Source organism: Saccopteryx bilineata, chromosome 3, assembly GCF_036850765.1.
Source record: "Saccopteryx bilineata isolate mSacBil1 chromosome 3, mSacBil1_pri_phased_curated, whole genome shotgun sequence".
Lineage (NCBI taxonomy): Eukaryota > Metazoa > Chordata > Mammalia > Chiroptera > Emballonuridae > Saccopteryx > Saccopteryx bilineata.
The window spans coordinates 269,325,866-269,443,878 of NC_089492.1; the positions used below are offsets into that span (position 1 = coordinate 269,325,866).

General features: G+C 43.6%; 1 protein-coding gene and 2 long non-coding RNA genes across 5 annotated transcripts; 1 reads left to right on the top strand and 2 right to left on the bottom strand.

The window, feature by feature from the left end:
• Positions 1-337: 337 nt before the first annotated feature.
• On the bottom strand, positions 338-43,255 carry KHDRBS1 (KH RNA binding domain containing, signal transduction associated 1). 3 transcript variants are annotated; one of them, XR_010730477.1, is made up of 12 exons: positions 42,600-43,255; positions 28,804-28,928; positions 27,671-27,787; positions 23,904-24,050; positions 21,135-21,268; positions 20,359-20,560; positions 19,778-19,845; positions 18,756-18,814; positions 14,635-14,827; positions 12,004-12,061; positions 8,803-8,900; positions 338-1,019 (listed from the first exon to the last, which is right to left on the bottom strand). XR_010730477.1 is itself a non-coding variant. In XM_066269802.1 (9 exons), the coding sequence occupies exons 1-9, from the start codon at positions 42,979-42,981 to the stop codon at positions 14,730-14,732; spliced, it is 1,332 nt and encodes a 443-aa protein (XP_066125899.1). In that variant the 5' UTR covers positions 42,982-43,255; the 3' UTR covers positions 13,508-14,729. The 3 variants fall into 3 exon arrangements, 1 of the variants encoding a protein (XP_066125899.1); XR_010730476.1 differs by lacking the exon at positions 8,803-8,900; XM_066269802.1 differs by lacking the exons at positions 338-1,019; positions 8,803-8,900; positions 12,004-12,061 and having other exon boundaries at positions 13,508-14,827.
• An 11,501-nt stretch (positions 43,256-54,756) lies between these two features.
• On the bottom strand, positions 54,757-65,056 carry LOC136331403 (uncharacterized). The gene is made up of 4 exons (XR_010730478.1): positions 64,958-65,056; positions 64,107-64,239; positions 55,437-55,562; positions 54,757-54,934 (listed from the first exon to the last, which is right to left on the bottom strand). It is a non-coding gene; the product is annotated as an uncharacterized lncRNA (long non-coding RNA).
• A 12,738-nt stretch (positions 65,057-77,794) lies between these two features.
• On the top strand, positions 77,795-108,464 carry LOC136331404 (uncharacterized). Its single transcript, XR_010730479.1, has 3 exons — positions 77,795-77,838; positions 106,025-106,096; positions 108,262-108,464. It is a non-coding gene; the product is annotated as an uncharacterized lncRNA (long non-coding RNA).
• Positions 108,465-118,013: the final 9,549 nt, after the last annotated feature.

Consider the following 118,013-nt stretch of genomic DNA (forward strand, 5'->3'; position numbering starts at 1 on the left):
ACTGATGGTTGATGCTTCTCATCTCTCTCTGTTCCTGTCTATCCCTATCTATCCCTCTCTCTTTCTCTCTCTCTCTGACTCTGTTAAAAAAAAAAAATTTAAAAATAAAAAGGCATCAAAGGAAGAGCTCAATAGGAGAGGCTCAGTGTAAAACCACCTGGGACATCAGTTCATAGGAAACCAGAAGTCCATAAGAAGGGCTGATTTTCCAATCCTTTAAGAGAAAATGTTAGGACAAGTAGCTAGCCTAATATACCTGGAAAGAAGGTGGCAGCTATACAGGAGGGCTTTGGCTCTCTCCCCAAGTTGATAGAAGCTCTCAGAGTGGGACTACTCATCACTTGACCAAACCTTTATTGAGCCCCTCTGTGCCAGACATTTGCTGGGGAAGGGATACAGTACAGAGGTAAAACCCTTCCCCTAAAACAGCTTTGTGAACAAGGTTAGGTATCAACAATAAAGAGAACAGGTGCAGAGGTTAAATGACTTGCCCAAAATAAATGAACCTCCTCACTTGGCTCTCCTCAGCCTGTTGCAGAGGTGGTGACCAGCTTCTCTCCAGGAGCCCTCTGGAAGTGTCCAAGGGCTCCCAGGCTGGCACCCACAAAACAGGTGTGGCAGGGAAGCAGGAGATGGTAGGGTGTTGGTAGGGTATTCCAGCCAGTTCTGCTGGGGGCTAAGTGGAAGCAGGCAAACTGGGAATGACACAGCAGGAGTTGCCAGTTTATTCAGATTTAGGAGGCCATGCTGAGGATACTGTTAGTCCCCTTCAACTCTTTAAAGTTCTGAGCATGCGTAACTGTTAGTATCGCAGTGCCCTGTAGCCCTGAGGACTCCATTCTGGGCCTACAGACTCTTAGGGGATCCTGGCTGGCTTTCTGTGGGTAAATCAGACAGATCAAAGAGGTGGGTAAGAACAGACTGTTGATCTCTCTTGGGTTTCTCTGTGCTCAGCAAATGCCCTCAGGCCAGCCTTGACACAGCAGGCAGCTCTCCCAGTTTCCGGAGTCCTCTGATAGCTGCAAAGACACAGGCAGAAAATTAAGGAACATGAAGATGCCACACCATGGGGCTTCCCAGCCTCCCATATGGCCAAGCTGCCTCCCTTACAATCTCCCCACCCACAGCACAACTGCAGTTGTTTCATTCAGTACAAGGTTTCTATGTGGACAGATGAGTAGCACACAGATATCCACAGCCCATGAGCTGTCTTTTCATGTCAGTCAGGCACATGGACTCTTACACCTCATACGTTCCAGCCTTAGCCATGAGTGATTGGGAGCTGAATCAACTAAACCTTTGGGGCTTTTAGTTTTACAAGCTTTGAGACCTCCAGCTATATAAAGGAGAAATGCTGCCTGTTCCCCCACAGATGTGTAAGTAATACAGATGAACAAAGAGCTTTAGAAGTCTTTGGAAGAAAGGGAAAGGGGAAATAGGCATCTTCTAGCACCTCAATCCTATGTTCAGGCGTGACTTGTGGTGATGCAGTGAATCAAACGTCAACCTGGAATCCTGAGGTCGCCAGTTCGAAAGCGTATGCTTGCCCGGTCAAGGCACATATGGCAAGCAATCAATGAATAATTAAAGTGAAGCAACAATGAGTTGATACTTCTCACTACTGCCCCTTCTGTAAAACCAACAAAATAAAATCTGAAAAAAAAAATCCTATGTTCAGAGGTCTATCCCTTCTGGCCTTATGAGGGATTCAGCCCAGCCCCAAATAATCAGGGTTATCCACGGGAGAGATACAGCCTAAGTCTGTGGCACAGGGCAAGGTCTTGCTCTGATGCCAAAGCCTGTGGCAGTGCTCCCATATTTAAAAAAATGGCACCGTACAGGCCAGTAACCTGGGAGCCCCCCTTTTTTTCTCCTATATCTAATCAACCGCCCATTATATTCAAAGTTCCTGAATCCATTTACTTTACTACATTTTCACTACTATCATTCTATAAATATTATAGGTCTTCTTCATTTCTTGCCTGGACTATAATCCATTCTCTATTCAGAAGCAAATGAAGTTGAAAAACCAGAAATCTAATCATGTCACTTCCTACCCCACACTTCCTCCTGGATTCAATGGTCTTCAGTGATGACCACAGAATAAGGTTCAGATTTTCACCTCACCTTGAACCTGCCTCAGTCCTACCCTCTACCTAGAATGTGCTCCATGCTCTTCTCCCAATCCATCTCTTCAGTCTTTTACCTAGATAATGCTTTCCTTTAGATGTCAGCTTAAACATTATTTCCTCAAGGAAAACCCCAAAGTTAAGTTAGCCCCCTACTATGTGCCCTCATAGCACCGACAGCTGATATAATATGTCTCCCCAAATACACAGTTAACTTCCATGAGGCCAGGGACCAATTTTATCTTGCTCACTTGCCACTGACTTTCCAGTATCTACTAGTACATAGTGGACAGTCCAATTTATAACCGTGAATGCATTACGAAAAATGAATAAAAGTGGCTATGTGTACTGCTATCTGAAGAGCAGCTATGAAATATTGTATCCGAGTGCAGGTAGTTCTCTTTTTCAAAGGCAGATGCAATTTGTTTCCTCCATTCCAACCCCAGAGAGCCTGAGATATGTGTAGCACTCACTTTATAACTAAAGCTCGGTCATGAATAGGAAGCATGAAGCCTGTAGGAGTCAAAAAACCCCAGAGAAGAATTAGCCCTGGGCCTGACCAGGCGGTGGTGCAGTGGATAGAGCATTGAACTGGGATGCAGAAGACCCAGGTTCGAGACCCCGAGGTCGCCAGCTTGAGTGCAGGCTCATCTGGTTTGAGCAAAAGCTCACCAGCTTGGACCCAAGGTTGTTGGCTGGAGCAAGGGGTTACTCCGTCTGCTGAAGGCCTGTGGTCAAGGCACATATAAGAAAGCAGTCAATGAACAACTAAGGTCTCGCAACAAAAGGCTGATGATTGATGCTTCTTATCTCTCTCTGTCCCTGTCTATCCCTCTCTCTGACTCTCTGTGTCCCTGTAAAAAAAAAAAAGAAGAAAAAAAAAAGAATTAGCCCTGTATCTAAACCCAAATGCTTTTTGATTGATTGAAAGAGAGAGACATAGACAGACAGACATGGACAGACAGGAGGGAGAGAGATGAGAAGCATCAACTCATAGTTGCGGCACTTTCGTTGTTCATTGATTATTTTCTCATATATGCCTTGACTGGGAGGTTCTAGCTGAACCAGTGACCCCTTGCTCAAGCCAGTGACCTTGGGCTTCAAGCTTGCAACCTTGAGGTTTCAAATCTAGGTCCTCAGTGTCCCAGGTCAACAGTATCCACTGTACCACCACCTGGTCAGGCCCAAACGCTTTTAAGTTCTCTCTCCTGGTGCCTGGGGGGAAGAGACTGTCTGGCTATCCTGAGGTAGGCCGAGGTGGGCTCCAGAGGTTGACAAGGAACAGCTAATTCAGGCATCTTAATAAAGTATGAACTGGCAATGTGCTCTACGTGGCTGATTAATCTGGGGCAATAGTCTAGCCATGGCTCACACTCTGCCTAGAAACTTCTCACAGGCTGTCTTTTTTCAGAAGTCCCTATGACCTCCCAAAATTTGCCTTGAAAATGACAAGGCCTCCTTGCAAAGAACTCCCTAGGTCTAGGTGAAGGAAACACAAGGATAGCTTATGTACTTGCCTGAGATGCAGCCAAAGGCAATCACCACAGCTTAGTCTAGGAATGAGTATGGCACCTACTGCTGAGAGGCTACCCCATTTGTAGTTAAGGAATGTCAAGGGGCTAAACCCCAGAAGCATGGTTATGAAATTCAAGTTCCTTCTAGATACAAATCTCCCTCCTTTAACAAAAGAGAACTGCAGTTGGCAGAACACTGGATGAGAACACATTCTCCACCTCAGAGCCAGAACAGGCCACAGAATAGAAGACCTCCATCCCAGGGGCTAGAAAGTTATTCTAGATGTCAGAGTACATAATCTGCTCCCCATTACCCAAAAGAGGCTTTGGTCTGCTGTTTGAATGTAACCTCCTTGGGAGCAATCAGGCCACAATAGGACTAGGGTGCAGTGCCCACCACAGGCCTTTGCTCCTAAAGGGCTAGGCCAGGGAACAAAAGAAGTTAGGCAGTGCAGTGCACTTCCTCCCCTCCCCCTAACAGCTGCTGTCTCAAGACAGCTGTATCCAGCCAGTCTGCTCAAGACTATTAAATATTCATCAGATGCTTGCTAGCTTTAAACATGCAACGACTATTAATTTGGAGAGCAAGACGTACATAAGGGTCTGGAAAGAAAGAGAGAAAAAGAGAGAGTGCTTATAAGTAACCAATTCTTTTAAGTCTAAGAATCTGAAAACCAAGCCAGTGACACCCATCCTATACACCAAAACTGGAAACTCCTTTCAGTGTAAACTGACCTTGTTGCCACTCTAGACACTGAGGCGGCAGCTCATGGGGGCAGAGACTTGGGTCTAAGCTGTGGTTATCCTAACCTGTACACATCAGCTTTCAGTTTCCCAGGATAATCCTCATTTCACAGGCTTGGGAGAATTAAATGGGATGCTGCATATGATACTCCCAGTACAGAATTAATAGCAGAATTAAGAGCTTAAAATGGAGGCAGAGACTTCATTCATTTGGGACAGAGTGGTGAGAACAAAGTTTCTATCTGTGAAGATTCAGAGTTTGGTCTCCAATTCACAGGGTGGGTAAAGGGGATCAGATTATGGGAAGAGGATATATCAACATATGGTGAGGGTTTAACATCCCACCTCCATATTGCCCAAATACTATACTCTCTGAGAGGAGAGATGATTTCCTTTCTGAAAAAGGTAAGAACCAAAACACCTTCAGACAAGACAGAGAGGAAGAACTGCAAGGTGGTGGGAGACTATCCCCCTTCACTCTCCCACAAAGGAGTGGTTCACTCACAGATGGCTTTTCTCTTCTGGCTCCTTACTCCCCTACCTCATCAGTACAATGGCAAACAGGTGTGTTCTGGTGCTTAAGGCCTGCCTCTAAGAGCTCCCTAAATTTTAGAATAAAATCTAAATTCCTTGTCTAACATTTATCTTTTCAAGATTGGCACTAACTTACTCTTCCAGCTTCTATTCATAGCTAATTTATTGGAAGCTTACATATCATGTTGAATGTGTTATAAATATTAGTTCACTCAATCTTTACAGTAGTGTTGTGTTGTCAAATGAATTATTACCCCATTTTACAGATGATGAAACTGAGACCTGGAGAAGATAACTCATCTAAGTTTCCAAAGCTAGCAACTTTGGAGGCCGAATTTGAAATTAGTCTTTTTGAAGCCATTGTAAAATGCTATGCTAACCTATCTTAGTTATACTTTGAGACTTTGCTTCAATGTCACTCCTCTTCTCTAGCACTCCCTATACCTTTCCCAGCAGCTCCTGCAAGCTCCCTGAAATGCAGTTCAGCAACAGAAACAATCACACACTACCCCAACTATGTAAGACTCTCTCACACTGGACTGAGTTTCTTGAAGGCAGAGAGAGACTACAAAATGATGTAGACCGTGACCCAGCACAGCCAGTACAAGAGCCTCAGCAAATGTTCTCTGCATTAGTAATAATATTCCTGCAGAAAAGCCTCCTTCCAGATACCGAATGATTGTACAAGCTCCCTGTGATGGTTCTGGTTAACAGATTAAACTCAATTCCAGTAGTTGAGACTAATCACAGCCTCTAAAATCAGACTGCCTGAGCTTGAATCCCAGCTCTGCTACTTAACAGCTGCTTGACCTTGGATAAGTGATTTAATTTTTCTGGGTCTCAGTTTCATCACTGTGTAAATATGGGATAATTACAGCTACTCCACATGTGGAGAAGAGAGTGCATGGCACACAGTGAAGAATGTTAGAATTGACAAAATGCCACAGTACCCAAGATGTACCTTATTTCCAATTTTAACAACTCTGAAATCAGGATGCATCTTACATTCAATATAAAAATAAACCATTGTAGGCCCTGGCCGGTTGGCTCAGCGGTAGGGCGTCGGCCTGGCGTGCGGGGGACCCGGGTTCGATTCCCGGCCAGGGCACACAGGAGAAGCGCCCATTTGCTTCTCCACCCCCCCCTCCTTCCTCTCTGTCTCTCTCTTCCCCTCCCGCAGTCAAGGCTCCATTGGAGCAAAGATGGCCCAGGCGCTGGGGATGGCTCCTTGGCCTCTGCCCCAGGCGCTAGAGTGGCTCTGGTCGCGGCAGAGCGACGCCCGGGAGGGGCAGAGCGTTGCCCCTGGTGGGCCTGCCGGGTGGATCCCGGTCGGGCGCATGCGATAGTCTGTCTGACTGTCTCTCCCCGTTTCCAACTTCAGAAAAAAAATAAAAAATAAAAATAAACAACAAAAAAATAAAAAATAAAAAATAAATAATTGGTAATCATTTTTCTTTCTTTGCAGTACTTAATAATACATCTTATAATAAACGGCCTCAAGTGTCAATAAAATATAGAAGCAGCATGCTTTCAGCATAGAAAATGGACTTTGGTGTACAAAAATGTTGATATACACCACCTCCCACAACTTGATATGTAACCATTGTAAATTACTTCATCTTTCCTATTATCTACTGCTTCATTTACAACCTAGTAGGTATTCGAATTGACTTCTCTTCTTCCTTAGCCAGGCAAAGTACCTTATTTTTCCCATGTCATTTTCTTCTTTTATTTATTTACTTATTTATATCCAATTTTGTTTATTAATTGAGAGGAGACAAGAGACTCCTTCATGCACCCCAACTGGGGTCTACTGGCAAGCTCCCTGGGAATGGGCTATGCTCTGCCCATATGCAGCTGGCAGTTGCTGAGCAACTGAACTATTTTTAGCACCTGAGGTGAGGCTCCACTGGAGCCACTCTCAATGCCAGGTGCCAACTCACTAGATTGAGCCGGGAGAGCAAGAGGAGGGGAGAGAGAGAGAGAGAGAGAGAAAAGGGCCAGGGGAGAGGCAAAGAAGCAGATGGCCACTTCCCCTGTGTGCCCTGACTAGAATCCAACCCGGAACATCCACACCTGGCCAACCAGCCAGGACTTACAGTGTGTCCCTGAAGTCATGGTGCACTTTTGACCGGTCACAGGAAAGCAACAAAAGACGATAGAAATGTGAAATCTGCACCAAATAAGAGGAAAACTCTCCCAGTTTCATACCTATTCAGTGCAGTCCGATGTGGGCTCACGCACAGACTTTTTAGCGCTCCTTAGGTAGCTATCCCATATAGCCTCTACAGACTCGTCACTGACTGGTGGCCTACCAGAACGGGGTTTCTCCACCAAACTGCCGGTTTCCTTCAACTGCTTATCCCACCGAGTAATGTTCTTCCTATGTGGTGGTGCTTCGTTATAAACGCGCCGATATTCACGTTGCACTTTGGTCATGGATTCTAATTTAGCGAGCCACAGAACACAGTGAACTTTCCTTTGTACCATCCACATCTCTACTGGCATGGCTGTGGGCTGCTCTGCTGTATACACGGTATTACGTCATCATCTGCGCATGCGCACATGCTGCCACATCATTCTACAGAAACTGGGAGGGTTTTCCTTTTATTTGGTGCAGATTTCATATTTCTATTGACTTTTGTTGCTTTCCTGTGACCGGTCAAAAGTGCACCATGACTTCATGGACACACTATACTTTTTCCTTTTAAAAATAATGTGGTCGTCTGACCAGGGATTGGTGCAGTGGACAGAGCATCAGACTGGGAAACAGAGGACCCAGGTTTGAAATCCTGAGGTCGCTGGCTTGAGCGCAGGGTTGCTGGCTTGACTGTGGGTGTTGGGGACCGCAAGCTGACAGGGTCCTTGTGGTTTAAATTTTTTGGGGGGGACACAGGTGTGGGGGACTAGCAGTAAGCTGACAGTCAGCCCAACCTTCCACCTCACTTGCCTGCTTAAGTTGCTAAAGGCTAAGTTTTTTCCCAATACCTTTATATTAGCTGTGATGCTGGATTGTTTCTACTCTTCCTATCCCCCAAGTCCCTCTGAGAGATTGGAGGCAGTTTTCTTTTTATCCTTTGTTTTGTGAAGTTAAGATGTTATGTATGGAGGGGGTTTTCTGCACTTGGGAGAATTCTTGGGTTGCCTTGGAAATGTGACTGTTTCAATGAACTCTTTGATTTGCTAATGACTTTACTCTGCCCTATAAATAAAGCAGGTATGGGGGTGGAGATGCTTTTTGCAAGCTATCTTTTGCGATGCAAAGAGATCTCCTGATCCCATCTTTTTTCTCTAAGTTTATTTCTTCATTCCATGCCATTCCCACTCAGGACCTGGAATTACTAGCCACACGGTCCTTGGCACGTGGGATCATAGACATGACCCCATGGTTGCTGGCTTGAGCCCAAAGGTCATTGGCTTGAAGCCCAAAGTTGCTGGCTTGAGCAAGGGGTCACTCGTTCTGCTGTAGCCCCCCACCCCCCCAGGGCAAAGCACATATGGAAAAGCAACCGATGAACTAAGGTGCCACAACAAAGAATTGAAGCTTCTCATCTCTCTCCCTTCCTCCCTGTCTGTCCCTGTCTGTCTCTGTCACAAAAATAAAATAAATAAATAAATTACAGTCAAGATCACTTCACAGACTGAGAAGCGATAAGATGAGAAAATAGAACTACTTAATAGTAACACTACCAGCAAACAACAGCTGTACAGGCTCACACAAAGCAGGAGCCTATACATCAAGAAAGAGGGAATCCATATGGTGCCTATGCATTCTAACCCAGAAATGATCTATGGGCAAAGCCTTGGGGGACACAGAACCACAGGGTTTGAGGCCAGGAAGAGAATATTTAAATTTCAAAAACTTGAACAAAACATCTTACCAATACTACCTCTATCTCCCTTGTTTACTTGGTTCAAGAGCTCTCTGTATATCTGTAGACAAGCAGCCATTTGGTTTCCAACTTTCAGGCTGCTGTTCCTAAAACAAAAAACAGTCTCAGTCTGTTTTACCCTTTGTGGTCAGAAAGCCCTAGTAGTTGCTGATGTCTCCTTACATTCATTTTTAGCTTGGCATTTCTTTTTGGGGCGATAAAGATGTTCTACAATGGTTGTGGTGATGCTTGTACAACTCTGTATATACAGTCATGAGCCACTTAACAATGGGGATACACTTTTTTTAAGATTTTTTATTTTTATTTTATTTATTCATTTTTAGAGAGGAGAGAGAGAGGGAGAGAGAGAGAAGGGGGGAGGAGCTGGAAGCTTCAACTCCCATATGTGCCTTGACCAGGCAAGCCCAGGGTTTCGAACCAGCGACCTCAGCATGTCCAGGTTGACGCTTTATCCACTGCGCCATCACAGGTCAGGCTTTTTTTTTTTTTTTTTTTTAAGATTTTTATTTATTGATTTTACCGAGAGGGGAGTGAGGGGTGAAGGGAGGAAAGGGGGGAGGAAGGGAGAGAGAGAGATAAAGGAAATGGGGGAGGAGCAGGAAGCATCAACTGTTGCTTCTCATATGTGCCTTGACCAAACAAGACCAGAACTTCAATCCAGTGACCTCAGCACTCTAGGTTGACCCTTTTAACTCTGTGCTACCACGTCAGGCACAATGGGGATAAATTTTGAGAAATATGTACGAATAGGCAATTTTGTTGTTTTGTGACCATCACAGAGTATATAGACATAAACCTAGACGGTCTAGCCTACTAGACACCTAGGCCAGTGGTCGGCAAACTCAGTCAACAGAGCCAAATATCAACAGTACAACGATTGAAATTTCTTTTGAGAGCTAAATTTTTTAAACTTAAACTATATAGGTAGGTACATTCCTTATCGAGGTAGCACCCACACGCGGTATTTTGTGGAAGAGCCACACTCAAGGGGCCAGTTGCATGTGGCTCGTGAGCCAGATGTGGCTCTTTTGATGGCTGCATCTGGCTCGCAGACAAATCTTTAATAAAAAAATAATAACGTTAAAAATATAAAACATTCTCATGTATTACAATCCAATCATTTCCTATCACTCATGTTTATGGTTGTGGGTGGCTGGAGCCAATCACAGCTGTCCTCCGGGACACCACCAAATTTTTATTGGATAATGCGTAACACACACAGGTCGTTGTATGGCTCTCATGGAATTACATTTTAAAATATGTGGCGTTCATGGCTCTCTCAGCCAAAAAGGTTCCCAACCCCTGGAATAGGCTATACAGAATACTGCCATTGTACATGTGGTCTGTTGTTGACCGAATCATTATGCAGCATATAACTATACTAAAACCATTGGATTATACACTTTAAATGGGTGAACAGATGCCTTTTCAAGCACAAATTACAGGCCAAATAAAAAAAAGATTTTTCCCACATGATCTGGCGGTGACGCAGTGGATAGAGCACTGGACTGGGATGTGGAAGACCCAGGTTCGAGACCCCAGGGTCACCAGCTTGAGTGCAGACTCATCTGGTTTGAGCAAGGCTCACCAGCTTGAGCCCAAGGTTGCTGGCTCAAGCAAGGGGTCACTCGGTCTGCTGTGGCCCCCCCACCCCTGTGAAGGCACATATGAGAAATCAATCAATGAACTAAGGAGCTGCCACAAAGAATTGATGTTTCTCATCTCTCTCCCCTTCCTGTCTGTCCCTATCTGTCCTTCTCTCTGAACTGTCTCTACCACACAAAAAAAAAAGTTTCCCCAAAATTCTGTTCTTTAGACTACCCTAGGCAGAGTTGAGAGTAACTTCTCTACATTCAGAGACTTTCCCTTAAAATTTCCTACCCATTTATGTAACCAATATCATGCAGGATTTTGTGGGTGCTTCAAACCATGCTCAAGACATATGGCCCTCTCTGCCTGACCTGTGGTGGTACAGTAGATAAAGCATAGACCTGGAACATTGAAGTTTGAAACCCTGGGCTTGCCTGATAAAATAATTTCCCTACTAGGGGTTGCCTAAGTATGAGAAATACCCTTTTCCTTAGATTATAAGCAGTATAGGATAAGTCAGATGGTAGGTTCTGGCAAGTTATCAACTTGGGTTTGATTACTAATAATATTAATTATGGACCCTGGGAGATCACTTTACCTAATTCTCAGTTACTTCTGTAAAATACAGATATTACTGGACAACTGTTTTCTTGGCTACACAGAATCCATTTCTCTTTCCTAATTACACCCTGACTTCCTTTTGTGGACTATTATTTTTAAATTATTCTTTTTGTGTGTGTGTGACAGAGACAGAGAGAGAGTCAGAGAAAGGGACAGATAGGGACAAACAGGAAGGGAGAGAGATGAGAAGCATCAATTTTTCGTTGTGGCTCCTTAGTTGTTCATTGATTGCTTTCTCATATGTGCCTTGATTGGGGGGGAGGGCACAGCAGAGCGAGTGACCCCTTGCTCAAGCCAGTGACCTCAGGGTTTCAAACCTGGTTCCTCTGCATCCAAGTCTGATGCTCTATCCACTGTGCCAGCGCCTGGTCAAGCAACTATTCTTTATATTTTTAAACTATTCTTACTGTATACTGCTAAAGTATAGGGGACATGACTCAAGCTAATCCAGTCTGACATTCCCTCCCTATAACTTGAAATCTTGAGGGAGAAAGAAACCAAACATGGTTTGAGTTCACTTATTCCACAAGAGTGCCTAAGTAGCTATCACCACTTCAGGATCGCTTCTGAGATCTACCACTGCTGCTTCAGTTCTCTGCAGTCACTCTGGTTCCTAAACCAGATTTTCTAGCTTCATACTAAATCTGTGAAACCGTAACATCCTTCTAATAAATTCCCTTTGTTTACATTAGTTACTTTGTAGCTTACAACCAATGAACTCCAAATGAAACATTGCCTTATTAGGTTACTGACAGGATAGAGTGGGATTCAACAGCCATAAATTGATACTGTCTAGTTCTTACAAATACAGTAAATTCAAGAACTAGAAACAAACATATAAACATGGTCATGTTATAAATGATACAAACAACATACTAGAAAGATGTGCCCACTGATCATCTCCCAGGCCACCTCTTAGCAGAACTTTTTAGTTAGCATAAAGTCTCACATCCTTAATAGAAAGCCACCTTAACATACCTGACATGGGTCTTTACTACCCATTCTACTTCACAAAATGTCTTGAGTTTTCAATGACCTGAAAATGGAGAAGTAAGAGATCAGTCTCTCGAAAAGGAAGTTTTAAAGACATACAAAATAAAAGATAGAGATCCTGCATGCAGTTTATACATTACAGGAGAGAAACATGCAACTTTAAGGAAATTTTAAGTAACATTTCATTGTGAATATCAATATGGGGACCTATAGGGGCTCATCCTCGTACATTTTAAAATAGCTGAGCAGAAAGCTTTACTTTGGGGAGCAGATCTAATCTACAGTCACTGAAATTTTACACTGTGTCATTTAAGATGTCAGACTTTGTGCCCAGGTTACATTACAGTTTACTTGTGATGGGCAGGATTATTAAGAGTTATGGCTAATTTATGCGGCAGCATATGGTTTTTCTTTTTACAGCTATTTTTTATTAAACAAGTTTTTGCAAAGTTTTAACATTAAAATTAACAGCTAAAGAATTGTTTATGCAAGTTGCTGTCACAGTTTATGTAAAAGAGAAATATGTGCTATTAAAATCAGACATTTAGGTTACCTTTGGTTTTTTGCGATGCATGTTAGCTTTACACATCCTGATTCTCTTGCGATAATTTTCCTTTAAAAAGGGGGGTATAGAGTGATCTCTTTTCATCAAAACAAGACATAATGCCCTGAAAGCTGACTTCAAACCATGGTTGAAAATTCAGTTATTTACACTTTATCACAATCTACAAATACATTTTTTTGTTGGTGTGTTTTAAAAAGAAAAAAAATGTCCATCATGCACTGCTGCAGGCAGCTTGGCACTTCATACAAGAGGATTTTTCACCCCCGAGCAGTTTTAGGTGGCCCATTTAGAAAAGGCATGCGAACCCTGAAAATGAACAGGAGTGGAAACAGGGCCAAACAATTCCGTCATTTCCTCTTGACCTCTCAGAAGGGAGTACAGAGCCAGCCTATCATGCCAGATCCTGCCCCAGCCCAGCTGATTTATTAATAGCATTTCTGGGATTAGAAGGGAAACCCTTAAGGGCATCCAGGGTTTGCTGAATTGTCATCTCTAAAAGCAGGTAACGGGCGCTACCCCTTTTCAAGTTCACAGATTTGGTGTCACTCTTAGGACCACCTAGGGGCTCTACAGAAGATGCAACAAGGGTAGCTGGCACTTTACATATTGATGCCTCCATGTGGAAATCAGTCCAAGTTTTGGTTTTATTGGGTTTTTCTCTTCAGATACTGGATCTTGTGATAGGATTAGATAAAACTGTTTTCAACAACTTCCAGGGGGTGAAAAAGCTTTGGTTATTTTTAAACTAAAACTTAACAACTCGATAAACTTTTTTTTGGTAAACTTAAAATAAAATCCCCACCACCATTTTAAGAATGTCTCCAACTTTTAACAAGCCCATTCATTAACTTTAGAATTAATTTAAGTTTATTTGAAAGAGAAAACTATTTTATTGTCCACCCACAAAAATGACAATTCATCACATTTACTTTGATTAAAAAAGGACTAAACTTTATTGACAAACTGCTGCAGACATTTTGACATAAAGTTAAGCTACCTATTTAGGCAGACTTACACATGTAGCATTTAATCTTCCAAAAACAAAATGGGAGGATGGTACAAATCCAATTAGGACTTTAACTTATGTACAGAGTGGATTTTGATTCCTTTTTCATTCAGCTGCAGTGTCCCTTTTTATATCATGCTAGTGTTGAGACATACTTGACTATATTTTGGGAAAGTTCAATATTGACAACCGTCAACTTAAGGAAATCACCTTTTGGCCCCAGTGTCCAAGTGAGCTTTTCATGGAGTGCAGAATCTCAGATGGACAAAATACTTTGTCTTTTTAAATACTGAAATTTTAATTGAAAGATTGTGGCTAAAAAGCTCTGCATCAAATTCAATTCAGGTGGCCAGCCCCTCTCCCCCAATCAACCTCTTCAAAACCTAGTCTCTACTAAGTATCTCTCAACACTGTATGTCTGGGGCTAGATTTCAAAACCCACATAATGAAAAAGTCATTTTTACAAACCTAATCTTGTTTTTTAAATCAATTAATGTTAAAAATTGCATCAACTATTTAATTCATAAGGATGTTTCATATTAAAATTTAACCTTAAGATTCAACCGCCATGTGCTTTTAAAGGAAATGTTTTTAGAGACGTCTGAGCTCACTTTTACATGGTGGCACCTATTGCCATTAACGTTTGTGATTTTAAATCTTAAAACAGCCCTGAATTTTGAAATGTAGCCTAGTTTGGGATTCTGCAACTACAACTATACGGGATGCCTCAAATCAAAACTAAGATAAAGTTAACAAGCCTTAACTTCAGAACCTTTAAGCAAGCAATGTCATTTTTGAAACTAACAGGTTTGTGGTTTTTTTTTTTACTCAACTTCTTTTTTTTTATTATAAAAGGTACATTTCTGTTTATATTTAAACAACAAAGAAAAAAAGCATCTACACACTTAAAAAATTAATTCAATATTCCTAAATCTATTTTTAACTCATTTTAAAATACTACATACAGAAGCCAGAATGCAGAGTTAAGAATGGAGTAAGGTGGGGAGAAGAAGGGGACCACGAAGAAAAACACTTAGACAATTACTTGTCTGTTGTGGGTAAAGCAACAGGAATCCTGGGAGATACAAGAAATCAGTAACAACTTTGCTCATAACTGATATTTCCCCCTCATGTTTGTTTTTAATAACGTCCATATGGGTGCTCTCTGTATGCTCCCTTCACCGGCCTAGCTGGAGGGGCCTTCAGCGATGGCCTGGTCCCATTCCAGTCGTCTTGGCCTATGAAGAAAGCAAGAACAGTTTAGAAACCATGTACCTAGGCATTTGGGGAGGAGCAGGGGTAAGTCACCTGGTAAAAAAAAAACACTGCTTTGCTTCCACTGTCTTGCTACCTCTCCAGTGGTCCTTCTTTTCTCTCTACTTGGCTTTCCTGAGTAGCTTAGGCAACTTCCCAATTGGAGGGGAGTTGTGAGTGGATGAACAGAAGGAACACTCAGAAAGCGCCTGGAGACTCTCCATAGGCAACATGATCTATACTCCAGCTCCCAAACCTCACAAAACCCAACATTTGCTGAGACAGTGCGGAAATCAACTTCAGGGGGTCTGCAATGCCCTTTTCTGTTCCCAAAGCAACCAGACAGCCTCAGGTAAGGTGAATTTCTGGGAGTCTTTCCAACTGGAAGCAGAAAGCTGCCTTTCCATCCAACAGCGAAGTCAGGTTTCCCCATGGAGAAGTGTCCTCTGGCTCTCTGGAAGAAGGAAGCAAGGACCACTTTTCATGAGGCTCCCCACCAGCAGAGCCAAGGCCTACTGCTCTGGCAAAAGGATATACAATCAAATGTGTTTAGAGCACTGATTAGGAGAATTTGTTATTTCTTTCCTTGTGCCGACAGTCCAGAGAAGCCAGACAACATGGGTGACATACTCAGATGGCTTTCTTTCATGACAGGGAAAAGCCTGAGGGAGAGGATCAATTACTTCTAGAGCTGACTTCTCAGAAAAATGAGTTGTGTTCATAACCTTTTTGGTCTCACTCACTGCTATACTTTACCCATGCCAGTTCACTTCTTCAGTGGCCTGCATTCAGGAACATCTTTTATCACTATAGGTTTAAAATCCCTTATATGGCTCTCAAGTCACAAAGAACCCTACCCTAAACCTGTTTCTATGCCTAGTATAATAGACATGACCATCATTTTCCAAGTTGCTTCTGGGTACCAACAAGATAGTTTATTTTTCCAATTCTGTTTATAAAGACAGAAATCAGTCCTGGCTGGATCCTTGGTTGGTTAGAGAGCATCATCCCGAAGCACAGAGGTTGCCAGTTTGAGCCAGTTAGGGCACATACAGGAACAGATGTTCCTGTCTCTCTTACCTACTCTCTCTCTAAAAAATCAGTGAAATAAAACATTAAAAAATGATTAAAAAATTTTAAAAGGGGGGGGCATTAATCAGAACAGATTAATTATGGCAAGATCATACCAGGAACACAACGAGCAGTCTACCTTTTAGTCCAATCTTTTCTTTTTTTTAAATTAATTTTTAGAAAGACAGAGGAAGGGGTTGGAGGAGAGAAACATTTGTTATTCCATTTCATTATGCATTCACTGGCTGATTCTTTTTTTTTCCTAAGAGAGGCAGGAAGAGAGACAAACAGAGAAACCAGAACATCAAGCTGTTCCTGTATGTGTTCTAAAGGGGGATTGAACCAGCAACTTCTGAGCTTTAGGACAATGCTCTAACCAACTGAGCTACAAGGCCAGGGCTTCAGTTCAGTCTTTTATACAGCAAAAGAGAAATACAATTTAGCCAACACATACAGAGGCCCCATTATGCTGTAGCACTGATGTGGAGAGAAATACCCCAGGGCAATCACACCGCCCTTTTAAATAGTGGCATATGAGTAGGGCAGTGTGGTGTTACTAATGGCAAATTACCAGTGCCATTTAGTTAGAACTAGTGAAAACTGCTTCCCTTGGCAAGTAGCTGATTGGCTACTACATACTGTGCTGAGGAGTTGAGCTCAGCCTGTCCACTTGTGGGAAATCCTAAAAAGCTCCCTTTTTAGCTAGACTGTCAACTAGTATCTTAAGAACTGTCAACTGCTGAACCCCTTGCCAAGAATTCTGGAATCCCTACAGGTATGTTTAAAACACCTCACATTTAATGGGCTGCTCTCTCTGCATCCATGGCCACATGGCACTTCCTCTGTGGCCCATTAATACAGGCCACAACTGGCTCTCAAGGACACTTTTTTTTTTAAAGTCTATGTTATTTATTTATTTATTTATTTCAGAGACAGAGAGAGGGACAGATAGGAACAGACAGGAACGGAGAGAGATGAGACGCATCAATCATTAGTTTTTCGCTGCGATACCTTAGTTGTTCATTGATTGCTTTCTCATATGTGCCTTGACCGTGGGCCTTCAGCAGACCAAGTAACCCCTTGCTCAAGCCAGCAACCTTGGGTCCAAGCTAGTGAGCTTTGCTCAAACCAGATGAGCCCGCGCTCAAGCTGGCAACCTTAGGGTCTCGAACCTGGGTCCTCTGCATCCCAGTCCAACACTCTATCCACTGCGCCACCGCCTGGTCAGGCTCAATGACGGTCTTGAGCAATGTGTTTTCAACCAAACCTCAGGGAAGGCAGTTTGGTCGTACAGCCATTCCAGTCCCTATAGCTCTCTTGGGACCGAGGACTGAGTTGAGATGTTTCCAACACAGTAAGGATCTTGGTGCCAGTGCTGCCCTGAATTGGCTCTAGTCCCTGTAGCTTCTAATCTAACAGGTGCTATTCCTGTCCCAATCTGCTCTGACTAGCTACTTGCGATCTAGGTCCTTTTCGCTGTTATTTCCTCTACAGTGAGATTCTTTTCCATGAGATCCAAAATTGTTTTTAAAAGCAAGGTAGCATCCTAGAGGTAGCTTAGTTGCTTAGAATGTCTTCCCAATATGCTAAGTTTGTGGGTCTGATCTCTGGTCAGGGCACATACAAGAATCAACCAACGAGCCTGACCAGGCGGTGGCGCAGTGGATAGAGCGTCGGACTGGGATGCGGAAGGACCCAGGTTCGAGACCCCGAGCTCACCAGCTTGAGCGCGGGCTCATCTGGCTTGAGCAAAGAGCTCACCAGCTTGGACCCAAGGTCGCTGGCTCCAGCAGGGGGTTACTTGGTCTGCTGAAGGCCCACGGTCAAGGCACGTGTAAGAAAGCAATCAATGAACAACTAAGAAGTCACAAGGCGCAACGAGAAACTGATGATTGATGCTTCTCATCTCTCTCCGTTCCTGTCTGTCTGTCCCTGTCTATCTCTGCCTCTGTTAAAAAAAAAAAAAAAAAAAAAAAAAAGAATCAACCAACGAGTGTGTGGCAAGTGGAGCAACAAATTGATGTTTCTCTCTCTAAACAAACAAACAAAACCAAAAACTCATTTAAAAAAAGGTGAGAAAGGTGAGGCCTGAACAGGCGGTGGCGCAGTGGATAGAGCGTCGGACTGGGATGTGGAGGACCCAGGTTCGAGACCCCGAGGTTGTCAGCTTGAGCGCAGGTTCATCTGGTTTGAGCAAAGTTCACCAGTTTGGACCCAAGGTCGCTGGCTTGAGCAAGAGGTTACTTGGTCTGCTGTAGCCCCACGATCAAGGCACATATGAGAAAGCAATCAATGAAAAACTAAGGTGTCACAACGAAAAACTAATGATTGATGCTTCTCATCTGTCTCCGTTACTGTCTGTCTGTCCCTATCTATCCCTCTCTATGACTCTCTCTGTCTCTGTAAATTAAAATAATAAAATAAAATTTTAAAAATTAAAAAAAATAAATAAAAAAAGGTGAGGTGGGCAGAAGAGTAGAGTTGGATGTGGCCTAGGTATCAGCAGCAAAGGCCCAGAAAACACAACCTAGGTCTAGACATCTCCTGGCCTAAAGTATGAAAAAGAAAATCAACTTCAGCTTAAGGCTGCGGCTCCAACCACACCAAGGTGAACCTGAGTCCTAGTTTAGGACATCTGCTTAGCCTTCCAGGAGTAATAGTACCCTTATCTCTACCACACACCACAAAACAAAAACAAGCAGGATTCCTACTGTCACATCTACCAACATCTGGCCTTTAAAGGGTTCTCCTCAGATGTGTGACTATCTGATCCCTAAGACTCCAGCATTCTCTCAGGCACTTACTTGCACTTTCTGCCCCACCACAGAAATAAAGACATACCATATGCTTCATAAGAATCTTGAACCTCCCCATGTCCGTAGTCATAATATTCTGAGTCCCTAAAAGCCAAAGACAGAGTGTTAGAGAACCTTACAGCAACTATGTTTCAGTTTCACCTTTCTTCTAAATATATTTCTGTCATTTTACTTATGTATATAATACAGGAAATGTTTATTTCCCCATGTTCAAACTATAAAACATTCCAAACACATATATAACTATGTACTCAAAAAAATGAACATATAACAACTATAGCAAATAAAAATGGATAGCTCACAATTTAAAGTGAAAAAACACAACCCAAAATTGACTGCAGGGGTCCCCAAACTTTTTACACAGGGGGCCAGTTCACTGTCCCTCAGACCGCTGGAGGGCCGCCACATACAGTACTCCTCTCACTGTCCACCAATGAAAGAGGTGCCCCTTCCGGAAGTGCAGCGGGGGCCCGGATAAATGGCCTTAGAGGGCTGCATGCGGCCCGTGGGCCGTAGTTCGGGGACACCTGGTGTATATTATTTATAGGGCTCACTGGAAGAGAATAAACAAACAGGAAAAGAACTGTTCTGCCCCCCACTGCAGAATTATGAGACACTTTTTCAATCAATCACAGATAAGATACATATATATAAAAAAAGTTCTTTAAGAAAAGTGCAGAAAAGAACCTACGTTATTGCAGTGGGATTCTAGTTTCCTTTAAAATTTTTATATAACTTAAATGTGACTGTGATATTTTTAAATAATAAATCCAATTAATTTAAAGATATTTTCCCTTTGTTTCCATGTAGTCACAGCTCAGGAATTTTTCATTTGCTATTTTCAGATTCTACAATATAATTTAAGATTCACAATTATCCAGACTTGCAAACCTAAGTACATGCCTTACAAATGTCCAAAGCTTAGGGGATACCCTCAAAAGGTAAGACACATTGCTTCTTAGATTTGTGCTACCTAAATCTCTGTCCTTCCCACTCCCTCTATCCATCCATAGGACAAAAAAATAGCAACTGTATTGCCTGACTCACCCTTGGCTCTGGCTGTAATAGCCTTCGTAGCCTTCATAACTCTGTTCTGCATATGTATCATCATATCCCTAGAACAAATAAAATGAAATACAAAGTCAGAATCACAGAGGACAGGGAAGGTAATTGTATCCCATGGGAGGATGGCAGGTTTCTACATTAATAGAACATGAAATTTCAACCATTGTAGAAAAGTCAAGAAAGATTTTTTTTTTTTAATGAAACAAAACCAACCAACCAAACTAAAAAACAAAAACAAAAACCCTTTGAGTGTGGACAGGAAAATAAGGTACAAAAGTTGAACTTTGGTGACAGTAGTAGTTGGTGAGAGCCCCCTTAGTAAAACACTGTACATTAAGGTATAGCTTATTTCCTGTTTAATCTACATACACATAGTAGTAAACCATGCTTAAACTGCAAAACTCTCTTCATAGGTTAACATTCACTGCTAGAGAAAAGAGCAGATTCTGAATCTTCTAGGCAGTCCCTGCCACCTAAATCAAAGGCCAAGGCCCTGTTATTCAGCTCCCTCTGGTTGGCAACTGCTAGGTAGTGGGAAATGGCACATTGTTTAAACTTCTTACATATTCTTCATATGTCTCTGGTGCAGGGGGTGGAGGCAAAGGTATTCTCTGGATGCCTGCTGTCCGTGCTCTTGGTGCTGGAGCACCCCTCACAGTAGGTGGGGGTGGCACTCCTCGAGTCACAGTGGCACCTCTGGTGATGGCTCCTCTCACTGGTGTACCACGCACCAAAGCCCCCCGAGGAGGCACAACACCACGGCCCCTAAAAAAAAAAGTACATCCCCTTTTTATTAAACTTACTGGGGTGTCACTGGTTAACAAAATTACACAGGTTCCAGATACACAATTCCACAATACAGTATCTAAGAAAGTTGATTTAAAATGGAGCTTTTTAATAAATAGGCTACTTTCATGGTTAGATCTGTTTTCAAATTCTGGAGCTAGCTGGATTGTATGATCCTTAAAAAGACTATTATTAAAAAAAATAGAGAAATGCATCAGTAGGAATTAAGAGTCAAAATGGAAGATTCCTCAGGTTCCACAGTGGACTGACTTGGAGAGTCTGAACACTCCACAAAGATCAGTGACAAAAGGTAAAATTCCAAAGTCATAGACCATTTAAAAATGCTAGAACTGTTCAAAATTAAAAGACCAAAAGTCTCAGTAGGACTGCTGCACTTGACTATGGCCAAAGTGACCAAGAGCTAGAAATCCACTAGATGCAGGATACAAATTCTGAGAGCCCTTCTAAGTTGGAGATAAGCATACCACTAAGAGAGAGATGGTACTAGCAGTCAAATTTACATCCTATTTCTGGTTGTCTACATTATTTTTACCTGGGAACAGGTGGAGGAGGAGGAGCAACACCCCGGCCTCTCACAGGCACCCCACGTCCTCGAGAGGGCTCCGGTACTCCATTCAAGTAGGAGAGTTCTAGAAACTGCTCCTGGCAGATATCATCCATCATATCCTGCAAATAAAAAATGAGGAGTGTTTTGTTTTTTTAAAAGAATTTATTCATTTTAGAGAGAGAAGAGAAGGGGGAGAGGAGCAGGAAGCATCAATTCCCTTATGTGCCTTGACCAGGCAAGCCCAGGGTTTTGAACCGGTGACCTCAGCTTTCCAGGTTGGTGCTTTACCCACTTCGCCACCACAGGTCAGGCAAGGAGTGTAACATCTCCACCTATTGCTGGAAATCATCTAGCCCACATAAGCCTTGAGTGTTAAGAACAGATCTGAAAGCCCAGATGAAGTCTCAGAGGTCATTCTCTGAAGTCAAAGAGCACCCTACTTGTCACCTCTTTGAGTCAAGTGTTTCATCTTCATTAAAATGTGGTAGCTCTTCAGAATGTGATCCCTGTCTGGCTCTCTAGATCATCACTTCCATCCTCCCTTCAGGTATAACCTCCTTTCAGGCCACGCTGAACGACTTTTAGTTCAGAACCTGGCATATCTTACACACCCATTTTTGCAAATGGTTTCCTCTTCCTAACGCCACTACCATCAATTAAGCTGTATGTACTAGGTATTATATAAGCAGCTTTATATAGATTTTTCAGTTTAATCTCCAACATAACCCTTAAGCAAGTAGGCAGATCTCCCCCCCCCCTTTTTTTATAGTGGGGAAAACAGATTCAGAGAGTATAAAGAAACCAGCCTAAGGACATATAGCTAGTAAGTGGGACACTCTAGATGTGAATTCAGATTCTAGGCTTTGAATCATTAGACTCTCCCCCACTCTTATGAGACTTGATCTAAAATATTACCTCTTTTGAAAAAGTTTCACTTGATGACACCCCCAGTACCTCCTCTTTTCCCACAGCATTCTCTTAATTTTTTTCTACCCAAGCACTTACTAGATCATTTTTAAATTGTCTTTCTTACTAGATTGTAAGCTCCCAAGGAGCCATTTTTGTAACTTCAGACCCAAGCCACCTATGAGATACTTAAAATATGTTTGAGATGAACAAAGCTCAGAAAAGTGAAATAATTTGTCCAAGATGACGCAGAGATAAAGCTCCCAGTCCAGTGCTCTTCCTACTGTACATGGAAGTCTCTCTAATATAGTTATGGTTCTAAGGGGAAAATGAACAACTCTGGTCATGGATGCGAAAACAGGCTCACTCTTTTTCTTCATGATAGGGAAGAACTGAGTCGTGTCATCTGCAAGTATATTCACATATTTCCTGATGAGAGAGCCATTTAGTCTTAATACAATACTTCATGTATACAGCTTCTAGAATAGAAAATTCTAGTCACCAGAGAGATGTCCCTCCATAGTTCTTCACTTCCTCCTCCTACTTTACACATACATTACTGCTGCTTGAAATTCACCAGAGAATCAAGTGACCAATGACAGCCAATTTGCTCAGAGCCTCCCAACTACCACATTAACACTGAGGAAACCCAAGTCTCCCTGGCAGGCATCTTTTTTGAAGATCCACTTACATGGAAGCCTTGTAAACCTATTCCTGTTGAAAAATATGCTGAGACTAATGATAAAGAGGATATGGGCATTCCCCTGTCATCTTTCAGAAGCTAGATGGCTCAAAATGCTTCAATATAACAAAAGAGTCAAAAGTTAATTCCTTGGGTTCTTCTCCAGAATATTTAAAATTGGCTGTTTCACATTGATCATTCTAATGCAGACAAGGTAGTTTGGAAGCAAAGCAGCTTCTGAGACATTTGAGACAGTGCTGGAATCCTTGGAGCTCAGCATTGTAAGTACACACTGTTTACAAATTTTTGCTCTACCAATTCTCACATCCTCTGACACTACATTTTACATATTCAAGAAAACCAAGAACTGTAGCTCACCTCTTCCTAGTTTTAGTGACGAAAATGTGATGCTTGCTCAGTTCTAGTTCCAAATGCTTTCTGAGGTTCCAGATTCAACCTTGGTTATTAAATATTCAACAGTAATATGTTAATTCTAACAACTACCAAGCCTTGCTAAAAGGCAAAAATTGCACCGTTTTCTAATTATTCAAAGAACTGATGACCCTCTGACCAGGTGGTAATTAGCAAGACAGGTAACCCTGTCTGCCCTAACTCTCCTTGGGCCTCAGTTACACTCTCAAAGGAGCTGCACGCCAATCTGTTTAGTATCAACAGTCAAACCTATAATAATCATACCTCTTTCAAATCAAACTCTACTTGAGTAAAATTCTTCTAGGAGAAAAAGAAAGCCCTGAATACATCCAGGTCAAATTTAATCCATTAAGATTGGATACTAGAAGTTTTTGATATTATCCACTAGACACTTTAGAGTCTCTCCCTTTCCTATCATAACCTCCTGGTTCCATACCAGTACCAAAATATATACTCAGCTCAGTGAAGATCCTGTTAACTTTTTGTTAACAAGTAAGGATGCCAGACACAATGTGGACCTAAGATACTAATAAACAACTAAAACCACATTAGACAAGGATAGGTAGAGTGGTCTTGGGTACAGTGCTTCAAAAACTCAGTACAAGTAATGGACCACCTCAGAAAAATATAAGTACAGGTTATGCAGAGACCTGGGTTTAAAAACCCCTGCCTTAGCAACAGCACAAAGCCTAGTTCTCTCATGCTTAAAAGATATAGGATATGGATTTCCTTACTGGTACTAGAAACTTCTTGACTTCCTCCATAGCATGGGCCATAAGAGCATAAGCCTCACATGGGGGTCCAAAGACTTCAATGAAGACATGCAGATCCATATTCAAATGAGCATATTTGGGGTCTCCACCTTTGCGCAGCTCTTCCTCCTGTGGAAAAATGAAAACTAAATATCACATCACATAGACTAGGGAGTTAATGATGCCTTTAACTTCAAGGCCAAAGGGACAACAAGAAATAACTGTAACATCCAAGGAAAACAGTAAAGTGTAAGAAAAAAGTAAAACAAGTCCTAGAGAATAATAATTTACACATACCTCCTAAACCTGCAATTGGTCTGCTGCTAAAAGTTAACTATTGTCTTGAATCCCTGGTGTACAGAAGAGATAACCTTAACTTCAATCTCTATTCAGATAATAGCTATTTGCCAGTCATTGATTCATTGCTAAGCATTTACTTTTATTTATTTTTAATTTTTTCCTAAAATTGTTTTCTGCCCTTGACTCCTCTCCTGTAACTACAATTGCACATATGCTAGATTGCATGGTAATGCTCTGTAGGCAACTAAAACTCTTAATTTTCTTTCAGTTTATTTTATCTCCATACTTTGGCCTGAACAGTCCTGCCTTTAATTTATCTGATTTCCACTCCTCTCCTTTTTTTTCTTTTTAGTGTCTTATCTTATGTTCATTCAGTGAAATTTGCATCTCGGCTATTACATTTTCATTTTCTATACATTCCATCTCCTTCCTAATTATTTTTCCTCCACATACTTATACAAATTATATTTATAATAACTATTTTAAAGTCTTGTCAGTAAATCCCAAAATCTATTATTTCTGCATCTTTTTCTATCAACTGATTTTCTTCCTTGGTTATGGGTCATATTTGATAATTTCCATATGTTTAGTAATTTTTTGACAAACAAATAAAAGTGAAAAGATTCCCTTTGGCAACCATCAGCTTTTTCTCCATATAGTGTTTGTTTTGTTTATTCATTTATTTTGTTTTCAGAGTCCACATATAAATAAAATCATACAGTATTTATCTTTTTCTGTCTGACAACTTTCACTTAGGATAATACCCTCTAGGTCCATCTATGTTGTTGCAAATGGCAAGATTTCACTCTTTTAAAATTTCTGAATATTTCAGTGCAAGTGTGTACCACCCACCCCTCCACACACACATCTTTAGCCATGCACCTATTGATGGACATCTAGGTTGCTTACATATCTTGGCTATTACTAGTAATGCTGCAATGAACATAGGGGTGCACATATCTTCTCAAATTATTTTTTTCTTTTAAGGTATTTATTCCTACTAATGATTGAGAGAGAGGAAAGGAGAGCGACAGTATGAGATAGGAACATCTGATATGTTCCTGTATGTGCCCTGATCAGGGATCGAACCAGCAGCCTTTGTGCTTCCAGACAACACACTAACCAACTGAGCCATCTGGCTAAGGCTCGAAAGTTTTTTTGGGGGGCCCTGGCCGGTTGGCTCAGTGGTAGAGCGTCAGCCTGGCATGCAGAAGTCCCGGGTTCGATTCCCGGCCAGGGCACACAGGAGAAGCGCCCATCTGCTTCTCCACCCCTCCCCCTCTCCTTCCTCTCTGTCTCTCTCTTCCCCTCCTGCAGCGAGGCTCCATTGGAGCAAAGATGGCCCGGGCACTGGGGATGGCTCCTTGGCCTCTGCCCCAGGTGCTGGAGTGGCTCTGGTCACAACAGAGCGACACCCTGGAGAGGCATAGCATCGCCCCCTGGTGGGCAGAGCATCGCCCCCTGATGGGTGTGCCGGGTGGATCCCGGTCAGGCGCATGCGGGAGTCTGTCTGACTGTCTCTCCCCGTTTCCAGCTTCAGAAAAATACCAAAAAAAAAAAAAAAAAAAAAGTTAAAAAAAAAAAAGGTTTTTTTTGTTTTCTAGGATAAATATGCAGAAGAAGTAAAACTCCTGTTTTGGATGGCAGCTCTGCTTTTTTTCCCTTTTTTAAAATGTTTCCACTAATTTGAGAGAGAGGAAGGGAGGATGGGGAGGAAAGGAAAGGGAGGGGGAGAGTAGAGAGGGGGGAGAAGGGAGGAGGGGAGGGGAAGAGGAGAAAAGGAGGGTGAGGAGGAGAATAAGGGGGAGAAAGGGAGGGGGAGAAGTAGGGGAGGAGAAGGGGAGGAAAAATGGGAGAGAAGAGAGTCAAGGGAAGGAGGGAGAGAGAAGGGAAGAGGGGAAGAAAGGGAAAGGGGGGAGAAAAGAAGAGAGGGTGAGGACAGAGAGGAGAGAGAGGAAGAGAGGGAGAGCGGAAGAGAGGGAGAGAGGGCGAGCGGGAGAGAGGAAGAGAGAGGGAGAAGAGGGAGAGCGGGGGAGAGAGGAAAAGAGAGAGAGCGGGAGAGAGGGAGAGCGGAAGAGAGGAAGAGAGAGGGAGAGAGGAGAGAGGGAGAGAGGAATAGAAGGGGAACAGAGGGGGAATAGAGGAAGAGTAGAGGTAGAGAGAAGGGAGTAGAGGAGAGAGCGGGGAAAGGGGAATAGAGGCAGAGGGGAAAAGAGAGAGAGAGAGAGAGGTGTCAGTTGGTTGTTCTATTTAGGTGTACACTCATTGGATGCTTCTCATTTGTACCCTGACCAGGGGTGAAACCTGCAACCTTGGCAAGCTGGGATGATGCTCTATCCACTGAGTTGCCTGGCCAGGACCTGTCAATCATTGACTGATTCATTGCCAAGCATTTGCTTTTATTGAACTTTTTTTTTATTTGAGAGAAAGAGAAAGCGAGCGAGAGAGAAACACTGATCCATTGTTCCACTTATTTATGCATTCATTGGTTGACGCTTGTATGTGCCCTGACCAGAGATTGAACCCTCAACCTTGGTGTATTGAGACAACACTCTATCTAAGCTACTGAGCTACTGGGCCAGGGCTGCCAAGCATTTGCTTTTAAATCCCAGGTAGAGCTATTAATCAGCAGCTTCTTATCTGCTTACATGGGCTGGTGAGTTCTAAGAGAGGAAAAGAAGTCAGGATAGAGAGAAAATCTCATTAGCTAGAATAACACACTTCAGCTCTAACTGTAGTCTAGTGAGAAACAGGAGTGGACAAAACAGGGTCTGAGAAAACAATGTTCATCAATTAGACTGCAGAAAAGGAGGCCTGAAAGAGTACGTTTTTAGGCTATAGCAGGTATATCTCATCTAAAACCTGACCCTAGGAGGCTAAGACTCTTCTGTTTTGGTGGGAAGTTTCTTGGCACTTACAAAGAGTACAGCACATATGGGGCTATGGCATGAAAATAAACAAGCATTAGGTTCTGTTGTCAGGATTACTCAAGACTCCTTTTGGAATACCTTCTTTAAATAGGCTTTGCATTCCAGCTGGCTATAAAATAAACCAGACAACTAATCCTCAGACCTACCTGGAGTGACAACACTACTGCTCTCACTTTTCCATGTACTAGAAACGTGCTATTCAAATTTTAGTGTTTTTAGTCTAGGTAAGTTTTAGTACAGTTCCCCTTTCAAGTTTTCATAGATAAGGCTCCTAATGCTGTAGTTGCCATTGCTGTTTCCATTACTACTCAGTAAAAAGTCAGAAAAAATAACCAGGGTGCATTTAGGCTCTTTCAGGGTTACCAAGCAAGTAAATTATGTTGGTCTATAACTTCTTACATTCAATACCAATTTAAAGGCGTCTCATTCTGTAAATATACAAATACTAGGTTCCATACCAGGCCCTGGGCTATACAAAAAGGTACTGAGGTGTCTTCTCCCTTCACTGTATGAGCTTACCTTGGCTTTGTCTCTCATTGAGCCCTTTCCCAACACAGAGATCTTTGCACCAGTCTCTTCTTGCAGTCTTTTGATAGTATTCCCTTGTGGTCCAAGGATCTTTCCCACAAAATTGAACTGACAAAAAATAAAGACAGATTTCTAAATATACATACTCCTATAAAACATTTCCACATGTATTACGTAATTCGATCTTCAACAACCCTGTAATACAGAAACATTCCATTCTCATTTTACTTAAGGATATACTACTGAAGCTGCACTGCTAAAGTGATTAGCCTAAAGTTATGAGAGTAGTTCTTTGATTTGGTTTTAGGATCCCTGATGTAGTCTGGTGCTCTTTCCATAATATCATACAGCAACCCTCAGTACTTTAACATACATATTTTTTTAAAAAAATTGATTTTAGAGAGAGGAGGGAGGGAGAGAAAGAAAGAGAAGTGGTGGGGAACAGTGGGAAGCATTAACTCATAGTAGTTGTTTCTCCTATGTGCCTTGACTGGGCAAGCCCAGGGTTTCAAAGTGGCAACCTCAGCATTCTGGGTCAATGATTTATCCACTGTGCCACCACAGGTCAGGCGTTTTGAAAAATATTTTATTATTATTTTTTAAATGAGAGGAGGGGAGATAGAGAGACAGACCCAGAAACCTCTGTTTGCAGCCGATGCTCAAAATCAACCAAGCTATTCTTAGTGCCTGAGGCTGACGCTTGAATCAACCAAGCCACTGGCTATGAGAGAAGAGAGAAGGGAGTGAGGGAAGGGAAGAGAAGCAGATAGTTGCTTCTCATGTTGCCCTGATCAGGGATCAAACCCAGGAAGTCTGCATGCTAGGCTAACGCTCTATGCACTGAGCAAGCCAGCCAGCCAGCCAGGACAGGTCAGGCTTTAATTTATTGATTAGAGAGAGAGGAAAAAGAAAATCTTTTGATAAGGAAAAGATTACAATTCTTTCTTGGCCACAGCTATGCAATTAGTTATGGACTTATTTGCCAGAAATAAGTACATAAGTACAGGAAAAAAGTTTCACAGGCTCAAGTTTCTGATGCATCACCGTCTCTGGAAGTCGTTATTATAGCGCATGACTCACACCTACAAAGACAACTCAGAGAAGTTGGGCACTTTCTGCCTTACCTTCGGATATTGCTTGACAGGTATCAGTACCCGCTCCTTCAGCTTCATGTTCTTATGAGAAAATAAATCCAAATAATTCTCCTCATCATCCTTTTTTGAAAGCCCCTTCTGAATCTTCTCAATTTCTGAATAAAAGAAACAGAACTTAACTGAGTTTTGTTCTGATGAATAAGGCAAATTTCCAAGTCTGCATGGAGCAATAACATGGAGTACTATGTAATGACACCAATTAGTTCAGATAATGTGCTAATTTCAGAAAGCGACTAAAAATACCAAAGGACATGAAGTTGACTAGGAAACCCAAAGCCCACTTCTAGTAAGAGCAGTCTGCACTTTCACCCCCACCTGAATGTCTCTACATTAGAGACATTCAAATGTTTCTTAGAATAAACAAATTTAACAAAACTAATAAAGAGAGAAGGGGAAAAAGGACTACATGAATTAAAATTAAAACTAAAAGTCTGCCATCAAGAAAAAGTACAAAGTCATATTTTTTTTCTAAGATTTTATTTATTCATTCATTTTAGATAAAGGAGAGAAAAGTAGAGTGTGGGAAGGTTGGGGAAGAGTGGGAAGCATCAACTAGTAGTTGCTTCCCAGATGTGCCTTGACTGGGTAAGCCCAAGGTTTCGAACTGGCGACCTCCATGTTCCAGGTTGACACTTAATCCACTGTGTCACCACAGGTCAGGTTGTGGCAGTAGTACTTTGAATAGTAATAGTCCTTAAGAGTTTGAAAGACCTGGTTCTTAATCTGCCACTCATTAACTGTATGAACTCTGAAAAGTTATTTAATTGCTCTGACTTTTAGTTTCCTCATTTATACAAACTAATACTTTTTTTTTTTTCCCCCCTGAAGCTGGAAACAGGGAGAGACAGTCAGACAGACTCCCGCATGCGCCCGACCGGGATTCACCCGGCACGCCCACCAGGGGGCGATGCTCGGCGGAGGGGTGGAGAAGCAAATGGGCGCTTCTCCTGCGTGCCCTGGCCGGGAATCGAACCCGGGTCCTCCGCACACTAGGCCGACACTCTACCGCAGAGCCAACCGGCCAGGGCCCAGTTTCCTCATTTATAAAATGAAGGTAATACCTACTTCATGAAGTTGGTATAAAATCAATAAAATAACATATGTACAAATGCTAATTAGAGCCCATTTCTTGGGAAGTGTCAACATTAGCTAGCCCAAATTCAGCTAATGTCCTAAAGGAAAAGAAAATGCACCAAGGTACTTTCAATTCACAGGTTAAGGTACTTTCATCAGATAGAACCTTAGCATCCAAAAATATTTCCTAACATTAGGAAACTCCATCCATCCATCCATCTGTTGCCAAGTGTCTCAGTGCTTCCTAAAGAGGCAGATAAAAGGAGAGATACACATATAATCATTAACCATTAGGTGAGACTTACAAAGGGCCAGGTACCTATCCTATAAAGTGTAGGAGACACAACAGAACAAGTCAGATATAGTCCCCATCTTCACTATGTTTATACACTGGAGTTCCCAGGTAATGAAGTTAGCAAAAAAGTATGTATAATTAAGTGCTACGATAGAAATACTAACAGAGATGTGGGCAGAGTGTGCAAGTAACAAACAGCAACTAAAAGGTTCCATGGACCTGATCAGGGTGGCGTAGTGGATAGTGTCAACTTGGGACACTGAGGTCCCAAGTTCAAAACCTCAAGGTCACCTTCTTGAAGGTGAGCTCATCTGGCTTGAGTGCAGGATCACTGATATGATCTCAAGATTGCTGTCTTGAGCAAGGGGTCATGGGCTCAGCCTGAGCCTCCCAGTCAAGGCACATATAAGAAACAATCAATGAACAACTAAAGTGATACAACTATGATACTAAAGTGATACAACTATGATACTTCTCATCTCTCCTTTCCTGTTTCTAAATAAATAAACAAAATAAAATGGTTCTATCCCACTGAGAACAGTCAAGAAATTTATATTCCCAGCCCTTGGCCAGGTGGTTCAGTGGATAGAGTGCTGTCCTGGCATGCTGAGGTCGCAGGTTCCGTCCCTGGTCAGAGAACATACATATGAGAAGCAACCAATGAATGCACAACCAAATGGAAAAACTGAGTAATGCCTCTCTCCCCTACAATGACCACTCCTTTAGTCAATGGAAAAATTTTTAAAAAGTTATATTCCCTAAAATCAGTGGAACATTCTTTTATTTTATTTTTTGGGGGTATTTTTCTGAAAGAAGTGAAGAGGCAGAGAGACAGACTCCCGCATGCGCCCGGGATCCACTCAGCAAGCCCTTTAGGGGGTGATGTTCTGCCCATCTGGGGCGTTGCCCTGTTGAAACCAGAGCCATTCTAGAGCCTGAGGCGGAGGTCATGGAACCATCTCAGCGCCCAGGCCAACTTTGCTCCAAAGGAGCCTTGGCTACGGGAGAAGAGAGAGATAGGAGAGGGGAAAAGGTGGAGAAGCAGATGGGCACTTCTCCTGTGTACCCGGGCCAGAAATTGAACCCAGGACATCCATACGCCAGGCCGATGCTCCACCACTGAGCCAACTGGCCAGGGCCAGTGGAACATTCTAAATACAGACCTTTCTCCTTATATGATATTCCCACAGTGTTTCTACCATAAGTTTTAAAGCAAGGGGTCTTAAAAAATTCAGCGGGCATCAGAATCACCAGTAGGGCTTATTAAATTACACTGCTTGGCCTGAACCCCAGTCTGGGATTTACTATGTTAGGAGTTCCCATTTCTTTCCTTTTTTTTAAAAAAAAGATTTTATTTATTCATTTTGGGGGGGGGATAAAGAGAGAAGGGGGGAAGGAGCAGGAAGCATCAACTCCCATATGTGCCTTGACCAGGCAAACCCAGGGTTTTGAACCAGTGACCTCAGCGTTCCAGGTCAATGCTTTATCCACTGTACCACCACAGGCCAGGCCAAAGTTTGCATTTCTAACAAGTTACCAGGTGATGTTGTATTGCTGGTTTAGGGATCAAGCTTTAAAACTAATGATTTGGTTTAAGAGTACACTACTTTAAAGATATTCTTCAAATCTGTAATTTTATGTTTTAAAAAATGTTGAGATGAAAGAAAGTTACTTTGACCCTGACAGATTCAAACAGAAGGCTTCCTGTTTATTAAAAAGCCTAGGCCCTGGCTCGTTTGCTCAGTGGACAGAGCACTGACCTGGCGTGAAGTCCCGGGTTTGATTCCCGGTCACAGCACACAATAGATCATCTGCTTCTTGTCCCCTCTTCCTCCCTCTTCCCCTTGCACAGCCAATGGCTCAACTGGTTTGAAAGTGTTGGCCCCAGGTGCTGAGGATAGCTATTTGGTCTGAGTAAGTCAGTCTCAAGCACTAAAAAGAGCTCAGCTGATCTGAGTATTGGCCCCAGATGGGGTTGCTGGGTGGATCCTGGTCAGGGCACATGCGGGAACCTGTCTATCTCCCCTCCTCTCACTTAAAAAAAAAAAAAAAAAAAAAAGCCTAATTTCAGATGTTATAGAATACAGGGAGTTAAATGACCTACTTATGCCTGAGAGCACATACTCCCTTGCTTTCTGACAATTAAAACATTGTCCCAGTAGAGCCCAAGCTCTAAGTCAATGTCAATCAGGCATCTTTGATTCGACTTCCCTGTGCAGTGGGACACTTCTGCTGCTTATCAGCATGCCTGGCAGCCTCTTTAAGACTTCTCTTGAGGCGGCTATGAGGATTCTACTTATCAGTGCCGACACTAACTGCCACCGGAGGAAAAACAGGAGACTGACACACAAGTTAGTTGCAAGAATCACACAGGCAATTTATTACTCACAAATCCTTTTGGCGTGCCTGGGTACAGCTTAAGGGGGCCCCCAGTGTGCTCCTCTCGGCTGTCTTTGGTCAGAGCTCAGAGCAGTGTGGAGACAGTACAGGTTCATGTTGGAGTCTTGGGTGACTACCGCAGCAGGGGGCCCCTTAGCTTTAGTACCTTTTCTGGCCAACGCCTTCTAACAGGTGTCAATTTACAGGATAATCACCTCAAACCATCTTTTTGGGAGTTCCTCCTGGGGAGTCCTTTTTATGCTAATCTACTGAGATGTTACATCAAGCCACTTTTAAGATGTTCCTAAAGAAGCTTCTTGTTTATGCACACACTATATTAATTCCTCTCCAGACAGCATAACTTTAATTTTCTTAACTGATTTTAATATATCTTAATTACTTTATATATCTTCCATATTTTTTATATTTTTATATATTTAATTACTATAACTTTATATTACTACAACAAACTTCTAATCATATTCTAAGTATTCTTAAGTAAACATTTACTCCTATGAAAACAACTGTGAATGGCAGTGCTGTTCACATGCCTATGTTTTGCTGCTTGAAACAGCAAACAAATATGACATTATAATTAACAGATTAAATGCTTCATTCAACATCTTATTTGTTTTGAGGTTTTACTGGTGGTATATCCTAACCTTCACCCCTTCCCACCTACTGCTAATATTAACATTTTGTAGTCACTAGTTTTGAGCCTACCATCTCTGAATAATCTTTTCTTGAGTTTTCAGGCTGGAAAACTGGGTACTCAATCAATCTTCAAATGTTCTAAAGGAACAAATGCCATATTTTTTATATGAAAATATCACTGTGGAGCTTCTAAAAACGTGGAACAAATTACATACTTCATTTTATCTATGTCCTTCAGTGTTTAATTGCTATCATCTAATTAAAGGCCTTCAGTCGTATTTTATATCACTTTCGAGAAATTTTACTTAGTTAAGTGCAAGAAGATAAGAATCAAAGTCTATTAATCTGTTGTGTTCCTATACGAAGCAGGGCTGCAAAAACTGAACCCAGTAGAAATGTTTGTTTGTATGGAATGTAATATGGCCTGTGAATTTAAGGCTTTTCTACACAGATCTTTCTGCTCTATTTTGAAGTAGTCAAATCTTTTTTTTTTTTTTTTTACAGAGACAGAGACAGAGTCAGAGAGAGGGGTAGATAGGGATGGACAGACAGACAGGAATGGAGAGATGAGAAGCATCAATCATCAGTTTTTTGTTGCGACACCTTACTTGTTCATTGATTGCTTTCTTAAATGTGCCTTGACCGTGGGCCTTCAGCAGACCGAGTAACCCCTTGCTCAAGCCAGCAACCTTGGGTCCAAGCTGGTGAGCTTTGCTCAAACCAGATGAGCCCGTGCTCAAGCTGGTGACCTTGGGGTCTCGAACCTGGGTCCACGCGTGCATCCCAGTCCAATGCTCTATCCACTGAGCCACCGCCTGGTCAGGCTGAAGTAGTCAAGTCTTAATTAGAATCCCTTTGTTGAATTTATCTTACAATTTTTTAAAGAATATTAAAACATTTTTTGAGAATACTGAGAATTGAAAAGATAACAGAATCTGAGGTTAGCCTAGAAAGTAAAAGACTAAAGGGCAACTTGAGTCAAGAATGGGCATCTTCCATATTTAGAAAAGACTGAACACTTATTCCATGCCTATTGCCAATCAAATACTATATAAATATTACTTCATTTATCCTAAAAAATAACTCAGTAAAGTAGCTGGTACAATCTCCATTTTACAACTGAGGAAACTGAAACTCAAGAAGTTAGACTGATAAATCACAAAAGCTATTAAAGTACAAGAATAAGAATTAAAACCCAGGCTTTCTCCAACTTCAGAACTCATGCTTCTATTATTGCCTTTCAGCGGCAGGGGTGTGGGGGGGGGGGCAGTGGGGGGGAGCTTTCTTTATACAAGAAAAAGCTTATATTGTAAAATTTGGGGAAGTACAGTTTATAACCTCAGACACTGTCATGAAGCAAAAGGCAATAAAAGGGCTCTGCTGGTGTCTGAGATATTCAGTTTTATTGACTGGTTTTTAGAGAGAAAGGGAGAGAGAAAGAGGGAGGGGGTAGGGAGAGACAGGGGGGGTAGTGATAGAGAGATAGACATCAATTTGTTGTTCCACCCATCCATTCATTCAGTGGTTGATTCCTGTATATGTCTCAACCAGGGATCAAACCCATAACCCTGGTGCATTAGTATAATGCTCCAATCAACTGAGCTACATGGCCAAGGCTTTTTTTTTTTTCAATTATGTATTCTCTCCTTAGCTTCACTTCACTTGGAGAGCTAGGAGCAGGATATAATAGGGGAAAAAATCAAGAAGATGCTTCCTAAAAATGGCTTACCCTCCGGCAAAAGTACTTTCCAGATAACCTTTCTGAAACCAACTCTTAAATGATTTTTGCCTGGGCCTCTGGAGACTTTGGATGTCCCAAGAGCCAAAGAAAGAAAAGCTAAGGTGTAAACAACACAGAGAGGTGACCTATTTGTTTCTTTGCCAGACATACTCACCGATCATATCTTATCCAAGGCTTTCTACGAGTCAGGAATTTTGCATTGTTTCATTTTGTCTTTATAACCAGGATTATCCTTAATCAACAACCAGAGAAACCTGGGCTCAGAAAAGTTATGTAACTTGTTCAAGATCACAAAACTAATTAGTAACAGAGCAGGTACTTAAACCCATGTCATTCCTTACATGAGTCAGAGCAAATTCAAGTAATCTGTGGCATTTCCTTTACTCTTTTACTATAAGGACACTTTTTAAAATGTGTGTCTCAAGGGAAAGAGCATGAGTTTTGAAGCTATACAGCACTGGGTTTGATTCCCAGCCCTGCTACAAGCTTGATATATAACCTTCAGCAAATCATTAAACCTCTTTGTCTTTCCTTCCTACTTTTAAAGAGAATTATAGAATATTGTCCATAGTCTCCCAAATCTCTCTTAAGGCACAATTTAGAATTTGGGCTTTCTTCTTTAAAAAAAAAAAATCTTCAAAATCTTCAGATAACTGTAGATTTATACAGTTTTCTCTATAAATATTTTATACCTACAATACAATAACATAACTAGAAAATTAACATGAATACTATCTATCGACTTCATTCAGATTTCACCAGTTTTACATGCACGTATCTGGGTGTCTTTAGTTCTATGCAATTTAGTCAGATTCATGTAACCACAACAGTAAAGGTACAGAACAGTTCCATTACAAGGACTGCCCATGTTACACTTTTACAACCACAGCCCCCTTTCTCCATCAAGGATGTTAAGTTAGTGGGATTATACAGTGTATATATACACATAACCTTTTGAAATTTTCACTCAGCATAATAAACGAGATCGGGCGTGTTCAGGGTGGTATGGCCGTAGACTCACTCAGCATAATAAATTCTCTTGATATATACACAAATTGTTGCATTCATCAGGTAGTTCATTTCTTTTTATTATTGCTGAGCAGTATGTGGTATATATATGGTATATATGGATATACCATGGTTTAACTATTTACCTAATGGAGACATATGGTTTTTTTTCAGTTTTTGTGTATTGTGAATAAAGCTGCTATGTACACTTATGTACAGGTTTTGTTGTTTTTTTTATAGAGATACACCCACACAGAGACAGAGACAACATATAGGTTATGTGAACCTAAATTTTAATTTTTCTGGGATAAATGCCCAAGAGTGCAATTGCTGAATCATAAACAAGTTTACTGTTGTTTAAAAAAAAAACACAAAACTGCTTTATCGCCTGACCTGTGGTGGTGCAGTGGATAGAGAGTCGACCTGGAAGTGCTGAGGTTGCCGGTTCAAAACCCTGGGCTTGCCTGGTCAAGGCACATATGGGAGTTGATGCTTTCTGCTCCTCCCCCCTTCTCTCTCTCTCTCTCTCTCTCTCTCCCCTCTCTATAATGAATAAATAAAATCTTTAAAAGGCGAAAAAAACCAAAAAACAAAAAACCTGCTTTATCAGATATATATACTAACAATATTTTGCTTAATCTTACTATGTTATTTAAAAGTGGTATTGTACTGTATGTATGTAGCTTTACGGGATTTACTTTTTCACCTAATATGAGATTTCCAAGATTTCTCCATGCTGTTGCAGGTACCTGTAGTTTTCATTTTCACTGCTGTATACATACTTCATTTTGAAAATCTCATATTCAATCAATGGTAACACAGGTTAAACCATTTTGTGAACAAGGTGCACCATTTTATGAACGAAGCATCTACATGCAAGTTTCTTTGGGCACATTCCTAGGAACAATGTTGCTGAATTTTAAGGAATTAAAATGTTAAATTTTCAAATGAAATGCCAAACTGTTACCCAAAGTGGTTGTACCAATTCACACTTCCACCAGCAATGTTTGAGTTCCTACTAATCCATGTCCCATCAATCCCTTAGTCTAGTTTGATTTTAGCTTTTTTTTTTAAGTGAGAGAGTGAAAGAAAGACAAGAAGGGAGAGAGATGAGAAGCATCAACTGGTAGTTATGGCTCTTTAGTTGTTCATTGATTGCTTTCTCATATGTGCCTTGACCGGGGCGGGGGTGGGAAGCCTCCAGCTGAGCCAGCGACCCCTCACTCAAGCCCTTGCTCAAACCTGCAACCTAGGGGCATCGAAATCTCTGGTCCTGAGCATCCCAGGTCAATGCTCTAGCCACTGCGCCACTACCTGGTCAGACTAGTTTGACTTGATCTTTACAACACTAGTTCCTCCTCCCTTCCTCCACACTTACTCCTTCAGGACATTTCTTTTTATTGAGATCGTCCTTTGTTACCTTCACTAAAAACGTTTTAGATTTTTTTTTATTCATTTTTAGAGAGAGAGAACAAAAGAACGGGGGTGGGGGAGAGCAGGAAGCATCAACTCTCATTTATGCCTTGACCAGGTAAGCCCAGGGTTTTGAACTGGCGCCCTCAGTGTTCTAGGTCGATGCTTTATCCACTACACCACCAGGTCAGGCCAATAAAAACTTTATGATGTTTATTTTATTGATTTTAGAGAGAGAAAAGGAGGAAGGGAAGGCGGGAGGGAGGGAGGAACATTGATCTGTTCCTGTATATGTCCTGACCAGGGATCAAACCCCTAACCTCTGAGGTTTGGGATGATGCTCTAACCAACTGAATTATCCAGCTAGGGCCATTTTCTTTTTTTTTTTTTTATTTTTTTTTATTTTTTTATTTTTTTACAGAGGCAGAGATAGACAGGGACAGACAGACAGGAACAGAGAGAGATGAGAAGCATCAATCATCAGTTTCTCGTTGCGCGTTGCGACTTCTTAGTTGTTCATTGATTGCTTTCTCACACGTGCCTTGACCGCGGGCCTTCAGCAGACCGAGTAACCCCCTGCTGGAGCCAGCGACCTTGGGTCCAAGCTGGCGAGCTCTTTGCTCAAGCCAGATGAGCCCGCGCGCGACCTCTGGGGTCTCGAACCTGGGTCCTTCCGCATCCCAGTCCGACGCTCTATCCACTGCGCCACCGCCTGGTCAGGCAAGGGCCATTTTCAAAAAAATTTTAGCCTGACCTGTGGTGGCGCAGTGGATAAAGCGTCAACCTAGAAATGCTGAGGTCGCCGGTTCAAAACCCTGGGCTTGCCTGGTCAAGGCACATATGGGAGTTGATGCTTCCAGCGCCTCCCCCCTTCTCTCTCTCTGTCTCTCCTCTCTCTCTCTGTCTCTCCTCTCTCTCTCTCTCTCTCTGTCTCCCCCTCTCCTCGCTAAAATGAATAAATAAAAAAAAAAAATTAAGTTGACAATGTGATCGTAATATTCTTCATCTGTAACATTAAGATAAAAATTCTTTCTGCCTTAACAGAATGGCCAGGAAGAGGGAATTATAAGTAGTATATCTCATGGCACATTACATGCTCTGCAAAGGTTAAATATTTTTTATGATTATTCATATACATTTTGAACTGACTTTTTATATAATGCTTACCCCAAGACATTTGATACTATTCTAAAAATGAGACCATTTTGTCAGTTCTTTCCTGATTGGCTAATGCTTGATCAGTAACCTACACATTTGTACATTTTTATCTTGTAATCAGCCACATCACAGACCACTTTTCCAGGTTAACAATCATGTTACAAGTAGTGATAACTTCTGCCTTTCTTTACTAACATTTTTACTTATACCTGTATTTGGTCTATAATTTCTTTGCAATTCCACTTTCTGGTTTAAATACATCTTCTAGCCCAGTAGAATGAAACAGGAACTCTAGATATACAGTGTGTCTGTAAAGTTATGGTGCACTTTTGACCAGTCACAGGAAAGCAAAAAAGACGATAGAAGTGTGAAATCTGCACCAAATAAAGAAAAACCCTCTCAGTTTCTGTAGGATGATGTGGCAGCATGTGCGCATGCGCAGATGATGACATAACACCATGTATACAGAAGAGCAGCCCACAGTTTTGCCAGTCGAGATGTGGACAGTACAGAGGAAAGTTCAGTGTGTTCTGTGGCTCACTAAATTCAAATCCGTGACCAAAGTGCAAAGTGAGTATCGGCACGTTTATAACGAAGCGCCACCACATAGAAATAACATTACTTGGTGGGATAAGCAGTTGAAGGAAACCGGCAGATGGTGGAGAAACCCTGTTCTGGTAGGCCATCAGTCAGTGATGAGTCTGTAGAGGCTATACGGGATAGCTACCTAAGGAGCCCTAAAAAATCTGTGCGTGAGCCCACACCGAACTGCACTGAATAGGTATGAAACTGGGAGAGTTTTCCTCTTATTTGGTGCAGATTTCACATTTCTATTGTCTTTTGTTGCTTTCCTGTGACCGGTCAAAAGTGCACCATGACTTTACGGACACACTGTATTTTGAAGTTCCAACAGACCCTGTAAATGTTCTCCACTGAGTGCTTTAGAAGACGGATTTCAGAGTATCCTTTCAAGATATTCTAGGGATCGTTAATCTATTGGAATGTTTACTCATTCCTGAGTTATTTATAGTAATTTACATTTTCCTAAATGTAGAAAAGTAGAAAAAGAACAGTGATACACATAAAAGCATTTTATTTTTATTATGTAAACATTTATCACACATTATAAATTATTTTTGTTTCAGAAAACTAGCATAGGTGAACTGAGTCCATGTCTGCAAATATATTTGTCATCACAGTTAACTATCAATTTGGCTAATACAGAAAGAAGTCTATGGTCAAAACCTAAATCCCTTAGACTTGTGTTGATATTTTTCCATTTTGCAATGAAGATGAATATCCATTCATCAAATATTTAGTAAGAGGCCACTCTGTGTGGCACTCTTCAAAGAACAGGAGATATAGTGGTAAAGCAGACAAAAGATCTCTGCCCCCTGGTGCAGGTGACATTCTAGCTGTGAAGAAGGGGTAGTCAACAAAAATGTAACTACGATATATGATGCATCAGATGCTGATAAGTGCAAAGTAAAGTAAAGCTGGGAAAAGGACAGAGAGCTATGTAAATAGTGAAGGAAGAGTGGTCTAGGTCTTGTGGCATCTCTTTGGAAATAGGCAGAGGTGCCGCAGTCACAGACCCAAATGCTAGGCTCTGTGTGCATTGTGGGCTTCCTTTTTCTGTATCTTCGAGTTATCATATTGACTCCCATTAGCTAGCACTCTGATATGTTCAAGTGGTTTTTACAATATTCTGTCCAAGTAGTACAAAATATTTTAAGTGCAATTTGTTGCAGAGACTACAGTGGAGGGGTGGAGAGGGTTAGGTGTGTGGATCCTGACTCAAACTGACTTCAAATCCTAGTTATGTTATTTACTAATTTTGTTACCTTGGGCAATTTAATTTCTGTATGCATGGTTCCCTCATCTGTAAAAGTGAGAATAATAAGAGTAACTCCCTTATATTTATAGTATTGTTGTAAAGACTAAATATTGATGTTAAGTGCTCAGACCAGTGCCAGGCACAGTTAAGTGTTAGCTATATTTTTCTTATATGTAACCTAATCAGAGTTTAAATACTACTACTCTGCCTTATCAGTCTCATACTTCTTTGCAGTTGGTTACCTTCACTACAGTCTCTTTTCTGGATCATTCAAAAATACCTTAAAAGCTGAACTCAACATATATCAAGATTTATCCATGCTATGAAGTATATATAGATAGTCTGTTCTCTCAAACAAGCATTACCTTAATCCCATTTCTCCAATTAAAATGTTTGATTAAAAAAAAGACAAAAAAACCTATGTTAAAAAAATTGAAGAGCACTCTTTTCAAACCTTGATATTATTCCGTACCATGTATTCACAACTAGAGGAAAACTGTGGTGACAAGTTATTATTTAATGTTTACAGGTCAAAGGGAACTGTGCTAGGGCTTTTATACACATGAATCCTCAAAACTCACCATCCCACTTTACAGTTGAGGTTACTGAGGTTCAGAATGTTTCCCAAGAGTAGATAACTAATTAAGGGTCAGAATTTTGAGCTCAAAGCAACAGCTTTAAGTCCTAAAGTTTATTTTAAGCCTCACAAAGTTTACTTGGACTAATTAGATTTCAGGAAATAAAGAGTACCAAGTCAACCTTTACCACTTAAGTCTGACATTTCTAAATCTGCATGTACTTGCTTTCAAATTCAAACAGCTGGTGTTTGCTATATGAAAGACAATATGAAAAATATAAAAAGCATTCCTTGCTCTCAAAAAGCTTGCCAGAAGAACACAATGAACAGTAATGCTTCAAACAATCCAACTGTGTTACAGAACAGCAAAACACTGAGTTGGAAATGTAAGCACTTCAAATATTCCTATTCTTGACCATTGTGTGCTTTATGTTTTTAAAAGACCCCTTACCAATAATGGGAGATAGAGGAACAAAGAGTGAGAAAAATTTTCGTAACAATCTGTCTATTACAGCAACCTTGCCAGAGTCCAACTAGTCATCCAGTGTTGAAGGTGTTGAAGACTGAATTTTTACTTAATAAAACTTACAAAGCGTAAGAAATACATATTAAAACAACGTTTCAACCAGAAGTGAGGCCAAAACAGACTTGGCTTTAGGGAGAAATCAGAGGTAATTGCCCGGTGCAGAGGAGAAGCGCTCCTCTACCGACGTCAGAGAACAAAGACTACTATTCCTAATCTATTTCACTATTGAAGCAAAAAGCAAAAAAACAAAAATAAAAAGACCAAGACTTTTGTGCAGGTACAAGCATTGTACAACTTCCTCAATTTTTGTCCGTTTCGTTGGGGAATGTCATGCAACCGCCCTTTACCTCGCTCTACCTCATTTTACTGTCTCTAGGGTTATCTTCCCGCTTCCTGAATGATAGTGAACACATGTTGTAAAAGAAAGGGGTCCAACCTGCCAACTCTGCAAACAATTACTATCTCACGTGCAGAACTCACAAATCTAATTCGGAAAACCTTAAGCGTCGATTCCCACAGGTTGCTCCTGCCTCGGAGGAACTTAAGCTCCAGTTACCGCTGAGTCCGACCCGGCCCCAGCGACCGACCGCAGCGCGCTGGACGAGGCGCTCCAGCCTCACCCCATCTCACCTCCGCCCTCCCTCTCACGGTCCCTCCCCGTTCAGGCTGTCTTCACTTCCCACACTCTCAGTGGAGGCGCCTACCGCCACCCGCAGTCAAAAAAGCTTTCCATTTGGGGGAAGGAGAAGATAAAGGTTCATTTCTGGAAGAATCTGAGTACTCGGAGCGTGGGGCAGTTACAAGAGGTGGGAGGGGGAAGAGTCGGCAGGGGGCGGGGGCTTAGCATACTATCCATCAACATCTGCGCGCTAAGAGATCGCCAAGGCCCCTTCGGGCCTCTACTGCACCCTAGACAGTCTCCTTCGCACCATGAGCTGGGATGAGAATATGATTTCCAGGTTCCTGAAGATGAGTGTGAGTTGAGAAAGGGATTTCACGACTGCCTCGGTCCCCGGGGGGGCGGGAAGCGAAAGGAACAAAGCCGCTGCCACCCATGCTCCTGGGTGGCGGGGCGACCCAGAAGGACCCGGAAAGCCCGCTTACCTGCTGTCAGCAACTGCATAGCGTGAGTGAAGGACGGATCGAGCGAGTCTTTCTCGGCCATGAGTTCGGGCAGGTACTTGTTCTCCGGCTCCATCTTTACGGAGGCAGTGGCTGAGGGGGGCAGCAGAGGGGTCGGCGCCGGACCGCCCACTGTCGCGTCCGGACCCGTGGCCGAGGGCGGCAGCAGCGGTGGCGGCTGCGTGGCGGGAGAGGCCCGGGCTGCTCCCCGGGACCCCCCTCCGCCTCCCCGGGACCGGTGAGGGAGCGGTGGCTGCCGAGACGGCGTCTGACGCACGGAGGGGTGGGCACCTGAGGGGTCCATGGAGCCGCTGCGGCCCGAAGACCGGCTCATGCGTGCGGCGGGGTCGTCCCGGCGCTGCATTGGGCAGGATGTACAATCGAGGAATCGAGAAAACGACGCGGCAGCGGCAGAGGCCCCAGCGGCGGTTGGCGGGGGTGGAAGAGACGGAGCGACCGAAGCCGACCCGACCGACCCAGCGAAAGAGAGCACCGGAAATGAGGCGGCGCGCGTGCGCAGCCACTTGCCGGCACCGCCCTTGGGTCTCTCCGTGGAGAACAAAGTCCCTAGTCGGGCCACTGCGCGTGCGCACCGCCGCGCATCCCGGAGAAGTCGCCTCCCCGCTCCCCTTTTCCCTCCGAGGCCGCCAGGCTGGAGCGTTGTGCGCGCGCGCGGGTGGCCGCGGGCTTCCTTCGTTTTCTTTCCCACGTGACTCAGCGCTAGCGGGACACGTGTCTCCTCCCCCAATGCGCGGAGGGGGCGGGGGCTGTGGAATGTCTTTGTCTGCGCGCTGGCCCGTAGTGTACACCCGGCGGGAGACATGTTACTTGCGGGGCCACGCCCCCTCCAACGGCTGAGCCTCCGAGAAGGGGAAGCGAAGTCACTGAATTATGGAAGTAAAAGGAGACAGGCTTTGAGGATGCGGGGAGGAGGAGGGTGCGGGTGGGGGCGGGAAAGAAGAGAGAATTGCGGTTATCTGGGCAGGAAGACAGTAGGGAGAGAGACTGCCTGACGGAAAAGTGAAGAGACAGAGCACAGGGGAATCTAGGGGTGAAGAAGGAACACAGCTAAGGGAGAGTCTAAGGGAAGGGTGAGTGGTGCAGATGGGCAAGGGAAGCTTGGAGGAAGAAATTGGGGAAGGCGGGGCAGTGGGAAGACAAGGCTATTGGAAGATTGAAATAAGAAATTTCCCCACAAAATAGTGAGGTAGAGGCTAGGTCCTTTATCATGGTTGCATCATTTGGGGTGACTCCTATTGATGTGAGTGCTAATCCTCCTACCTCTATTGTGCCCTTCTGAATGGATTATTCCACGCTTGTTCAGAGAGACCCTCACCACTGCTCTCAAGACCAAGGTATATAATGGACAGTTTTGCACATAATACTCATTCTAGGTGCTGTATGTACAAATTCACAAAAGTGGTGCCTTCTCTAACCTTCCACAGATTTTTGCTTCCCCTATTCAAAGCACTTCCATCCCTTTTCCTTCTGGATCGGTTTCCCAAATATGTACATATTTTTCAAAAGTAGTTATAGAAATTGCCTTCTGGGTGTCTGGAAACTTGATTTTTGGATCTGAAACTTAGACAGTTTCAAGTAGGAAACATTAAGGCAGGCCTGGCTACATACTTGTGGGTGGGGGGAGAGAACTCACCCACAAAAATTAGAACAAAATACAACTCCATAAATTATCTCATATATACTGCTCACAAAAATTAGGGAATATTTCAAAATGAATATGAATCGATAAGCATTCGATTTTTTTTTAACATTTTGTTTTTTATTTATTGATTTTTTTAGAGAGAGAGGAGTGAGAGAGAGAGACAGAGAGAGAGAGAGAAGGGGGAGGAGCAGGAAGCATCAACTCCCATATGTGCCTTGACCAGGCAAGCCCAAGGTTTTGAACCGGCGACCTCAGTGTTCCAGGTCGACGCTTTATCCCACTGCGCCACCATAGGTCAGGCCACATTCGATTTTTTTTATTAAACAAGAACATCAGAAAAGCAAATGACAAGTCAAAGAAAGTTGTTCAATTATGCAAATGAGGTGCAAAGCTAACTTATTTCATTGGTGAAAATGCACTATACAAAAGGCTGAAAGTACTGGAGTATCTGCATGTTCCCTGATCCCCTAATTTTTATGAACAGTGTATTATACAGATACGGTTCCAGTGCCTGGTGCAGTACTTTACTTTGAGGTCACAAAGGTAGCTTATAGCAAAGTAAGAGAATAAAAATGTTTTAAATAATTGTAATGAAAAACTGTAATGTGACAAGTGCAAAAAGATAAGCGAATATTAAGAGATTGTAGTTCAAAGCACAAGGTAGATTTCAGACAGTGGCGAATGAGTTTCAGGCAAAGGGAAGTGTGAATAAATGAGCAGAGATGAGCCTGTCAGAGATGCGTTTGAGGACTGTGAAGAAATAGGTGGGTTGAAACAGGAAATGCATGCAGGAGGGGAAAGTGGGCAAAAAAGATTTATAGCTCCCCTGCAATTCATTTCTGGGGCTGTCCTTGAAAATTCTGCTTGGGTGGTGGTGTTACAAATGGTTGAAATGTCCTTGCTCTGTAATGAGATGCCCAGATGGAGGTACCCTGAGCTGAGCCTAATAAAACTTTGATAAAGAAGTGTCTGAGAAGGAGCTGGGAGTGATATCTGTGGGTTTCTAGACTAGAATCAACATTCGTACAGGATGGCTGCCAAACCTTAACTTAATTGCTCTGAGAGTTGAGTTGAGGGAAGGTTTGAACCCTTCTTTCTGGCGAGATACACAAAACAATCTCTGAAGTAATGGTTGTGTGGGAGCAGTGTCCTTATCTGGTACACACGCACCAGCTTTCCACTTTGGAAGGAGGGTGGAAGTGGTTAGGGGTGGGGAACCTTTCCCAGGGGCAGGAAAGAGTAATTCCAGCCCCAAAAGCCTAGAAGTCTGTAGGTATTTCATTTTGTGTTGACACGGTATGCTGTCTCAACCCACTGACTTTGGAATGAAACAAATTCAAATCCAGCAATGCCTTGTCCTTGCTGTGTGTCATTGGGAAAACCACAACCTGTCTGAGCCTAGTGTCCTCCTTTGTAAAATGGAGGTAATGACATCTACCTTGCCCAATTGCTGTGAATGTAAACAAATACCAGTATAAACCTCCCGACAGTAGGGCTTGTAAGCAGAAATAATAATAATTATTATGCCATTTAAAGACTACTGAAGAGGTTTGGGGTGCTCACGTTGGCTGTGGATCTAAAAGGCCTGTTCTCTAATTTCTCTCATTTTCACTGACTATAGCTAGACTTTGTTTTGGAGCAGGAAATTTCCAAAAAGACTTTCTTGTACCCTATTCCCTCCCGTAATCCAGTTATTATGGCATAGGGTGAGAGCATAGTGATTCAGATGGAGTTAGAGACGAAACTAGCTCTTCCATTACTTAACCTTTCTGGCCTTTGCTTCCTTCTCCTAAAGAAAACAGGGCTCATAACAATAGCTACCTCAAGGCTGATAGGATTAAAAAAGAGCACGTCTGTAAAGCACTTAGCACTGGGGCTAGCAATTAGTACGTGCTTGATAAGCGATAAGAGGTTATTGTTATTATTACTACACAGGCACCGAGTACCTTATTTCAGACTTTCACTTTCATGAGTCCCTAATGTGCAGCTAGAAAGGATGTAGGTTTTCCTGACCTGTGTGATCAGCCTGGGTCTCCATCTGCCTCCATTGCTTCGCAACCAGTTCCCGGGAGAAGAGCTCTAGCCCTGGCAGGTGAGTTGCTCATTCAAGAGAAACTACAGTTCATCTGTTCAATCTTAAACATCTTCTTAGTGCCAAATATGTGGAGGTTGGAGAAGGACACAGGGAGACTGAGATTCAACATTTTAAAGTGTTTTTCTAAGATTTTTTAAATTACAAAAATATATACTTTTATCTTTAAGAAAAATCCAACCATAATCAAGGCATAAAGTGAAAAGTAAAATTCCCCCAAAACTTTACCCATTCACTTGACTACTGTTCTTTAAAGATATTCACCATTCAGTGGTTGCTTGTTTAGCCTTCCAGACATTTTAACACATCTATATGCAAGTTATCCTTTTTGTTTTAAACACAAACTGTAGCATTCTATACAGTTTTTTTCTTTTCTTTTTTTTAAAATTGATTTTAGAGAAAGGGAGAGGAAGGAAAAGAGAGAAAGAGAAACAGATTTGTTTTTTCACTTATTTACACATTCGTTAATTTTGTGTGTGCCCTGACTGGGGATCAAACCTGCACCGTTGGCATATTGGGATGACACTTCAACTGAGCTACCCAGTCAGGGCCAGACTTGTTTTTAAATGAAATATTCTGGTGATCTTTCTTTGTCAGTATATACAAGTCCACCTTATTTTTATTGTGTTCTTTTAGCCAGTTCACTTCTGATAGAAATATAGGTTGCTTCCAGCTTTTCAGTATTACGAACCATACTGCAATAAGCATCACTGTACAGGCCATCTTCGTGGTTAATCAATATACCTGTGGGATAATTCCTAAAAATGGCATAAAAAGGCTGCAGTATGCTGTAGGGTGGGCAGCATCCTCCTCTCAATTCTGGTTACTGTCTTTCTATCTTTTTAGTCTTCATCAGCGTGGTAACTGAAATGGCATGAAATTCAATGTGGAGTAAGAGAGTCCATGTCCTCAAGAAGCTCACTGTTTGGTCAAGGTGACAAATATGTAAACCGAAAGTTACCATGTGGTAGTGTAAAAAGTGTTAAAATAGAGCATTGTACAAATTGCTGTGGGAATGAATACACAAGGAGTGGCTGACCAAATCTGACATGAATTAGGGAAGTTGGATCTTTGAGAAGTTACCAGGTAGAGTGTATGTGCGTGGGGGGGGGGGGGGGGCGGCGCATTTAAATGTTGGGAGTTTAGCAGAACCTGATTCTGTGCCTGTACTCCCTCCTCCAGATCAGGACTCTAGAATTTAGATCTCTAGCCCAAACTTCCTAGTTCCAAATCCAGATAGCTGGTGCATCCCTGGTGTCTCCCTTTGGATGTCTCAGAGGCCCTCAAACTCAACATGTCCCTAATCAGAATTCAAACTGCAGCCACTAGCTAGCAGTGCTGCTTCAGGGCTCAGATGACTTAATGTAGCTCAGGGCTTTGGATCAGCTCCTCTTTCAGGATCCAGGCCTAATCCAGCACCTTGAAAGCACCTGGGCCAGCAAAACTCAAGGAGGCATTCACTTTCAGGGCCGTTCTCCTTGCCTGCCTCAGTAGTCACAAACTGCTATTAGCAGTCTCACAGAAAGGCACCTTTGGTGGTGTGGGCAAGGATGGAGCGGAGCAGGACAGGGCTGGTGTGTGCAATGTCTTGGCCCCACTGCCTTGTCTTACAGCCCCATGTGAAAAGTCCCTAGAAGCGTCCTAAAAATATGGAAGGGGACTTTTCAGGGATAGTAACATGAACTCAGGATGATTAATTAGTGTTCATGTGGGTTTTTTGTTTTGATTTTTGAACTCCACAGGCTGGTAAGCCTGCATGATATTTGGATTATAATAATCTTTTTTTCCTGCCTGTCCTCCCAACCAGAAGATGAGTGGCTGTGGGCAAGAGATACATCTGTCTTTGTACAGAGAGACTGTAACAACAGAGCAGGTGTTGGATAAATATACGTTGATCAAGTAAATATCAGGAAAATAATTAAACTCTCATTCTCTCTGTTGCCTTTACCACTGACTTGCTTCTCCTTCAGTGTCCCCCATCTTAGGAACACTACCCCCAACTTATTGCATAGTTGGAAATCTGGCACTCACCCTTCTCTCCACTGCCTCAATGCTCTATCCCCACCACATGCAATCTCTGTCTAAATCCAATTGTTCACTTAATAAATATTGCAAAACCCATTCTTGTTTCTCTATTTCCACTACTTCTGCATCCATCTAAGTTGCCATAATACCTCACCTGAACTTCTGCTGCCTCTGAACTGGTCTCCTGCTTCAGCACTCTTTCTCTAGTTTCTACCCAGAAGCCAGCAAAACATTTTCAAAATGCAAATCTGAGCATGTCTGCCTGCCTGTTTATTTCTCTTACACAATATCACACACACACACCCTTGTTAAACCTTTTCAGTGCCTCCCATTGCCCCTAGGATAAAGACCAAAACCCTTATTATGCCTGACTGAGCTCTGCCTGCATGGCTAGCCCTGCCAGGTTTTCCTGCCTCATCCATGCCTTTCTCCTTAGTTCCTGTCTTGGCAACCCTGGCCCTTTTCAGTTCCTCAAACAAGCCAGACTCTTGTCTCCCGCAGACTACACACTTTCTAGTTCCCTTGCCTAAAACTCCAATCACTGCTCCCTTCTCCCTAACCCAGCCCCTCCCTGCCCCAGCACCTCTTTTCCTTACTGTTAATTCCTACACATCCTTCAGATATAGTATATGAAAATGTCTCTTCTTCAGGGAAGCTTTCCAGATCCCTAGGGCAGTTCAGCTTAGCTCTCATTGTTATATGCTCTCATGGCTCATTCCTAACACCTATCGCTTTTAAAATTCACTCCTTTGTGTCATTATTTGAGATGATGTCACTAGAGTAGAGAAGGAAATCAGGGGCTCACAGGCCATATTTGGCCTGTGTATATGTTTTAATTGAGCCTGACTGGTGATGGTCCAGTGGATAGAGCATCAACCATGAATACTGAGATCCCCAGTTAGAAACCCTGAGGTCACCAGCTTGAGCATGGGGTTGCCAGCTAGAGTGTGGGGTCACCAGCTTGAGTGCAGGATCATCGACATGACCTCAAGGTCATTTGCTCAAACCCAAAGGTCATTGGCTTGAGCCCAAGGTCGCTGGCTTGACCAAGGGGTCACTGGCTTGGCTTGAGCCCCCCAGTCAGTACACATATGAGAAGCAATCAATGAACAACAAAGTGTTGCAACTGAGTTGATGCTTCTCATCTCTCTCCTCCCTGTCTCTCCCTTCCTGTCTTTCTCTCTTTAAAAAAAAAATTTTTTTTTTTGGAAATTGTTACCAGTACTTAAACATTGAGAGAGTTCACATTTTATTTTATTATATTATATTTATTTTTGGAGATTTCACATTTTAAAAAAATTCTGGATTTTTAGTTTTTTCTAGAAACATCAGATGTTCTAGGAAGACTGGGGTCATATTCCTTCAAGTAATTAGGCTCTGCCTTTAGCTGGCACTGCCAGTAATTTCCCAGTTATTTTTGCTGTCAGCATAACTCTTTAAGCGTTTGAGTTAGTGCCTCAGTCCTAGAGGGATCATTCTGGTGGTGGAATGCGAGAAGAGATTGGAGTGGGTGGGGAAGGGCAATGGCAGCTGGAGGAACCCAGAGAGAGAAGCGAGTTCACATTCAAGTTGGAGACCCCAGACCCAAGAGATACTACATCTGGACTTGGTTGGGCCCAGGCTTGGGTTGGGGGAAGGGAATAAGTTTTAGTATCTAGGACTCCTCTTCTAATATGAGAAGGAAGCTTTGTTTAGACTAAAGAGAAGTAAAAGGAAAACATGAAATGTGCTGCAATCTTGGCTGATCTGAGAGTAAAAAATGGAAACTTTAGGATTTCAGCAAAATAAATGTTCTTCTGGGCTCATCACCTTTGCCCTCTCCATGTCTCAGAGAGGTAAAAGGTGAATAAGACCATGGTCCTTACTGTAGAGGAAACTAACAATTTTTTGGTACAAGAAGACATTTAAATAACTAAATACAATACACGATATGTGCTAAATAATAGAATAGACTCAATTCATTCAACAAGTATGTTTTAAGTACCTGCCATGTACCAGATACTCTGCTAGGTGCTGAGGATATAGTCATAAAGCAGGCAGACATGGTCTCTGTCTTCATAGAGCTTATAGCTAGCTGGTTTGGGAGATCAGAGGATGATGTAATGAATTCTGGAGAAGGTTTATATTGATGGGAATTCTGGAAGGCAAACATTTGAGCTGGGCCTGAAGAGAAGAATAAAATTATATTAGGGCTTGGGTAGGAATATAGAAGTTTTATTTTAATTAGAGGAAAGAGCAGGATGTGTGAGATGTTTGAGCAATAGTGAAATACTGGGTTGGAATGATGTTTTGTTTTTGTTTTTTGAAAAGAAGCAGAATTTTTAGATTCTTAAGTTGCTTTTCAATCTAAATACCATTGGATTTTTTTTTTTTTTTTTTTACAGAGGCAGAGATAGACAGGGACAAACACACAGGAACGGAGAGAGATGAGAAGCATCAATCATCAGTTTCTCATTGCGCGTTGCGACTTCTTAGTTGTTCATTGATTGCGTTCTCACATGTGCCTTGACCGCGGGCCTTCAGCAGACCGAGTAACCCCCTGCTGGAGCCAGCGACCTTGGGTCCAAGCTGGTGAGCTCTTTGCTCAAGCCAGATGAGCCCGCGCTCAAGCTGGCGACCTCGGGGTCTCGAACCTGGGTCCTTCCACATCCCAGTCCGACGCTCCATCCACTGCGCCACCGCCTGGTCAGGCTAAATACCATTGGATTTTTAAAATAGAAGTTGAGGCCCTGGCCGGTTGGCTCAGGGGTAGAGCGTGGCCTGGCGTGCAGGAGTCCTGGGTTCAATTCCCGGCCAGGGCACACAGGAGAAGTGCCCATCTGCTTCTCCACCCCTCCCCCTCTCCTTCCTCTCTATCTCTCTCTTTCCCTCCCACAGCCGAGGCTCCATTGGAGTAAAGTTGGCCCGGGCGCTGGGGATGGCTCTATGGCCTCTGCCTTAGGCGCTGGAGTGGCTCTGGTCGCAACAGAGCGACCCCCTGGATGGGCAGAGCATTGCCCCCTGGGGGGTGTGCCGGGTGGATCCCGGTTGGGCGCATGCGGGAGTCTGTCTGACGGCCTCCCTGTTTCTGGCTTCGGAAAAATACAAAAAAAAAAAAAAAAAAAAAAGAACTATTTTAAATATAACTAAAATGAGAAACCAATTCACAGGTGAAACACTATTGCCACAGTGTATAAAGTTTCACTGTAAAATAAGGGAATCTGTTTATTTTTATTTTGTCTAAAATTTTTATTTATTTATTCATTTTAGAGAAGAGAGAGTGAGAGTGAGAGAGAGAAAGGAGGAGAAGCAAGAAGCATCAACTCCCATATGTGCCTTGACCAGGCAAGCCCAGGGTTTTGAACTGGTGACCTCAGCGTTCCAGGTCAACGCTTTATCCACTGCGCCACCACAGGTCAGGCAAGGGAATCTGTTTAAATCAACACAATACTCCAGAACTTACACATTGAAATGATTTTTAGATTCCTTTTTTTCAAATTATTTTTAGAGCCTAAAGTCCTTTCTTTAGATTATTATCAAAGGTGGTAATTTTTTATTCTTGAGGGTGAATTTAATTTTGGAAAACATATTTTAGGGCTGAAGTTAGTGAATAAGGTAGAAATCAAATTGGGGAGAAAAAGAATTAGTTGTGACTACAGACTAGTATATTTTATTTTTTTAAAGGTTTTATTTATTTTACAGAGAGAGGAGAGAGGAGTAGTGGAGTGAGAAGTATCAACTCATAGTTGCTTCACTTTAGTTGTTCGTTGATAGCTTCTCATATGTGCCTTGACTGGGCAAGTCCAGGGTCTCGAACCAGGAACCTCAGTCTTCCAGGTCAATGCTTTATCCACTGTGCCATCACAGGTCAGGCCTTGTGTAACTTTTAAAGTGATCCTGAAGTCAATTCTAAAAGATGAGGTCCCAAAATACTTTTTTTTTTCCTTTTCTTTTCTTTACAGGGACAGAGAGAAAGAGAGTCAGAGAGAGGGATAGATAGGGACAGACAGACAGGAACGGAGAGAGATGAGAAGCATCAATCATCAGTTTTTTGTTGCGATACCTTAGTTGTTTATTGATTGCTTTCTCATATGTGCCTTGACCGCGGGCCTTCAGCAGACCGAGTAACCCCTTGCTTGAGCCAGTGACATTGGGTCCAAGCTGGTGAGCATTTTTTATTTTGCTCAAGCCAGATGAGCTCACACTCAAGCTGGTGACCTCAGGGTCTCGAACCTGGGTCCTTGGCATCCCAGTCCAATGCTCTATCCACTGAGCCACCACCTGGTCAGGCCCAAAATACTTTTGAGCAATGGTGACCCTGTCCCAACAAGAGTGGACACATCCACTCAAATCTGCAAGGACTGCACCTGTTTTATTCATGCATTCATTCATTTATTAATTCATTCAACAAATATTTATTAAATACCTAATATTTATTGATTGATTTTAGACAGAGAGAGGAAGAAAGAGAGAGAGAGAAACATTCATATGTTGTTCCTCTTTGTTGTGCACTCATTGGTTGCTTCCCGTATGTGCCCTGACCGGGAATGGAACCCACAACCTTGTCGTTTTGGGATGATGCTCTGACTGAGCTAACTGGCCAGGGCCTATTAAATACCTAATAGATGCCAGGCATTGTTTTGGATGTTGAGGTAAGTGGTGAATAAAATAGGGACCTGCTTTTGTGTTGCTTTGTTAATAGAGGAGGCAGATAATCATCAAGTAAACTAATAGGGTTGAAATAAGTTTCAGAAAGACAATAAAACAAGCTACTGTGATAGAGTGAGAAGGGGTGGGGTTGGATTGGGTAGCATTGAAGAAGCCAACCATGGCCCTGGCTGGTGGCTCAGTGGATAGAGTGTTATCCTGGTATATGGACATCCAAGGTTTGATTCCTGGTCAGGGCACACAGAAAAAGTGACCATCTGCTTCTCTCCTTCTCCTCCTCTTTCCCTCTTCACCTCCTGCAGCCAGTGGCTCCATTAGTTTGAGCATTGGACCCAGGTGCTGAGGATAATAGCTCAGTTGGTCTGAGCATGTCAGCCTCAGATGCTAAAATAGGTCAGTACTAGAGCATTGGCCTCAGATAGGGTTTCTGGGTGGATCCCTGTCAGGGCACATGTGGGAGTCTGTCTCACTATCTCCCCTCCTCTCACCTAAAAAGAAGAAGAAGGAGAAGGAGCCAGCCAAGGCAGGGGTTGGAGGAAGAGCACTCTGGGAAGAGGAATAAAAGGTGCAGGGGACCTGAGGCAGGAGCTGGTTGAGTGAATTCTAGGAACAAAGAAAGTTCAGATGGCTGGAGAATAAAGTGAGTATAGGGGGTAGCTATAGAAGTGAGATGGATGAGGGAGGGAGGTTCAGAATCCAGTGTGGCCATGTAGGCTGCAGTAAGGAGTTTTCTCTTTCTTTTCTTTTTTTTTTTTTTTTTTTTTTTTTTTTTTTTGTATTTTTCTGGAGTTAGAAGTGGGGAAGCAGTCAGACAGATTCCCGCGCACACCCTACCGGGATCCATCCAGCATACCCACTGGGGGGCGAAACTCTGCCCATCTGGAGTTAGAAGTGGGGAAGCAGTCAGACAGACTCCCGCGCACACCCTACCGGGATCCATCCAGCATACCCACTGGGGGGCGAAACTCTGCCCATCTGGGGTGTTGCTCCATTTTGGCGGGAGCCATTCTAGCGTCTGAGGCAGAGGCCATAGAGCTGTCCTCAGCGCTCAGGCCAATTTTGCCTCAATGGAGCCTTGGCTGCAGGAGGGGAAGAGAGAGATAGAGAGGAAAAAGAGGAGGAAGGGTGGAGAAGCAGATGGGCACTTCTCCTGTGTGCCCTGGTTGGGAATTGAACCCAGGACTTCCACACGCCAGGCCAATGCTCTACCGCTGAGCCAACCGGCCAGGGCCTCTTTTTCTTTCTTTTAAAAATATTTTATTTATTGATTTTACAGAGAGAGAAGAGGGGAGCAAGAAGTGTCAACTCACAGTTGCTTCACTTTAGTTGTTCATTGTTTGCTTGTCATATGTGCCTTGACCAGGCAAGCCCAGGGTTTTTTGTTTTGTTTTTTTTTAAAGATGAAATGAATTGTTTTATTTATTTATTTATTTATTTATTTATTTATTTTACAGAGACAGAGAGTGAGTCAGAGAGAGGGATAGACAGGGACAGACAGACAGGAACGGAGAGAGATGAGAAGCATCAATCATCAGTTTCTCGTTGCGCGTTGCGACTTCTTAGTTGTTCATTGATTGCTTTCTCATATGTGCCTTGACCATGGGCCTTCAGCAGACCGAGTAACCCCTTGCTGGAGCCAGCGACCTTGGGTCCAAGCTGGTGAGCTCTTTGCTCAAGCCAGATGAGCCTGCGTTCAAGCTGGCGACCTCGGGGTCTCGAACCTGGGTCCTTCCGCATCCCAGTCCGACGCTCTATCCACTGTGCCACCACCTGGTCAGGCAAGCCCAGGGTTTTGAACAGGTGACCTCAAAATGTCCCAGGTTGATGCTCTATCCACTGCACCACCACAGGCCATGCGGTAAGGAGTTTTCTCTGGCTGTTGTTTAGAAACTAGGGGAAGAACAGAAGCATAAATACTAATAAGGAGACTATTACAGTAAATATTCAATAAATATTTCTTGAGCATCTGTGTACCAGAAACTGTGCTAAAAGTTAGGAACATGATGGTGACTAAGATGTGGGTTTCCATCCTCAGGTTGCTGATTACAGTGTGGATATAGGCAAGTAAACTGACAATTACATATCAGTGTGGTAAGTGTAAGTACAAGGTATTATAAGAGTACAGAGGAGGATCACCAGTCTGGGGGATTAAGCTTGCTTCCTGGAGGAGGTGTTATTTAAGCTGAACTAAAAGACTACAAAAATTAGCCAAGTGAAGGGTTGGGAAAGGGCTAATTTTTCCCAACCCTAGATGGCACTGAGAAGACTTAGAGAGGAGCACTGAGAAGACTTAGAGAGGAGCAAGAACTTGGTGAGGTTCAGGACCCACTAGTAATTCAGCATGGCTGGATCTTAGAGGTATATTTCCTGTAAAAAAAGAAATCAGTCTTGCCTTGATGGGATAGCTCAGTTGGTTAGAGCATCCCAGTGCACAGAGGTTGCTGGTTCAATCCCTGGTCAGGGCATATACAGGAACAGATTGATGTTTTTTTCTCTTTTTCTCTCCCTTCCTCTTGCTCTAAAAAAATTAATAAAATAAAAGTAAATCAGTCTTAAGTTCTTTTGTTTATTTGTTTTTTATTTTTTATTTTTTTTTCATTTTTCTGAAGCTGGAAACAGGGAGAGACAGTCAGACAGACTCCCGCATGCGCCCGACCGGGATCCACCCAGCACGCCCACCAGGGGCCGTGCTCTGCCCACCAGGGGGCGATGCTCTGCCCATCCTGGGCGTCGCCATATTGCGACCAGAGCCACTCTAGCGCCTGAGGCAGAGGCCACAGAGCCATGCCCAGCGCCCGGGCCATCTCTGCTCCAATGGAGCCTTGGCTGCGGGAGGGGAAGAGAGAGACAGAGAGGAAAGCGCGGCGGAGGGGTGGAGAAGCAGATGGGCGCTTCTCCTGTGTGCCCTGGCAGGGAATCGAACCCGGGTCCTCCGCACGCTAGGCCGACGTATTTGTTTTTTAAATAAGCCTCTTGAGTTTGCATAGGAAAAGCATTCAAAGGTTTTTCAGCAACTGACTGACATGGTTCAGGGTCTGGCCCCACTCTCAACTGCCTTTCTCCCTAATCTCCTCAAATCAGTCTTAACAATAATCTGTTGAGCTGCAGCTTTGAACCTGATATTATGATTGGTATTGAAAAATAGCATGTTGGTTGAACACCTCTGTTCTCCTCTAACTAAATGAAAGGGAAAAGAGAGGGGAAAATCACTACTTTCTGAGTAATGGAAAAGATCTGCCTGAGAAACTGCTTGAGACTACTTAGACCCTACCACCTGTGAGGCGACAGTGTGAAAAATAGTCTTGGGGCCTGCTTTAAGCTTTTTTATGGACTTTGGAAAAATCCCACTTACCAAAGGATGGGGCCAGTCAGTTGATTCTATGGTTTAATAAGCTGACTCATTAGGTTTGTCCCTAACCTCTAGGGTGGCTGCGCATAAAATGGATTTCTTTTTTTTTTTAAATTATTTATTTATTTATTTATTTATTTTTTACAGAGACAGAGAGTGAGTCAGAGAGAGGGATAGACAGGGACAGACAGACAGGAACGGAGAAAGATGAGAAACATCAATCATTAGTTTTTCATTGCGCGTTGCAACGCCTTAGTTGTTCATTGATTGCTTTCTCATATGTGCCTTGACCGCAGGCCTTCAGCAGACCGAGTAACCCCCTTGCTGGAGCCAGCGACCTTGGGTTCAAGCTGGTGGGCTTTTGCTCAAACCAGATGAGCCCGCACTCAAGCTGGCGACCTTGGGGTCTTGAACCCGGGTCCTCTGCATCCTAGTCCGACGCTCTAACCACTGCACCACCGCCTGGTCAGGTAAAATGGATTTCTTATTAGCACAGTTGGTCTGTATGTCTTGAGATAGTGGGTCACTACCTGTGCAATTAGACTTTTATTTTATTTTTTTTCCAGTCAGACTCTTCCTCTAGACAAGCTTACTAGGGCACTTAAGACTATCGGATGCCTTTTTAAATAGGATAGGCTATTCCCACTTCTTTCCACAATGCATTTCTTACTAGAGACTTGGAGCCGCAAAAATAAGAAATAACAATAGCCAATATCAACATCAGTTTATTTAGTTTTTATAGCAGTCCTATGAGGCTGGTACTGTTACTCCTACTTTATAGTTGAATAGATACAAGCACAGGGAGGTTAAGTCACTTGCTTGAAGTTACCAGGGATTTGAACCCAGATCTGACTTGATAGCCCAAATTTTTAAATTCTCTGCCATAAGCATGGCTGACTTGAGGATATAAAGACAAAGAAACCAACAACCGCTAAAATAATATAAATTGGTAAATTTTGGCCTCTAGTTCTATGAAATGGAGCATCATTATCCTGAATTTAGTGATTATGCAATGGCTACAAAAGCACAAACATTTATAGCCCATAAAAGCAAAGTTTCTTTGTATCATGAGTTCACCTAAATGAATTTATTCTCAAACTATTACAATATTAAGTTGCTTTGATAAAGCTCAGGTTAAGCAATTTGCTGCTTTCTTAAGGTTTATCAAGTCTTTTTTATTTTCTTTTGGGCAGGGGAGGGAAGGAGAATAAGCCAATGTTCTAAACAAGCAATCTACTGGAAAGGAAATTAAAGTGGGAGTCTTTTCCTCTTAGTAAATTTCACTGTTACAAACAGGAATTTCTGAAATCTTTTGTTCACCTTAGAGCCCAATATCTATAATGCCTAGTACATAATAACTACTACAAATCATAATTACATATTTGCATATTTAAGGATTTAGCATATGCCAGGCTCTGTGTAAGCCTTTAAATCTAGGGGAAAGAACTATCATTATTTCTGCTTTACAAAGAGGAAGAAACCAAGGCTCACAGAGTTTAAATAATTTTTCCAGATCACATAAGTGGTTAATTAAGGTTTGAAGCTCAGTGTTGTCTGATTTCAAAGTCCAAGCTCTTAGACTACAAATAGTTGTAGAGGTTTGTTCTAAGACATGGATACTTATTTAAGTGTATGAGAATGATTATTATAAGAAGGTGTTTCTCCTACAATTTTGAACAAGTCAGACTCCTCTTTTCATTCCAAAACACTCCTCAGTCTAATCTAAATTATCAGATCAAAATATGAATTGGAAAACATTAAGGGTATTATCGTTTGTTTGTTTTTTTACTTCAACGTAAGGCCCATTTGACACTTTGTTGATGGTTACAGAGCATATCACGCTCTGAATGCTATAGAATTACCAGGTTGTCATTAGCAGTGGTTCTTAATAGGAGATCTAAAACATTTCTGTAAAAATGGCTGATACAGGCATTAGTAGACACATTCTCCACTAGATGGGGTAAGACAACGAGAGCTGAGATATAAATGATAATTAGGCATCAAGCAGCATGGCAAAAGTCATGCCTTAGGTGGGCTCTGCCTGCTGAAACTAAAAAGATCATTATAGAACAAGAGCGGTTTTTATGTTCTTGGTTTTGTTTGTTTTAGTGATGAAAATGCAAGGTGTTCTCAAATAACCAAAATATTCCTTTCATAGAGATATAGTAAAGCTATCAGCAAAAAGGTCCAATTCAGACATCATACCTTAAGACAAATTCTGGATGGCATAGAAATAGCTTAGTAAAAAATAAAAAAGAAATAGTTTAGTAAATTACAGCCAAGTGGTTCCTAGGAATGCCATCTAAGAGACGACAACCTGCGAAGTTGGGATGTCAAAGGATGTGCCTTTAAAAAGCTACTAATATACGGTGCCATCTTCTCCCTGGCCAGAACGCAAGAGTTCAGGGTGGAAGTGAGGGTTGAACCTTCTAACATTTATACTTAATGATTCACTCAGAATTTTTGCTTTTTTGCCTGCAATTTTGAGTTCAGTGGGTTTGAAGGACCTATTTCCCAAGGAATGCTTCCTCCAGGGAATACAGACATTAAATTAATTCCTTTAATTGGAAGCTAAGACTTCCCCCAGTCGTTCTGGGCTCCTCAGACAATTGAGCCAATGTCAGAAAAAGGATTTTCAATACTGGCTAGGGTGATTGATCCTAGTTATCAAGTGGAAATAAGGTTGCTACCAAAAGTGGCAAGGAGAACTATGTCTGTTCCCAGTGGATTCACTCCTAGTACTCCTATAACCAACAACCATCAGTGTGAAACTATAGCAAAGCAGTTAGAAAGGCAGGGCCACCTAGGAGTGAATCCTATGGCAGTGAGAGTTTGGATCATCCCACCAAGCAAAGACTCCCCTCCAGCCAACATAGTGGCAGAAGAGGGACACGGCATAGGTGGTGGAAGAAGGCAGCTGTGAGTACCAGCTTAGCCTCATGATCACCTATTGAGGCAGATTCTGTAGCTATTGTGGATATCTTATACTCATTAATTTTTTCTCCTTCCTCACTTCCTTACTTCCTCCCATGCCCCACTATCTGGCATGAAAAACGCTGGTGGTGGCTAACTTCACAATTTAGGTTCTTGGTGGGAGAATAACTGAACTGGCATCACCCAGCTACAGTATAGTGGGTATCTGAGAAATTCTGTGCCTCCATCTGTTGCCCACCCCCATCCATTCTCTTTCCATGTTTGCCCTGTGCCCTGGGAAGCTAAGCTCCATGGTCTGCATCACCTGGGCTCATTGCTCACTTGGGTTCCACCAATAGGAGGCACTAACAAGAGATGGGCACGCAGAAGGGGAGTGAGTTTGGGGTTTTCCCCTGATCTGGGTTGCATTTTCTTATTTTCTGGAAGTGGTTGCTTCCTTCCAAGACAACAGCTTCTGTCAGCAGCCCCTCTTCTATGGCTCGGGGTCTCCCTGGGTTCCTTCCCCCTGCCTTTTGCACAAGCATGGTTGTAACTTTCTGCTGTTGCTAGCCTCTGCCCACCTCAACTTCCATTTTTGGTTCCCATAACTGTGCCCAAACCTCTTGACTAGTCCCTTCATTAAAGTTTCTTGAGCCCTGGCTGGTTGGCTCAGCGGTAGAGCGTCGGCCTAGCGTGCGGAGGACCCGGGTTCGATTCCCGGCCAGGGCACACAGGAGAAGTGCCCATTTGCTTCTCCACCCCTCCGCTGCGCTTTCCCTCTCTGTCTCTCTCTTCCCCTCCTGCAGCCAAGGCTCCATTGGAGCAAAGATGGCCCGGGCGCTGGGGATGGCTCTGTGGCCTCTGCCCCAGGCGCTAGAGTGGCTCTGGTCGCAACATGGCGACGCCCAGGATGGGCAGAGCATCGCCCCCTGGTGGGCAGAGCGTCGCCCCTGGTGGGCGTGCTGGGTGGATCCCGGTCGGGCGCATGCGGGAGTCTGTCTGACTGTCTCTCCCTGTTTCTAGCTTCAGAAAAATGAAAAAAAAAAAAAAAAAAAGAAAAAAAAAAAAAGTTTCTTGAACCATCTGAGTTTAATTCAGTTTCCTGCTGAGACTCTGACTGATAGGTCAATCATTTAAAGGTGAGATACAAAATTCTCAAAGCAAATCTGTTTATTATTAAAAAATAAATCAAGCTGTAAAACATATTAAGGATGGGAGATGAAAGTTAAGTTATTCTTTGCAAAAACATTTACTGAGTGCTTCCTATGTGCAAATTAAGTGTTGGGAATATCAAAATTAATGTCAGTTGCTGCCCGCATGTACAAGCCAGCTGGGAGGCAGAGGTGTTCACAAACTGTGCAGTGAGATAAGTTCTCTGTAATAGAGTTGTTGAAGTGCCATGGGACAGATTTGAAGTTTACTCATTCATTTTACAACTTGGATTTATTTCCATCCCCCTGCTCCCCTGGCCCAGAAAATGGCATGTAAAATCTAAGAGAAATACAATTATTTTAAGATTATTTCATCTTCTGTCTTAGTATAGGATATTAATTCCCAATGTGACAGTTAAAGATCAGGAGGGATGTTCACCAAAATGTTCCCAGTTGTTATCTTTGAGAAGTGGGAATAAAAGAAAAATTTCATCACCACTTTATGCCTTTCCACATCATTTTATTTTTTTTAATTTTTAATTTAAAAAATTGGTAAAAGCTCTATGCAATTAAATATGTAGTATAAATGAAAGAAAGGAAATGGTGCTAATGGCAGATCTCACAGAGGAGGATATTGATTTGGGCCTCAGAGAACAAGTAGGAGGAACTCATGGAATAGAGAAAGAGGAGAGGCTAAAACAGAATCACAAAATATCCTATCCTTGTTTCAGATGCTGTAGTACCTCCTACAAACCTGTGCCTGTAAATTAATTTGTTGATAGCATCTTGTCAGAAAACAAATATGTATTGAGACCCTGCTTTATGCCAATATATTAGATACCAAGGCAGTATAAGTCAGGGTTCCTGCTGTCAGCGTACTTACAGTCCCAATGGGGAGTTAAGACATTCTCAGAACAGAGACAGCCCATGGTTAACTGCCAATGTGTCTGGCCCATGAAAGAGCAGGAAAAGCTGAGTACACTGCCAATGTTTGAGCCTGAGCTCCTTGGAACAGTGGTGCCATTTACAAAAATGGAAAGTTGGAAAAAGAGAGCTGTTTTGAAAGCAGATATACTTATAGTAAAATATCACAGTCTATGTAAATTACTCTTTGGCTATGCAAATGAGCAGGGCTGCATAAGTGATGTTAAGACTGCAATGTGCCAGGAACTATAATAATCTCTACCTTTCATCGAATGTAGACTGGTGCCAGCACTGTGCAAAGTCATTTGCATACATTCTCATTTAATCTGCACAACAACTCTATGAGGCTATTATGATCCCTATTTTTTAGATGAGAAAAGTGAAACTTGGACAGGTTAGGTCACTTGCTAAGGCCTTGCAACCAGTGAGAAAGTGACAGATTAGGATTTGAACACAAGTCTGTCCAACTCTCAATCACTATGACACTCTGCTTTGTCATCCAGGAGTGTTTTTACTGGAACCTCAATGTTTTTTCCTTGAGTCTGCCTGCCTGCGTGCACTGGCCCAAGGAAATGCAGAAGCAGGACTTTGCAGTATAGAAAAAAAAATAGTTTAATACTGAATTGGTCAAAAAGGAGATGGAGAGTTTATGCTTTAAAAATCTGACTCCTAGCCCTGGCTGGTTGGCTCAGTGGTAGAGTGTCGGCCTGGTGTGCAAAAGTCCCAGGTTCGATTCCCGGCCAGGGCACACAGGAGCACACATCTGCTTCTCCACCCCTCCCCTTCTCCTTCCTCTCTGTCTCTCTCTTCCCCTCCCTCAGCCAAGGCTCCATTGGAGCAAAGTTGGCCCAGGCACTGAGGATGGCTCTATAGCCTCTGCCTCAGGCGCTAGAATGGCCCTGGTTACAACAGAGCAATGCCTCAGATGGGCAGAGCATCGCCCCTTGGTGGGCATGCCAGGTGGATCCCGGTCAGGCGCATGTGGGAGTCTGTCTGACTGCCTCCTCGTTTCCAACTTCAGAAAAAGACAAAAAAAAAAAAAAAAGACAAAAAATAAATCTGACTCCTGATGGCATATAGTTTACAGGTTATATGAGGCAAAATCACAATGTACTGCGGGTTAGGTGGTGTTCAGGGTCGTGCTGGGAGCTGATTGGTTGGAGGTGAGGTAAAGGTAATAAATGATTTCTTCAGGTCTCGAGGAAAGTTCTGAGATCTTTCCTCTGTCCTGTCTCATGGGAAAATAGCCAGGGTGTTGTTCCACCTTAGGACTCAGGAGCTGAAACATAACTTAGGTCAAGATATTATCTTCAGCTTGCCAGAGGTCTGGACTGAGTGACAATTAGTCAGGTCTGGTCTACTGTCTTCTTTCTTGGAGGTAGCTGATTATCTGGGGAAAAGGCTAAGTAAATCACTTTTAGCAGGCTTTCGTCTCTCAGTAAAAATGACCAAACAAACAAGGCGAAGGATACTGGAAAGAGGGTGATGATTCTAAATAAATGCAGCTAATATTTCCTGATAACCTCTTTTTTTTTATTTTTTATTTTTTTTATTTTTCATTTTTCTGAAGCTGGAAAGAGCTTCAGAAAAATGAAAGGGAGAGACAGTCAGACAGACTCCTGCATGCGCCCGACCGGGATCCACCCTGAACGCCCACCAGGGGCGATGCTCTGCCCACCAGGGGGCGATGCTCTGCCCATCCTGGGCGTCGCCATGTTGCGACCAGAGCCACTCTAGCGCCTGAGGCAGAGGCCACAGAGCCATCCCCAGCGCCCGGGCCATCTTTGTTCCAATGGAGCCTTGGCTGCGGGAGGGGAAGAGAGAGACAGAGAGGAAAGCGCGGCGGAGGGGTGGAGAAGCAAATGGGCGCTTCTCCTGTGTGCCCTGGCCGGGAATCGAACCCGGGTCCTCTGCACGCTAGGCCGACGCTCTACCGCTGAGCCAACCGGCCAGGGCTCCTGATAACCTCTTATGTGCTCAGGCCCAGGTAATGGCTGGACTCTATTCTGTTGACCAGGCAGGTATTATCAATGTCTGCCAGGAGGGGAAAACTGAAGCTCAAAGAAGTTAATTAGCTCTCCCAAGGTTACATAATGGAAATAATGGAACTAGGATTTCAAACAAGGTGTGCATGGTCCTAAAGGCCCCACCATTTTGTACCTTACCTCAGTGTCTGTGTTAAGAGTGTGCACTGATGACACATAATATCATAATGACCAATATCACTGATGACCATAATATCAACAGCTAACATTTCATCAGTGCATCCTAGACATGAAGGACTCTACTAAATAATTTATGTATATTAATTTTATTTTGTGATACTCTTTGAAGCAGGTATTATCAATCCTATTCTACAGGTGGGGGAATTGAAATTCAGAGAGGTTAAGAGACATTACTAAAGTCACACAGCTAGAACTTGGTTGAAGTAAGCTATATATGAAACTGTGGGCTTCTATTGCTTTTCAAGAATGGAAAAAAAGTTTTATTGATTTCAGAGAGAGGAAGGGAGAGAGAGAGAGAGAGAGAGACATCAATCCGTTCTTGTATGTGCCCTGACCAGGAATTGAACCTGCAACCTCCGTGCAGCTTAACAGTGCTCTAAGCAACCAAGCTATCTGTCCAGGGCTCAAGAATTTTATAAAGGAAATTTCTGTGTAGGACCCAATGGGTGACTAGCTAGGTGAAGCTTTATATGTGAGTAATTGTATAAAGCCAGTCTCACATGCTTCCTGGGTGATCTTCAGTGGTTGGAATGTTGAGCTTCTGGTGGCAGACTCCCTGGATAGCATCAGTATCACTCACAACTGCTTTGTTGAGTCGTAGGGCTTTCTCTGTATCACATTCCTTGCTTCACCCTAGGGATCGAGAACAGTATGTGGGTTTTGATCTTGCCTTTCATCAGGGATGGAGAAAGCACGAGAGTTTGTCCACTGCCTTAATTGTTAGAAGTATTTGGGCTGAATCAGGCACTTGTGGCTGGCCAGTGCCTCTGCCTCACATCCCAGTGGCCAGCATCACTTTCCCTGACTGAACCAAGTGGGAAGAGGCTGACTGGATCAATAGAGGCACCTGCCTGGCAGTGGGGGGCCTCTGAGACAGAGCTCCAATTCTCTCCTGGCAACCCTAACTGTGGCCTGGGCAAAACCAAGTGAAGACACTCCTACGTGACAGCAGGTTGGGTGGAGAGGAGGCAGAGATGGAGATTCCCTGTGGGGTTCTGGGCAGAAATGAGCAGGAGCTCAGTTGACACTGTGATTGGTAAGCCAGAGCAAAGAGGGGACCATTAGGCCAACTACCTCTCTTTCCCTTGGTCATTAGTCAGAGGGCCTCAGGGAAAATGTCAGCTTTCCTGATCAGATATAATTTCCAGCCCCCTGCTGTATAACTGAGTGATTCTCTCCACATGTGGTCAGTAGCAGATTTTTCTCAAGGTGAAAGCAATTAGGTCTCTACCTCCTCCTCTCCTACTGCTAGAAAGAAGAGGAAGATGGAAGCGAAGCGGTCCCTGCTTCTTCCAAGGTCAGCCAGGCTGTCTAGCCTGTTCCGGTAATTGGCTCCCCTACCCGTTCTTACCTCTTACAGGTTGTTGTGGTCTCAGGCATTTTGGTATCCCTCAAGGCGGTGGAGGGCGGGAGCTGCTGCTTTCCACTTCTGCTAGAACGAGAGGGCATCTCTCCCTGTGCTGGGCTGGGCAGCGAATTAACTGGAACACTGTGAGGCAGCACACACATGGAGCTGATCTCCTCCCCTCTTTCTCTGGAAGATTCCAAACTAGGCAGGAGAAAACTCTTTGGAAGGTGGAAGAATTCATTCATTTGGTTAACAGCTGTGCCAATGTGCTAGAAGTTTCTGGTCCCTGTTTTTTTTTTTCTTTCTTTTTTTTTACAGAGACAGAGAGAGAGTCACAGAGAAGGATAGATAGAGATAGACAAACAGGAACACAGAGAGATGAGAAGCATCAATTATCAGTTTTTCGTTGCGACACCTTAGTTGTTCATTGATTGCTTTCTCATATGTGCCTTGACCACAGGCCTTCAGCAGACGGAGTAACCCCTTGCTCGAGCCAGTGACCTTGGGTCCAAGCTGGTGAGCTTTGCTTAAACTAGATGAGCCCGCGCTCAAGCTGGCAACCTCAGGGTCTCGAACCTGGGTCCTCCGCATCCCAGTCCGACGCTCTATCCACTGCGCCACAGCCTGGTCAGGCTGGTCCCTGTCTTGAAACTGAGGAGAGCACGGTGGGTGCAGGAAGTGGAGGGGTGGGGGGAGTGATGAGCAGAAAATTACCGAGGTGCTGAATGTTACAACAAAGGAGGGAAGGATACTACAGGGACCTGATCTACAATAGAAGTCAGGGAAGGCTGCTTGGAGGAAGAGACTTTTGAAAAAGGATAAAATCTCAAGGTAAAATGTTTAAAGATAAAAAGAGCAAAAAATTGAAAATGGAAGCTTTTTCTTCTCCCCCGCCATCCTCCCTAGTGGTAACACTAGTGTTCTGTAATTTTCTAGGAATTTTCCATATATAGCTAAGTGTAAATACATATATGTATGGCACTCCTTTTTTTAAAAAAATGGGATTTTACTGTGCACCTATTTTGCTGGTTATTTTCTTTCACTTCACAGTATATCTAGTGCATTTTTCCATATCACTAGAGAGAGCTTTGCCACATTCTTTTTGAAGGCTGTGTGTGATATGAGGAAGTGATTTTTTAAGAGGCAAAACCTGAAGAATGAGTGAGATTAGGAGGGCAAAGGGGTAGTTCTTTAAGGAAGAGTCTAGAAAAAGGAAAAACATAGATCGCCTTAACTATACCTCCTAATATCTCCCCTCCGCCCGTTTTCCGATCCCCCCACCCTGGTCCCTCTATCTGCTGCCACACTTCTCCCACTCTAATTGCAAAGCCAGTCAGTTCCTTTTGTCTTGCCCTATCCCTGGGGAGCTTCATTCTTCTTGCCAAAGCAACTTATTAAGTATTTTCCTAAACAAAGAACCATCTACCCAGAGAAAAATTATGCCACTCCCCTAACAGACAAAAGTAGCTGCAGGCAGTTGTGGTTTTAAATAGCAATTAAGAAAAAAATCTGTTATACACATAAAGCACCTGGCAGTTCACAAATGGAGCTTGGTTGTTACTATTATTATTTACATATGCTGATGGTAAGTTGGCTGCTGCAAAAACTCATCCTTCATCGTGGAGCACCCACCTCTTGGTTGGTAGCTTTAAATGCAGAAATGGTGTTTCATCTTTATACTTCTAGCTCTCAGCACAGGGCCTGACAGAGCAGAAACACAAGAAATGAGTGTTGAGTTAAACACTCAAGAGCTCAGTATACTGCTCTGAGCAGACACTGAGTCTTGGATTTTGTGGGTCTGCTGTGATCTGAACCCCAATATAGATGCTTTGGAACAGTAAAGATAAAAATTTTTTTTTCTTTGTGGCAGAGACAGAGAGAGGGACAGACAGACAGGAAGGGAAAGAGATGAGCAACATCAATTCTTCGTTGCGGTTCCTTAGTTATTCATTGATTGCTTTCTCATATGTGCCTTGATGAGGGGGGGGGCTACAGCAGACCAAGTGACCCCTTGCTGGAGCCAGCGACCTTGGGCTTAAGCTGGTGAGCCTTGCTCAAACCAGATAAGCCCATGCTCCTAGGGGTCTCGAACCTAGGTCTCCCACATCCCAGTCCAACACTCTATCCACTGTGCCACTGCCTGGTCAGGCCCATAAAAATTTTTAAAAAGACTTCTGGCCCAGCCCTGGCCAGCTACCTCAGTGGTAGAGCATTGGCCTGGCATGTGGAAGTCCCGGGTTCAATTCCTGGCCAGAGCACACAGGAGAAGCACCCATCTGCTTCTCCATTCTTCCCCTCTCCATTCTCTCTACACTCTCTTGCTCACCCACAGCCAAGGCTCCATTGGAGCAAAGCTGGCCTGGGCGCTGAGGATGGCTCCATAGCCTCTGCTTTAGGCACTGGAATGGCTCAGGTTCAATGGAGCAACAACCCAGATGCGCAGAGCATCGCCCCTGGTGGGCATGCTGGGCGGATCCCTGTCGGTCATGCAGGAGTCTGTCTCTCTGCTTCCCTGCTTCTCACTTCAGAAAAATACAAAACAAAAACCAAACAAACAAAAAATAAAAAGACTTCTGGCCCTGGAGGACTTCACTATCAAGCTGGGCCTTGTGAAATGTCATATTTCACAAACTGTAGGCCCTGGCCAGTTGGCACAGTGGATAGAGCATTAACCTGGTATGTGGACGTCCCAGGTTTGATTCCCAGTCAGGGCACGCAGGAGGAGTGACCATCTGTTTCTCTCCCACATCTCTCCCACTTCTCTCCCTCTTCCCCTCCCCCAGTAAGTGGCTCGATTGGTTTGGACATTGGCCCCAGGTGCTGAGGAGAGCTCCTTGGTCTGAGTGTCAGCCTCAGGCACTAAAAATAGCTCTGTTGATTTAAGCATTGGCCCCAGACAGGGATTGCCAGGTGTATCCCTGTCAGGGAACATGTGAGAATCTATCTCATTATCTCCCCTCCTCTCACTTAAAAATTTTTTTTTTTTTTTTGTATTTTTCTGAAGCTGGAAACGGGGAGAGACAGTCAGACAGACTCCCGCATGCGCCCGACCGGGATCCACCCGGCACGCCCACCAGGGTCGAAGCTCTGCCCATCAGGGGGCGATGCTCTGCCCCTCCAGGGGGGTCGCTCTGCCGCGACCAGAGCCACTCTAGCGCCTGGGGCAGAGGTCAAGGAGCCATCCCCAGCACCCGGGACATCTTTGCTCCAATGGAGCGTTGGCTGCAGGAGGGGAAGAGAGAGACAGAGAGGAAGGAGGGGGGGTGGAGAAGCAAATGGGCGCTTCTCCTATGTGCTCTGGCCGGGAATCGAACCCTGGTCCCCCACACGCCAGGCTGACGCTCTACCGCTGAGCCAACTGGCCAGGGCCTCACTTAAAAAATTTTTAAAAATAAAATAAAAAATTGCCTGACCTGTGGTGGCACAGTGGGTAAAGCATTGACTTGGAATGCTGAGGTCACTGGTTTGAAACCTTGGGTTTGCCTGGTCAAGGCACATATGGGAAGCAACTACTACAAGTTGGTGCTTCTTACTTCTCCCCACCCCTCTCTCCTCTATCTAAAAATCAATAAATTAAAAATAAATAAATAATAAAAACAAACTGTATAATAGCCCTATAGTCCTTGCTATCTTTGGTTGTTTGGTCTTTTGGGGAATGAATAAGCTCTCCCTCCACTAGTCATAGAATAGATATGGTAATGTGCACAAATCTTAAATGAACACCTGGATGGATTTTTGTACATGTATGTATCTTTCTGTTCACCCCCCAGTCTCCGCCAGATCAAGATACAAAGCATTTCCAGCACCCAGCAGGCTCCATTGGCCCATTTTCAGGTGTAGCCCCTACCAAAATAGAAATCACTATTTCTGACCTCTATCACCATCAAATGTTATTGAGTTTTTATTATTAAACTTAAAAATCGAACTTCAACAGTTAAAGTCATTTTTAAATATTTATTTATTGATTTTAGAGAGAGGAAGAAAGAGACAGACAGACAGACAGAAACTTTGATCTGTTTTTGTATGTGCCCTGACCAGGATGGAACTGGCAGCCTTCATATATTGGGATGATGCACCAACCAACTGAGCTATTTGTCCAGGGCTAAAGTCTTTTTTTTTTTTTTTTTTTTAGAAAGGAGAGGGAGAGACAGAGAGAGAGAGAGAGAGAGAGAGAGAGGAGAGACAGAGAGAGAGAAGGGGAGGAGGAGCTGGAAGCATCAACTCCCATATGTGCCTTGACCAGGCAAGCCCAGGGTTTTGAACCGGCTACCTCAGCATTTCCAGGTCGACACTTTATCCACTGCGCCACCACAGGTCAGGCTAAAGTCTTTTTTTAAAGTAACGTTTTATTGAGCCGAAAATGCTAGCCAAAAGACCAGTATTGGGTCATGGAGTCCAAACTACCCAGCAGCATGGGTAAGTAGAAAAGTCAATATGTCCCATCATCCCAGAGTTTTATAAGTGTTTTTATACATAGAGCAGAGGTCAGGGGTAAGAAAGAGGGAAGGAGGTATCTGAAAGAATTTACATGAGCTGTAGGCAAAGGGATGGGAGAAGGTGATGTTGGGCCAGTTCTGAGCTTGCAGAGTCCCTGTAAAGAAATGTTTGCTCCTGTGGTGTGGCTGTGGGAAGTAGTTCAGAAAACCCCCTGAAAACAAGCAGAGGCTCCTGGAGTTAGAAGGTGCCTGGCTAAAATAGTCTGCGGAAATAGCCACCTGGAAACTAAACCAAAATTTCAACAGACAAAACAGGAATGTAAGACGTCTTTTGTTAGCTGGCCCACAGCCATGAACAGACTGCCTCTTTCTTTCACTCTCTGGCTACTATAGTTTAATTTAGAACATCTCAGAATATTTTTCTTATTATAAATGGAATCACAAAGTATATGTTCTTTTAGGACTAGCTTCTTTCACTCAACATTATAGCTTTAAGATTCATTCATGTCATGCCTGACCAGGCGGTGGCACAGTGGATAGAGTATCAGACTGGGATATAGAGGACCCAGGTTCAAGACCCTGAGGTCGCCAGCTTGAGTGTGGGCTCATCTGGTTTGAGCAAGGCTCACCAGCTTGGACCCAAGGTTGCTGGCTTGAGCAAGGGGTTACTCGGTCTGCTGTGGCCCCACAGTCAAGGCACATATGAGAAAGCAATCAATGAACAACTAAAGTGCCACAACGAAAAACTGATGATTGATGCTTCTCATCTTTTTTTGTTCCTGTCTGTCTGTCCCTATCTATCCCTCTCTCTGACTCTCTCTCTGTCTCTGAAAAAAAAAAAAGATTCATTCATGTCAGTACTTAGTTCTTTGTGTGTGTGTGTAGTACAGTGTCTATTGGATGAACATGTAATAATAGACATTTGGTTTGTTTCCAGCTTTCTGGCTTTCCTGAATAATGCTGTAATGAATGTTCGTTTACTCATTTATATAGCCAAGAGAAATAAGCACTTAGTATATGTGTAAGTAGAATTGCTAAGTCATAGAGGATACATATATTTCACTTTCCAAAGTGGATATGCCAATTTACACTCCTATCAGTGATGTGTGGGAGTTCCAGTTTTTCTGCTTCCTTGCTAACAAGTGATATCGTCAATCCTTTTATTTTCAGCCATTCTGGTCAATGGGTAATGGTATCTTATTGTTTTTATGTATTTACATTAACAAGTAATGATGTTGTTTTCATATGCTTATTTCATGTGTTTATTGGCCATTCATATGCTCATTGGACATTTGTACATCCTTTCCAAAGAGTCTGTTCAACCTTGATCTTTTCACCCAAAGATATCTCATCCACACTCATCACATCCTGTGATGTCTCCAGAGATCTTGCTCCTACACTCAACGCTCGCATATCCAGCAAGCTTTTTGTGTATGTGTGTGTGTATTTTTCTGAAGTGAGAAGCGAGGAGGCAGAGAGACAGACTCCTGCATGCGCCTGACTGGGATCCACCTGGCAAGCCCACTAGGGGGTAATGCTCTGCCCATCTGGGGCTGTTGCTCCATTGCAACCAAAGCCATTCTAGCACCTGAGGTGGAGGCCATGGAGCCATCCTCACACCTGGTCCAAATTTGCTCCAATGGAGCCTTGGCTGAGGGAGGGGAAGAGAGAGGATAGAGAGAAAGGAGAGAGGGAAGGGTGGAGAAGCAGATGGGTGCTTCTCCTGTGTGCCCTGGCCAGGAATCGAATCCGGGATATCCACACACCAGGCTGATGCTCTACCACTGAGCCAACTGGCCAGGTCCTGTTTGTTTTTTTAAGTGCGAGGAATGGAGATAGTGAGACAGACTCCTGCATGCCCCCCTGGCTGGGATACACCTGGCAACCCCTGTCTGGGGCCGATGTTTGAGTACCGAGCCATTTTTTAGCTCCTGAGGTTGATGTGCCTCAGCACATGCTCTAACAATCAAGCCACTGGATGCAAGAGGGGAAGTGGAAGGGAAGGAGGAAGGGGAGGGGGAAAGAAGCAGATGGTCCCTTCTCCTGTGTGCCCTGACCAGGTATTTCACCCAGGATGTCTGTACGCCAGGCCGACAATCTATCAACTGAGCCACTGGCCAGAGCCCAAGTATTTTTAAATTCTTTTTAACTTTTTAAATTCTATGGAAAGAAAGTGAGACACACTCCCACATACTCCCCAACCAGGATCCACTTAGCAACCCCCATCTGGGGCCAATGCTTGAACCAGCCAAGCTATCCTCAGTGACTGAGGCCCATGCTGAGAACAACCAAACTATCCTCAGCACTCAGGACTGACAGTCAAACCAATCGAGCCACTGGCTATGAGAGGGGACAAGAGAGAGAGAAAGGGGAGAGAGAAGGGAAGAGAAGCAGATGGTTGCTTCTCATGTGTGCCCTCACCAGGATTGAACCTGAGACATCCATACACCGGCCCAACACTCTATCCATTGAGCCAGCTGGCCAGGGCCCAGCTAGCTTTAGATATGTCTAACAAGATGATCCACATGCCCCTCAAGATCAACATGCCAACTGAAATCTTCACGTCCTCTTCAGACCCAAACCCATTCTTCTTCCTTTCCTCTCAGGATTACTTCATCATCTGGCCCATCGTCTTCATTCTCACTGTCCCTGTCCACAATCTCACATATCTCAAGAAATTTGCATGACCTATTTCTTTTTTTTTTTGTATTTTTCTGAAGCTGGAAACGGGGAGAGACAGTCAGACAGACTCCCGACTCTGCCCCTCTGGGGCATCGCTCTGCCAAGACCAGAGCCACTCTAGCGCCTGGGGCAGAGGCCAAGGAGACATTCCCAGCGCCCAGTCCATCTTTGCTCCAATGGAGCCCTTGCTGCGGGAGGGGAAGAGAGAGACAGAGAGGAAGGAGGGGTGGAGAAGCAAGTGGGCGCTTCTCCTATGTACCCTAGCCGGGAATCGAACCCGGGTCCCCTGCACGCCAGGCCGACGCTCTACCGCTGAGCCAACCGGCCAGGGCCGCATGACCTATTTCCTTTCCCCACCTCATGCCCCTCTTTGTCCTGAAACTTCCTTTCCAAGTCTCATCTTACATGTCACTTCCTCCAGGTTAGGTGTTTTTTTTTGTTTTTGTTTTTTGTTTTTTCCATTTTTCTGAAGCTGGAAACAGGGAGAGACAGTCAGACTCCCGCATGCGCCCGACCGGGATCCACCCGGCACGCCCACCAGGGGCGACGCTCTGCCCACCAGGGGGCGATGCTCTGCCCATCCTGGGCGTCGCAGAGCCACTCTAGCGCCTGAGGCAGAGGCCACAGAGCCATCCCCAGCGCCCAGGCCATTTTTGCTCCAATGGAGCCTTGGCTGCGGGAGGGGAAGAGAGAGACAGAGAGGAAAGCGCGGCGGAGGGGTGGAGAAGCAAATGGGCGCTTCTCCTGTGTGCCCTGGCCGGGAATCGAACCTGGGTCCTCCGCACGCTAGGCCGACGCTCTACCGCTGAGCCAACCGGCCAGGGCTGGGTTAGGTGTTTTTTTATGCTCTCCTCTAGTACCAGTTCCTTCCCATTGTGCCACATATCACACTGTGTTGTAATTACCGGTATCATTGCCTGAATCCCTGAATCAGACATCTGTTGTCTTTGCCTACTCAGCATTCATTCCCCGCTCCTTAGTATTCTCATTTTCCCAGGGAACCATCACTCCATTCTCAACCCGTGTGATCTGGGTGGGGTTGCACAGAAGGGAGTGCTTATCACCCAGGCCTTGGTCAGTCAGCATTTTCCATCTTTAAGCCCCATAACTGGGTCAATGTTAATTTAAGCATGGTATCAAGGTGGTTGATCAGAGCCAATCTTAGGGTTTTCACTGGGACAACTGGAAAAGAAGCATTCTTTTTCTGAAGGGGTTACCAACAGGCTAAGATGAAAGCCTGGAGCCAATGACAGCCATCATGCCACCACAGGCCAAGGCTGCCAGAGAATGGAGGAACTGAGGAAAGAGTAGGGTCAGGATGTGAAGAGACTAACTCCCACAGGTATTTTGAGGCCCTGGGTCAGCCAACCTAGAAGTCTATCCTACCAGTCAACTTTCAGTTAAGTGAGCCAATAAATTGCCTTTTGCTTAAGCCAATTTGAATTTGTATAAGTCAGTTGCAACCAAAATTGTGCTGACTAATAAATTCCCCCACTAGATTGCAAACTCCATAAAGGCATCACTGCCAGGCATGTAATGGGAATTCAGCAAATAAGAGTTTAAGGACGGAAAACCAGAAAGACTCCTCCTTTTCACTTTGCTGGATCCTTCCTTCTGACCTCCCCTACCACATGGTGCTCAGCCATTCATCCTCAAGTCTATCCTTGCTGGTCTGAGGTGGCTCATTCATTCTCAGCCATGGGATTGTTGCTTCCTGATTCCTTTTAAGTTTATGTGCCTGTCCCACTAGAGATTCTGATGGCTGTCCCTTGTCTGTTCTCCAGATTCTCTTTGCTGGTCAATCCAACTAGCTACACATTCTAGGTGAAGATTTCTCCTCCACATTACTGGAGCACGTAGATTCTAACAAAAAGCACTTATACACAACCTTTTTACATTTTTAGTGCTTGGATGGATTTTGCCATCATTTTTACTTAGCTTTATTGTCGTAGTTGTTAAAAGCACAAGTTCAGGAGGCTGGCTCCAGGGTTTAAATCCCAGCACTACCAGCTGTGTGACTTTGAGAAAATTACTTAACCTCTCTGTGCCCCAGTTTCCTCATCTATAAAATGGAGATGATAACAGTACTTACTTTATAATGCTGTTGTGAGAATTAAATGAATTGATGAATGTAAAAAGACCAAGTTACACTGGGGGAAGATCACAAGGGACATTTCACAAAGGAAGTGAAAACAAGGCCAAGTTTCCAAGTGACTAACAATGGCTTAGCTGGTTGTGGGAAATGCTGCAGAGTTAGCGCCTGAGTGTCTTACCAGAAACTTCTAATGAGTTTCCTTGTTTTCTATATTTTACCTGTAATGTGTTTTTTTGTTTGTTTGGTTTTTTTTTTGGTCTTTTTCTGAAGTTGGAAACGGGGAGGCAGTCAGACAGACTCCCGCATGCGCCCACCCGGGATCTACCTGGCCTGCCCACCAGGGGGTGATGCTCTGCCCATCTGGGGTGTCGCTCTGTTGCAACCAGAGCCATTCTAGGGCCTGAGGCAGAGGCCATAGAACCATCCTCAGCGCCCGGGCCAACTTTGCTCCAATGGAGCCTTGGCTGTGGAAGGGGAAGAGAGAGACGAAGAGGAAGGAGAGGGGGAGGGGTGAAGATGGGTCCTTCTCCTGTGTGCCCTGGCTGGGAATCGAACCTGGGACTCCTGCACGCCAGGCCGACGCTCTACCACTGAGCTAACCGGCCAGGGCCTGTAATGTGTTCTTAATCTCACAATGACATCACTAATGAAATTATTTTTCTTATTATTTTTTGCGAGAGAGAGGGAGAGAGAAGGATCAACTTGTTGTTCTAGTTAGTTGTGCCATTAATTGCTTCTATATATGCACTGACTGGGGCTCAAGCCGGCACCCTTGGGATCAAGCCGGTCATCTCAAAGTCAGTGACCATAGCACTCCATGATAACGCTCTATTCACTGTGCCACAGGCCAGGGCTAATGAAATTATTTTCAAGTGCTTGGCATCTCATTGGAGTTCAAGAGCCAGAGTATTGACCAATAACCACAAAAGGATGATGGTAATGTTTGCCTAGGAAATAATATTTTTTATATTGTACAGAGTATGTATTTCACCTGAATAAGTGAGGTTCTGTGATTCTAGCACATAGATATCCACATTCAGAGAAGATTTAGGAACTCCTCCAGGCACTACCGAACTCTGGAATTGCATGCACACAGCTGGGACACAGTAAAATGTTGCAATTTTAAAAGCATGGACTTTGCAATTGGTTATATTTGGGTTTAGGTCTCATTGCTGCTTTTTGCTTGCTTGTGTGAAATTAAACTATTAATTTATTGTCACTGAGCCTCCATTTTCTCCTCTGTAGACATGGCTAAAGTAATTGCTCTTAAGTTTGTCTGCTGGTACAGTCGAAGGATTGCCAATCATAGCAGATGCTGGACATTCATTGTTAGCACCTACTTTACAAGGTGGTTGTGCAGATGAAATGAGATGGTTTCCATAAGGCAGTTAGCTCAGCGATGGGCACATAGAAACTACTTAGCAAATAAGAGTGGTTATTATTAGTTATTTTACATATAGAGGTACTTCTGATAATCATTATCATAATAGCAGGAGAGTGGAGAGTAAGGTGAGTTAATGAGGAAGGAAGGGTTCTGAGGAGAGTCTAAAGTTTACACTGGATTTGAAAGGTGGGAAGGAATCCATTTTGGCAAAGAAGATCAGAGGAAGTGTTTTCAGAAGGAAGAAGAGTGAACAGGTGTCTGTGTGACCAAAATGAGATACTTGGCTGCATTTCAACCCTGTCTTCAGGGCACTATTGGGCCCGTGCCAGTAGCGGGAAATCCCAGAAGCTTCTCAGGCTTGGCTGCAGAAGGAAACAGACATCTCCCATGGAAAGAAAGGGAAGTCACAGAGCTGCTATCTGGTGGTGCCCAACATTGAGACCAAGCCAGCCAGTGGACAAAGTTCTGTGTGAGGAAGGGAGCTGGCAGGGTGCAGGCCTCATGGTCAGCCCAGACTCCTTGGTGATGTGGGCAGCTGGGCTGGATGCTCCTTTCTTCCTGCATAGTTAGCGGGGCTGGTTTAGTAGCTTTGTCCCATTCTTTTTTTTTTTTTTTTACAGAGACAGAGAGAGAGAGATAGACAGGGACAGACAGACAGGAACGGAGAGATGAGAAGCATCAATCATTAGTTTTTCTTGCGCATTGTGACACCTTAGTTGTTCATTGATTGCTTTCTCATATGTGCCTTGACCGCGGGCCTTCAGCAGACTGAGTAACCCCTTGCTCAAGCCAGCAACCTTGGGTCCAAGCTGGTGAGCTTTTGCTCAAACCAGATGAGCTCGTGCGCAAGCTGGTGACCCCAGGGTCTCGAACCTGGGTCCTTGGCATTGTAGTTTGACTCTCTATCCACTGTGCCACCGCCTGGTCAGGCTATGCATCATTCTTATGGGCTCCTCTCCAGGAAAGGAGGAGAGTGCTGTACAGGGAAGACCAAAGGTAACTCTGAGAGTTCTGTTTGTTTTTTTTAAAGATCTTATTTATTCATTGGGGGGGGGGGAGAAAGAAGGGGGTAGGAGCAGGAAGCATCAACTCCCATATGTGCCTTGACCATGCAAGCCCGGGTTTCGAACTGGTGACCTCAGCATTCCAGGTCAATGCTTTATCCACTGCGCCACCAGAGGTCAGGCCAGAACTCTGAGAGTTTTAAAACTGGTCTGAGCTACCAAAATGTCATCAAGGGACTGTGGGAGAGACAGCCAGACCAGGCTCTGCTGCTTTTTTGTTGGGCCAGCTATGTCCTGCCTGCCCCTCCAGATCCAAACTTAACCCTGTTGTGGGTCTGACTGGTTTCAGCACATCAGCTGACTCCTTTGCCTTCTGGGTTCAGGCTGCGCTCAGCCAGTGAGGAGTCTGTGGGTGAGAGAGAAGAGGAGACAAAGGTCGTGATATTTTTTCCCTTGGCTCCCTTCATAGGCTGGCAGTGTGCCTTGACTGACAGTCCCTGCTCCTCTCAAGGAGGCCTCTTCTCCAAAACTCCCATCAGGTTCAGGTCACCATCTCTCCCCTGTCCCTTCAGGCCAAGGGGCGGTGACAGCTTCTCAGTTGTTCCTAGCCCCGGGTTACCATGCCATCACATGTGGCTCTCCTACTGTCATAAATGAACCAACCCTCTTTAAATTGTTCTAATTTGAGTGTGCCATCTGTTTTCAGTTGAGACCCTGACTGATACATTTGCCAAATAAAATTCTTGTGGTTGTCTTGAGAGAGAGACAGACACAGAGAGAATATGAATGTAAGTGATTACCTCATTATCGCCTTATACCTGAAACTTGAGGTGCAGACATTAGACATGTCTGTTCGAATGTTTAGGCAAGAGCTCAAGGTTTGCAGGCTTCTGTGTCTTTTCATCCTTTAGCTCTAATTCCTTTGGATTTGCTTTTCTCTCAGGCACTCTTTCTGCCTAGGAACCCGCAGTAGCTCCAAGCTTATATCCTCTCAATGTCAAATCCAAAACAAGTTCAACTCCGTCCCAATGGTTTCAATAAAGTTCCAGCACTCTCATTGACTTGACATGGGTCACAAGTCGACTCTCAAACCAATCCCTGTGATTGGAGGGATGGACTAAGCAATTGGCCAGACCTGGGTCATACACTCTCCTCTGGAGCTTGAAATAGAGGTGTCAGCACCACCCATATCAAATGACCTGAGAGCAAGGGAAAGTGCTTCCCAAAAGAGTGAAGGTGCTCCAACCGAAAGAGGAGTCATGGATGCTGAGTAGGGCAAAACCGTGAGTCTAGTCTATTGGGCTGTGTGAATTTGGATAAGTGACCTAACTTCTGAGACTTTTGTGTCCTCTTCTTCGAGAGTACTAGGAATATCTGATGGCTATTGAGCAGGTACTATGTGCCAGGCATTACACTAAGAGTTTTAGATGAATTTTTGGTAGATGCCATTATTTTCTCCAGTTTACAGAAGAACAAACCAAGACTCTGTAAAATAATTTGGAACCCAGCTTACAGGGTTGTTGTGAGGATTAAGAGATATAAGAAAAATAATAAAGCCAATATTTATTGTGCTCTTACATTGCGCCAGGCCCTGAGACAAATATTCTGCATGGATTCATATTTAATCCTTGCAATAGCTCTCTGAGCCCTGGAAACATCTAGCATAGCACCTGGTCCAGTAGGAACTCAATGGCAGCTTCTGTCCCCTTATGCTACCTGACTTTTCTCTTTATGTTGGTTCAAGTATCTCCTCAGTGTTGGCCATTCTAGGTTCTTCAAGGTTGCTCAAGATCACTGATCTGCCTGACCTGCGGTGGCACAGTGGGTAAAAACATCGACCTGGAACACTGGAGGTCGCCAGTTTGAAACCCTGGACTTCCCTGGTCAAGGCACATATGGGAGTTGATGCTTTCTGCTCCTCCCTCCCTTCTCTCTCTGTCTCTGTCTCTCTCTCTCTGTCTCCTCTCTCTAAAATGAATAAATAAAATCTAAAACAATAAAAAAATAAAATAAAAAAGATCACTGATCTGTTCTCCCTGCTACTTAGAAACTAAGAAGAACCAGGCTCAGGGCCTGCAGGAGACTGGAGAAGTCTTTATGGAGGGACAGGTTTCAATCAGAGGAGGGCAGGCGGGAAAATAGGCTTGGTAAAGTGATTGATTAGCATCACCCAATCAGCGTTTTTCCCTTGAGCAGCTTTGGACACTTAGACATCTCTGGGAGATTGGAGTTTACCCTGTTGAGGAAGTGAGAGATAGAGGGTTGATGAGTCCAAGGCTCCCCAGCAAGCTGGTATAAGAACCAGATACACATTCTGGTTTGCGCTCTAACCCCCTTGACTGCTTCTATCCTGAGGCTAGTTGTACATCATCTTTGTCCAGTCACGTGCCAGCACCTGATGATTCCTTCAAATAATTGTTTTACCCGAGAGGTTCTTTGTCAAAAGCTTTGACCAAGTTTTCTACATTGGGATTGAGGACAGGGACTGCATCTTTCATTTTTTTGTATTTCTAGCAACTAAATGCATGTTTAATTGAACTTGATAATACTGATAATTTATAGCTTCTATGAACCAGTTAGTTACTTTACTGATCATCGAGTTTAATACTCACAACAACCTTGAGTTAAAGCTACATTTTTTTAAGTGAGAGGAGGGGAGATAGTAAGACAGACTCCTGCATGCACCCCAACCAGGATCTACCAGGCAACCCCATCTGGGGCCAATGCTCAAACAAGCTATTTTTATCACCTGAGGCTGTAGCACTGGACCAACTGAGCTATCCTAGTGCCAAGGGCTGATGCTTGAACCAATCGAGCCATGGGCTATGGGAGAGAAAGGGGAGAAGGAGGGGAAGAGAAGCAGATGGTCTCTTCTCTTGTGTGCCTTGACCAGGAATTGAAGATGGGATGTCCATACACCAGGCCAACACTCTATCCACTGAGCCAGTCGGCCAGGGAACAGATATATTTTTTATCCCAATTTTGCAGAAGAGGAAAGTGTGGCTCTGAGAAGTTAGGTGACTTGTCTAAGGTCACAAAGCTAGCAAAGAGCTAAATGCTAAGCTAGAAGGTAGCTTGGAACTCTCTCTTGAATTCCAGATGTGCACTCTGGCTGCCTATTTGACGTATTCACTAGCATCTGAAAATTAACATATCCAAGATTGAGTTCCTGATGTCTATTCCTCACAACCTGTTTAGTTAATTGCAACTGCATCTGTCAGTTGCTCAGTACAAAAACCTTGAGTTGTCCTTAACGTCTTCCTTTCTCACACACTCAAGCTCTAATTGATTAACACTTGGTTAGCTCTGCCTTTAAGATTCCTTCAAAATTGAACACTTCTCACTATCTCTGCTGCTTCTTCTAGTCCAAGCAATTGTCATCACTCACCTGGATTATTGTGATAGTCTGCCTTCTCACTGGTTTCCCTGCTTCTTCTGCCTTTGCTCTCTTTAATCTATTCATGACAGACTCATATGTCACACCTCTGCTGGAAACCCTTTAATTGGTAAATTGATGAGTAAAAAAGCCAAAGTCCTTATTCTGAGCTAAAAGTGGTATTCTGAGCTGGCTTCCTGTGACTTCTCTCACCTCATTTGCGGTCTCCCCAGCCCCATCACTCTGGTACACTCATTTCCCCCCCTCAGACCAGGCATTCTCACTTCAGAGACTTTGCATATGCTGTTTACACTGCCTGGAGAGCTCTTCCCCCAAATGCCCACGTGACTCGCTTCCAGATCTCTTTCAGGTCTTGACATGAATGCTGTCTTCTTGGTGAAGCTTTTCTTAGATACCCTATGCAAAATTTTATACCCTCCACTGATATTTTCTGTTCTCCTTCCCCATTTTGTTATTATTTTTTATTTTTAGGACTTATCATCATCTAAGATAATATATCTATTCTGGATTGTTGTCAGTTTTCTCATTCAAATGTAGGCTCCATAATAATAGGTTTCTGGTAAATTTTGTTTACTGCTGAATCTCTAGCTCCTTTAACAATGCCTGACACATGCTAGGTGCTTAATAAATATTTGTTGAATAAATGTCTATTTATTTCTTTCTTGAATAAATCAACGAATGAATTTAGAAGGAGAAATGAGGTCTGTTGACTCATTCTATTGCTCCACACTACCTCTCCAAACTCAATGTCTCTGTGATACACAAGTAGCTATTTGATATTACTCATCCCAGACTCCAATGCTTCTGGGGTTCTTGGGGATTAGTCAATAAATCGTATCCTCCTTGCTCAAAAAAGTTCAGAATCATCTGAGAAATAAGAAAAGGAATAAGGCATATGGAGACCAAAATAGCAGCCTTTTTATTGATGAAACTGATATTGAAGATAGTGGTTTATGTCTGTGGATAGGTGTGCTTCCTAATATTAATCTCAGAATTAGACCAAGTTTACCACCCATTCATTGGAGTGCTTGATCCTGAAGAATTTAGGGCATAGAGAAATAGGAAGAATGCCTCCTCCAGGAGGAGACAATTGTGTCCGAGCTGCAAATATCTATTATTTCTCCCAAACTCATAGATCGTTAAAGTCACGTTACTTCTTTAGGGGAGGAGTGAGTTGGAGGCAAAAGGAAGCCAATGAGACTCAGCGCTTATTTATTTATTTATTTTTATTTTTATTTTTTTGTATTTTTCTGAAGCTGGAAACGGGAAGAGACAGTCAGACAGACTCCTGCATATGCCCAACAGGGATCCACCTGGCACACGCACCAGGGGCGACACTCTGCCCACCAGGGGGCGATGCTCTGCCCCTCTGGGGCGTTGCTCTGTCGCGACCAGAGCCATTCTAGCGCCTGGGGCAGAGGCCAAGCAGCCATCCCCAGTGTCCGGGCCATCTTTGCTCCAATGGAGCCTCGGCTGCGGGAGGGGAAGAGAGAGACAGAGAGGAAGGAGAGGGCGAGGGGTGGAGAAGCAGATGGGCACTTCTCCTGTGTGCCCTGGCCAGGAATCGAACCCAGGACTTCTGCACGTCAGGCTGACGCTCTACCACTGAGCCAACCGGCCAGGGCCTCAGCGTTTATTTTTTTGTTTTTTTTTACAGAGACAGAGAGAGTGTCAGAGAGAGGGATAGACAGGGACAGACAGACAGGAACGGAGAGATGAGAAGCATCATCAATCATTAGTTTTTCGTTGGGCATTGCAACACCTTAGTTGTTCATTGATTGCTTTCTCATACGTGCCTTGACCATGGGCCTTTAGCAGACCGAGTAACCCTTTGCTGGAGCCAGCAACCTTGGGCTCAAGCTGGTGAGCTTTTGCCCAAACCCTTGAGCCCTCACTCAAGCTGGCAACCTTGGGGGTCTCGAACCTGGGTCTTCCGCATCCCAATCTGATGCTCTATCCACTGCGCCACCGCCCAGTCAGGCGAGACTCGGTGTTTTTTTTTTAGTTTTTTTTCCATTTTTTTATTTTTATTTATTCATTTTTAGAGAGGAGAGAGAGAGGGAGAGAGACAGAGAGAGAGAGAGAGGAGAGAGAGACAGAGAGAGAGAAGGGGGGAGGAGCTGGAAGCATCAACTCCCATATGTGCCTTGACCAGGCAAGCCCAGGGTTTCAAACTGGCGACCTCAGCATTTCCAGGTCGACGCTTTATCCACTGCACCAGGTCAGGTCAGGCGAGACTCAGTGTTTTTTTATTTAACAATCCCCAACTCTTTTTTTTTTTTTTTAAATAAAATAACAGCTTTACTGATATATAATTCATATACCATAAAATTAATTCTTTTAAGTATGGAAGTCAGTAGTTTTTAGAGTATTCATAGAGCTGTGCAACAATCATCACATTTTAATTCCAGAATATTTCATTGTCCCAATGTCCTTTGAAACACCAAAGTTTTTAATGTTTACAAAATTCAGTTAATCTATTTTTTTTCTATTGGTTCTTGTACTTTTGGTGTCTTATCTAAAAAACTGTTGCCTAGTCCAATGTCATGAAGATTTACTCCAATGTTTTCTTTTAAGAGCTTTATGGTTTTAGCTCTTAAATTTAGGTCTATGATACATTTTGAATTAAATTGTTTTTATGGTGTGAGTAGGGATCCAATTTCATTCTTTTGCATATGGATACCCAGTTGTCTTCACACTCTTGTCTAAAATTAATTGATGATAAATGTAAGGGTTTATTTCTGGATTCTCATTTCTAGTTCATTAATCTTTATGTTTATCCTTTTTTTTTTTTTTTTTTTTTACAGAGACAGAGAGAGAGTCAGAGAGAGAGAGAGATAGGGTCAGACAGGAACGCAGAGAGATGAGAAGCATCAATTATTCGTTGTATCACCTTAGTTGTTCATTGATTGCTTTCTCATATGTGCCTTAACCTGGGGGCTACAGCAGACCGAGTGATCCCTTGCTGAAGCCAGTGACTTTGGGTTCAAGCTGGTGAGCCTTGCTCAAATCAGATGAGCCCGTGCTCAAGCTGGCAACCTCGGGGTCTCGAACCTGGGTCCTCTGCATCCCAGTCCGATGCTCTATCCACTGCGCTACCGCCTGGTTAGGCTATGTTTATTCTTATGCTAGTATAACACATTGATTATTTTTAGCTATGTAATTACCTCAAAAATATTTTTTCAAGATTATTTTGCTTCTTCTATGTCTCTTGCATTTGCATATGAATTTTGAAATCAACTTGTCAATTTCTGCAAAAAAAAAAAAAGCCCACTGAGGTTCTGATCAGCATTGCATTGATGGTGTAAGATCAGTCAGGTGACCATTGGCATTTTACTCCCCAGAATTCTATCTGTTCATTCCAATCCATGAACATTAGAGTTCTTTCCATTTAGGTCTATGATACATTTCAACTCTTCTTTTATTTCTTTCCATAATGTTTTGTAACTTTCAGTGTATTAAGTCTTGTTGTTGTCCTCCTCCTCTTTCTTTTTCCCCCTCCTCCTCCTTTTCCTATTCCTCTTCCTCCCTCCTCCTCCTCCTTCTTCTTCTCCTCCTCCCCCTCCTCCTTCTCCTCCCCGTTCTTCCTCCTCCCCTTCTTCTTCTCCTTCTTCTCCTTCTTCTTCTTCCTCCTCTTCTCCTCCTCCTCCTCCTCCTCCTCCTCCTCCTCCTCCTCCTCCTCCTCCTCCTCCTCCTCCTCCTCCTCCTTCTTCTTCTTCTTCTTCTTCTTCTTCTTCTTCTTCTTCTTCTTCTTCTTCTTCTTCTTCTTCTTCTTCTAGATTTTATGGCCCTGTCCACTTGCTCAGTGGCTAGAGCATTGGCCACTGTATGGACATCACATGTGTGATTCTTGCTCAGGGCACACAGGAGAAGTGACCATCTGCTTCCCACTTCTCTCCTTCTTTTCCTCCCTCAGCCAGTGGCTCAATTAGTTTGAGCATGGCCCCTGGTGCTGAGGATAACTAGATTGATCTGAGTGCATCAACCTCAGGCACTAAAAATAGCTTGGTATTCAAGCATTGGCACAAGATGGGGTTGCTGAGTGGATTCCAATTGGGGCACATGTGGGAGTCTGTCTCACTATCTTGCCTCCTCTTACTTAAAAAAAATTTTTATTTATTTATTGATTTTGCAGAGAAAAGAGAGAGAGGGCCAGGGGAGTGAGAGTATCAACTCATGACTGCTTCACTTTAGTCATTCACTGATTGCTTGTTGTATGTGCCTTGACCAGGCACATACTTTGAACCCATGACTTCAACATTCCAGTTTGATGTTTTATCCACTGCATGACCATAGGCAAGGCAAATTTTGTACTTTTTTTTGTTAAATTTATTCCTAAGTATATTATTATTGATGCTATTGTCAATGAAATTATTTTCTCAATTTTATTTTTAAATTGTTCATTGCTAGTTATTATAGACTGAATGTTTGTGTCCCTACAAAATTTATATGTTAGAGTTTTGTTTCTTTTTTTTTTTTTTTTTTTTTTTTTTTTACAGAGACAGAGAGAGTCAGAGAGAGGGATAGATAGGGACAGACAGACAGGAACGGAGAGATGAGAAGCATCAATCATTAGTTTTTCACTGTGGCACCTTAGTTGTTCATTGATTGCTTTTTCATATGTGCCTTGACCATGGGGCCACAGCAGCCTGAGTAACCCGTTGCTCAAGCCAGCAACCTTGGGTCCAAGCTGGTGAGCTTTTTGCTCGAACCAGATGAGCTTGCACTCAAGCTGGCGACCTCGGAGTCTTAAGCCTAGGTCCTCCGCATCCCAGTCTGATGCTCTATTCACTGCGCCATCGCCTGGTCAGGCTATATGTTAGAATTCTAACCTTGAATGTGATGGTATTAGGAGCTGGGGCCTTTGGGAAGTGTTTAGGTCATCAAGGTGAAGCCCTCATGAATGAGGTCCCTTATAAAAAGGACCTCAGAGAAAACAGCTGCCTGCAACCTGGAAGAGGACCCTTACCAGAACCTGACCATGCTGACACTCTGATCTCAGACTTCTAGTCTCCAGAACTGTGAGAAATAAATTTCTGCTATTGAAAGTCTATGGTATTCTATTATAACAGCCCAAATGGATTAAGACATTAGTGTATAGAAATTCAGCCATTACTTGTGTATTGATCTTATATCCTGCAACCTTGCTGGAGTCATTTATTAGTTCTAATAGTTTTCTTTTTATGGGTTCCTTAGGATGTTCTATAAATAAGAGCATGTTAACTGCAAATAGAGATAATCTTACTTGTTACTTTCCAATATAAATGCCATGATCCCCAACTCTTATCCTGTCTTTCTTCTCACACATAAGCCTTTAGGCTAATCTTTCTAGTGTTTTTCTATGTTCTAAGCTATGTTTGGCTTCTGATCTAGTCTTGTTTTCTGAGGTATCAGATTCTTTGAAGAAATGACAAATTAAAATAAGATAGCCTGACCAGGCGGTGGCGCAGTGGATGGAGCGTCGGACTGGGATGCAGAGGACCCAGGTTCGAGACCCCAGCTTGAGCGCGGGCTCATCTGGTTTGAGCAAAGCTTACCAGCTTGGACCCAAGGTCGCTGGCTCCAGCAAGGGGTTACTCGGTCTGCTGAAGGCCCGCGGTCAGGGCATGTATGAGAGAGCAATCAATGAACAACTAAGGTGTTGCAACTCACAATGAAAAACTATGATTGATGCTTCTCATCTCTCTCTGTTCCTGTCTGTCTGTCCCTGTCTATCCCTCTCCCTGACTTACTCTCTATCTCTGTAAAAAATAAATAAATAAATTTTAAAAAAAAGATAATGTATTTAAAAATTATGCTATTTTCCCTGCATCTACTATGTACCAGGCCACCTCAATGTTCATCTTCAGAGAGCACCAGTCATATAGAAGACAATAGGAATAATGGCATCTGAAGACAAGATTGTACTGACACTAAAAGCTTATCTTTAATTCTCACACCAATGCTATGAGGTTGATGTTAATAATTCTATCTTAGATCTGAGAAAATTGGGGTTTAGAGTACTTTAATGATTTTAAGGTCTCAGAGTCTTGATTTGAACCCAAGCCTTTCTGATTTCATGATATCAAACTGTCTTTTGAAAAATAGTATTTTATACAATTTTTAAAATATTGGTCCTTTTTTTTTTCAGAGACAGAGCAAGAGTCAGAGAGAGGGATAGATAGGGACAGACAGACAGGAATGCAGAGAGATGAGAAGCATCAATCATTAGTTTTTCATTGTGACACCTTAGTTGTTCATTGATTGCTCTCTCATATGTGCCTTGACCGTAGGCCTTCAGCAGACCGAGTAACCCCTTTCTCGAGTCAGTGACCTTGGGACCAAGCTGGTGAGCTCTGCTCAAACCAGATGAACCTGCGCTCAAGCTGGCGACCTTGGGTCTTGAACCTGGGTCCTCCACCTCTCAGTCTGACACTCAATTCACTGCACCACTGCCTGGTCAGGCCCCATAGACAGTTATTATTATTAGTTTCTGGTGTTTCCTTCCAATATATTCCACAAATAACTAAGTACATATGTCTACAGCTATACAGGTCCTTATTTAAGAGGCATACACACACTCAGACTCATTAACTATTTCATAGCTTGCTTTATGTTTTTTTTTTAACAACAATGAATCTCGAAGACCATTCTATTTCTATAGGCAGCATCTACAGATCTACTTCATTCTTTTTTAACAGCTGCATACTATTTTATTTTGTCCAAATGCTCCCATACTGAGGAATATTCAGATTGTTTCCAGTTTTCCAGTTTTTTTGTGTGTTTGAGACAGAGACAGAGAGAGAGAGAAAGAGATAAGGGCAGATAGGAACAGATGGCCAGGAAGGGAGAGAGATGAGAAGCATCAATTCTTTGTTGTGGCACCTGGTTGTTCATTGATTGCTTTCTCATGTGCCTTGACTAGGGGGCTACAATAGACCAATTGACCCCTTGCTCAAGCCAGCAACCTTGGGTTCAAGCTGGTAAGCTGTGCTCAAATCAGATGATCCTGCGCTCAAGCCGGTGACCTCAGGGTTTCAAACCTGGGTCTTCCGCATCCCAGTCCAACTCTCTATCCACTGTGCCACCACCTGGTCAGGCTGTTTCCAGGTTTTTTTGCTGGTACCAACAATTCTACATAAACATCCTTGTATGAATTTATTTGTACATGTCAAGCTACTTTGGGAAATACTTTGAAAAGTAAAAGAACTAACTGTACAAGGACAAGAGCTTTTATTGTTAAGAGGGTTGTTGTTCTCTTTCTGCAACCCTATGTCCTATTTTCTGGGATCCAGTCTGACCATCAGTGCTCTCTAGCTCTCCATCACTTTCTCTAGCAGTTGGAATAGAGGGTTTCCTGGGAGTCTCTGGCTTGGAGTGGACAGCATTGTCCAGCTGGGTTTGCAGTTTTTAGGCTGGAATGGCTTGCTTTAGGCTGGAATGCTGAGCTACTGATGCTAGTGTGCAGCACACTGATGACTGTGGGAGTAGCTAAAATCCTTGTCTCTGGGATGACCTTGGCTATCTGGGTGTACTGGGTGCCACTGTTTAGTTAGATCAGGCTCTGACCTGTTTTGACCAGGAGAGGGCAGTAGTAAACTGCCTAGCACTTCTGGCAGGCTCATGGAAGGCTCTTCTCCCTATACAAGTTGTTTATATATATCTGGAGCAGTTCCACAGAGTACTGGGAAGCCAGGTAAATCTCTTTATTTTTGAAGAAGGAAGATAAGTTAGAGGAAATTTGGTAGAACATGCATTAAGGATAATATAAGAGAAAATAAAATCAAGGTAGCTCCCACCTCATGAAAATAGCTTTATTTTTCTTCATAAATATAGCACACACACTATAAAAATTTCAAACAATACATAGAGTACAAAGAAGAGAAAAATTGCCTGAAATCCAATGGCATGAAATAGCCACTGTTCACATTTTTTGGCAATATTTTTGTAACTGCATTTTTTTTACCTGGAAGATGTAGACATCTATCCTTGTCAATACCTTATATGTTCGAGGCCTCGGGACTTGTATACACATAAATGCGTCTTAAATTTTTCCACCTGTGTTACCCCAAAGGCAGAGAAGATGAATGAATGCATTGCGGGGTGGGTAGTGTGTGAGACAGAGAGGGAGAAATGTTTTGTGACATTATTGGGCTTTTACCTTAAAAATTTAGACTAATTTTATGTTATACCTCCTAACATTTTGCATTCTACTCTGTGTTTATTTTTATTTTATTTTTATTTTTTTTTAATTTTTATTTATTCATTTTAGAGAGGAGAGAGAGAGAGGAGAGAGAGACAGGGGGGAGGAGCTGGAAGCATCAACTCCCACATGTGCCTTGACCAGGCAAGCCCAGGGTTTCGAACCGGCCCAGGGTTTCATTTCCAGGTCGACGCTTTATCCACTGTGCCACCACAGGTCAGGCTGTTTATTTTTATTTTAAAATATTGTCTTTTCTTCAAATTTTAATAACATTTCATTGTATGTATGTACCATAATCTATAAAGCAAAACGCAGTATTAGACATTTAAGTCATTTCCAATTTTTCTCTAATATAAACACTACTGCAATGAGCGTCCTTATGAATATGTATTTTCTCTGGTCTGAGTACATGTATCATTGGAATAGAGTTCTAGAATGGACACTTAAAAATTTTTTTTTTAATTTTTTTTTTTTACATATTTTGGGCACTTTTATTTTTTTTACAGAGATAGAGCGAGAGTCAGAGAGAGGGATAGATAGGGACAGACGGACAGGAACTGAGAGAGATGAGAAGCTTCAATCGTCAGTTTTTCATTGTGACACCTTCGTTGTTCATTGATTGCTTTCTCATACGTGCCTTGACCGTGGGCCTTCAGCAGACCAAGCAACCCCTTGCTCAAGTCAGCAACCCTGGATCCAAGCTGGTGAGCTTTTTGCTCACACCAGATGAGCCCACGCTCAAGCCGGCGACCTCGGAGTCTCAAACCTGGGTCTTCCACATCCCAGTCCTATGCTCTATCCACTGCGCCACCGCCTGGTCAGGCTAGAATGGACACTTTTAAAAATAAAGATAATCCTTTCCTCCTCAATACTTTTTGAAAAATTGATGCAGGTCCTGGCTTGGTAGCTCAGTTGGTTAGAGCACTGCCTCCCTATGCCAAGGTTGCAGGTTTGATCCCTAGTTAGAGCACAAACAAGATTTAACCAACAAATGCATAAATAAGTGGACAATAGGACTTCTGGACAAGATGGCAACGTAGGTAAATTCAGTACTTGTATCCTCCCACAATCACATTAAAATTACAGCTAAACTACATAACCATCTTTCATAACCACCTGAAATCTGGCTGAATGGAAGTCCTACAATTAGGGAATTAAAAAAAAAAGCCACATTAAAACTGGTAGGAGGGGGCCTGACCAGGCGGTGGCGCAGTGGATAGAGCGTCGGACTGGGATGCGGAAGGACCGAGGTTCGAGACCCCGAGGTTGCCAGCTTGAGCGTGGGCTCATCTGGTGTGAGCAAAAAGCTCACCAGCTTGGACCGAAGGTCGCTGACTCGAGCAAGGGGTTACATGATCTGCTGAAGGCCCACGGTCAAGGCACATATGAGAAAGCAATCAATGAACAACTAAGGTGTTGCAATGAAAAACTGACGATTGATGCTTCTCATCTCTTTCCGTTCCTGTCTGTCTGTCCCTGTCTATCCCTCTCTCTGACTCTCACTCTGTCTCTGAAATAAATAAAAATTAAAAAAAAAAAAAAACTGGTAGGAGGGGTGGAGATGCAGAACAGGCTGGTCCTACACCCATGTGTGGTAGTTTAAAATTGGAGGGATATCTCAGCTGTGGAGTTTCCCCCTGAGGAGTGCGGGGTCCCAGCCCCACACCAGGCCCCCCCAGCCCAGAGTTCCAGGAAGAGAAGTCCCTATAACTTCTGGCTGTAAAAACCAGCAGGGATGGTGGCTGAGTGAGAACAGCGAGCTGTGGGAGTCCCAGGCAGCTTCCCTTGAGGGGCTCACACACAGACTTATTCAGACTCACTCGCTCTGAGCTCCAGCACTGGGGCAGCAGCCTGAAAGGAACCAGGGACAGATGGGAGGAAATAGATTGTTGGGCATCAGGGAAAAAGCTGAGGTATAGCTTTCTGCCAAACAAAAGTGCTGGCAGAAGCCATTGTTCCTTTTCTGAGACACCCCCCACACACACACACACACACAGAGCCAGCAGGTGGGTGCCATATCTGAGTTTCTATCAACCTGGATAATACTGTTCACCATGCTCAGATGATTCTCTGAGACCCTGCTTAACCCACCTTGTGGGCCCACCCAAGCCATTTTCAATAGCTTTTCCAACACAAATGGCCTGTCTTGGCTCATGCTTTGGACTTTCCTAACATCTCTCAAACAAGCAGCATCTGGTCTCTGCATGCCACCTACCTGTTGCTAAGTGACCCCAAGCATGGCATTAGTGGCAACCAGCCTTGGATCACAGCTTGGCCTCTCCTGGGCACCTCCAAGCCTAGCACAAGTAGCAGCCATCTTCAGATCACTTTGTAGCTTGTGCCAGGTGGCTGGCCCTAGGCAGGGCACAGTCAGTGGCTGATCTTGCACCTCCCAGGAAGCCTCAGAGCCAGTGCACCTGGTGGACAGCTGGAGACAATGGAGGAGTACAACCCTACCAACCACCATCAGTGACACACTCAAGGGGTGGACTCAGCACCAAAACCCCACTGAAGCAAGTCCTGCTCTGTGGGGTTGACTCCTGCACAGCAGCTCCTCTGCTGTAGTTGCAGTTGGTCCTCACAGCCGGTCAGCCTGGGGGTCGATTCCTCCCAATGTCGCCAACAGTCATCAAGGCTCAACTATGACTGAACAGTGCACACAGACCACACAAGGGAACCTGGCTCTGGTGACTGGGGAGGCTGTGCCACTGGGCCCTACAGGACACCTACTACACGAGACCACTCTACCAATTCCGGGAGAGGTAGCAGTTCTACCTAATACATAGAAACAAACACAGGAGAGCAGCCAAAAAGTGGAGACAAAGGAAACATGTCCCAAATGAAAAAAGAAGAGAAATCTCCAGAAAAAGAACTAAACAAAATGGAGGCACGCGAACTACTACATACGGAGTCAAAACAATGGTTATAAGTATGCTCAAGGAATTTAGTGAGAGCTTCAACAAAGAAATAATAAGCATAAAAGAGAACCAGTCAAAATGAAGGATACAGTAACTGAAATGAAAAAATAATTTATAGGGAATCAACAGTAGAGAATCATCAAGCCAAGAATTAAATCAGCAATTTGGAATATAAGGAAGCAAAAAACACTCAATCATAACAGGAAAAAAAAAAATTTTTTTAAATGAGAGAGAGAGAGAAATGAAGATAATATAAAGAGCCTCTGGGACAACTTCAGGAATACCAACATTCAAATCACAGGGTTGCCAGAGAGAGAAAGGAGAGAGCAAAAAATTGAAAACCTATTTGAAAAAATAATGACAGAAAACTTCCCTAACCTGGTGAAAGAACTAGATATACAAGTCCTGTAAGCACAGAGTCCCAAACAAGATGAACCCAAAGAGGCCACACCAAGACATATTATAATTAAAATGCAGAAGTTTAAATACGAAAAGAGACTCTTAAAAGCAGCAAGAGAAAAGCAGTTAACTACAAGGGAGCTCCTATAAGACTGTCAGTTGATTTCTCAACAGAAACTTTGCAGGTCAGAAGTGATTGGCACAAAATATTCAAAGTGATGAAAAGTAACCAAGATTACTCTACCCAGCAAAGCTATCATTTAGAATCAAAGGACAGATAAAGAGCTTCCCAGACACGAAAAAGCTAAAGGAGTTCATCACCACCAGTATTGTATGAAATGTTAAAGGGACTTTTTAAAAATATTTTATTTATTGACTTTACAGAGACAGGGGGCAGGAAGCAAGAAGTATCAACTCATAGTTGCTTCACTTTTTTTTTTTTCATTTTTCCGAAGCTGGAAACGGGGAGGCAGTCAGACAGACTCCCGCATGCACCCGACTGGGATGCACCTGGCATGCTCACCAGGGGGCAATGCTCTGCCCCTCTGGGGTGTTGCTCTGTTGCAACCAGAGCCATTCTAGCACCTGAGGCAGAGGCCACAGAGCCATCCTCAGTGCCTGGGCCATCTTTGCTCCAATGGAGCCTCGCTGCGGGAGGGGAAGAGAGAGACAGAGAGGAAGGAGAGGGGGAGGGGTGGAGAAGCAGATGGGTGCTTCTCCTCTGTGCCCTGGCCGGGAATCGAACCCGGGACTCCTGCATGCCAGGCCGACACTCTACCGCTGAGCCAACTGGCCAGGGCCTAGTTGCTTCACTTTTATTGTTCATTGCTTGCTTGTTGCTTGTCATATGTACCTTAAATGGGCAAGCCCAGGGTTTCAAACTGGTGACCTCAGTGTTTCAGGTTGACATTCTATGCACTACACCACCACAGGTCAGGTGTTAAAGGGTCTTTTTTTTTTTTTTTAAAAAACATTTTTTTCTCTGGGATGCAGCAAAAGCAGTAATAAGAGGAAAGTTCATATCACTTCAGGCCTATATGAACAAACAAGAGAGAGCCGAAGTAAACCACTTAACTTCACACCTTAAGGAGCTAGAAAAAGAAGAACAAAGACAACCCAAAACCAGTCGAAGAAAGGAGATAATAAAAATCAGAGCAGAAATAAACGAAATAGAGAACAGAAAGACTATAGAAAAAATCAATAAAACAAGGAGCTGGTTCTTTGAAAAGATCAACAAAATCGACAAACCCTTGGCAAGACTCACCAAGGAAAAAAGACACAGGACTCAAATAAATAAAATCCAAAATGAAAGAGGAGAAATCACCACAGACATCATAGATATACAAAGAATTATTGTAGAATACTATGAAAAACTATATGCCACCAAATACAACAATCTAGAAGAAATGGATAAATTCCTAGAACAATACAACCTTCCTAAACTGAGTCATGAAGAAGCAGAAAACCTAAACAGACCAATCAGCAGGGAGGAAATAGAAAAAACTATTAAAAACCTCCCCAAAAATAGAAGTCCAGGCCCAGACGGTTATACTAGTGAATTCTATCAAACATTCAAAGAAGACTTGGTTCCTATTCTACTCAAAGTCTTCCAAAAAATTGAAGAAGAAGCAATACTTCCAAACACATTTTATGAGGCCAACATAACCCTCATACCAAAACCAGGCAAGGATGGCACAAAGAAAGAAAACTACAGACCAATATCTCTAATGAATACAGATGCTAAAATACTAAACAAAATACTGGCAAATCGAATACAACAATATATTAAAAAAATAATACATCATGATCAAGTGGGATTCATCCCAGAATCTCAAGGATGGTTCAACATACGTAAAACGGTTAACGTAATACACCATATCAACAAAACAAAGAACAAAAACCACATGATCTTATCAATAGACGCAGAAAAGGCTTTCGATAAAATACAACACAATTTTATGTTTAAGACTCTCAACAAAATGGGTATAGAAGGAAAATATCTCAACATGATAAAGGCCATATATGATAAACCATCAGCCAACATCATATTAAATGGCGTAAAACTGAGGACTTTCCACCTTAAATCAGGAAGAAGACAGGGTTGTCCACTCTCTCCACTCTTATTTAACGTGGTGCTAGAAGTTCTGGCCAGAGCAATCAGACAAGACAAAGAAATAAAAGGCATCCATATCGGAAAAGAAGAAGTAAAGGTATCACTTTTTGCTGATGATATGATCCTATACATCGAAAACCCAAAGGACTCCACAAAAAAATTACTAGAAACAATAAACCAATACAGTAAGGTCGCAGGATACAAAATCAACATACAAAAGTCCATAGCCTTTCTATATGCCAACAATGAAATATTAGAAAACGAACTCAAAAAAATAATCCCCTTCATGATTGCAACAAAAAAAATAAAATACCTAGGAATAAACATAACAAAGAATGTAAAGGACCTATATAACAAAAACTACAAGACATTGCTAAGAGAAATAGAAAAAGACACAATGAGATGGAAAAATATTCCTTGTTCTTGGATAGGAAGAATAAATATAATTAAAATGGCCATATTACCCAAAGTAATATATAAATTTAATGCAATTCCCATCAAAATTCCTATGACATTTTTTAAAGAAATGGAACAAAAAATCATAAGATTTATATGGAACTATAAAAAACCCCGAATAGCTAAAGCAATCCTAAGGAAAAAGAATGAAGCTGGGGGCATTACAATACCTGACTTTAAACTATATTATAGGGCCACAATAATCAAAACTGTATGGTACTGGCGGAAAAATAGACACTCAGACCAATGGAACAGAATAGAAAGCCCAGAAATAAAACCACATATATATGGTCAAATAATCTTTGATAAGGGGGCCAACAACGCAAAATGGAGAAAAGAAAGCCTCTTCAACAAATGGTGTTGGGAAAACTGGAAAGCCACATGCAAAAGAATGAAACTCGACTACAGCCTGTCCCCGTGTACTAAAATTAATTCAAAATGGATCAAAGACCTAAATATAAGATCTGAAACAATAAAGTACAGAGAAGAAGACATAGGTACTAAACTCATGGACCTGGGTTTTAAAGAACATTTTATGAACTTGACTCCAATGGCAAGAGAAGTGAAGGCAAAGATAAATGAATGGGACTACATCAGAATAAAAAGTTTTTGCTCAGCAAGAGAAACCGATACCAAAATAAACAGACAGCCAACTAAATGGGAACTGATATTTTCAAACAATAGCTCAGATAAGGGCCTAATATCCAAAATTTACAAAGAACTCATAAAACTCAACAACAAACAAACAAACAATCCAATAAAAAAATGGGAAGAGGACATGAACAGACACTTCTCCCAGGAAGAAATACAAATGGCCAACAGATATATGAAAAGATGCTCAGCTTCATTAGTTATTAGAGAAATGCAAATCAAAACTACAATGAGATACCACCTCACCCCTGTTAGATTAGCTATTATCAACAAGACGGGTAATAGCAAGTGTTGGAGAGGCTGCGGAGAAAAAGGAACCCTCATACACTGTTGGTGGGAATGTAAAGTAGTACAACCATTATGGAGGAAAGTATGGTGGTTCCTCAAAAAACTGCAAATAGAACTACCTTATGACCCAGCAATCCCTCTACTGGGTATATACCCCAAAACCTCAGAATCATTGATACGTAAAGACACATGTAGCCCTATGTTCATTGCAGCACTGTTCACAGTGGCCAAGACATGGAAACAACCAAAAAGCCCTTCAATAGAAGACTGGATAAAGAAGATGTGGCACATATACACTATGGAATACTACTCAGCCATAAGAAATGATGACATCAGATCATTTACAGCAAAATGGTGGGATCTTGATAACATCATACGGAGTGAAATAAGTAAATCAGAAAAAAACAAGAACTACATGATTCCATACATTGGTGGAATATAAAAACGAGACTAAGAGACATGGACAAGAGAGTGGTGGTTACCAGGGGTGGGGGGAGGGAGGACGCAGGAGGGAAGGAGGGAGAGAGTTAGGGGGAGGGGGAGGGGCACAGAGAAAACTAGACAGAGGGTGACGGAGGACAATCTGACACTGGGTGAGGGGTATGCAACATAATTTAATGACAAGATAACCTAGACATGTTTTCTTTGAATATATGTACCCTGAAATATTAATGTCATCCCATTAACATTAATAAAAATTTATTAAAAAAAATAAACAAAAAAAATAAAAACAGCAAAAAAAAAAACAAAAACAAAAACATTTTTTTTATTTCTTATTTATTTATTCATTTTAGAGGGGGGGAGAGAGAGAGAGAGAGAGAGAAGGGGGAGGAGCAGGAAGCATCAACTCCCATATGTGCCTTGACCAGGCAAGCCAGGGTTTTGAACCGGTAACCTCAGTGTTTCCAGGTTGACGCTTTATCCACTGCGCCACCACAGGTCAGGCTAAAGGGTCTTTTTTAAGAAGAAAAAATAAAGATAAAAAATTTGAACAATAAAATGTCAATAAGTATATATCTATCAATAATTGAATCTAAATACAAAATAAATGAATAAGCAGAACAAAAACGGATTCATAGTTACAGAGAACATTTTGATAGGTGCCACATGGAAGGGGGTGGGTGGGATGATTGATAAAGGGGAAAATATTAAAAAGTACAAATTAGGCCTGGCCTGTGGTAGCGCAGTTGGATAAAGTGTTGACCTGGAATGCTGAGGTCAACAGTTTGAAAGCCAGGCTTGCCCAGCTTGATCAAGGCACAAACAAGAAGCAACTGCTACAAGTTGATGCTTCCAGCTACCCCCTCTCCTATTTCTCTCTCTCTCTCTCTCAAATCAATAAGTAAAATCTTAAAAAAATAAAAAAAGTACAAATTGGTTGTTACAGAATAGTCATGGGATGAATGTAATGTACAGCACAGGGAAAATAGTTAATAACTGATAACTACGGTGTGTGTAGTGTCAGATGGGTACAAGACTTATCAGGATGATCTCTTAGTAAGTTATATAATGTCTAATCATTGGGTGTACCTGTAAAAATAAAAAACTAAAATGTACAGCATATAAATATACCATATATATTTTTTTTTTTTTTTGGTGAGAGAGACAGAGAGGGACAGATAGGGACAGACAGACAGGAAGGGAGAGAGATGAGAAGGTTCTTCGTTGTGACACCTTAGTTGTTCATTGATTGCTTTCTCATATATGCCTTGACCGGTGGGCTACAGTCAAGCCAGTAACTCCTTGCTCAAGCCAGCAACCTTGAGCTCAAGCCAGCGACCTTGGGCTTCAAGCCAGCGACCTTTTGCTCAAGACAGTGACCTTAGGCTTCAAGCTAGAGATCCTTGGGCTCAAGCCAGCAACCATGGGGTCATATCTATGACCCCATGCTCAAGCCAGTGACCTCAAGGTTTCGAACCTGGGTCCTCTGCGTCCCAGGCTGACACTCTATCTGCTGTGCCACCACCTGGTCAGGCTATACTATAATTTTTAAATGGAAAAAAATTATGCTAAATGAAATAAGACAGAGAAAGATAAGTACCATATGATTTTCCTCATATGTGGAATTTAGTGAACAACGATCTAACTAGCAAAATAAAGACAGACTCATACATAGAGAGTGGACTGACAGCTGTTGGGGCGAGAAGCTGGGTAAGGGGCTTGGAGGGATTGAGCAAAAAAGGACAAGAGGCCCTGGCCGGTTGGCTCAGTGGTGGAGCGTCGGCCTGGCGTGCAGGAGTCCCGGGTTCGATTCCTGGCCAGGGCACACAGTAGAAGCGCCCATCTGCTTCTCCACCCCTCCCCCTTTCCTTCCTCTCTGTCTCTCTCTTCCCCTCCCGCAGCGAGGCTCCATTGGAGCAAAGATGGCCCAGGCGCTGGGGATGGCTCCTTGGCCTCTGCCCCAGGTGCTGGAGTGGCTCTGGTCGCAACAGAGCAACACCCCAGAGGGGCAGAGCGTCGCCCCCTGGTGGGCGTGCTGGGTGGATCCCGGTCGGGCGCATGCGGGAGTCTGTCTGACTGTCTCTCCCCGTTTCCAGCTTCAGTAAAATAAAAGAAAGAAAAAAAAAGGATAAGAAAAGAAAAAAAGAAAAAAAGAAACCTCCTGAGACAACAGTATGATTGCCAGGGTGGGGGTTGGGGGTGGAGAGGTGGAGGAGAATATTAGGAGATAAACGGTGCTGGTGGGGTAAGCACATAATATAGTGTACAAAGATGTGTTGTAGAAATGGGCACATGTTAACCAATTAAAAAAAATAAGTGGAACCACAAATTGAAGTTTCTCTTTCTCTCTCCCTTCCTCTCTAAAATCAATAAATTAAAAAAAAATTAGCCTGACCAGGATGTGGCACAGTGGATAGAATGTCGGACTGGGATGCAGAGGACCCAGGTTCGAGACCCAGGGGTCTCCAGCTTGAGCGTGGGCTCATCTGGTTTGAGCAAAAGCTCACCAGCTTGGACCCAAGGTCGCTGGCTCAAGTAAGGGGTTACTTGGTCTGCTGAAGGCCCGTGATCAAGGCACATATGAGAAAGCAATCAATGAACAACTAAGGTGTTGCAACGCGCAACGAAAAACTAATGATTGATGCTTCTCATCTCTCTCCGTTCCTGTTTATCCTTCTCTCTGTAAAAAAAAAAAAAAAAAAAAAAAAAAAAAAATTAAAATAGCCACAAATGAGATAAAAAAGATGCTGATGGGCAAAGCTGATTGCCACATATGAGATGAAAAAGATGCTGATGGGTTGTCCCTTTAAGCTTTTCTAGTTCTGGCCGGGACCTAACAGTGGACTGACTCTAGGGTTGGACCCACCCCTCTTCAGCATTTAACATATACTGATTACAGGGCTTCTTGGTGCCCACTGCTGTGCTAAGCTCTTCCTTCTAGCTACCTCATTCAGTCTTCACAACCTGGGAGGGTGAGCATTCTTATTCCATTTTACAGAGTGGGAGCCAGTACAGTGGGTCTAGGTGTTTTGGCCAAGATTACACAGCTAGTAATTAGATGTGGGGGCGTCTCAATTCAGGAAGCCAGGGTCTTTGACAGCCTAGTGAGCTGGACTCCTTTGCTGTAGACTTGTTCCTAGGGCACTTGTGAAAAACCTTTTAGTTATAAGTGAAAACAAAACAAAACAAAACAAAAAACCCCCGCAAACACTAAAGATAGTTTAAGGTTGTTTTTCTTTGTTGTTTTTTGTTTTTAGGGAAGATGATGATGGGGGAGAAAATTCTATGCACGTGGAGAAATCTCATGGAACCCAAGAGGAGAAGTAATTAGTCTCATGAGGGTTGAGGGAGCAGTTCTCTCTTTCTCTGTTGCTTTCTTCTCTCTTGTTTTTTTCTTTTGTTTCTCTGTCTCTCTGGGAAAGCATAGCCTCCGGCCTCTGCTTGCATGTGTGCGGCAGCCTTATTCTTCAGCTGAAAGCTCCTTTGCTGCTCCATGAGTGTGACCTTCTCCCAGCTTCCAATTTTGCGTCTGTGCAGTTTGATCATGCAGCTCAGACTGAACTAGGATCTCTTGGTCCTAAACCTGAATCCCCAGGAGAGAGAATCTGATCTGATTACACTGCAATGCGTGTCCACTTCTGGTCCAACCTGTTGTGGCCTTGGGGTGCAGGGCTCAAAAGTACAAATACAGCTGTCTAGTCTGTGGGTAGGGGGCAGTTCTTCGAAAAAAGAAGATCATTGTGGGCTGGGAAGATTCCTACAAAAGTGTATGTCTCTGTCTATTATGACACCCTATCTATAAAATCCAAATGTTTTTTTTTGTTTTTATTTTTTTATTTTTTTTATTTTTGTATTTTTCTGAAGCAGGAAACGGGGAGAGACAGTCAGACAGACTCCTGCATGCGCCCGACCGGGATCCACCCGGAACACCCGCCAGGGGGTGATGCTCTGCCCCTCCAGGGCGTCGCTCTGCCGCGAGCAACCAGAGCCACTCTAGCACCTGGGGTAGAGGCCAAGGAGCCATCCCCATTGCCCGGGCCATCTTTGCTCCAATGGAGCCTTGGCTGCGGGAGGGGAAGAGAGAGACAGAGAGGAAGGAGGGGGGGGTAGAGAAGCAAATGGGCGCTTCTCCTATGTGCCCTGGCCGGGAATCGAACCCGGGTCCCCCACACGCCAGGCCGACGCTCTACCACTGAGCCAACCGGCCAGGGCCAAAATCCAAATGTTAATGAGCAATCTTTTGGATATGAGTGACAGAAACTCAAGATAACTTAAAAAAAAACACCAGTTAATTTATTGTCTCTAACAGAATAATAGTCAAGGGCTTGGCTTTAGGCACAGGTAGATTCATATGCTCAAAAAATACTGTTAGGAACCTATTTCTTTTCATGTATTAGTTAGACCTTTTTCTGTGTTTGCTTCATTCCTAGGCTGGCTTTTTCCTCGTGGTGGTAATATGGCCACTAACAGCTCTAGCTTTATATTCTCATGATTTATTTAGCTTTCTCTGTGGAAAGCAAATTTCTCCTTGCCAATCATTTCAGCTCTGATTGGTTTTGATTGAGGTATAAGCCCATTCTGAACCAATTCCTGTGGCCAGGGGAACATTTCCTCTGATTGGCTGGCCCTGGGTCTCATGACCACTTCCAGAGCTGATGTGTGTCAGCCACATTGAGTAAAGTGGGGGGGGGGGGAGACAGTTTCTGAAAGGAAAAATGGAGTGTTATCACCAGAGATATCAGAAACTACTGTTTTAAAACAGTGAATTTAAATTTGCACCAATAAGCCTGACCACTGGTCGCACAATGGTTAGAGCATCGACAAGGGATGCTGAGGACCCTTTTCATGTTTGAAACCCTGAGGACACTGATTTGAGCATGGGCTCATCTGGCTTGAGTGCAGGCTCACCAGCTTGAGTGTGGGGTTGCTGGCTTGAGCGTGGGATCATCAACATGATCCCATGGTCACTGGCTTGAACCCAAAGGTCACTGGCTTGAGCAAGAGGTCACTGACTTGGCTTGAGACTCTGGTCAAGGCACATGTGAAAAACAATGAATGCCTGACCTGTGGTGGCGCAGTGGATAAAGCATCGACCTGGAAATGCTGAGGTCGCCGGTTCGAAACCCTGGGCTTGCCTGGTCAAGGCACATATGGGAGTTGATGCTTCCAGCTCCTCCCCCCCTTCTCTCTCTCTGTCTCTCCTCTCCCTCTGTCTCTCCCTCTCCTCTCTAAAATGAATAAATAAATAAATAAATTAAAAAACAACAACAACAACAAAAAAACAATGAACAACTAAAAGTGACACAACTACGAGTTGATACTTCTCATTTCTCTCCCTTCCTGTTTCTCTCTTGCTCACTGAAAAAAAAGAAAGAAATTTGCACCAATAACCTATGAGGATATGTTAAATAATCCTAGTGGAGGGTGAGAGGATGCCTTTCATTTTTTTATTCAATATACATTTGTTTAGGGTCCTATCTGTGCTCAGCACTGTACTAGGCTCAGGGGACCCAACAGTGAATCAGAGAGATTCTTGCTCTCATGGATCTTAAATTCCAGTAGTGTACCAACAAGTAAATGTTTCTTGAGCACTTACCATGTATAAAACACTGTGTTCCAACTCCAATTCCTGCTCCTCCATATAAAGAGAGATAAGATGTGGCCTTTTCCTCTGCAAGCTTACAATATACCAAAGCAAGTAAAATCATAGTAAGTAATAAAAGCCTGACCTGTGGTGGCACCGTGGATAAAGCCTTGAACTGGAATGCTGAGGTCTACAGTTTGAAACCCTGGGTTTGCCCAGTCAAGGCACATATGGGAGTAGATGCTTCCTGTTTCTCCCCCATTCTCTCTCTCTCTCCCTCTCTCTCCTTCTCTCCCCTCACTAAAATAAAATAAAATAAAATAAAATAAAATAAAATAATAAGCAATAAGAGCAAACGGTAAATACCCAGAGAGTTATACAAACAAGAAAGTGCTTTGAGAGAGAGGACTGTGCTGAGGAAGAATACTACTATAGTGCTAATGGAAATTATAATAATAACTAACATTCATTCAGTGTTTACTGGGGGCCAGGCACTGTGTTAAAAGATTTCTGAGCAATATCTCCTTTAATCCCACTAACAACCTCATGAAGAAAGTACCCTATATGACAGAGGAAGGAATTGAGACTCAGAGAGGTGAAGTGACTTGTTTAAGAGCACATAGCCAGGGGCCCTGGCCAGGTAGCTCTGTTGCTTGAAGCTTCCGATATGCCAAGTTAGCAGGTTGAATCCTTAGTCAGGGCACATACAGGGATCAACCAATGAATGCATAAGTAAGTGGAACAACAAATCGATGTTCCTCTCTCTCTACAATCAATTTTTAAAAAAAGAGTACACAGCCAGGGAGTTGCAGAGTCAGCACTCAAACCCATGTCTGTCTGACTTCAGAGCCCATAACTTTAACTATTACATGGTCCTGGGCATATATAATAGAAGGCAGCAAGTCTTGGGTCTAGAAACATGGGCATATGGTATACCTGAGGGGCAAGGAGCCTGCAGGAACAGGCTTTGTTTTACCCTGTATGCAGAGGGCTTTCTCTGCTTCTCCACACACGTGGCAGAAAGTGGCTGTCCCCAGCTTTGTGTCCAGTGCCTAAATCTGACTCTCTCGTGCTGATTACAAACTGGCAGCCCTGTAGGCCAAATATGATGCACAAAATATTCTTAGCTTGTGGCATTTAAACAAATGAATTAGTGCCCAATATATAAAAATTGGGAAATTTCACATAAAAGTCTGGAAAATCAGAATATCTGTCAAGTCTGGGCCTGTATTCCCATGGCAACCATCTGCTAGAGCAGAGTAGCAGCTGCTACTTTTAGACAAGGCACAGACTCTCCATTTGCCGCAATTGCCCATTCCCCATTGCCTTTCATTGGGCTTTCTCACTTCACTCGTTTTCATTACTGATGTCACCCTCGGAGGCATTTGAATTAGAGTCACTGTGTCTCAGTTTCAGGGTTCCAGGAGACAGAATTCAGCCCAGCATAGGTCAAGTGTGTGGTTCAAAACACTGTGGTGATAGCAGAGCAGGTTTTGGTGAGGTCGACATGGAATCTAGGGGCACCTCTTCAGTGAGGTCTGTGGGTAACAGCGGTTCTCAGGAAAAGGACTATAGTTGGCCAGACAGTCCAAGACAAGTCTAGTAGAAAGGCAGAAGAAGTTCAGGCCTAGTGCCCACTCTTAAGGTGTCTAAGATTCTAAGCTTCAAGTCACAATAAAAACCTGAACTGAAGCAGAAACAGTGGAGATGGATGGGAAAGGGGGAGATTTGTAAGATATTAAGTGCATGGTGATTTGTGGGCAGGGCAGGGAGTAGTCAAGGGTGATGTCTGAGCCTCTGGCTTATGTAACAGGGTAAAAGGTGGTGTCATTCGTCAAGATCAGGAACACGGGAGGAAGAGCAGGTTTGGGGGGAGATAAAGAATTCAGTGTAAGGCATGTTGAGCTTGCTGTGCTTGGGATCATGCACGTAGAGTTGCATAGTAGGCAGGTGGCATTTGGGGGAAGATCTGGGATGGAGATGTGGTCTGTGAAGTCATCAGCAAAGAGTTGGATGTAAAGGACCTGGGCACCAGTTAAACCTGGGAGAGGGCTTGAAGAATAGGAAGAGGAGTAAGAGCAGAACCATTGAGGATCAACATTTAAGGGATGGAGAGCAGCCAGCAACATACCAAAAAGTGCTGGTCACAGAAGGAGAAGGAGAAGGAGAATCAGGGGGTTGTGGCTTCAGAATTCCAGGAAGAAGAGTTTAAAGAAGAGAGTGGTCAACAGATGTTTAGAGAAGACAAGAAGGAAAGGCCCGGAGAGTCTTTTGGATTTGGCAATTTAAGAAATCATTGATGAAAAAAAAAAAAAAAAAAAAAAGAAATCATTGATGATTGTGATGAGAGTGGAGTGGTTGAGCAGAAGTTACAGGGGCTGAGAAATGAGTAGGAAGAGAGAATGGGAAACAGGGTGTTCACTCTCCCTAGGACTGGGGTGTGGAGGGAAGGAGAGAGTTTGTCCAATGGCAAAGAGTTTGTGCTAAAACAAGATTTCAGGGGAAGTCCTGGCTGCAGGTAGAGCTCCAGCTATAGCTATTGTCTTGTTCTGTGTATGGGAGGGCCTAGGAAGAACTCAGCTGCCAGGTGCTGTCTTGTTTGTGGAACCGGAATTCAAGCTCATCCTAGGGGCCCGCAAAGGGAATTGCCCTAAGAGGAGGCGCAGGCTTTGTGTCTGGGTTTCCCCCACTCTGCATCTAGTTTCCTTGATCCACTGATTATCTTGGGCCGGTTTTGCTGAATGACTCAGGAGCTTGAGCAAGCTTTGCATACTGGGTTTCAAAGCTCTGGGGGAGGGGAAGTCTGATTCTTTCCTGATAACAGAGAAACAGTCATTAGATAGTGAAAGGACAATTAACCCCAGCTTTAAAAGGAAAAAAAAGGGGGGGGTGTCTCTAAGCACCAGAGAATTCTAGTGCTTGGATCAGGGAGCAAATAGCAAATGCTGGGATGATTTTCCTCTCTGCCTTCCCCTAAGTCTTTTTTTTTTTTTTTTTTTTAATTTTTCTATTGATTGGAGAGAGAGAGAGAGAGAGAGAGAGATCAATTCGTTTCACTTAGTTGTTTCATTTAGTTGTGTACTCATTGATTCCTTCTCGTAAGTGCCCTGACTGAGGGTTGAACACATAACAAGCTAATGCTTTATTCATTGAGCTACCCGCCAGGGCTTCCCCCTAAGTCTTAATAAAAATAACAATATCTAACAATTCCTGAGTGCTTTTATGATTGTCAGGCACTGTTCTGTGGTCTTATAGGCTTTATCTCTGACGTTGAGTACTCTTATTATCCCATTTGACATGAGGAAGTTGAGAGAGAGGTGACATGACTTCTAGTACCAGGAAGAGCTGAGAATGGACTGCCAAAAGCTGGTGGTTTTTGTTTTTGTTTTTTTACCACTATGCAAACACTGCACATCTCAATATGTCTCCAGGTGACCCAGCAAGGCTGTGGGATTGATGAAGATCCCAGGCAAATGGCTGGAAAATAAGGTTCTTGAAAGAACCTTATTTTTCAGCTAGAATTTCTACTGGAAGGGAAAGGACAGGATCCTTTGAGCTTGTTCTGAGGTTCATGGTCACCTGAGACCCTTTCTGTGACTCTTTCCTCTGAGTTTCTAAGCTCAGTGATAAAGAGCCTATTCATTGGACCTCCCAGAGCTGGGTCTGGAAGCTGGCCCTGGCATCAATCAGCCAGTGGTTAGTCCCTCCCTCCCTGAGCCTTCCTTCCCTGCCCCTCCTTCTGGACTGGGCACTTGGTATCTCTTTCTTGTGTCCCTGAGCGCAGGGCACGTGAGGCCCAGGCAGGCACAGTATCACTTTCGTCCTAAACTGTTCCTGAAGCAGGGACAATTTTGTGTGCTGCCTGCCCCCAATGTCAGAACATACTTCCAAGGGTTCCTGTGGAATCCAATCTCCAGTAAACACCCAAAGAGGAGGACGTGGGCCAAGCAATGAGCCTGTGATTGCATCAGGGCTGACGCATTCCCACTGACTTTTCCCCCATCTCAGTCTCCAGATGCGCCCGTGGGACCAGGCCTAGGCCCTCTCCCCTTCATTCAGCCCAGGAGAGAGGCTAAGGTTAAGTCAAAAAAGCAATGTTTACGGAGTGCCAACCAGGGGCCATGTAACAATAGTAATAATATCTGACAAAGGACATGTTAGGCATTGAATCAGCAGCTCTAATTCTGTAATAAGAAGCAGTTAGCATTTTATTGTGTGTTGGTGCTATGTAATTTACTGTATTATATCATCTAATTCTAGCAACACTCTTAAGAGTTGGTATGATTATGATTACCCTTTTACCTGTGAGGAAGCTCAGACTCATAGGGCTTAAAGTTCAGAATTATCCAAGGTCACTCAGTTGGGCTTTGGAGAGTCAGGTTTTGGATTTGAGTCTGTTTGTTCTTTGCTTCATTAATTAATGTACTTTTTCTCAACAAGGGTAGTTATTATTAGATTAGGTTTATAGATGGGAAACTGAGGCTCAGGAAAGTGAATTGACTTGCCTGAGGTCAAAGTCTATGTCTCCATTTTTGTCACCCTTAATTCATGCATTCATGCTAAATTATAGTGGGCCCAAGAGGAAGTGATCCTTGCTAGAGTGTTCTTAAGAGTTGTCCTCAATGGAGTGTGGGTTTTGTATCATTTCTCCCCTCCCCTATCTTTAGGCAGTGATAGAATCAGCACCTGTCCCTGTGAAGTCACGTTTCATATTGGCTTGTGGTCATCTACTGTCTCAGCCTCCCCTCTGGACCGCAGGCTCTCCAAGGGCCAGCTGTGGCTATTCAATCATTTGTCTGTACTCGCTAGTGCCTGGCCAGAGGAGGGTTTTTTTTGAATGAATAAATGGATTCATTAGGAGCTGGGATTTGAACCTGGGTCTTTAGGGCTCTTCCAGAGCCATTTCTATTCCCTCACCTGCTTCAGGGCCCTTTCCCCCAGGGAGGCCTAGTTATATTATACAAACTGAGAAGCAAATGGCCGAGGCAGCAGGCAAGCTGACTTAGAATCCTTTTCCTTTTCTCCCCTCTTCTTTTTCAGAAGCCAAGGAGAAACAGGAAAACTCAAATGTGCTTTGAACCAGTCTCAACCCCCAAGTCAAGGAATGCAAAGGTGAGGAGTCACCATGGTAACAGCAGTGCCAGGTGTGTTGTGAATACTTAGTTCCTGCAGCAGTGGCGGGGAAAGCCTGCCCAGCGCCTGTCTGAGGGCTTGCATTTTCTGGCTACAGGGGAACTGCGTTTCACTTGTTCCTCTTAATGGGACATTATGGGAGACTTGGCTTTTCATTGCTTCCATTTTCTTATAAGTGAAAGGGGAGGGGAAAAAACGTTTTCCTTCCCCTCCCATCTACCCAGAGAAATGCCGGAAAAACACCAACATTCCCATCAGAGGCTGCGCTGCCGCTGGTCATGAAACCCCATCATCACTTAAATCGCTCATTCCATTTTAAAGGTTTGTGAAAACTGCACCAAATTGATTTTCCCATATTACTTTTATCTGTTATTTCTGTGGTTTCTCTTCTTCCCTGCTATATTTCCCAGGGGCAGGAGAGCAAGTCTGTATGAAAACTTGTACTCTTATGTAGTTTGGGAACCAAAAAAATAAAAGTATTTGAGAGAGTACCAAATTGTTATTTTCTTTTACTTACTCATGTACTTACATATTTATTTTTTACCCCAAGTCTCTTGAAAAGGATTTGGCTCACAGATTCCAAACTCAATTTAGCTTCGAGCCTTAGTCACTTTGAGCAGAGAATCTTATGGTCACAGGAGTGGAAAGAACTTTAGAAGTCACCTGGCTCAGAGGTCTTCTGACTTTTAGACATCATCAGTAGTCAAAACTTCAAAAAATGAGTAAGAGGCACTGAGATATGGTTGCCAGCTTTTCGTCTGGCCAAACAAGAACATTAAAGAAAAACAACTATCAGGTTACAATCACTGCTTCATAAAAGGAAGGACATTTTAATACCAAAAAGAGTAGGAAGGGTATGCTCTTAGAATGAAAGACTGTCCCTTAAACTGAATAAACTTAGCACACGAAAAGTCACCTCTGTATCCTTACTTTTCTCCTTTCTCCATGCACTAACAACAGTCTGAGGGTAAACATTTGAGAACCACTAATTTGGTTTACTGTTTCTACCAGTATTTCTTGGAGATGGTCTCTTGGCCTCTGCTTGAATACTTCTGGTGGCTGAGGAGCTCACTACCTTATCTCTTTGGATAATTCAAGCTGTTACTTCTTTTTCATTGCCCCTGTCTTGACTGCCCTCCTTCAGGCTGGTTAGTGTCCTTTTTCTGTGCTTCCTTATCTCCCCTGGAGTGTCGGCTTTTTTAGTTCTTCTCTCATAGTGTTTTAAAATTGCTAGTTAACACATCCATCAACAATTAGGCTCAAATTCTTGAAGGCTGGGTCTACATATTTTCACTATTGAGTCCTTAGGCTCATCATATGGCAGAAGCTCATCAATAATTATTGACCAAAAGAATGAACTTCTATCCACCAGTCTAATGATATCATGAAATAACTGTCATAATAACCATGAAAATAACTAACATTTACTTAATGTGTACTATATCCTAAGCACTTTATGTGATTTTGATCAGGAACAGGCTTTTATGTTTAGAATAGATGTAACTCAGCGGGAGCCCTCCAACCCCTGTCAAGGCACTAAATAGTCCCGCTCAGACTGTTTAGAATAAGATGTAAAGAATAATTTATGAAGCATGGCATTTAAAAAGAACAGTTTATCTGGGAATTCATCCTACAGAATTCCCCTAAAAGATTTCCAAGATGTATATGCAAAAATGTCCATTGAAGTACTGCTTGTAATAGCAGAATATTGGAAATGATCCAAATATCTATTACTAGAAAACCTATTAAATAAATTATAGTTTAACCATACTATATAGGCAGCCTTTAGAAGAATAAGGTAGATAGATATAAATGTACTGACATAAACTGTCTAACACATTGAGAGAAACCCATTTTTTTTAAACACACACACATGCACACATATCTGATTACACAGAAAAAATATAAATGTACAGAGAAAAATCTGGAGGAACAATATAATACAAATTGTTAATAATGGTTCTCTGGGTATGTTATTTTATTAAGCATTCATCTTTGTAATGAAAACATTTTATAAGAAGCTCATCGTATTATTTTTAGCAAGAAAGAGAGAGAGAGAGAGAGAGAGAGACAGGAAGGGAGAGAGATGAGAAGTTGTGGCACTTCAGTTGTTCAATGATTGCTTCTCATATGTGCCTTGACAGGGGTTGGAGGGCTCCCGCTGAGTCAGCGGCCCCATGCTCAAGCCAGCGACCTTGGACCTCAATCCTGCGACCTTTGGGCTCGAGCCAGTGACCATGAGATCCTGTAGATGATCCTACACTCAAGCCAGTGACTGTGGAGTTTTGAACCTGGGATCTCAGTGTCCTAGGTCAACGCTCTATCCACTGCACCACCACATCTCATTTTTAACAGCTTTATTAAAGTATAATTTACATATCATAAAAATGCATGTACCATTTTTAAGGCTGGAGAGCAGGGGAAATTTTTTTTTTTTTAAATACACCTAGAAGGAAAGCCTCTGACATTGAAGGTAATATAATCTTTTGTCCCTTTGCCTGCCTTCTGTTCCCTTCCCCACAATGGGCTCCCCTACCCCTTCTCAATAGGTCTGCTTGGCCTGGAAAACTCCTTTTCTTTACTTGGGCCTATAAAAGGAGGGACTGCACTAACTGACCTAAGAAGTTCTTTTAGACATTAATTCAAGTAAGTTCGTAGTCCTTCTGCTTTCCCTCCTACAAAAACTCATTTTTAGGGAGGATCTGATCATCTCATTCTCATTATGTGAATATGGCTGGTGAAGCCCAGTTTATTTTTTCTCTCTCATGATGTTTACATTTGAACAAAAGATGAAATATTATTTGGCTTTAAACCAAGAAAGAAACCTTCAATTGTGCAGTTTATATGCACATAAGCTGAGGATGGGGTAAGTGATGTTGGGGGGGCAGGGTAACCTTTTCAGTATCCTTGAAAAACACAGCAATAGTCCAGTTAGAATCCTTGGGGCAGAGATGGGTACTCGAGGTTATAACTAGGTAAAATGGGACCCACTGTGGAGGGAAAAGTCAAGATTCTGGTCATAGCACCTGGCAGAATTAAGACAACTGTGCACCTGCTGGGGAAGGAGTGCTCTCGATTTCACAATGTGACCTTGATTGCCCCATTTAACCTGGTGCTTTGATGTCTCAGTGTGTAGAAACATTATCACAGGCAGAGAGCATATATTAAACATTTATACACAAACAGATAATCCAAGTCAGTGGTTTTCAACTGCCGGTCTGCCACAAATTTCGTGCAGTTCGGCGAAAGAGTTAACCACCCAGATGTTGTATAGACTCCATCATTATAGACTCTATATAGTCTTCATACAATATCATAAACTCTTTCGCAGATGGCGGTTGAAAAACACTAATCTAAGTCACTCTGAAACAGGTTGCCATAATGAAAATAGCTTACACTGTTAAACCAATATCCAGAATGTAGGTAGATTGTAACCACATTCTCATTTGGGAAGCAGAGGGCACAGTGGTTGAGGGTGTGTATGAGGGGCCCTGGACAAATACTCCCTGGGTTCAAATCCTGCCTCTGTCATATATTACCTGGGTGACCTTGGTCAAGTTCGCTTAAGTGGGTTCCCTGTTATTCATCTGTTTCCCATTTGTAAAATAAGGATAATAATAATTTTCACCTTCTAGGACTGTTGTGAAAATTATATTAGTTAATTCATATAAAGTGCTTAGAACAGTGCTTGGCACATAGTAAATGCTCAATAAATGTTAGCTGTGAATATCATTACCTACTAATCCCTCCGTGGTGTAGGGAGATTTGCTGCTTTACTTCCAACAACTCGTTTCAGTTATTTTATTATTTTTTGTTAAGTGAGAGGCATGGAGGCAGGGAGGCAGCAAGACAGACTCCCAGCATGGGCCAGGACCCATCCGGGCAAGCCCCCTACAGGGTGATGCTCTGCCAATCTGGGGCGGCTGCTCTGTTACTCCACAACCTAGCTATTTCAGCACCTGAGGCAAGGCCATGCAGTCATCCTCAGTGCCTGGAGCCAAATTGCTTGAACCATTCCAGCCATGGCTGTGGGAAGGGAAGAGAGAAAGGGAGTCAGAGAGAAGGGAAAAGGAAGGGGTGGAAAAGCAGATGGTGGCTTCTCCTGTGTGCCCTGACTGAACCAAACCTGGGATTTTCACACTCCGGGCTGCCGCTCTGCCGCTGAGCCAACTAGCTAGGGCCTTGTTTTAGTTATTAATAAATTATTTTATATTTCCTAACTTCCAGAAGGGGAAACCAAGTCTGGAGGTAACGAACAATGCTGTGAACTGGACCCAACAGGCAGGGCAACACAGGGCCAAAGGTTAAAGTACTGGCCTGGAGTCTGCTGCGGATTCTCAGCACCACCTAGCGCAGATCTCCCCACTCTTGGGGCCTCAGTTGCCTCATCTTTTAGTAAGATAAAACAGGAAGTTGAGCCACATTTCTTAACTTTTCCCTTTCCCTCTCTCCCAGTTTCTTTTCTTTTCTGGATTTACACCTGACGGGATCCTGAAAGCTGATTGGTCTTGGAAAGGATCTCGAAAGAGGTCCTGGCCTTTCCTAGTGCTCTCAGGCCCAAAGCCGTAGTAGCTTTCCAGCTCCTACCCGCCCGAGAAGAGGGAACTCTCTGCCCGCAGCCCCACCCCTGGAGCGAGCAGGAAGTCTCCGGGAATTCACAGCTCTTGTCCCTCCCAGCTGGCCTCCCCACTACTTCACGCAGGGAAGCAGCTGAGAGCAAATTGCCCGGGTATGTGCTCAACTCTCAGGGGCTTCCCGCAGACGCTGACTAGAAAGGGGGGTCTTCCTGAAGCCGGCGGTAACCGGCACCCTGCCTCCTTGGCCTCCACCCCAGTAAAAGGCGGCTGTAAATTCCGGAAGAGAGATTAGAGGCAGGGGATGGGTGGGGCGGTGAATCAGTACATTCCTTCCTCCCCCCTGCCTCCTCCTCCCCAGCTATCACTTTGGGAGGGTTGGGTCCTCTCACGGGCTTCTCTTGATCAGTCCACTGGCGGGGTCCAGCAAAGCTAAGCAGTGCTGGGCGGGACCCTTGCAGGACTCTCCCAAGCTCGGCTGAACTTTGTAGAACCTGGATCGCTTATTTTGCAGTTCATGACCCCATTTGGTTTCAGGTTGGGGAATTTTGGTCGTTGCTTCCAACTGAGTCTTTTCCATGAGAGTGGCTCCCGCTTATTGAGCAAGCCCCTGAGAGGCAAGGTCTGTGCTGGGTCAGTCAGTTTGCCCCAAACTTTGCAATGCAAGCATACCTTATCTCAAGTTAGAGGCAAGGAATCTGAAAACCTGAGAGCTGTTAGGTAACTTGCCCAAGGTCACACAGTGGCAGAGACCGGACTAATCCCTACTCTATTGGTTTCATTAATTTCCCACCACACCCTGTGGCTTCCTTTACTTTAGGACACGGGGGGGGGGGGGGGGGGAACAACAACAGTTAGTAGGGGGTAGGGAAGTAATATGTATGGACGCCCTCCCATGGTGCTAGGTACTTTAAATATACTCTTTAATGATTTAATTTTTTCACAACTCCCCCCTGAGAAAGATGTGATCAACATGCCCATGTTACACATGAGGAAACTTTAGAAGTAAGGAATTTAAGGGGCAGACCTGGGGTTCCAGTAGAGTCATAGTACAAAACCACAGTTTATATTTGTATAGTGTTTGACAGTTTATAAAGTACTTTGAAGATCTTCATTTCAGAGCAATCCTATTTCACAGATGAGGATAGAGGTTCCTTCCTGAAGTTAAGCCATCTATCCAAGGTCACAAAGCTAATAGTAAGTAGCAGAGCCTGCAATTTTAAAATAAACTCTATTGAGCCAGTAGTAGCAAAACTCATTCCATTTGTTCGTTCCACAGTGCGAAGTACCATTCTAGTTATATTAACAGCTAACATTTATTGAACACTTACTCTGTGTCCAGTATGGTGCTGAGTTATATACACTAATTCCTGTGATACTCAAAACTATCTTATGAGCCGAGTACTGTTACCTTTTCCATTTTACAGATGGGGAAATCGAGATTGGATGAAGTAACTCCCCAAAGTTACAGAGCAACTAAATGGCAATGCGAAGATACCAGATCAAACAGTCTGGAGTCCCATGGTATGAACCAGACAATTGGGTTGTGTCCCTACTTGTCTGAAACCACTTCTCCCAAGATTTTGGGTTTTGGTAACACTACTGTTCTTTCTCTAACCCCTGTGTGTGGCAGGCCCACACAGCTCCTGCTAAAGCTCTGCTCTATGAAATCAGTCATGAATACCGCCAGCTTTGCCTCACATGGGCACTGGGAGGATTAATAAGCTAATGACATTTGGAATGCTTCTGCAAAGGCAGTGGATAAACTCAGGGCACTTATTGTGTATAAAACTCACTATCAAGGGTGGTTCACATTGTAATTAGGTGCCTGCAGCCTGGTTCCTGATTTGAGGCGTGCGGTCTTGGTGTAATGCTGTCATGGCTAGGCAGGTTCACGTTGGATTCGGGCAGATTGTAGAGAAACTGTGGAGCCAGAAAGCATTGGGGCATTCCATTTAATAAAGTCTCACAACAGCAGATAAGCACATAGGCAGGGGAAACCACCTCTCAGGCAAACAAACAGCAAAATGGCCCCTCACAGTGGCAAGCAGGCAATCTCCCATCTCTCTTGAGCACAGGCACCCATAGCCTTATATAGGCCACACACACGTACTGCTATGCACCCACGCACCAATTAGGCAAAATGCTTACACCTGGTAACCTCGCAAGCAAGCCTAACACAGCTGCCTCACATTTTACCCCTTTAGGGTTGCTCACTTCACAATCTGTCTACATGATATCAAACAGACTACAGCAACAGCAAAAGTTACACAACGATTACAATAATTACAAAGGCGTCCTTCACAATGTCTCCCTGAGCACTTTGCCCAAGGTGCAAACTGGAGGCCTTTCTCTAGCCCCCTACTCCACAGTAGGTGGGAGGGCCTGTATAGTCCAGGGCTGTCGCAGGCGTCCCCAAACTATGGCCTGCAGGCTGCAATGCGGCCCCTGAGGCCATTTATCAGGGGCCCCCACTGCACTTCTGGAAGGGGCACCTCTTTCATTGGTGGTCAATGAGAGGACCACTGTATTTGGCAGCCCTCCAATGGTCTGAGGGACAGTGAACTGGCCCCCTGTGTAAAAAGTTTGGAGACCCCTGCAAGTGTCCTTGGTGCATCTCTCTAACTGGATGAGAGCAGCTTCCTGGTGCAGGAGGGTATCCATCGGAGCTGTTCCCCCATCAGGGTCTCTCATACTGTCCAAAGGCAGCATGTGCATCCAACAAGGGAGCTGGTGTCCCCCCTCTGGTTACAGTCCAAGAGTATATTACACAGCTCAATGATCAGTCCATGATAGGCAGGTAATCACCAAGGTAAAGGTCCATTACAGGCAAGTAGGTTCACATAGGGCCTCAGGCCTCCCCCACCATCCCTGCCATCACAGCAGCTCTGAAGACGCTGCCCCAAGGAGGAGCACATGCAACCTCTCCACCTCTGCTCCAGAGAGCATGATGCCATCTACCCCTAGGTCCCACAATCGCAGCAAGCCTACCAGGGGCTCAGTAGGTACTCTTTGCTGCTGGGTTTTTACCTTCTGGACGACCACTGGCCAAGCTCTGAGTGTGCGGATGGCAGCTTCAGCTCAAGCTTCCTCACCCTCAGAAGAAGAGCTGGAAACGCCTGCTCCTGCCGACTCAGAGCCACTCCGCCGGCACAGCTCCATCTTCAGTTACTGCAGCTCCCTGCTCTCAGCCTGAAGCTGAACCCACAGTTGTTCTTCCAACAACTGTAGCTGCCAATGTTCAACCTCCATGGCAAACTACAACTCACGGACCTGTTCAGCCTCCTTCTTTTTTTTTTTTTTTTAAGTGTCATTATTATTATTATTATTTTTTTTAATTTTATTTATTAATTTTAGTGAGAGAGTAAGGGAGAGAGAGAGGGATAGGAACATAGATCTGTTCCTGTATGTGCCCTGACTGGGGTTCAAACCGGCAACCTCTGAACTTCGAGATGATGCTCCAACCAACCAAGCTATCCAGCAAGGGCATTTTTTATTTTATTTTATTTTTTTTATTTTTTTACAGAGACAGAGAGGGATAGACAGGGACAGAGAGAGATGAGAAGCATCAATCATTAGTTTTTCATTGCACGTTGCGACATCTTAGTTGTTCATTGATTGCTTTCTCATATGTGCCTTGACCGTGGGCCTTCAGCAGACCGAGTAACCCCTTGCTCGAGCCAGCGACCGTGGGTCTAAGCTGGTGAGCTTTTGCTCAAACCAGATGAGCCCGTGCTCAAGCTGGCAACCTCGGGGTCTCGAACCTGGGTCCTCTGCATCCCAGTCTGACGCTCTATCCACTGCGCCACTGCCTGGTCACAGCCTCCTTCTCCAGTGCTCACTCCAGTTCAAGCCGTTGTTGCTGCTAGGTCCACAACTCACCCTGGAGCTCTTGACCTTGGGCCACCTCTCACAGAGCTTTTGGTTTCCTCTTATTGAGCTGTAAAGAACAGCCAGCCCACAGTCCCCAAAAGGACAGCCATGGGAGCCATAACAATGACCAGTCCTCTACCTCAGTGTTTTTCAACCAGTGTGCCACACTAGTGTGCCGTGAGACATGGTCAGGTGTGAGTATAAATACATTTAGAAACTATATTATTAACTATATGTATAATATGTACTGTGTTAGAGTGTCATTTTGGTAGGTGGTGTGCCCCAGGATTTTGTAAATGTAAAAAATGTGCCATGGCTCAATAAAGGTTGAAAATCACTGCTCTACCCCACCCCTCAAAGGTGGCTGCGGCTCCATACCCATCTGTTCTGAATCTTGCCCACTACACCAGATGTAATGCCGGTGGCCAACGTCATGGCCGGGCAGACCACGGTAGAAAAATTTCTGTGGAGCCAGAAAGCATTAGGCCATTCTGTTTAATAAAGTCTCACAACAGCATACAAGCACACAGGCAGGGGAAACCACTTCTCAGGCAAACAAACAGCAAAATGGCCCCTCACAGTGGTGGACAAGCAACCCACACATGTACAATCCCCCATCTCTCTCAAGCACAAGCACCCATAGCTTTATATAGGCCATACACACAGTGGTGCTGCTATGCACCCACGCACCAATCAGGCAAAGTGCTTACACCTGGTAACCCTGTGAGCAAGCCTAAAACAGCTGCCCCACACTTGGGAAACCATTTGGATGAGGTAATTCATGCAGGACTTAGAGCAGGGGTCGGGAACCTTTTTGGCTGAGAGAGCCATGAATGCCACATATTTTAAAATGTAATTCTGGCGTCGGCCTAGCGTGCGGAGGACCCGGGTTCGATTCCCGGCCAGGGCACACAGGAGAAGCGCCCATTTGCTTCTCCACCCCTCCGCCGCACCTTCCTCTCTGTCTCTCTCTTCCCCTCCCGCAGCCAAGGCTCCATTGGAGCAAAGATGGCCCAGGCGCTGGGGATGGCTCTGTGGCCTCTGCCCCAGGCGCTAGAGTGGCTCTGGTCGCAACATGGCGACGCCCAGGATGGGCAGAGCATCGCCCCCTGGTGGGCAGAGCGTCGCCCCATTGTGGGCGTGCCGGGTGGATCCCGGTCGGGCGCATGCGGGAGTCTGTCTGACTGTCTCTCCCTGTTTCCAGCTTCAGAAAAATGCAAAAAAAAAAAAAAAAAATGTAATTCTGTGAGAGCCATACAAGGACTCATGTACGTTTTGCATTATCCAATAAAAATTTGGTGTTGTCCTGAAGGACAGCTGTGATTGGCTACAGCCACCCACAACTATGAACATAAGCGGTAGGAAATAAATGGATTGTAATACATGAGAATGTTTTATATTTTTAACGTTATTATTTATTTATTTATTTATTTACAGAGACAGAGAGTGAGTCAGAGAGAGGGATAGACAGGGACAGACAGGAACGGAGAGAGATGAGAAGCATCAATCATTAGTTTTTCGTTGCGTGTTGCAACACCTTAGTTGTTTATTGATTGCTTTCTCATATGTGCTTTGACCGTGGGCCTTCAGCAGACCGAGTAACCCCTTGCTGGAGCCAGCGACCTTGGGTTCAAGCTGGTGGGCTTTTGCTCAAACCAGATGAGCCCATGCTCAAGTTGGCGACCTTGGGGTGTCAAACCTGGGTCCTCTGCATCCCAGTCCGATGCTCTATCCACTGCACCACCGCCTGGTCAGGCAATTATTATTATTATTATTATTATTATTATTATTATTAAAGATTTGTCTGCGAGCCAGATGCAGCCATTAAAAGAGCCACATCTGGCCCTGGCCAGTTGGCTCAGTGGTAGAGTGTCGGCCTGGCGTGCGGGAGTCCCGGGTTCGATTCCTGGCCAGGGCATACAGGAGAAGCACCCATCAGCTTCTCCATCCCTCCCCCTCTCCTTCCTCTCTGTCTCTCTCTTCCCTTCCCACAGCCGAGGCTCCACTGGAGCAAAGTTGGCCCGGGTGCTGAGGATGGCTCCATGGCCTCTGCCTCAGGCACTAGAATGGCTCTGGTTGTGGCAGATCGATGCCCCAGATGGGCAGAGCATCACCCCCTGGTGGGCATGCCAGGTGGATCCCGGTCAGGTGCATGCAGGAGTCTGTCTGACTGCCCCCCCGTTTCCAACTTCAGAAAAATACAAAAAAATAAAGAAAAAAAGAGAAAAAAAAAGAGCCACATCTGGCTCACAAGCCTAGGTTCCCAACCCCTGGCTTAGAGCATTTCCCTGCTGTCCTAGGGTATGGTGAATTGGTGGTGCCATGGTCTCAGAGGAGGGTATTTCCAACAGTTCAGAAGGAATTCCAGGTGAAATTGATCAGTAAGAGTACATAGATTTCAGGTGAACATCTCTATAGCATTTGAACAGTTGATTGCATTGTGTGCCCATTACCCAAAGTCAAATCATTTTCCATCACCTTATGTTTGTCCCTCTTTACTCCACTCCTCTCCACCACCCCTCTTTCTGGTAACCACTTCACTTCTATCTATGTCCATGAGTCTCAGTTTTATATCCCACCTGTGTGTAAAATCATATAATATTATACTTAGCTTTCTCTGATTTACTTATTTCACTTAGTGTAATGTTCTCAAGGTCCATCCATGTTATCATAAATGTGTCATTTTTTTTTTTTTTTGTATTTTTCTGAAGCTGGAAACGGGGAGGCAGTCAGACAGACTCCCTGCCCTACCAGGATCCACCCGGCACACCCACCAAGGGGCGATGATGCTCTGCCCATCCGGGGCGTCGCTCTGTTGCGACCAGAGCCACTCTAGCGCCTGGGGCAGAGGCCAAGGAGCCATCCCCAGTGCCCGGGCCATCTTTTGCTCCAATGGAGCCTTGGCTGCGGGAGGGGAAGAGAGAGACAGAGAGGAAGGAGAGGGGGAGGGGTGGAGAAGCAGATGGGTGCCTCTCTTATGTGCCCTGGCCGGGAATCGAACCCAGGACTTCTGCACGCCAGGCCGACGCTCCACCACTGAGCCAACCAGCCAGGGCCTAATGTGTCATTTCTTATGGCTGAATAGTATTCCACTGTATATATGTACCATATCTTTTTTCTTCTTTTTGAGGAGGGGAGATAGACAACTCCCACATGCACCCCAACCAGAATCCACTTGGCAAAACCCTATCTGGGACCAATGCTTGGATCAACTGAGCTATTTTAGCACCTGAGGATGATGCACTTGGACCAACCCAGCTATACTCAGTGCCTGGGGCTGATGCTTGAACCGATTGAGCCACTGGCTGTGGGAGGGGGAGAGGGAGTAAAGGGGGAGAGGGAGGGGAAAGAAGCAGATAGTCGTTTCTCTTGTGCGCCCTGACTGGGAATCGAACCTGGAATGTCCATATGCCAGGCTGATGTACTGAACTGAGCCAACCAGCCAGGGC

Bases quoted from the DNA above. Each gene is read 5' to 3' on its own strand.
- KHDRBS1 (XM_066269802.1), bottom strand. From the start codon at position 42,981: ATGCAGCGCCGGGACGACCCCGCCGCACGCATGAGCCGGTCTTCGGGC. The intron at 27,788-28,803 runs GTAAGGCAGAAA...ATTTTTTGTCAG, and splicing joins CTGTCAAGCAATATCCGAAG to TTCAATTTTGTGGGAAAGAT. The intron at 20,561-21,134 runs GTAAAAATAATG...TTTTTTTTTTAG, and splicing joins CCTCCTCCACCTGTTCCCAG to GGGCCGTGGTGTTGTGCCTC.